A 143,661-nucleotide genomic window follows, 5' to 3' on the forward strand; every position below is an offset into this window, starting at 1 on the left:
GAGAGTCTGTGAGTGGGTGAGGGGGATGGCAGCGGAGCGTTAGTCGACGTGTCTTCCACGGAGAAATTTTGAAAACTGGCCTCAGAGGCCAGTCTGGGGGAGTTCCGATTGAGATAAGACTTTGTTTAGGAACAGGCTGGAATTTTCCACAGACGAGTCTTTTCAGTGGCTCCTCTGTCAATCTAAATGACCAAATTATGCTGCAAGACGAGCGGACATTCTATCCAAGATGATACCTGATGAGTGGACAAGGTCATGAGGTTCAAAACACTTGTCGAACTTTGCGATACACCAGATACTCACCACTCCAATAAGAAGAAATCCAGATATCATAAATCCAAATAGGTAGATGTCTTCAACGTCCTCCACGGAAAGAACCGACAGACACAAGATCTTCAAATTTCCCAGGAATACATCATGTATCCACCCGCGTGAGTTTCCGCGGGACATGTGGGCTCCCCATTGCCAGCTATTTTGGTTGAAAAAATTGAATCCATTGCATTGAGAGACCAGCTCACCAGTTCCATGGTTGATTTAGATTTAGGAAGCAATGTCGAGTAAGTCTCTGATAGATAAGAAAGGACAAAGGAAGTAGGGAGAGTTTAGGGCAGAAGGGAAAGAAAAAGCAACCACCTTCGTTGAGAGCTAAAGAGAAATATAGAGTATAAGGGACAACTGAGAGTCAATCATCAGTTCTCTAAAGCCATCATTTCATATTCTCGCTCTTCAATTTGATTACACCAAAATATATAAACAAATAAATGTACTTGACAGTTTAGAAAGTTTTCTCTGTCAATTCTAGAAAATACAACTGTCTCGTCAATTGTTTTCCATCATAGCTTTTCTCTTGCTCTCTGGCATCTCTTGCTCTTCCTCTCTTCCTCTCTTCCTCTCTTCCTCTCTTCCTCTCTTCCTCTCTTCCTCTCTTCCTCTCTTCCCAGCTGAGCCTAAACACTGTGAAATGACTGCTGCACAGTATAGAGGATGGCTTAGAACGTGCCTGATATTGCAAAATAATTGTTTAACTTTTGGGAAGGAGAACATGTTGATATGTTTACAGAATTTGAACATCCCGCTTCTATGAAATGTGTCTGTGTTGCTTCACTGATCTGAAAGACGAATGAATTACTCAGATTAGTTAAGGGTTACAACAAAGTACAACACAGAAGTACATTTTTATTAACTGCTATACATTTTTTACAGCTCCTCATATTGCACAGTGGAATGTAGCAACAGGAAGAAGAACAATGTCCAATGGATAGTGTGTTATTTATGATCATAATCATAAATTGTTTATTTTTTTCATGAGTTGAATTGATAGAGATTAGGAGTGTTCTACTTTTGCTTTTATTTAGCATATCTTTATTATATTTACAAAACATTTATTTTCGTAGTGATGTTTTGCCAAATTGTGCTGTTTTTCCAGATAAGCTACTCTCTTTAGAAAATATTGTTGTCTGTTTTTGTTGAATAATTGAGCGTTATTTCATGGTCTTGTATTCTATTTAATGATCCAGTCTGTGAATGTTGTTTGTTGCTTTGAGGAAAAGGTCTGGAAAATTTCACAGCTAACCTTATCCCACAGAGTTTGTTATGGACATTTTAAGAGGCTCACTGTGAATGGTTTTTCCTGAATAAATCTGATGATTGGTGATCATTTGACTCCATATAAAGCAAGAAAAAAAGACGGAAACTTTTAATCTTGCCTTTACAGCTTCCTATTTTACAATAGAGAAGGTCCAAAGTCTCAACTAATGTTTTGTCTCATCTCGTCCTCTTGGGTCACAGGGGCAGGGAGGCCCATCAATAAATCCATCACGGCTCTGAGTATTTCATGTTTTAAAAAATGTTTTTAAATCCCGATCATGCCTTTGTCTCTTTGACGAGCAGGCAGCAAGTTGCCTCAGAGACACATGTTAACACTGTCAGCCATCAAAACTGTCATGGACAACATCTTCCATGATCTTCTGATGAAAAAGATGAGGAGCCAGCCCTGACCTAGTCGGTGAAAAAGTTGATAAGAAAAGATCTCAACAAGAGATACACAGGAAAGGCAAAAAGAGTCATGAACACGGCTTGTTTCATGGACCGCTGCTTCAAACGCAGCTTTTTAGATGAGCCCGGGGCTAACACTGTTGAAAGGTATGTCCAGGAACAGGAAGCTGGCACCTGTACAGTTCAGGGAAGAACCACAGCAGTGTCAGAGGTTAGACGCATGGAAGGATCAGCTCTTTTGCGCCACTCCTTCACCATGCATGAGGATCTTTGTCTGCTGGCAATTTAATAGCCCGAGGGACTCATTCATCCCTCGGGCTATTAAATTGTACAATTCTGAGTTCGGGGGCAGGAGTGGAGTGAAAGTATCTGGATGTTCTGTTCCATGTTAGTCTCTGTATCTTTGTCTTTGTTGTTTTTCTTTCCTTGACCTATGTCCTTTGTCTTTGTCTTTAGACTTAGATTGTGTCATCTTGTTCTTCCTCTTTATGTTCTTCTTATTTTATTTTTTATGTATTATTTTTTATTGTTTATGAAAAATTGCTGGCTATTGGTAAAAAAACAATTTCCCAAAGGAGACCTCCTGAGGGATCAGAGTCAGGTCACCTGTTCAGGAATGATTGAGTTTAAGAGATTGAGGTTAAGCTCCACCTGTCTCTGCCACTCATACCAGCAGACAAAGATCCTCATGCATGGTGAAGGAGTGGCGCAAAAGAGCTGCCTCACCTTGCCAGAGTAGCAAGAAAGCTTTTGTGCATCCCAGACACCAGTGAGCCATTTTAGAGACTCATTCAGTGCCAGTGGGCATATTGTTTTCCTTCTCAAACCACACAGAGTTAATATACTGACATTTTAAAATGATAACCTCAAGTAAACCAACTCAGCAGTTGGAAGCAGATTATGTACAAGGGCTGTATATTTAATTTGTTTACATCATTTGCCTTAATATATATTTAAGTTGCTGTGTTTCTTTAATTTATATTATTATTTATTTGCAAAACCCTAGCAAAACATTGGTTTTCTTTTATTTAACTTAATTACAAAATTTGCGATTTTCTAAAAACCCTGCATTTTCATTCTTAATAAGACAATGTAAAATGATTTTAGCATGTTAAAAGGTCAACTAATGAAAAAACTCTCCTGACTCACTCACATGTTACAAAAGTTGAAGTCTTCCTCTCCAAGATGCAGTAAGTCCCTTATCATGACCACGTTTTGAGGTTATTACTCGATATAGAGAAAAGAGCTGAAGCTTAAGGTCGGACAAGATTTTGAACAAGTGGAGTGGAAGGTATTGAGACCCTTCTTGACTGGCAGGGGTTTGTTTCTAAAGAATCAATTACGCTAGAACCACGTCTGGTGCTTGTTGGGTCTAAAAAAAATGGGTTACCAACAGCAAGCTATGCCAGGGGGCAGAGTACCCTGAAGTAGAGGCAAAGTGACTGAACTGTTCTGTACATCACAGCTTTCAAATGAACAATTTTATTCACTTAAAATACAAATTGGGAGTTTTTAAGAGACTTAACCGACACAATAGCTCCCAGTTTCATACAATGACTAAGATAGATGAGAGTCATATTCAAATCGAGAAAATAACGATCCATACTGTTGGTTTGGATACAATGCTTTTTTGGGGGGGTTGCTATTTATTCAGGTCTATTTTGTGTCATCACAGACTGAAAGTATGCGGTAAGAAATGTGTTATAAATAATAAAGTTGCATGTCCGGGCCGGTCTTGTCACCATTTGGAGGCAGAGCGAGTCACTGCTTTAGCAAACTGTTCACAGTCAACACGGCCATCAGGTCCAACGCCAGCTTCCCTCAGCAGTTCGTCAACTGGAATGCAGAAAGACACCAGGTAGTTCAAAGTGAACTCAGAAAAATGTGAAATAATGACAAGATTAAAACTGTTTTTTTCAAAACATTTATTTTGTAGTTATGTTTTGAAAAATGTTGCTGTTGTTTGTCAAGATAAGCTACTCTCTTTAGAAAATATTGTTGTCTGTGTTTGTTGAATAATGGAACGTTATTTCATGGTCTTGTATTCTATTGAATGATCCAGTCTGTGAATGTTGTTTGTTGCTTTGAGGTTCTGAAAATTTCACAGCTAATCTTATCCCACAGAGTTTGTTATGGACATTTTAAGAGGCTCACTGTGAATGGTTTTTCCTGAACAAATCTGATGATTGGTGATCATTTGACTCCATAAAAAGCAAGAAAAAAAGACGGAAACTTTTAATCTTGCTTTGACAGCTTCCTCTTTCACAATATAGAAGGTCCCAAGTCTCAACCAATGTTTTGTCTCATCTCGTCCTCTTGGGTCACAGGGGCAGGGAGGCCCATCAATAAATCCATCACGGCTCTGAGTATTTCATGTTTTAAAAAATGTTTTTAAATCCCGATCATGCCTTTGTCTCTTTGACGAGCAGGCAGCAAGTTGCCTCAGAGACACATTTTACCACTGTCAGCCATCAAAACTGTCATGGACAACATCTTCCCTGATCTTCTGATGAAAAAGATGAGGAGCCAGCCCTGACCTAGTCGGTGAAAAAGTTGATAAGAAAATACCTCAACAAGAGATAAACAGGAAAGGCAAAGAGAGTCATGAATATGGCTTGTTTCATGGACCGCTGCTTCAAAAGCAGCTTTTTAGATGAGCCCGGGGCTAACACTGTTGAAAGGTATGTCCAGGAACAGGCCTTGAAGCTGGCACCTGTACAGTTCAGGGAAGAACCACAGCAGTGTCAGAGGTTAGACGCATGGAAGGATCTTAAGAGATATTCCCTCAGCAAAGAACCAGAATCAGGTCACCTGTTCAGGAATGATTGAGTTTAAGAGATTGAGATTAAGCTCCACCTGTCTCTGTCACTCATTCCAATTTGAGAAATTTTAAGAGACTGAACCGACACAAAAGGCCCCAGTTTCATACAATGACTAAGATAGATGAGAGTCATATTCAAATCAGGAAAATAACGATATACTGTTGGATTGGATACAATGCTTTTTGGGGGGTTGCTATTTATTCAGGTCTATTTTGTGTCAAACACAGACAGAAAGTATGCAGTAAGAAATGTGTTATAAATAATACAGTTGCATGTCAGGGTCTGTCTTGTCACAGCTTGGAGGCAGAGCGAGTCACTGCTTTAGCAAACTGTTCACAGTCAACACGGCCATCAGTTCCAACTCCAGCTTCCCTCAGCAGTTCGTCAACTGGAATGCAGAAAGACACCAGGTAGTTCAAAGTGAACTCAGAAAAATGTGAAATAATGACAAGATTTAAAATGTCAGATCTTTTTACGCATCGGTTCTATGAATTTAATGTTCACACCGTTTACATTCTTTGTTCAAAGGATTAGTATTAAATCTTTATATTTTTGCTTTTTTTAAGCAAGTAAATTGGACCAGTTGGAAATAGTTTTTTGTCTTTTGACTGGATTATAGAAAAGAAGGAACCTCTGAACATGAATGTGCTCTGTGTGAGTTAGATAAATGTATTGGGAAAAGGTGGCTGATGCTGCCAGAAGCCAAACATGAAGACGTGTCAAGCCTTGTATTGACTATATGCACCTAAATGACTGTGTTATGAAGACAGAGATGTTTCTTCTTCACTAAATCAATATCTCTTTGACAGTCATTTAGATAGATTGTTGCCTCCTGTTTGATATTGTACCTTGAGCTGTAATTTTGAAGAGAATGTGTCTCAGCAAGTATGGGATTCATAATAGCCTCAAGTATAATATTGCTACTCTGACTTGCTGCCTGAATAACCGAAGTAACTTTTCACTTAAAAGTGATATTTTACAACAAAGATGCAGACGAACAACATTAATGACTGTTGTCATTTTTGTTATAGATACAGTAAATATGTTTCATCTGTCATGCAACTTCTGCTTCCACAGAAAATTCCCACATTGATATTCTCAGAAACATTGTTTCAATCATTCAACTGCATCTGTGCAGAGCTTCCTCTTGACATAATTGGGTTCAGGGTAACATTATGATTTGTTGTCAATTGGAGATGACTTACTCATGTCATTTTTATGATAGTCTGCTGCTAATATAAATAGCGTTAAAACCTGCAATCCAGAGCCTCTCCACTTGGGAAAACTTTCACCTTTCTGCCATGTTTGTGGGCATGACACTTCCTATTAGCCGTTCCCTGCATGTTACCAGATCATTACAATGTAAGATAGTTGGATAAAGTAGTGACTGTAGCCAGAGAGGTGTGGATGATTGTAAATTACATTTAAAGCAGTTATGAGTGCTAAAGGTGTCGTAAAAAAATTCAATCATATTCATCAAAGACTCACATTATTATTATTATATGTTTTAATCACAATTATATTTGGAAAGGAAGCAAGAAACTTTAATATGGTCCGTGATGGAACACGTTCTACAGTGTTGTCAACTTAATACATTTGTGTTTGCTATGCAGTACAAGACAATTGTTTCAGTACTACCAATCTGCATGACATCACATTAAGAGTAAGAACTGGTTCCATGTTCTTGTATGATTAGGGTCACCAAATGCAAGATAACAACTTTAAGGGGAATGACTCTCTTTCGTTGATTTAGTCACAAACCAAATTTCATTGCTGAATTAAATTGAAAGTTCTACTGCAGTTGTTTTTCATTTTATGTGAATTTTCTTATGAATAACTTTTCTGTTGAGAACATAGAACTATATTAATTTATCATTTAGAGCTCAGCTTTATATTGAATCACACGCGCAATACTTTGAAACCTTTAACTGGTTTCAATATATTGATATAATTGTCAACCATAGTTGTATGTTGTGAATGTTTTAATAGTAGGGTCAAGTTTTGTATTGTGTTGTTTTTTTGTCTTATATTTATCGTTTTAATGATAATAAAACTGCTCTTACCATGCTCTATTGAAGATTCAACATTAAAGAGTCATTATTATCATTATATCGTCACTCGCTTCTGCTGAAAATTCAAGATAAAAAGGTTTTAAACGTGTAACAGATGGAGCCAGAGCTTGTGAATTTGGTAACAATTTCCTAATTTAATTTCATAAATAGACTAAATATCCACCCAAAATATTTGATATCACTGAAGCTGCACCACAATTTAGTGTCACATCATGCAGAATTCTCCAAGAAGTGAGCCAATGCAGAAGACAGGTATAAGGTAGGTAATAATTGATGGTAAAAGGAGAACTGCTCTCATTTCTTGTTTGTTGCCATTAGAGACTGTTAAAATAAATGAACTGTGGTTGACCCAGTAACACAAATGTATTATGAACCTTTTTCCCCTCACGCCATTGAGATTGACAGCTCTGCTTTAAGCCTTTGGGATAATCTTGTTCACTATTGATTTACACTTCTTTCTAATTATTATGCAAATCAAGTCTAATGTTAGGGAAAACATTAGAGACCTCCTACCACACATTCTTTAGCTGCACTGGAGCTAACGCTAATCACAATTCATACATGTAATCCTCTTATCCTTACCTATGTAAATGTCAATCACATCTCGTTGACTTACACCAAGGTGTACTATGGTGTTCCACAAGATTCTGTTCTTGGCCCGATCCTATTTATAATATACATGCTTCATAGACAATGTGACCAGAGAACACTATACATTTAATCGTTATGCTGATGACACCCAACTGTATTTATCAATGAATCCAGATGAAAGTAACTAGCTTCAAAACTGCATTAAAGAAAGGAAGTCCTGGATGCCCCCAAAATAATCACAAAGGAAAACAAATCTATCTATGGATCTATTGAGTCCGACTGGATGTGTTTTCTTTTAAGGTTCGATCCTGCCTTCGCCTCAACACAGAGAGTAAGCGAGCTCAGTACGTCGGTTTCTTTCACTTTTGGTCCGGAGCTCATCTGGACTCTCTTTCGCCTAAACCCTAGCATCCTACTCAAAAGTTCTCACCTTCAACACCACTCCGACTTTTTCGAACAACAAATTCAGTGCATCTCTCCAGTGAGGGCATTGGTCTACAGTGTGAATCGGTGTTCAGAAGCACTATTTGAAGAACACCTCACATAGCCAGGACATGCCGCAGTCATGCCTCACAGACATTTTTCTCCTGGTGAAATCTGTCATTATTAGTCTGAGGGCTCAATGCACCTGTGGTGACTTGTTTAGTGACCCTCCTCTGGTGCATCGCTGAGGTGAATTTTTTCCTAGGCCTGAACCTACACCCTCACTCTTACTCCTTGGCTTGGCAACAAGGTCCGTTGCTGGCCCCCAAGCTTAGTTAACTTGTAATCCAGGTTCTAGTAGTGGGGTGTCCTCAGACCAATCCATTACTGCACCTCGATAGGAGGAGGTCAGACAGGTACCGCTTTCCCTTAGAGGGTTTGGAGGGCTGCTCCCATCTGGATTCCGATTTCCTTGAGGATTTTTTTTCTAGGGTTTAACCAATAGCAGGGCTCGGTAAAATGGCTTCACACTAATACTGGAGCCTGAGTGGAGACAGGGGTATTATTATGTTCCGTTCCGATTCTCCTCCTCTGTCTGCTAGAGTGTCACAGATAATGACACATGGCAGTAACAACTTCTATCTGCTACTTCAGATCCAGAGATCCAGCATCCTGCAAATAGACAAAGTTATGACACTTGCTCTTGTGTTTACTTGTTTGTAACTCTCTTTGTCTTTGCTTGCTTTCTTTGTTCTCTCTGATTGAGTTTTTTAGTGTAATAAATTAATTCGACTGTGTATGAATAAAGTGTCCCTGAAATATTTATTTGAACGATTATTGACCACTTCAGGTTTTTTATTAGATTTTTATTGGATAAATTATTGTTATATTAACCTTGTACTCGTCTGTCTGTTTGCCACTTAACATATGTAGAGTTTATGACTAATATTGTGATCATTGCGAGGTTCATCAATAACCTTTAAATAATACCCTGTTGTAGACTTGAAAATGAAGTGGACTCATGTGCACTGACTATTCCGGAAAATCTGAGGAAAATATAATTTGCATAATCATTTGGAATGTTGTGTATTCTCAACAACTTTATCATATGTCTTTCCTAAGGTTAACTGCTTCAAAAGGAATTTCCAAGCAAGATGTGCCAAGGCTGGAATATAAATGATTCTTTATGTGTTTCGTTGTCTGCTGACATTTTAGTAAATTATATTAATATGGAATATATACGAGATTCGATCAAATCCTAAAAATCCAGTACATACTCTCATAACCTAAAATGAGGAAACCTCTTTAACGTAGTGTGTCTTAGAGCAAAGGTTATTCCAAATGTCATTATTAATGGTTTTCTTGCTGTTATTAAATGTTTAAAGTGATGCTCAGTTCCAGTACAGAAGATATTTCTTGTTTAAACGTGGGAGTACTCTGGCTGTTTTTCAAGGGATTTGTTTAAATCTTGTTAATCTGGTTAAGTTTTACAAAGCTGACAACAGTGTAAAAGAGATGTACAAATGTCTGTATGTTTTTCAGATTACTAAAAGTAGAGATTATAATTATGAAATGGTTCCAAATAATATTTTTCCTGACGTCTCACCTTCCCTGTGGGTCAGTTTTTCTCCCAGACCGGTGAGTTTTGCCCGCAGATCTGAAGCCAATATGTAGCCTCTCTGTTCTTTGTCCGCCATCCGCATTGCCTCTAGAATCTCCTGCTCCGGCGCCTCCTGTTGTAATTGCCGATGCATGACGGAAAGAAATGTGGAGAAGTCCATATAGCCACCCTGACCTGAAGGACAACAGTAATATTGACTTCTTCTGTTGAACAGCAGATAATACACGCATCAGATAGTGAAGATGAAATAAGATGTTCAAACAGTGAAGCTGTAAAAGATGGGCTGGGTGTCATCAGGAACACCACCGGTAGTTTATTCTCTTTGAATACACTTTCCAGCTGCATCGGCTTATCACTTCTAGTTGTGTGATGAGGAGATAAGGCAGATGGGATATTATGATTGAAATATTGAACAATGGTTGAAATTAGATGGTGGTGTCATAGACTCAACATTTGACGAGCTAATCTGTTTTACAGTCTGGTCCCTGTATAAAAAAAGAAATAACTGATTTTAGTTCATCTATTTTAGGTCAGCAATGTCGTCACTATCTGTGACACCATCAGTAACTCAATAGTAATGGAGGAGAAGCTGATAAGAGAGTCTATTATATTACGTTCAAACAAAGAAGTTTATCTTGACACGTAATTACACTGTGGTTAACGTTGACATGTCTCAGGACATTGTGCTTTTAATGATTAACAGTTATTATCCTCAGTTGGCTCTTCTTTAGTGCTGGTGCTTTTCACAGACCTCCTGAAGAGAATTGTATCCCGACATATCAAACAAACTTTAGATTCTTGCTATTGTTCTATCACAAAAGTGCCATTTGAATGATTCATTTTGCTATTAAAAGTCATCCCTAGGTTCTATCCTCAGACCATTTGTTGGCCAATAACATTATTTATCCATAATATACTTGTTTCCTATTTGCTCTCAATTAATTTTAACTTAAATAGCTGCTGTCGCTATTATAGCTGACACCACTTGGATGAAAATGAACACAATAACAGTCAAGGAAACATGCAGAAATTCACTCCAACAGAATTTTTTCTTTCAAAGGACACAATTATAAGGCTTATAAAACGAATCAATAAAAAAAATGTTTTGCTTCTGACAAACTAGATAACGAAAATTTTCCACTACAGGTATCACATTTTCATAGTGAGTGAGTGAGTGAGTGAGACTAATATGACGTTATGCATACATAAAGCGTGAGATGATTTAATCAGATTTCATAGTGTGGAATTATGGGTAAATCAAGTATCAAATTTTCTAACGGGAAATGAATAGAACATTTTGGGAAATTAATAGAGACCCAATCCTGACACGATCTTCCTGTCGATCACTTACCTATGATAGAGATAATTAACTCGCTTTAATGCTGATATCTGTATATCAAAAAATCCCAGGAAAAGGTGGATTTAATTAACTTATTCATTTATAAGTGTACAAAGATTAAACAACTTCAAGGATCCTCTTATTACCCCTTATAAATAAGTCAAACATTTTGTGTGAATCATGTGTAGTTCATTAAAAAAAAAGGCCTTTTGAAAAAAAAAGCATACATCTCTCATCAATGAATACTTTGATTTTCAACTGTCGGGGAAAATAAATTAGTAATTAAAAATCATAACAAGTTGTATACAGTAGCCATTAAAGAGTTGTATTCACCCTGACCTATTCCTTACTCGCAGGCATGTGAATGCTACAAGCACAAACATCTATCCTGGATCAAATATACAGTCAAAACCTTTTTATCTTTACACACCAATGCTGGAACCCTGAAGGTGGCGGTGAACTTCAGAAGGTGTTGGGTTCGACCCTAGGCAACGCATCACTGTGATTAAATCCTGGGCTGCAATCTTTCCATTTCTCTGGCGGTCATACAGAGAAAAACACTCTTTGTACTCTGAAACAAACAAAAATAAAGACCTTTATTCTAGGTGAAAAAACTAGAGCTGTGATTGATAATGGGAGAAAATTCTTGGTAGAGTTGCTACGTGAGAAGCAACAGAAGTTAGACAATGATTTCCTCACACGGCACAGTTCTACATGAAAAAAAGGACAAACATATAGTTGTGTTTCTTGTTGAAAAGAGTATTCCAACAGCACAGAGTAAAGCTTCCTTTGTTTGCACCGACGATAATGTGGAATAATAATGGGGGATAAAATGATGATTGATTATGAAAAATCAGTTATGGAAGAAAAATAGATAAACAGAATAGAGATATCTATTCTGTTTACTGCCGTTCTACCTGAACTTGGATGAAAAGAGGGAATATTTAACCCACATGTAAGTAAGTAAGTAAGTAATTTATATTTATAGAGCGACCAGACCAGTGTCAAAAAGTGCTTAAACAATCAAAACAATACTCAATAAAATATATACCTAAATGAAAATCAAGGAAAAGCCTTCACAAATAAAAATGTCTTAAGATTTGAATGACCTTTTCAGGACCTCCTGTACGGTGTGGTGTTAAACTGTTGCCCCTAAAAATAACTTTTTGAAGCTTTGCAGTAGGAATAAAACATATTTTTGGTAGATGAAGTGAAAGTGTTTTTATCTTTAAAATTTCCCTTGGGTTCTCTTTGGGGTCAGAACCAAAATTGGCTTTTTTCTTTTTTTCTTCCAATACTACAGTATAAACTGTACCAACGTACAAACAGTGAAAACGTTTTGTTAAATAGCCCTGAAGTAACTTTGAAAAGACTGATTTGCTAATTTGGCAGATGGAGGGCACCAAAATCAGAGACTTCTCCAGCTATAAAACTCAATAATATCGTTACCTTGATTTAGCTAGTTTATGATCTGTACCAACCACATCTGGAGCAATAAACTCTTGTGAATTGTCATTATGTTTTGTCATTTTTTAGTAATTTAATAGCATTATCTGTATAAGATATTTACATATCATCTGTGATGTCTTATGTGTGTTTTTGGTGTGGGTGTATATGTGACTTCTGGTCTTTATGCATCCAGCCTAAGGTTTTTTGTACATTTGCATTTGCACAAACTTAGATGAAATACTTTAAACTTTAGAATTGCCAAAAGGAGCCGCAATTCTGGAAATAATCCTTACATAATAGTTTTAAATATGGTTACTTTTCATTATAAAGGTTTGGGCTCCCTTTGCGCCCCTTACCATTAAGAAAAAAAAATCAATTTGATTTAAGTTTTTATATATTTGAAGGATGGTAAAAGATAAAAGTTGTGCTCAGGTTTTCATACACAACACAGTTGTATATGATTGATTATTAGACACAGTATATTAAATACTTGCTCAACATTGTGGAAATATAGAATCTTTAATAAAGAGGCAGCCTGCCATGTTCCGCTAAGATAAAAATAAAACATAAGATTTCAATTTACCCATCAACCGGCCCTTACATCAATAAAAAAAACACTGGATGGAGAGATCTGTAATGTTGCTCTTTGATCATGTCACACAGTCAAACATTTTGCTTTTCAAGATTTGCTGAAGAACATTCAACAGTTCTCTGTAGACACAAACATTAACCTTCACTTATTATTTTCACTGTGATGGGATGAAGTAAGACTTAAGGGTTATATTGTCAACATTGTACACCCATCAGAACTGAAAATTATTGGAAAAAAGTGGCTTTTGTCTGCAATAAACGAAGCATTGTGGCTCTCAGGTCATTCCTTTCCGCAGATATGGCTCTATTCAGGTCCCCCTCATTAGTGCTGAACTATCACTCTTTGTGCTCCATCACACTCCACTTCCAAAAGCTGTTTCAAACCTTTCGGTCTCTAAAACTAATCTTACCGTTAATCTGATCTTGCTTCAGAAATTTTGCCTAGAAAAAATTAAAAAAAAAAGTAAAAGACTGTAATGTTGGGCTTACTCAAATGATCTCACCATCGCGATCCTCTTCCGTCTGATCTCTGGCAGCTGATTTCGGAAACTGATCCAGCTCAGTGAAAGATGAGGACAAAGGGGGGATGGAACAGAGAGCATCCGCAGATATTTAAGTCTCTCCACCTACTTACTTCCTTAGAGTGAAACAATTACAAGTTTCTTTTGAACTTGTAAAAGTTTACTTAAGGGCTCACATTTTTCCTTTGATCCACAGACGAGGCACATAATTACACGAGGGGAAATTTGAATTGCAAAAGTCAAGAGGAGACCACAAAATTTAGAAGGTGGAAGCAGCTTTAACAACATTTCTTGTCCACCAAACACGATAATGAAAAAGAACTATTTGCAGCGTAAATCAGCAATTCCCTTGTTTACTGGCCCCATGTGACCACAGTCAAGATTTAAGTGGCATATTGAACAGCGTGGTTCTTGAAAAAGTTACAAAAAAGCGTCATAATTACTGAGCTTTCAGCTGCAGCATGATGCTTTGAGATGTTTTACTCAAGACTATTCTAGTATGATTCAAAAGAGAAGGGTTGAGGACAGCTGTCTTGCTTTCCAGAATGCTCTTCCCTCTTGACTCTTACAATTGTCAACAGGACAAGTGTTCCAGACGTCGACATGGATAGCGAGAGAGTACTAGTTATTCAGTATTCACACCACAACTGAAAGCTGAGCAACTGTCCAAACATTATCGTGAATATTCATACGTTATTCAGATTATGAATGGACTGGGCGTAAAATAGTTAACATGTGTAATTATCATAATGACAATAATAATAATAATTTTTCAATTCAATTCAATTCAATTTTATTTAAAGTGTCTTATCAAAACAAACTTATCTCCAGACACTTTACAGTTGAAGTAAGACTATAGTAGAGAAAGGAAAAACAGATCCAGCAATTCAACAATGAGTAAATCACATTGTGGCTTTGGTGAGGAAAAACTTCCTTTTAGAAGGCAGAAACCTTGAGCAAAACCAGACTCATTGTTGACGGCCTCCTGCTGTGACCAGCTGGGATAAAGGATGGGGGGACACCGATGGACGGAGAGAAGAGTGAGGGAGGATATAGTGAGAGAAAAGTGGAGAGTATAGAAGAGTCCATGGAGGTGCTGGATCTGATGACGTGGTGAAGATCCTGGTTCAGCAGCAGGTCTGGAGGTGGAGCCCTGGGGCTCCGGGAGAGAAATAAAAAGTGTGGGTTTAAACTGCACAGGTGATGAATTTAATGCAGAAAAGAAGGATATACAGAGCTCGGTTTCTAAAACTCCTCCAGCATTCTAAGCCTATAACAGCTAAGATAAACAGAAAGGCAAATTATAGGCTTTATAGAAGGTTTTATGATTGTTTTTAAACATATGTAACCGATCCTAAACACTGGCCCTGTAATGAGAGGGAGTGCTAAACAAGAGAATGTAAACGTAATCATCCTAATATCAAACTAAAAATAACCATCCGGTTACACATAGTTCAATTCTATGACTTCTACCTGCTGCTGTTCTCAAAAAAAAACACTTGCCTTTTCAAGACACAGTCTCTGCTGGGATCATTAAAATAAATCATCTTTTATGGAGCTGTAGTAACAAGATGTGGCAGCGATGCTCATTAGACACCATGTTTCAGAGTGGAGAGTGCAATTATTGGCGTTGAACATTTGGAATTTCCAATGACCCAACTCTAATTATAATCTTTAGTAGCTTCATTTCCACTCAGTGTTTGTATTTTTATGTGAAGCCAGCACAGATCTTGAGTGACTCTTCCATTTATTCATTCGTTGCTGGATAGAAATTAGGTTTTCATTCATATTTTTTGCTTTCACCAAAGTCTGAAAAAGGTTGCTTATGTTAAAAAATGTCTTTATCATCATAAAAGGTTCTTTCAGGTGTATGGTTTGAAGAGAAGCTTTAATGTCTGATGAAGCATGAATTCAGACCAGAACATTGCAGAGGGAAAACATCACTCGTGTCCTCGTCTGTCTCCACTGGCTGCCAGTCAGATAGAGAATCACTTACATCAGCAGACAATACATTCTAGTGAAAAAGTAAAGCTAACCAAAACTTTCTCTAGGCTGAGTACGGGGCCTAAAGCCATAAGGGATTTTGTATTTTATGGGTTTATTATTACTGTTATCCTCATGGTTCCTAAGCAAGCCAGCTGGACTGTGGAGAGTTGTAACATTTCACCTCTCGTCCAAGAAATTTCCTCAGTTCTGAGTAAGCTGGCGTTAGGAGCCAGTATATGTCCTGCGAGGAACAAGACCAGAGAATAATGGGAGGATTTGGAATTCATCAGTGTGGTGATACCCATCAGTGTGCTGAAGCCTGGTGAGGGACGTGAACATCCACTGTCCAGTGAGATGTGACAATCACATTATCCCAAATGTGAATTTTTTGAGACCCCCACCTCTGTTGAGAGAAGGATTTCCCAGCCTAGTGATGATATGTGTTTGAACTCCTTTTCAAACCACCTTTCCTCTCTGGAAAACACCTGTATGTTGCTGTCCTCAAAAGAGAGTCCTGTGTCCTCTAAGCGGAAATGGATGGCAGAGTCCTGGCCTGTGATACGTTTGTGAGGCGGCTGTTTCGTTTCTCCAGTGTACAGGTCCTGGCGTTCCTCACTGCAGCAGACAACCTACAGTACACCACACTGCTCTTTGTTCCTGGGCTTGAAGTGGACAGGAATCTGGTGTTTGCTTAAGATCCTCTTTAGTTTCTATGATAGCTGTGTTTGTGGTCATACTCCATTTTATTAATTATAAGTCTTTTTATTTCATGGACAACAGAAGTTAGACACAAAAAGGGCTGAGAAAATTCAGGATTTTGATTCAACCAATCAAGCACACATAGGTTGAATCAATCAAAAGTGTCTGAAGACTCTTATCAGTTCATTGTTAGTCAGGTGCTTCTTGCTTAAGCTGACACCTGATTGGTTAACTCATGAGCGCTTGACTGTTTGCAACAATAACATGCACCTTCTCTTCCCTTTTCGGGATGGGTTTGACAGCCCTGTTCTAAAGGTTCTAAATAATGTGAGGTCAGATATCACAATGGATGGATATGAAACTGTCAGAAAACAGCTGAAAAACAACTTGAACTTTGAAGCTAGAGATACGCACAGCAAAGCCAGTTTCTTCAGAGTAGAGGTTAATATGGAGGGAATGTTGGAGTGTTCTCATGAAGAGTGAAGTATTCATACATTTTATTGAATTTTAAAAAACAAATTAAACATAATCTGTTTAAGGGAAACTAATGTGACTCACTCACATATTGTCAAATGTTGAAGTCTTTCTCTTCAAGATGCACTAAGTCCCTCATCATCACCATGTTTCCAAGTTATTACTATTACTTTATGAAGTTCTCCCTCGTCTGAATTCTTGGCGAAAAGAGGTTACGAAAGAAAAGTCAATTACGACGTAAAAATGGCTCCTTTCCTCCTCCAGCCAGCTGTAATCATGCCCCACTTTGTTTAAAAAATGAGTCCCTTGGAGGTGGAGACTTTCAGGATTGATAACCCTTGCTGATAAACCTCGATGCTTGACCAATCACAGCAGAGTGGGCGTGGTTATGGAAAACACAATAACGTACATTGTAGTTAAGTACAAGATCAACTTAAGAGACAGTTAAATAAACACATTAGTTGCCCTTTAGCAATTTCCCAGTCAGTCAATTACGCACGTTCTGCGCCACTTCGGGATTGATAGCTGGGATTGGCTGTAGTGTGTCATCTCACTAGCGTGAATAAATGGCCTAATTTTTCTGACTGTTCCTTCTAGGGAGATTAATTTGCTTATTTCAAGCATGTCACAGAATAATGGGAAAACAATTTGATGAAGTAAATGGTGTAACTGTTTCCACCATTGATTCTGGGTGATTGGATACCTTGACTATGCTGGAATTGGTCAATGAGGTGCATATATTGAGAACATTTTTAATAGTTTTATGGATAAATGAACAATTTTGGATAAACATTGCAGAATGGTGAAGGAAATGATTATGATTCAACTCACTGTCACAGACCAGACCGGAAAACCTTCAAACTATTTATTTTTTTCAACATTCCTCTGCCTCTGGGATCTGTCATATACACTGCACTTCAATAACGTTCTTGATGTTGAAGATGAGGTTTGCTGTGCTCCAGTGGAGTTATCAACCCCTGGAGGCAATTAAGTGTTAGGTGGATACACCGAGCAGCACGGAGTAACCTATAGCTCATTGTTATGGCTGAGCAGCTTCATCTATTGGGAGGGTACAAGCATTTAGTGAGTGTGTGTTGCACGTTTTTATGTTTCGGACAAACAGTCTGACAATTAAATAACATTTAAAGCGTCTGATAAAGCTGTGGCGAACAGGCTATGTAGCCATAAATTCAGACTAAAACCACATTCACAATTCTTCAGATTTAAGTTTGAAACACAGACGACTAGGAATAAGAAAAACAGGAGGATCACATCCATCTTGACGTGGTAAACTTGTTGTGGCAGCGAGACAAGAGGCTGCGGGTTAACAGGAAGGGGACTTTAGAGATAGATGGAGATCGATGAGGCCAGGTGTGAGACTGAGGGATAGAAGGAGGAAAAGAGCTCCTACTTGAGTGTAGCGCTATAAAAATACAGGAAACACAAGATGGGAAACATGAGGCTGCAATAAACAATTTTTCCCCCTTTTTTTTAAAATTATTCTACCTTTTTTTCAAACTGTCAACTTAGCTTTCAGCTTTGCCTACAGATTTCATAGTGTGGAATTATGGGAAAAACAAGTATCAAAGTTTTGGGAAATGAATAGAGACCATGTTTTTTGCTAAAGTGTCATAAATGCAATCACATTCCAGGAGTATATAAACATGAGAATCAATATGTACAGAAAATAACTAAACATAATTCAAATGGAATACACAACTGGTCAAAACTAAACAACACTTTGTTACATTCAAGAAACCCATCTGAAGAAACAGCATTGTTTCAATCTGCATAATAAATATATGTTCATCACAACATTGATTGTTAATTATTACCGTTAATTAACTAATTTATTTTAATTATCACTAAAATGATGCCACTATACATTCTGGTCGTGTTGTAATGCGTCAATGACCACATTTGATGTTTTATAGTATGTAAAGAAGCTGAGTGAGGTTGACGTTCAAAATGTTATAACTAGTTCCAAATTGTCACGTTAACTTGTGTGGTTGTGAGATGATATGTCGGGATGGCGTCGGTGTAGAGTGTAGACGACACTAGGCTGTGGCAAAAATATCAGCCCTGGATGCCTCCTTCTTAGAACTTCATTGGTCCACAGAGAAATGACCCAAACTCCCACCAAGATCAGGGCTGTGGAGAAACTGGAAAACAGAAACCTTTTCAGACTGTCTATTTTCTGAGATGCATGTCGCATGAATAATAATAATATTTATCAAAGCAGGAGAAAAGATGGTTTATGTTGCTTATGTGAGATGAAGATCATCATTATCCAGTTAAAATGTAATGTCTAGTAAATATACATTTGTGACAAAACCAATTTAGGGGTACAAATACTATACTAGAAATTATAATAATGAAAGGTAAATTATCACTTGAAATATGTCATATACAGGTTTTTTCCACAATGTTCTTAAAGTTCTTTGGGACAAATGAACAATTCAATAATAGTAATTAAATGGTAGAACTCATTAGTGACTGAATGGAAAAAACAGAGCGTCAGATTTTCATTCCCACAAATCTGACAATACTCTTCAGTTAATGGGAGCAGCTCAACATAATCTACATCTAAAAATTAAGGTGCAATGAAAATTTAAGCCAACGAGGTGATAATCTTTTTTTAAAGAGTAAATTAACTCTCTCTAGGTGAAAATCACTGTAAATTGCAGCATTCTGGGTGAAACACAGGGTAGTCTGATTTCTACACCACAGCAGTAGGTTGAGCTTAAGGACTTGTTTGTATCAGCATGTGTTTCATCGTTTGTATGCACTTTCCATATTATTTAAACCAACATCTCAAATAATCAAATACCACAAAAGTGCCGACTTTCTGGATCTGCTACTGTTAACTTCTGTGCTAGAGAAAGGCACGGCTATGTTGTTTATTTACCTGGACAGCATCAAGAGGCCATTGCTATTAGGGACCATCCCACGCCTCCTCTGGTGCATCACTGTGGCTGCCATGGCAAAGAAAGTGAAGGTGAAAAGGATAAAGGTCTGTCTCTCTGTGATAAGGAACCTGTAGGTGGGGATAAAAAAAAGTGCATCCGTATCACGTGATCATGACTGACGGTGCACTACAATCTTCTACTTCATGGAGCAGAAATGTCACCATGACATTCAAGTTTTATTAGCAGCATCTTTCTCTTGTGAGGAGGATCGGTTTGAAGAAACACCTTCTGCATTTGTGTGCATGGAGAGTGAGTTGTTGCAGATACTTTTTCTCAAGGGTCTTCTTGAGGAAGAAAGAAAACAACCGGGAGCAATACAGCAATGGTGGTAGCTGAAGAGTGGGCTCTTATTTTGCCTGGTGCCTGTTGGTTGCCGGCTTACACCTACATTCACATTTGTCAACTGCCATCCGAGCCTGCCTCGGGTCGGCCTTCTGGCCCAACTTAGATAATACTTCCAAAGACAATTAATCATGTGACATAATCTGTCATGAGGAATCCTAACTCTCCTTGTTTGTCAGTGGCATAATCATTCAAATAATGTTTGTCATTAAGTCAAATCATGACTTGGAAATGATCCCATTAATAAAACAAGAGCCAACATGTGCAAGAGAAACAGTCGCTCGTAATTAACAATTAAACATGAGAGACAATTCATCAATTATTTCTCACGCACGTGCGCACATTGATGGTGTTGGATCATCTGACACGCAGTTACAGTTACAGTTTGGTAATTTGATGACTAATGTGATTGAACTGAGAGCATCAAAACACTCAAGTCCCTTTCCTGCAAGTTAGGTTTGATGAGACAGAGGGGAGAGCTTGTTTCGTTCAGACGTTTATTGAGCAGAAACCACTGTACTGTCTCTTCCTCTCTGGGCAGGAGTGGCTCGGAATATGAATTAGGGAGAAGGCAGTAAAACTGAGTTTTGTAAATATATTTTCTTCTTCTCATTAGATGAGAATTAATGCTTCAGACGCAGTTAATTACTCTCTTGGTAACCCCATCAGCAGTTACTGGATGAACAGATGACGAAGAATTGAAGCTGCAGCTTGAAGGTGCGCGTGTCTTGAGGCTTTATTTGATTTATAAAAATGTCTTGATTTTAAGTCTGATTTATCGTGTTTTGAATATAATTTACTCGCTCCTCTGTACACTGTCTTGTGGCGTCATCCCCGCCCGGCTTAGGAAGCGTTGAGGCTTTGATTAGCTCGGCCAGAGGTGTTTGCTTCCCTTGATGCCTGTCTGTGCTAATGATTGGGATGTTGCACCTTCGGAAAAGGTCCGGATACTACTGTGATGTGAGTGCTTACCAGTAGTAGACCGTGTTGGGCATAACGAGCATCCATGCTGCTACTGGAATATTCCTTTTTTTCTTCCTGTGACAGAAACATCCCCCGAAGTACAAAAATAACACAAGGAAGAGAGGAATACACCTTTGAAGAATGAAACAGAAGAATGAGGTCTCATCGTAGGTTTTTTTTTTCAGAAGCCTTGCAGAAGAGAACAACATTGAATTGGCTGGTTGACTTGATATATCATTCTAGAGTCGTGAATAAACATAGAGTTTAAATAGGAAATTTAAAAAAACGTCCATGTCATCCTTCTAAAATAACATATCCAAACATATACAGACAAAATACTCCCTAACTCACACACGTTGGTATAGTATCTTCAATATGTATGCCTTGGAATATTGCAGGAAATTGGTTTACCCATAGAAAACCCACACACGCACAAAAGAACACAAACGCTCTATTCAACTATATCACCCTTCTGAGTAAAGAATTTGTTTCAGCCCCAAAAAAACAGGAAATTATAATAAAAGTCTCTCTTACCATAGGAGTTGAGCCATGGACTGGTCAAAGAAAAACAAAAGTTCAACCTGCAAAAGAAGACAATTTAAATCTATAATAGTGTACAATGGTGACAAGACTTAATATTTCTTTAGTAACGTGTGGCCAAAGTTGTCAAGAGTCTCAATTAACTCAAGAACTCAATACATATAAATTTCCAGCAGGCTTTTATGAAATATGTTGTTAAGTTTAAAGGGCAATAATAAGTCTTCAAGCAGCAAACGTTTGTTCTGCAAATCAGAAGATGGATTTGAGTGACACCAAATGGCAAAACAGAGAATAACAACGTGATCGCTCACATGTTTGAGAGAATGAACAATTAATAAAAACAATATCTGTTTTGATCATTTGGAAGTTTTGTATGTATAAGGAGACACAAAACATACAACTATGTATTATTTAGGCAGTCTTGACTGCAAACAGCCAACTCAATACTAATGTTTTTATACTTAAATAAAGATAAGAAGCAATAAAAAATGACGTTTTCTAAATTCAACCTAATAAAGTTAAGGCAACATATGGCAATTTATTTTCTTTCTTTTTTAAAAGATTTCTCATGTGACTTTCATGACTAAGGAATAAGGAAGTTGTATTATTATATTGGCCATTACATTAATCTGTGTAACCTTTAAGACTAGGATGTACAATTATATAAAACAAAATTCAAATAATAACTAAATCAATAGGGCAAGTATAAAGCAAGGGTTATCATCAAAGGTGGCCTAGGTTAATTTACATTAATTCAGTAAAATGAAAAGATTACTTACTTAATGTAAATCTTTACTTCCATTTGTTTTAACTAGTGAAAGGCTGATGAAGCAGTTTCATGTTGTTTAAAGGTCAGTAGGTGGGGACATCAGTTTGAAAATTATATTTTTAACCAAAATACTCTAATTGAGCTTCAACAAATAATTGTAATTCCAATTTATTGAAAAAAATGTTTCCATTAGAGTGAAAGTGTTATATGGTTACCCTTCATCTTTAATTAAACATAACTTAAATATGATATACCAAAAATGAGAGGAATTACAAGGACAAATATTATTTGTATTAATTGATTCTCTTGAACGTTCTATTTACTCAAACACCTTCTTATGTCTAAAGATGTGTTACAGTTACAGTCACGGCCACCTATAACAAGATGGAACAAACGTTCTCGTAAGAACAGATCATTTGGCAAAGGAAAAAGTGCAACACATTGTTGTTTTAATGGAGACATATTTAAGGCAACCTGTCACCTTCATATATCTGGAGCAGAGTGAGTCATGAATTTTAGAGATGAAGCCTTATCAAACATTGGCTCAATAATTTGGATTACTCAGAGACGACTCTCAAACTGGCATTGATAGGATTCTTTTCAATACAAAAGTAATTATATTTTGGCAGGATTCATATTTTTAAACTCAATTAAAAAATATTACCTGAAAACCCCTCAGTGATGAAACATCAATCAGATTTTTAAAAAAACAGAAAAAAAAAGAAAAGTAAATACGTTGCATAACAGATCAATAAGTTGATTACCAGAGATGAAAGCTGCGTTGTCTTCATTAGAGGGTTTTCACTGATGGACAGATGCAGTTGGTAACCCAATGAAAGAAGTCGATGAAGTACAGAGTCAACCACCAGATGAATGCTGGCCGCCGTAACAACTGCAATGACGCCAAGGTGGACCGCCAGGCTGGGCATCGATCTCCGGCTTCTTCTCAGAAGCTAGTGAAACAATTTCAGAATTTTATTTCAAATATCCTTTCTCTTAGTGCAGGGATGTGAGAGTCAAATACATCAGAGGGCCAAAAAAAAAATTTGCTACAAGCAAGGTTGTAGATTGATACAGGTTTTGGTGAGTAAGAGTCTGTGTTCTTGAGTAGTCATTCCTTGAAAGGACTTTGGTTGATCCTGCATGGTTGTTTAGCACACATTTTTAATTTTTTGTTCACTTTTATAACTGATGTAATTTACCTGCAGCAGCACGAGTGGTGAGCTGATGATGAACAAGATGTAGACATACTCAGCAGGACCAGGACGATTCTGAGGAATCCAATCTGGAGGAAGAGTGAGCTGTAGAATAAAACATCAGACCATATTTTATCTTACCCAGAGCATGTTAAGAAGAACAGATATAATGGTGGCACAGGGCCATGAGTTTGATTAGAATGTTGTGAAATAGCAGGATTGATTTGAATTTGTGTCATTGTACATTTTAGCACTGACCAAATTCTTCTTGTTGTTGAGTCATTTTCATTTTGTTGAAAAATACATGTCCCATTATTGAACTGTACCGAGCAACATTTAAAATCCACATAGATGGAACTGTACTTTCCTTTATTATCTTTTGTATACTTTAAAATAGAGAAAATAATTGGCGGGTCAGGGTGGTTTCAAACAGGTAAGCAAGTCTTCTCTGTATTGATAAGTAGATATTTTGGTGTAAATAAAACACACCCTTCCCATTATTGAAACACAAGTCCCATCACACCAAGACCATGCACTACGGGCGAGACCTTCACATATAGAGGTGCTAATTAAGTGAAGAAAAAAGACAAGGTGATGTGTATTGCTTGTTCCTGCTCAGATTACTGGATGGGGGGGAGGGAAGTAGAAACTGCGTATCACTCAACTCTAATGATAATACTATTGACATTTCAAGAAAGAAAAAAATGTAAAGATCAGAAACAATCAAACAATTCTGTGGGGTTTTTTTTACCATGAAAACAGTGTGACCAACATCCAAGAAACAGTTTTGGAACGTGAAGCACAGCCAGAGGTCCAGGTGGAACTGAATATCTGACGGAACCGGTTCTTGCTGAGCAGAGGACGTGCTGAAGGAGACACGGTTACTGTTAATCCAGCGGTCATCATTTTAACCCATTTCTCATATCTATCAGAATAAATTGTATAAAGGCTTTTTAAAATAATAGTTGAAAATATGGATTAACAAATACTGTATCATGAAAACATTCCAAACCTGCAAATAAATCCAGCAGCACGCAAAGCAGAGTTTTGTTTCCTCCTTATATTCATCTGCATCCTCCTTTAGGTCCACTCAGTAAAAAGTAAAAGTAAAAAAAAAAAAGAAATACTGTCACTCCTTTATTAATTATTCCTGACTAATTATTCAATCAACAGTGACAAAGGTAATACTATGACTGCATGTGCCTGAAACCAACAAATACTACTCTCTGGTCATGATTTCATCACCGAGAGCCAACAGAGAATATAATCTTGTGATCTGTTAAATCCTCAGACAACATTTTCAATCGACAGAACTAATTTCATATAACAAATGCAGAGTACCTACCGCTAGAGTGGAACTGGGTCAAAGATAAATCCCCTTTCCACATTTACTTTAATGTGTTTATCAAAAGAACCGTAAAGCAGTAAACAGATGAAATTTGACCTCCAGAAAAAAAAAAAATTGATTACAAGCAAGGTATCCATTTTAAATAATTAACAGTTATTCATTCTACTATATATATGACATTTTTGTACTCCTAAAAACTTTGACCATTGTATGTCTGTGAGTGAACATCTTTTAATTATAAATGTTAATGCTTTGTTTATTTATTTATTTTGCCTTGTCATTTTCTGATACTGATTTGTAACAACGCTTTTTGTTTCATTATAGTTGATCCTTTTATTGTTTTTTTGTATCGTTGTTGTTTTTTGAGGTTTTTTTTTTCTTTTTTGTAGCAAGTTAAGAGGTTAACGTAAATATTTAAGATTATAGCACAAATGTTTTTGCGGTTGCAATGTTTACGTTTCCTATTTAAGATGAATCATTACATAACAAGTTTCCGTTTATAGTAGTTTGCCTTCGTTACTCGAATGTGTAGCCAAGAATTGAAAAAACGGAATAAGAAGTACACTTCTATGAAATAATGTATTAATAGTGTAATTACAGTGGGAGGGGATGAAAAAGAGAGCGGAACCTTTGTACCACTGGTAGATGGAGGTGGGAAGTATTTCAAGGTTGAACCACATTTCCGGTGTGGGAGTACATAGAAGGAGGGGTTTGGGTCACTCGTTGGTGTTTATTTTTTATAATAGGAACTATTTATATATGTTTTACACAAGTTCAATTTTAAATTTAGGAATACATTTTTTTCCTGCGGTGTTGAGTAAGCTGGTAAATCGTTGTTTTGTTTGACGATACGTCTACCTGACGAGTAAAGCTAACCGGCTAGCTCAGCTGTTCAGGACCCAAGACTTCTGATCGAGATCCCGGGTCTCACCCGGCGCTTCACTCCGCTGGTTCTCAGCCCCGATCACCACGGAGAAGATTCGAGATTCATGTGGGCCCCGTGGCTGGTTCGGACTCTTTAATGGGAGGTTGTTGGCTCCGGACGGTGCTTTGCGGGCGTCAGCTGCGAGAGAGGCCGGGGTCCAGGCACCGAGCCGGGCTCCGGTCGGTGCGTTGCGGGCCTCAGTTCCGAAGCAACCCAGGGAGAGGGCTCCGAGTCGAGTTCAGATGGAGTCCCTGGCCGGTTTCGTCTTCAAGGCAGCCAGCGAGGGTCGAGTCCTGACGCTGGCCGCGCTTCTGCTCAACCAACCCGACGAGGAGACGCGATTCTTGCTCGGCTACGTGACCCACCAAGCCGGGCAGAGGTCCACCCCGCTGATCATCGCTGCCAGGAACGGACACGACAAGGTGGTCCGACTCCTGCTGGACCATTACAGGGTGGACACGGAGCAGACTGGCACCGTTCGCTTCGATGGGTAAGCTTTCGTGGGAATTGCTAAAAGATGCTCTTATATGTCAATATCTGTCTTATTTTTATTTGATCTATGTTCTTTGGACTTTGTTCCTTTTTATTGAGTCAGTAAGTCCAGACATGGCTAAACAGAACTTCGTCTTCTTTTTTTCACGTACATTTTTTGGTTAAACTGACGACCCACAAGATGAGGACATCATCTAAAGATCAATCTAAATCTTGATCTTAGTTCTGATCAAATAAGTCTGTTTGATCCAGCCTTACACCCTAGCTCGGGCTCTGAGGTCTGTGGATCACAATCTACTGATGGTTCCACGCACACGGCTCAGGACCAGAGGAGAGAAATCCTTCCAGGCTGTTGCTCCTAAGCTTTGGAACGATCTTCCTTTCTCTTTGCGCTTGATGGATCTACTGACTCCTTCAAGAAACATTTTAAGACCTTTTTATTTGTTCAGGCTTTTCCTTGATTTTCTGAAACTCCTGTTGTGTTATCAGTTGTATCTTGACCTTCAAAGTATATACTTTATTGAATATTGTTTTGATTGTTGAACCGCATTGTGACCCTGGTCTGGAAAAGCACTCTACAAATAAAAAATACTTACTTACTTACTTTGGTTCAAGAATTGATCCTTACTTCTTGTTAACTTTTCCACTGCTGCAATTTCTCTTGATCGTATTTATTTTTGGATCATCAAGAAACACTGTTGACGTTAATGATCTGTATGCAAAGAAAGCCTCCTAAATGATCTCTTCTTCCTCTTCTGCAGTTATGTCATCGATGGTGCAACTGCTCTGTGGTGTGCATCCGGCGCAGGACACTTTGAAGTTGTGCGTTTGCTCTTAAGTCATGGTGCCAATGTCAACCACACCACAATCACAAACTCTACGCCGCTGCGTGCCGCCTGCTTCGATGGACGTCTTGATATCGTCCGATACCTTGTAGAGCACAACGCTGACATCAGTATAACCAACAAGTTTAACAACACCTGCCTCATGATCGCCGCCTATAAAGGACATGCAGACGTGGTGGCCTACCTGCTGGAGTGTGGTGCAGACCCTAACGCCAAGGCTCATTGTGGCGCCACAGCTCTCCACTTTGCGGCAGAAGCAGGTCAGCTGGAGATCGTGAAAGAGCTGGTGAGATGTCACGCCGTCATGGCGGTGAATGGACACGGGATGACACCGCTGAAGGTAGCAGCTGAGAGCTGCAAGGCAGTGGTGGTTGAGCTGCTTCTAGAACACGCCGACATTGATCCGCGGTGCCGCATTGAAGCTTTAGAGCTGCTTGGTGCCTCATTTGCCAATGACCGGGAGAACTACAACATTGACAAGACTTATCACTATCTGCACATGGCGATGACGGAGCGCTACAGAGATACTGGAAATGTCATAGCCAAAGAGTTGCCACCACCTATTGAGGCGTACGGTGGCCGTGTTGAATGTCGTTCGCTGCGTGAGCTCGAGGCCATTCAAGTAGACAGAGACGCCCTGCACATGGAAGGACTGATGATCCGAGAGCGCATTCTGGGCTCTGACAACGTCGACGTGTCTCACCCCATCATCTACCGGGGTGCTGTCTACGCAGACAACATGGAGTTCGACCAGTGCATTAAGCTGTGGCTACATGCGCTGCGACTGCGCCAGAAAGGGAGCCGCAACACCCACAAGGACCTGCTGCGTTTCGCCCAGCTCTTCTCTCAGATGGTCCACCTGAAGGAGCGTTTATTGGCATCAGCGGTAGAACAGGTCCTGAGCTGCAGTGTTTTGGAGATACAGCGAAGCAAAACTCGAGTGGAAACGGCCATAGAGTCCGAGCAGCCCCAGATGATAGACAACTTGGAGTCCAACATCTTTACCTTCTTGTATCTGATATGCATCTCAACAAAGACCACCTGTAGTGAGGAGGAACGGGCGCTCATCAACAAGCATATCTATGATCTAATTCAGCTAGACCCACGCTCCCGTGAGGGCTCCTCCCTTCTCCACCTAGCCATTAACTCCAGCACGCCTGTAGATGACTTCCACACCAATGACGTCTGCAGTTTCCCAAACGCGCAGGCGACCAAGCTTCTCCTGGATTGTGGCGCTCAGGTGAACGCCGTAGACAACGAAGGCAACACGCCGCTGCATGTCATCGTCCAGTACAACCGGCCTATAAGTGACTTCCTGACGCTGCATGCCATCATCATCAGTCTGGTGGAGGCGGGCGCTCACACAGATCGGACTAACAAGCAGAAGAAGACGCCACTCGACAAGAGCACCACCGGTGTGTCCGAGATCTTGCTGAAGACACAGATGAAGATGAGTCTGAAGTGTCTGGCAGCCCGAGCCGTCCGCATGCACCACATCACCTACCGGAACCAAATCCCCAAGACTCTGGAGGAGTTTGTGGAGTTTCACTAAAATTGATTTACTAATTGCTAGTTTTGGATGATTTTATATTTGAAATTGAAGCCAGCTGATTGTTGGTGCTGCTGCTGAACAGTTGATAAATAAGCTGCTCCTTCTTTTGCCTTAACGCCATGACAACAAGACAGTCTCTTTGTGAACGATTGTCTGATATTCTCGGTGTGGAACAGTTTTTTTTTTTTCCTCCAAAAAACAGCCTGGTAATAACTTTATCTAATGTATATTTTTTAAAAGTTCTCTGATGTTTTTATTGTAACCAAATGAGACTGGTTTTGTAATTCTTTTTAAATGACTTTAATTTTTCAAATCAAGCTGCGATTGAATGTTTTTGTCTAATACACGTCTGACCAGCTTCTGAAGTCTGTCCTCATTTTTCAGTCACACTCCCAAGATGTTTACGATGCATACACATTTTTCAATTATGGTTAATAACAGAAAAAACTGAAACGGCTGCTGTATAACAAAATGAGTTTGTAAAAGTGTTCATAGAAAGGGGTAATGAAACAATTTTACCTTGTTTTAAAATTAATAATACTAATGAACATGACAAGTTAATTGTATTTATATTTTAATGACATAACAAAAGGAAAACCCTAATTCAGACAACATGGTAAACAAACTACATGAGACTTGATTTAGGAGTTGAGACCAAAATTGATAAAAGAATTCAATAATAGAATTATAATTCCATAGATATTCAAGACAAAATATGAAATCAATTGTCGCATAATATACTAGAAATGTTGTTCTGCAACTATTATCCAAGTATTATCAGTTGATGCCAAGAATTAACTTTAAATATATTTCAATATATTTGAAGTCAATAAAAAAGAATGGTTTATTTCTAGATATCAAAAAGTACACTACAATTGTTTTGTTTTTTTTATTTGTAAAAAAAACAACAAATGACCTCATTGGACAAGGCATACAGTGGAAAAAATAAATAACTTGTCAATTCAAACTGGTACTACTGGTCCAAGCGAAAGCCTCAAGTATCGACTTACCTGCAGGTTTCTGTGAGTCATACAAGCAGCGCATGACACTTTGAATTAAATAAAGTAAACTGACATCATGAAATCCAAACCTTTTCTGATTTAAAAGAAACTGAGACTTGTTGTCCAAAAAATATTTTATAAAGAAATGTTGGGTCATACATACTGTTGCCTTTGTACACAATAAATATTGCTGCTACATGACAAGTATCAAAAACCTGAAATATTTACAAAAAATGATAAATGAGTCCTTTTTTTTTACAGCAAAGTGCATAACATCATGTGTACAAACACACACTTATAGTGTGATGGTCATATTTATCTTCTGTACAGTAACACTGTTACAAATCCGAGTTGGTTTGCTTGAGTCAAATAGTGTATTTAAAAATGTGAGGCATGTATTTACTTCAGTTCAGATGTTAGTAATGTTAGTGACGTTAAGTGACGGGATTCATACAGAAAAGTGAAGGACAGACATTTATCAGGAGATTGTTGAACATTGGAGGAAAGCCTTCAGTTATTACCAAAGACAAGTTAAGGTCCACTGAATATGAATAATGTTTATTGATGACTAAGTGTAAACCAGAAGTCATGTGACCAGATTGAGGCTGGTCCTCTCATCCAAGTTCCTTTCAGTGATACTGTATGTTTGACTTGGCAGGTCTGGACTGGGCCTCTAGTCTCTGGTTGGTCACACTCAACCTTCTCAATGTGTTTTTTAAATAACAGTCAGTTTCGTTTCGTTCCTTCATAAGGTCATTTCATCCCTTATGGTGACATTTTCACAGCTCAGCCCCAGGCTTCTCGTTTATTTCGTCCTCCTTCTGTCTTCTCCGTCTGCTGAAGAAGCCCACCTGCAGTCAAAGGAAAGATTACCGTCACAGCAAAGGGCATGTGTTTTTGAAATAAAGTGTACCTTCCAGAGAGCAAGTACAAGTATGGCCAGTATCAAAAGTCCTCCAAGTGAGCTTCCCAGTATGATCCAAACTGGAATACTCATATCACTGTCCTTCCTGAGCTGCAAGAATATCTGTGCAAACAAAATGAATGTAAAAATAAATTACATTTCTCGGTTTTTATTAATAAGTAGTTTACATTGTCAATTAATCTGAATGTTCTTGTTGTTCACGGAGAAAAGTCTAACGCCGAAAAGAAAATTCAAGTTTATCACCAGCAGGGGGCGCAGTTGGCATTAAGGAAAAAAACCTAGTTGACAAATGACGTAGCTAGAAATAAGTGCTTGAAAATGTGACCTCTCTTGTAGGCTGGTCCTCCTGCAGGAACATGGTGCTGGACGCTGGCAGCTGAATGGATGCCGACGTCAAAATATCAAGTGACCTGAAAGTCACCTGGAACGAAAAACAAGTCTTCAGTTGTCTCTCCACTATGAAGAGTAAATGTCTGTGTTCAACTTTATTGAAACTGTTGCAAATAGCATTGAATTTTCTTCAAAGACACTGTTTACAGTTTGATGTTCCACTCACTGCCAGCAGAACAGGAAGTCGGTAGGTTCCTCTGAGAGTGACCTTGACCTGTCTTAAGGGAGGAAGCTGCAGTTGGCACTGAACCTGAAGGCTCTGACTGTTGCTTTGATTCTGCACAAACATGCACACACATTGTTGTGGATGTTTCAAAGTCTTCTGGTGTCTATTACACGTAAGTTATTTTTGAAACACTCACCAGCTGTGAAGTGCCAGTGAGGTCTTCTGCTGTGGTAGGATTGGTTGCTGGGATTTCAGGAAGGACACAATGAGATCCAGCTGACTGCTGAATGCAGTGGGATTAAATGGTATGGATCAGTTCACAAATGATGCTCCTTAAGTCAATAATTAATCATAAAATGAATGCTAACAATGACTATTGTGTGAGGGACATCTGTATTGTACCTGTTCAACGCTGCACTGGCTGATATTCAACAGAAGGTTCCGGCCTGGACTCACTGACCAAACATCTGCTCTGAAGATGACATCCTGAATCCCAAACGGACCCAGATTCTGGATCTGTAACAACATCATGGTCATGTAGGCCTCAGTATCATCATGCAATCCCAAATATTACTCACATGATAGGTGAGATTAAATGATGGGATGTTTCTCATCCCAGCGTTGGACGAGTCTGCCCGTATTTCAAATCTAGGAGGGTAAGGGTCTCTAAAAGAAATATTGTATGTTATATTTGAATGCCAGTTAACTGCATGCTGGCAATTAAAAAAAAAACATAATTGTCACAAAACCACACTGCTGCCTCCATCCTGATGCAGGTTCTTGTTCAGCTCATAATTTTAGCTACCTGTGGTCCTGCTAACCTTTCTGTAGCAGCCAGAGAGGATAACAGTTTCAGTGTGTGTGTGTGTGTGTGTGTGTGTGTGTGTGTGTGTGTGTGTGTGTGTGTGTGTGAAAATTTAAAATATGGCAGATGTGAGGCCACACCTTACTCAAAAACTGCATGAACTCTAGAGAAGAATAGACTTTGCATGTAAACAGGAGCAGCTCAACATGGGGGTGCTTTACATAAAAAATAACCAAAATATGATTTATATAAGAAAAACAACATAATCAACTACAACGACAGAAGCAACAAGTTCATGCCAAATATCTATTTTGTAAAATAAAACATGAGAATAAGGGGCAGAATAGAAACTTTGCTCCACTCTGCTTTTTTCAAGTCAAAATACATAAAAAATGAAAAATATGTGAAATAAATTAAAAAATGGAATATCTACTCACAACATTAGATTGAAATAAACAAGTCTATTCTTTCAACATTGGGGAAATTGGCTCACAAAACATGGTCTTTAAGTTGCCAAAAATGAGTGGCTTATATTTGTAATTTAAAATTCTAAATAAATGATCTATATAAATATTCATAAATCAATAAATGTGAGAAAATAAAAAAGTAATCACCTGGTGAAGAGAATCTCGGTTTGATACTTCAGATGAAGGAAGAGGTTGTTGATGTTGTTGTCTGGATACCCTTCCTCTCCTTCACTACATGTAGAGCACACACACATTAAAAAAAACAAATCAGAGCTTAGGTTTATTGTGAATGCCAAACACAATCATCTCACCTACTGGTTACCATGACAACCTGAAGGTGATCAAGAAGTACAGAGTGGCTGAACTCAAACTCAACTCGAAAAGAAACCTGGAAAGCACACACACAATACTCCTGCTGAATATTTGCAGGTTTAAATACAGACAAGCATAAATATTCGAACTATTTTTAAAAGCGACAGTTTCCATCACCAAGTCTTTGTTTATCATCTTTGTCTTTTTTCCCGAGGCAGACGTCCTGTTAACAGGAAGCCCAAACTAATCTGAACCAGTCAGGACCCATAAAACGGACTTTCATCACAACGACCCAGAGGGACCCGGCGAAGAGGGGAACGGCTGACTCTCTCTTGTCTGTTGCTTTAACGACTCATTAATGTGACTCACAGCTGATTTACTCCCATTAAACCCAAAGAAATCAGTAAAACTCGTCGCAGTTATTGAAAGCACAACAACAACCTAAACCATAGCCATTTTGTGTCGTACATCATCAGAGGAATTTGATTCTGTACATATTAAAGCACAGACAAATGGTCGAGTGAATATGCATTTCCATTCTGTATTTGTGACTTTGAAGAGTTTTTTGTTGATCTATATTTTTGTTCTGTAAGATTTTATGAACATTGATATAACTTAAAATTATAATTGTACAAGAATTGATCAACAAAACAATGAACCATGGCAAAAAAAAAATATTGTCAGAGGAAAAATACAAAAGAAAACAGTATTATGTTTATTATTATATTATTAGATATTATTCTGTCACGCTGTGTTGAGGTCACTCTCCCCTCCCTCACCTGTCTGTCTCCCCGATCACTGATCTCTGATTCTCCTGCACCCTCATGTGTTGTCTTTGTTTCCCCTGTCATGGGCTTTCGAGCCTTTCTCCGTTGGAGTAATTTTCTGTTGGATTTTTTGAGACAACTAAAAGACTAAAGCTAAACTCTTCTCTGCGTCTGAGTTCTGTTTCGAGTCCCAGCCTGACAGTACACACTGGCCAGTATGGACTCAGCAGAGACTAACCAGTGGACAGCAGTGCTGCATGCCCAGGATGCTGGTCTCTCTTGTCAGGAAGCGTTTCAGACAGAAATAGTGAGTTAGACCGAGTTAGCGAGGTAGACCACCAGTCCAACTGCTGCACCTGAGCCCCCAGCAGTCGAGGCGGCTCCGGCTCAGATCTTTCCAAACACTGGGACGTGGATCACGCTACCGTCACCTGAGCTTTTCTCGGGAGACAATCAGGACAATGCAAGGAATTTCTCATAAACTTCTCAATACACTATGAACTCTCCCCCTATGCATTAACCACAAACCAATCCAAGAATGTATTCATAATTTCCCATTTGACTGGAAGAGCGAGAGCATGGTCCACATCGGCAACCACAAGACAGCGAATCGACGTCAGAGAGGTCTCTACGCTCTCAAGCACCGGTTTGGCTGAATATCCGTCCCACTCCTCCACCTCCTCCATTACCCTCTTCCCATGGCTGGGGAGGATTAACCCATGCAGCTTGGCCGGGCTCGACTAACGCCAGAGACGTCAGGAGGGCTGGTGTTTCTACTATGGGCAGTATAACCACCTCGTCGCCTCCTGCCCAGCCAAGAGACCGCTGGTGGTGAGTCAGCTCAAAAAAATTGATCCCACTGCGCAGAACCTTACGCCCAATAAGGTAACGCACCATGCCATCAGCTCAGACCTCAGCATACTCATAGACTCAGGGGCTGATGAGAGATGGGGAACTAGCAGCCAAGCCTTTTAGTTAAACCAAGGCCACGTCTTTGCCTTCTCACAAACCTTACGACTGCAACCTTACAAAGCTAGGTGGGAACAGTTTTTAACAGTTTTTCCTCTTCCCTTTCTTACAGGCCAGGGTCCCAGAATGTCAAACCAGTCACCCTGTCACGACTCTATAACTTGGCAGATAGAAGATGAGGGTAAGCAGGCAAATGGTGAGGGCCCGCCACCTAGTGGGTGCCCCGATAATCATTTGTTTATTCCAGTCAAGCTGTGATCCACTGGGCCCACACCAAGCTGCTTTCCTGTCATCCGGGAGTTCGGTGGACCATGTTTGCCATCTCCCTTAGGTTCTGGTGGCCGTACATGGAGCCAGAGGTGCGGGACTAGTCGAGGCTTATTCGATTTGCGCCCGGAACAAGACATCCTCAAGGGCACGCATGGGCCTGCTTCAGCCGCTCCTCATCCCCTCCAGACCGTGGGCGGATATCTCAATGGACTTTCTCACTGGGCTCCCAGTCTCTCAAGGCAGAACCACGGTCCTCAGTGTAGTTGACAGGTTCTCCAAGATGGCCAGGTTCATAGCCCTGCCCGAACTGCTGTCAACCAAATAAACGGCCAAACTTATGATTAACTATGTTTTCAGAGTTCATGGTTTTCCCAAAGACATTTTCCCAGACCGGGTCCCCAATTTGTATCTCGCTTCTGGAGGGAGTTCTGCCGACTCAGCGGAGCGAAGGCCTGACAGAACACCTCAACCAACAATTGGAAACCGGCCTCCAGTGCCTGGTCTCACAGAACCCCTCAACATGTAGCAGACACCTGGTATGGGTATGCTCATAATTCTTTGCCCAACTCACCATTCCAATGTGTGTATGGGTACGAGCCCCCTGTTTTCGCAGACCAAGAACTAGAAGTGTCTGTGCCCACGGCTCATGCCATTATACGCCGATGCTGACCCACTTGGGCAGCCGCCCGGCAGCCCGCTTCTGCCCTGGCCCCTCCATGTCCACCCCACATTCCTTGTAAGCCAGGTTAAGCCGATCCAAGGTGAGCCCCATGGTCCCGGCCTCCCCAACCCCTCCTCCTCCTGAAGTGGTTGATGGAGGACCAGTCTACAAAGTAAGGAAACTGTTGGGCTGTACGCAACCGTGGCCGTGGGCAAGCTATACGTGATGGACTGGGAAGGTTATGGGTCGAAAGAGAGGCAGTGGGTTGTTTTTGTTACGAAGATTGATTTTAGCAGTTTTTGTAACTGTTAGTTTCCTCCTCTGGAGTGTGTTTTCTTTTTGTCTAGATTACTGAGTAGTAAGTATTTTTTTCCTCCTGTCGACATTTGTTTAATTGTTTTGTAGCCCTTGAGCCTTCCTCCTCCTTCCTTTGAGTCAATTAAATGACTGCCTAAACCGTCCTTCTCTGCGCCTGAGTCCTGTTTTGGGTCCCAGCCTTACAGATACAAGTATGTATAACAATCAAGTCCATGTCAAGTTCCAATGAGAGTGTGTTGAGACTTTTCTTTCCATTGGTTGCCCAATCCAAAAATAATGAAAAAAGTCAGCCACTGTGAGTTCATTTTAACACTTAAGAATGACTGATTTACTGCAGTCAATAAATATTGTTTGATAGATCTTTGATACAAGCTTAAAACATGTAACCTTTGGCTTTAACTACCATATTTTGGAAAGAGAGGCAAGTCATTCAACATAGTATATCGATAACTTGATTTTCTGTTGGCCAAAGAAAGTCGTCATGGCAGTGATTTAGAATACAGCTTGTTGTTGTTTAAACATAGCAACATGTTTCCATCCCAACATATTTCTACTCAAACAAACCTGAGACGAGGATTTCATAAAAGGGGCGCTGATATTACATCTCCGCTGACTGGTAGAAGAGTTTTCTGGGAAGCACTCCATCTGGATGTCTGATTGGTCCTGTCGAACATCAGGTCACACTTAGTTACTTTAAGACTTGTCAATCAAAGATATGATTCAGATCAATTAAACCTTGACAATGAGGCTGGAGAAGATCAGATTATTGGAGGTGGAGATGTTGATTGTGGTTCCATAAGCGTTCTCGCCACGGTTCTCCAGATGACCGAAAACTACAACCCTCCTTCGTCCCGCCTCCACTACGTACACTGTGCTCTCTTTCGCCCTCTGGTGTCTACAGATGGACCACATGGCTCGATCTTCCGCACTGCAGAACTTCCTGTAAATCAATTGATGTAACTATTAGTGTGGTAGATGTGTTTGTATGGGTATTTTAAGGTGTGCACTTGTGTGACCTACTGAACATCCATCAAGTCAGTGTGTGTGTTCAGGATCAAGTCCGGGACACACACATCTTCTTGTTCACAGCCATTCCAGAAGTGAAGCTGAGACACAAACGTTTGTATTTTACACACAATTACTCAAAAAGTAACATATTAAAAATATTTGAGTAGGTTTTTTTTTATAGATATTTTAATAGGATACTATTATGGTGGTGTTCTATTTCTCTACGGAAGCCTAAAAGGGGAAAAAAAGAAACATGTAATTTGTAAACAAGAGCATTAAATTTGCAAAAAATAAATAAACTTTCACGTTAATGCTTGAAATGTAAAATGTATATTATTGTTCATTTAACATTGCATAGAAATGAGATTTTAATACAAATTAAAGTAATATATTAAACAGTAGAAAGTGTGATTTAGTGGGTTCCGAAAAAAAAAATGACACTGCTTCATGAAGCTTCATTAGTGCATCACTGAAATATAGTGTGAGTAATGTTATCACGTTGATTAAGTTGTCTTTTTCCAGCTTTGGTTTCATTGATTGTTTTCAGTGTTTCTAAAATGAGGCCCTTTGGTGGACGAATGCACTGTTTCAGTGCTTTTCTCGTTTCTGAAAAGACTAGACTAAAGAAAAACTACTACAACTACTGACCTTATCACATTTTTAAAGTAATAGTGAAAGTTCACACAATATTCAAACTTCAGTCATTATTTACTCACCCTCAAATCGATAAAGAGTTGGAAATTAATTTCAAAGTAATTACTACCTTTTTAGAGTTATAAAATGTATAACCATTTTAATGTAGTAACTGGAGCTCAGTTCTCTTTGTCTTCATCTTCTTCCAAAAATATAAACTCAAAAACATCCAAATACCTCCATGGTGCTCGTCTGTAACATCCATCTTGTATTGAAGCCTGGACAAGAGTAATTGTTCCGGAAATATATATTTTTTAAGTCTATATTTTGAGGTGGCCGGAAGAACTAGAGTAAATATTGAGTAAGCACTTCTAGTGCGCATTAAGTCAACCGTCTATACTGAAAGATAATTAGATTACTCATTACCATAATTAGACATGGGGGTGAGATGAAATGACAATTTTGAGTGGAAAATAAGTGAAGTTTGAATTTTGGATGAACAAACCCTTTAACTTCACTGTTTTAAATACCCTTGGATGTTGCTCAGATTGAAACTTCTGATTTAAGTGCCTCACCTCAGTCCTCACAGTAGTTGGCCAGTCAGGGTCCAACACCGGCCCCAGGTCCAAATTCTGTAGGCCCATCTCCAGGGCAACAGTAATTGGACGTCCATAATCGGACGTTTCCTGTTCATATGAGACTTCTGTGAAACACTGGTAAAAGCGTGCAAGTGTGTGTCTGCGTCTAACCTGGACTGAGAAGCCGAGACGCTGGCAGGTCTCCTCTCCTCCGGCCTGCAGGAACAGATGTCTTGGCTGCTGACGATCATTCTCATCTAAGAGAGCTCGAGGAGGAAAACGACGCTCATCCAAGAACAGACTGAACCAGGCAGCTGAGAGGAGAACCAGAGAGAACAAGACAATTATTAGCTTTACCAGCTTTAAATCCTGAAAAATATGAATACTCTTTTGGCAGTCCTAGAAACATCATCTTTCAAATCTTTGCATTTGTGCCATTTTTTGTTTTGTATCTACTGCCTGGTATGTGGAGTACTGTGGATCGCCTCGGTTATTATCCCGGAGAAGGTCTTTAATTACGTTGGCAACTCTAACAATTTTCTTCATTGTTGTCTCTCAGGTATCCAACACGCTTGATAATAATACTTTAGCACATGATGTCACCAAGCAGGCTGTGTGTCATGTCTCCTGCATACTTCTTGACAGACAAGTAGGCCTCTGGTTGGAAACTTGGTGAGGGGTTTTGAAATGTTCAGAGAGACCTAAAGATTCAAAAAAGATTGTCGACTCTGAAGCTTCTGCCCCTGTGTGTCAGCGCAGTAATTTGCTCCAGATGATAGTGTTGAGTTCTTCAGCGTCAAAGTTGCTGCAGTTCACATGTCTGTTATGTTTCCATCATCTGAAACTAATTAACCACGTGGACACACGCCGGCAGTGACACAAAGCATGGTGGGAAATCAACGAGCAGACGACAGTTCATCACTTCCAGAAAAAAAAGTAATTTCATTTTGGGATCCACATTCTATCTAATTGGTGATCTGGAAGGTTGAGCCAACTGGGTAGAAACTTAAAAATAGACCATGGAAAATATTATTATTCAAAACGATGGTGTTGAAAAGGTAATGTTACATACCCACATCTCCCACAGTCCTGGTCCTGGATTCCAGAGACAGACAGACACTAACAGACATGCAGGTCACATCCTTTCCTCCTCGCCTGCAGTCCTTGTTAAAAATGTTGACCTTCTCTGGTTCAAAGGTCAGCTTGGCCCGAATCCGCACCACACCTCGAGACCTTCCGAAAGAAGTTGTCCTCATAAACTCAACAGAATGTGATTATGGTTGCCTCTGTGAATACAGCTGAAAGTGATGGATGCGGCAGCTACTATGACTGTGGCGCTGCTGACCAGGGTCATTGTAGCATAAGTAATAGTTCTGATTGAAAAGGTTCCATTCTGACCAGATTATGGCAGCAGCTTCCAGTGCTCCCACCGCCAGGTCGACAAGTCCATCACCGTTGACGTCCAGCACACCATGCAGACTTCGCCCAAAATACTGCAGACCTGCCGAAAACCCAGCTGCTGCCAGGCGCTGCAGAGGTGATAGATAGAGTAGTATGTGAACAAAATCAAGCCATGTCGAGGAAATCTGTGTGAACAGGACTCACCTGTTTGTACTGAGGTAATATGGTTTTAATATGGCCGTGGAAGATGTAAACAGCCCCCTGGTGGTCATCTTCAAGTGGTGCTCCCACTGCCAGCTCCTGGAACCCGTCTCCATTCATGTCAGGGATTTGGGTCATGGCAGTACCGAATCGAGAGTTCTGAGAGATGTCAGGCATCAGGTATCCATCCAGAACAAACAACACCTGAAAGCACAACCTGTAGTCAACCATTACAGCAAATCCAGTTAGTGTGACTCCATACACCGCTGAGAGCCAAAAATGAATACATAACATGTAAGATTAGATTATATTTTTCTAAGGTTCTCGTGCACATTGATAATCCCAGGGTCTATCACGGTATTTGTGAGCATGATATTTCCATACATTTGCATGAAACCATATATTTAATTAGAACCATCTTGATCTACAAAAGTTTTCAATTGAGATGGAAGACGTTTGTTTGGACTTCTGTCTGATGATTGGAAATAATCATACATTTAAATGGCAACGAATGTGAAAATCCAACTCTCCTGACTAACTTACTCAAATGTTGAAGTCTTCCTCTCCAAGATGCAGTAAGTCTCTCATCATGACCATGTTTTGAAGTTATTACTTTATAAAGTTCTTTCCAGCTAAAGTCTCAGCGAACAAGAGGTTACAAGAGTGGAGCCTATTATGACGGATTAATGGGCTCCACTACTCCAACCAGCTGGAATAATACCTGGTTTAGTTAGAGAGGACAAGTCACTTAGAGAGGACGACTTCCGGAACTGAAGACGCTGCTTGGCAAAGCTTGATAGATAGATAGATTGATGTTTGACCAATCACAGCAAAGTGGTTGTGGTCGGGGGTAACCACATCGACCAATCTTCAGAAAGTCGGTGAAATGTCAATCCAATACAACCGTCTTCCTGCACATTCCTGCCCTCTATAATCTTTAAAAGAGCCATAAGCAAAAGTTGGCAAAATGTTTCCACAGTTTAGGAAGTGTTGCTCACATCTCTGGGAAAATAACCTACCTCACTATTGCTGGTTAATTCTAAAGAATTTTTACACAGTTTGTACCTTGGCAGTGACAGTATAAATGTACACCATTCCTCTCTCCCAGCCCTGACTGTAGTACATTGGTGCTGCCACTAGAAGAACATCCGTCTGGCCGTCTTGATCAACGTCCATCGACAACAGCTCGCTTCCAAAATAAGACCCGATCTTAGAAAGGAAGAACACTGACTTAGCAGCTACACAGCATCATAGCTGGAGTTATGGTCGACCAACTCACCTGTTGACCCAAGAGTGAATGCAGGATCGTTAAACTACCGTTGTTTTTTAGGGTAAAGATGATGACCTTGCCGGTGTGGTTGAACCTTGGAGCGCCAGACACGTAAAGCTGCACGTTACGAGAAGTAACCAGGGAGCCAACTGAGTAGCCTGTAGCCATATAATACCGTTTAGATCGTATTTTAACGATTGTGGCAACACACAAAAAGTTACCCAGATAGGCTCCATGATTTTTCAGCTCTTCTGGAAACTCTGCCTGATAAGACGACTTTGGAGGAACAACCTTTCCATGTTTGATCTCCTTTAGCACGGCACCATTCCAGTCGTAGGCGCCCACTGCTCCCAGCAGAATACCATCCTGGAGAAGAAACATATAGGAAAGACAGTATTTCAACATTTACATTTGGGCTGCAGCTGTCCAGAGAACTGCTTATATCAGGTTCTGCTGAAGTAAGTTTAGAGCTACTTAATCCAACCTTTTATCTTGATAGGACCTTTTGACAATTGTATTAAACTGTCAAATTAATATGTATTTCTTTGGTTCAAAAGTGCAGATTTTTAAGTGAATGAATGACTAGGTTCAGTGTCCAACGGTCAGAGCGTTGCACCTTTCCACAGACACTCCATCCCAAGATTCACATAATGAAATGTTCAAAAGTTCAGATGTGACAGTAATTAAAGCTGAGTCATCAATTCAGATTAAAGGGAGAGCAGATGTCTGGCAGGAGATAGCAGGGTATGATGTGCACATGGTGCAGACAACGCACTGGTTATATCAGTGTCTACATGTCCTTCACTGGAGCATCTGGATTGACATAAGAAAGTGTGTGTAGTTTCATCAGCGTGTTCTAGATCTTCAACTTTATGTGGTTTGTTGATATTTCCATCTTCCCAACAGCAAGTTGCCAATACAGATCAGAGGTCCAAAGTGTTAGATAAACACAAACTCAGCATCCAGTTTTTTTATTTCATTCTATTCAATCGTGTCATTTTCCAGAATGTTTGTTAACGACTGCCTCAGACCAAACAGCTGGATTACATATCTGAAGAAACGCAGGGTTTAGGTTTTGAAGTAACAATGGCAATAGGATAATTCATGCAGAAAATCAATTGTAAAAGTAAAGTTAATCCTGTCAACAGGCTGAAACATAAACACTACTATATAACTGATGTAAGTGCACCAACATACATCTCTATGAAGAGAGCCTCTCTTCAGTGTCTTGACACTATAGACGATTTTTAAGGATTTATATATATTTTTTCTTTTAGATATTAAGCTAAGATTGAATTTATTTGTAAAGCAGTGATAGGTGATTCACTTAACTTCATCTCTATTTGCCTGATAAGCAGAAGAGTTTCATTTAATGTCAATTTTGAAATTCAAAAAAAAGAAAAAAGTTTTTTCCAGATAATGGTGTTGAACATTCAAGTCTAATTATTATATTATTTTTTGTGTGTTTAAGCAGAAGACGATGACTGAATTTTTTAATCGTGTCAAACTCCAGGCCTGTCCATCGATACATCTTATGTGGCTCACGAGAACTGTAAAATCGTATAGTTGGTTCAAAATGAAATGCAACACTGATTTAAAGACTAGGTCACTTACGATGCATGTGACTCACAATAAGAATATGTGACAAACATCAAACTACTTTTCTAATACTAATACTAATTTCTGAAGCTAAAAACCTCTTCTCCACTAGCACAAAATGTCAATAGAAAAATGATAGAATAGAATCCCTCCTCTTAATTCCAAGACTGCCCCCATCTGGAAGATACTCACATTCCTACGGTGTAAAAACTACAGCATTTCATTGTGTATCCCGAATTATTCCACAGCCTCTGAATTGCTCTCGAAAAAGACTCGAAAACATGTGGTTTGTCAAGAACCATGTGATCACAATTTAAAAAGTTCCCCTCTAATCAAATTTCTGGCCTTGACACAGTTTTGGCACCTTCTATAGGAAAGTATTTTTTTGTTTATTATCTTAAAAGTCAGACAAAAAAGATTCCTCTTTTACCTTCGATATCTGAAACCAGAGAACAGGAAACTCTGTTAATGCATTTTAATATCTGTGTGCGTAAGAGTGTGTGTGAACCCATCTGCTCTGTGTTACACACACAACTTTCCACTCCAACATTTCCATGCTGGAATTCGCTCTAGTTTTGTCTGGATTAGAATCTTTTTTCCATCCACCTCAGGTGTTTGGGGAGATCAGATCAATAAAATAACATAGAAAAACTCTGACTTTGAGCTGCATTATATAACTGTGACCCACATTTTTATCACCAATAATGAGCAAATCTTAAATCAACTTTAATCTTGCCTTAACTAGTAATGAAATGAAGCTTTTGTATGGGAGAGTTGTTCAGATTCAGTCACACTAAAGTCACTTCTGTGTAGTTTAAAATCTAAGATTTCCCCTTGTGGGACTAATAAAAGGAAAGACATCTAATTATTGAGCACATTGTGTCGACTGACCCTGACAAAGTGAGAGGAGAACCCAGCTTGAGCCATCTGAAGTCCAAAGCCTCGTCCTTGACTACTGGTTCCTGTAAAAAAAAAAAAAAAAACAAGATATTTTTAATATTTGTTGATAATTTCTTTTTTTTACATTTTTTTTCCACATTCTCATCAATAAATCCTGGACCACTGATCCCAGACAAAAACTCAGTCAAAAACATTCTTTTAAAGGGTTGCTCTTTTATTTGTGGTGCTGTCTGGCAGCAGAAGTCATGACATGGAAACAAAAATAAATATAATTGTTTTGTACTAACCAAGAATTCAAGAAGCTGAATGTCTACTGACCTTCCAGAGAGAAGATCCTTTCTCCTAAAGCGTCCACGATGTCTTTCAAAGACGACTCGTCCGTCACGTTGAAGAAGTGCTCCTGGTCAGGGTCGCTGGCGATGAACTTGATTTCTTTCAGAAAGGCTTCAGGGTTTATTCCTCTCCTGTTATAATAACCCAAAACCTGAAGGAAAATCATGATATTTCAATTCAACAAATTTTCACTTTAAACAAGGAGCTTTTATGTTCCTATTGTTCTCGTGTGGGTTTCCTCTTGGCGCCCTGGTTTCCTCCCGAAGTCCAAAAATACAAAAAGCTTAATTGTTAATCTCCCCTTCGTATTGGTCAAAACACATGAAAGAAACAAAGGAAAAATTGATAATTGAGTCTATAACTCGCTTATATAGCAATTCAATATTTACAACACTATATTTAATTCATACATGCTCTGCCATTACACTCCTTAACCAAAGTTGAATATAAGATGTTTTTTATTATCATTATTATTTATTATTGATTATTTATTTCATTTTGTTGGTTATTTATTTTTATTTATTTTCTTGAATGTCTTAATTAATGTATTCATGTTTTGCATCGTGGGTCTGAATGTTCATGGGTTCATTTATGCTGAATGTCTTGATACATGTATATTTGACAATAAAAGAACTTGACTTGACTTGACTTTAATCATTTTCTTTCGATATATAAGTAATATTGTAGTTATATTGTGTAAAGATTTAGAACATTAGAATTTTACAAAAAAAATGAATACATTATTCATGTTTTAGATGATGAAAAACAACATTATTTATACTATATTTCTTTATGTAAAACATTGTACTAATATTACAAATGCAACAAAAAAGAAAATAGTGAAATCACATATTTATGCTCATGATTACCTTTTAAATATTTGTTAATTTTTTTTTTTTTTTTAAGTTTGTTAAAGGGCACTCACAGCAATTGCGTACAGGGTGATGTTTTCTTTCTCACTGTCATTGACCGCCTGCAGCAGCTGAGGACTATCGTGAGATTCACCGTCCGTGATCACGATCATCACTTTCTTGGCTCCTGCTCTCCCACCACGCTTAAACGCCTGAGACCTGGACAGTAGTTCGTATGTTGAGATCTTAGGGGGCAGTAATACCGGTCGTACCTTGCCACGTTGATGCCCAGAGCCGTCCTAGTCTCCTCGCCACCTCTCTGCTCGATGCTTCTGGCAGCCTCCACTACATCTTCCACCGACTGATAGTCACCAAGGTAGAACTCATGGACCACCCTGGTGCCGTACTGGACTACACCCACCTTGTAAGTCCAAAGGTAAATGAAGTTATCAAGTGAACGACTGCATTCTTTCCCCTCTAATAGTAGATTATAATTGTGCACTTGTGCATACCTATGATATAAATATATACATCATAGTTTCAAATATATTGATAATACAACAAATGAAGCTTTTACATCACTAAGACCCTGCATCCTGATAGGAGGATATCATATATCATCATTATACACATTTGTGTCACACAGTGACAACAGGGATGTCAGCAAAATAATTGTACGGTAGTCCAGTGATAGTAAGTAACATATTTGTTAACAATAATTTGCTAAATAGTCGATATACACAGACATTTTCCGCAAATGTATTTTAAAGGGCAACTAATGTGTTGATTTAAGTGTCTATTAAATAGATTTTGGACCTCTATTGTACTCATCAGTATGTTTCTGTTTGTACAGAACTTTCTTTTCATTAAAATTTTGAATGTGCTTAAGCCCCGCCCACTGAGAACGCTCCTTTTATCTAGAGATGAAATCTTGTTTACCATAACCACGTCCACTCTTGTGTGATTGGTTCGTCATCAATCCCGGAACTATCTAAGGGAATTGTTGTATAAACAAAGCGGGACGTGTTTACAGATGGCTGGAGGAGCAGCAAAGACCATTGAGTAAACTTTATTGAAGCCAAATATATAAAATAAACCTGTATTCTGTAATAAAACTGATGACTTTTTGGTTTTAATGCTGTTAATCATCAATCCATATATCTTTTGAATTTCCTATTCTAATTTCCTGTCTATATTTGTTCCAATAGACCCACCTGTGTCTGACCAGGACCGATATAAAACTTCTGCAGGACATTGATGAGGAAGTCCTGGACTTCATACCAGGGATATATAGAGTTGGAACCATCCAGAACAATCACAATGTCCATAAAGGTCTCACATCCTGTAACCCAAAAAAAAACACCAGATGAAAAGATTGGAAAGGATGCTGGACAGATGAGTCCGAAGCTTCCTGGACATTTACTCTGAAGTGCAGGGGTTAGGGTGTGCGACATCTTGAAGTTGCGTCCCACTCTGGAGCAGATCCCAGTGCTGTACAAGGAGCTCCCACACTCGTGAGACCACAGTGGACCACAGGTCTGAGAACGTGTTAAAAGTCAACCACAAAAAATGTTAATAACATAAAAATAGGAACATTTGATTTTCCAGGGCTTCCAAAAGTTAAACTAATAGTCTGCCACAAAACACATGGCTATCAGGCACTTATCATGGATTTTCCAGTCTTATCATTCATCTCACACTGAAGTCATGTGACTCACCACAAAGCTGCTGTCTTTAGGATTGGACGTCAGGGTCATTCCCAGTCTCATCTTGTCTTTTCTTTCCGACACATTATCTAAAGAAACCTTCCCTGGAGAGAGAGAGAGAATTAGCCAGGTTGTACTCAATGAGGAGAGATTTTGAGTTATATGTTATATAACTGAACTCTTATTTTCCTTTTATTTAATTCAAGTTATTTATATTCAAAATTGAATCAATTATCAAGGTTTTTTGGCCACCAGGCCATTGTTTTTTGGCTCAGATTTTGATCGACCACATCAAAAGAACACAGCTAATGACAACAAAAAGTACAACAAACGGTGTCATGCTCCGTCACTCATGAAAAACATCCCTGTGGCAAAAATGTGCTCCATAAACTCAAGGAAAATAACTGGCATGCCACTGAATCGCCGAAAGACAGGAGGAAAAACATAATACCTATTTACAGTAACATCAGGATTGATTCAGAGAGAGGCAGTCAAAGACAAGGAAGATTTGTCTGTTATATGTTTGAATACATGTTTCCCAATATCTTTACTTCAGAGAAAACCCTGAATCATAATAGTAAAAGAAAGACCTTTTTTTTGCTCTTCCTGGTAAATGTTGCTTTTTATGTGATTAATTGGATTTTAAATTTTTTAAAACAATTTTTTTAAACTTTAATTACATTTGATTTAGGGCGATATCATAATCTGTGGTATTTTAAGGGGCAGGCCAAAAGAAAAAAGGATAAAGAAAAACACAATTTTTATAACAGTGCAAAAGGCTCTAAAAACATTGATTTAGAGTCAAGCTAGTCTAAAAAAATGATCTATTTTAATAAAGATAAAGATTTTCTTCTTGGTCAATGAGTAGTAATACTGTCATGATATGAGATCAATAAAGTGAAAGGGCTGTGTGTGGCCCTTGAAGCTGACTTTGCTAAGGGTAATTTCTTAATTCTAATACGAGGGACTACTACCTTAAATATGTGAGATGAGCTCATATTCAGGGATTGTTGGGAGAATAAAATTTTCCAGTTGCTTAACTGGAGAATATTTGAGTGGAGTAATCCAAGACATGCTGTTGCCAGATTCACTTCTCTGAGTTAATGTTACCCATCAGTGAAGAGTGTCGGGGTCCCATCCTCTGTGACGTTTGTTGGAATTGCTCAAAATAAGATCAATAACGGATTACAGTCGCCTGGAACCAGCACAAGGACCAGATGTCTCTGGATGTACTGTCCTTAGATCATCACTGGCTGCTGCCTGGGCTTGTGTGCGAGACAAGGTGCATGCCTTTAATAATCTTTTTTTTAAATTATTCCTCACCGAGTTGTAATCGACTGCACGAGGCGTCTCTGGTGTCGAGAGGACACCTGAACACATCACCAGTCTGTTGCTCCCCTGTGGCTTCAAATGGTGCTCCAACCAACAACCTGGACACAAGCAACGGAAACTCAACAGGAGCTAAACAATGAAAGAACAAGTGAGTCACGGATTAATGACTCGTCTTTAATGTGGTTTGTGTGACCTAATTTGTCAAAGTCAGGAACTCTTGAGGAAGTAACAATTTGTCAAGTGTATTTAAAAGAATGAAAACTGTTAGTTAAAGTGTTGTGTATTACATGATTTTACAATGGTATTGTTTGTATAAATCATGACCCTTTTATTCACACCTGGAAAGTCCGAAGACATCGAAGTACCACCTAACATTAATTTGAAATAATCCTTTCTTAACCAAATGCATATAAATTCATACAGTTATAATGAAATGAATATTAATGTTTGAGGTTTGTTAAACAATATTTATTTTATTTAAATGATGATTAAGGCCCCGCCATGTAACACTAACTAACTGTATGTTGGCATTGGAAAGACACTGTTTACCCTACATGACAGGGGTGACATCCTTTATCTCCTGAAAGGACCCAAGGTCTCAAGCTAACAACATCACATATAATTGAACATGATTTATATGATTTTTTTTCATAGATAGATAGGGTTCAATAAACTAAACTTTACCACCCCACGACACATAATCGGGTTTAAGTTTCATCATTTTTCCTACGTAATGCTAAAGAAATGTTGATGATATACCAGCCCATAAATAATGACCTGGTGCACAATAAAACAGATTATATAAAAAAAGGGACTTTGCCCAAGGTGGGAAAATATGTTTGCGTTTAATGTGAATTTCTTGTACGTAGCAAAATGAAAATGGCCCGTAAAACAGGTTGGAGATATTTCACTCACAAGGATTTTTGGCTAAAGTCAAATAGGTCAACGACTGTAATATATTTCCAAAGATCGGTGTGGCTGCTTAATATTTTATCAGTAAATATTGTTATGAATCTTTAACTTCAGGGCAAAGGTCAAAGGCCATTTGTACACCAGCTGCTGTAGCTTTCCGCAGTAAAACTCGGTTGTGGTGTCAGACAGCGAGTGAGTTATTGGAGTAAACACCACCACATGTGGCTGCGTTCTGGGAAGACTGGATTCTGAGTCACATACCGGAGCGGCAGAGCTTCCCTCGGCAACACGTCCACATCACAGAGGCGGAGCTGAGGCTGACACAAACCGCATCCTGCAGCCGCAGACAAACAACCCCTGACATCATCACCTCAGCAGGTGCCCCCGTTTAATCCACTGATTAAAGCTGCTCGGATGCTGCCGGAATAATTGGGCAAATTCCCAGAATTCCTTTCAACAATGCCAGGAGGAGAAGCCTCCTCTTCATCTGGTGTTGAAGACTCACAGACAGATAATTATTGACCAGCAGCAGAGCCATGAAAGATGTCTGATTGCTATTATTAGCTTCAGTCTGAACATGTAATTCACCTACGTCTGCGACAAATCTATCTATCTATCTATCTATCTATCTATCTATCTATCTATCTATCTATCTATCTATCTATCTATCTATCTATCTATCTATCTATCTATCTATCTATCTATCTATCTATCTATCTATCTATCTATCTATCTATCTATCTATCTATCTATCTATCTATCTATCCATCCATCCATCCATCCATCCATCCATCCATCCATCCATCCATCCATCCATCCATCCATCCATCCATCCATCCATCCATCCATCCATCCATCCATCCATCCATCCATCCATCCATCCATCCATCCATCCATCTTGACCCATCCATCCATCTTGACCCATTCTCCAAGCCTAATTTTCTTTCACTCTCCTGCTCTCTCATTTTACTTCCACTCTCTCCTCATCCTGCTTCTCATCATCACTGGACAAATAACCTGCAGGCTTCCTCAACTGTTAGTGGAAAACTTCCTTCCGTGAATCACAAATCACTGAACAACTTTCCTGGAAATAGATTTGTCTTTCCAGAATGTAAAAACTTCCACGTCACTTAGAATAAATACATTTCCGATGTTTTTATTTTGATCAGACACACAGACGGTGATGTCACCTGAAGAAAACTGGAAAATACAGAGACTGTTCCTCATCATGACAACTAACTGCCACATGGAATCATTTGATAACGATAAAGCTGTTGACGTTTTTATTTGTACAACTCACCACTGTCGTCCCCCCGCCTGGTGCTGTTGGACTGTGTAACCAAACTGGTTCTTTCTGGGACTTCTAATAATTTTGGCATTTCTTGAGTCAAAGTTGAAGCAAAGTAGGAGACCTGAAAGACAAAAAGAATATATTGAAATAATAAAAGTTGTATTTCATGACATGACCACATGACATTTTATTGGTTTTATTATTATCTACTATTATCTAAATGTAAATTTTATTGAATAAATGTTTGTGAAAATGGCTTCTCAAGTCACTTAAACGCATAAAGATCAAGTAAAGTAATAAATGAAACCTTTTCAATATGATGCCATACATATAATAATATAATTTATTTTACATATCTATACATTTCTTAAGTTAAATCCCTTATTATTTCACTGAAAGTGTTTTAATTTCTTTGTTCGACTGAAAATGTGGCTTAGTTATGTTTAAAGGAATAATATAGCTTATTTTTAATAAAAGCTATACTTTGAAAGGTATACGTCTGAGAGATATTGTCACAGTTCCCAGGGGGAGTCCACAGAAATAAACAATCTCTTCATCCTTCCTCGTCACAGTCCATCAAAATACCTGGAGGTGAAAGGTCAACTAGGGTCAACGTTACTGTTTTATGAGGTCATAACAATAAACAGGGAACGGTATCATGTGTGCCGACAGATTCTTCCATGAATGAAGCTGAAGAAGACTTTACATTCATACCATGATGTCGTCACCTGGCCCAGTTACCAACATAATGAATGAACACACTCAAGTTTTGGTAGCCGACGGACTAAGATCATCAAGACCAGTCTGATTCCTTTCACCAGGTTGATAATAACAATTTATTTGATACAATCGGTCAATCAGCTTTGTGTGCAATAGGAAAATTGTTCACCAATCATCTGATCTACTCAACAACCATATTTTTGTCATGGTGCTCATACTTCCCGACAACCTCACGCTTCGTAAACTGCTTTTAGACAATAAAATCATATCATCCAGCTGCAAATATCATTTCAGCTGTTAGTTTGTCTAAAATGGGTTATTTTGTTGTTAAAGTTATCATGGAAATAGATCATAAACTTGAGTCAGCTTTGACAGTGATAACTTTTCTTTAAATATTTGTTAAAAAGGGAGAAAAAAGTGGTTCTAAACAGCATTCTCGGTCTTGGATCTGATTATTATGACTGAACCACAACCATGTTTATAATAATAGTCAAATGTGTGTCCACTGTGTTAAACATTCCTTCTTATTCATGCCTGCTTCCTAAACACTTCTGCCCTTTGGTCCTGATGCTGACATGTTCCGAAAACACACAAGTCATTTTCACAGCTGGAGGAAACAATTAGATACTCAGGGGTCACAAGGTGACGCAGGGTCAGAGGTTAGAGGGATAGTTACCTGACTGATGTTTCATTGTCCTTTGTCTCAATCAGTTAAGACAGTTAAGAAACTAAAGTGTACTTTTTTATTTTGTATTCAATTTAAACCACCAAAAGTGTCGACATCTTTAGATCTGCATAGCGACAATTGTTCGCACTAATCTAAATCTGTGAATTCTCCTTATCATTTTATATTTGTTATTTATTAATACTTTGAATAATATACTGGACCTAATGGCAAAGATGTTTTTCGGATCAATTTTAAACCTTGGACATGACAGGGATAGAAAAAAACCACATCACTATTGTGTTAATCAAAAGATCCTCCTCCGATGTTTAAGAAGTACTGATCCAAAGTGGATCCAAGTTTCTTACTTTCAAGATATATTAGCTTATTTTGATTTGTTATTTAAGCGTATCCAAAATAAGTGGTTAAGTTATTGTAAACATATAGAGTCTGAGGCAGTAACATCTTCAACAATGAACTGTTAATTAATGCTTGAGTTCAAATATAAGATGACAAAATAAAGTCGTAGGAAAATAGATGTGTCACATAAACCTTGTTTTGGCTCGTACTTAAAATGACTTCATGTACAATGACTGAATGAAAATTCATCACGGGGTGTTTTATTAGTGTTAACTTGTCTGCTACTCCATGAAAGAAAGAAATTAAACTTCTTTTGTGGCTTGCTGTGGTTTGTTATGTACACCACAGCGCACCGCAGGGGTGGAGTAAACCACAGCTATGGTCAACCTCTCACACTTGCAGGCACACACTCACACACGGAAAACTGGAGCTTACACACTCGCCCTCAAATAAAAGGATGTTTAAAATTGACCACACAGTTACAACCAAATATGTGGAGCAAGGATTTCAACTTTTAACTCTGATCCACTCAGGCCAATAGTCAACAGTGAAATAACCACATCATTTAAATAGAAAAAAAATCAAAATAAAGATTAAAATACAATGTGAATAAGCAAGACTGATGTGGGATAAAAGGTATACAACAATTTAATTTGAATGAAAACACATGGACATAGATATAGAAGTTATTTGTTAAAGGGAAAGCCAACAATAAATAGAATACGTGAAAAAAAAAAATGAATGCTCCTAAACATATACATTTTTAAAACAATGAATAACATTGAAAAAATAAAAGTCATATCTATGTTAAAAGCTGAAATGTGTCTTTTGTATTATTTATATTATTAATTATCATTTTTACTTATGATGAATATCATGTATGTATCATTATTATTTATGATTGTTAACTATTAATTATTTATTGTCAGTAAGATGAAAAAAAATAGTTCGTTTTAATATTGGTTTGGGAAATTAGGAAAACGTTTTTTTTTTTTTTTTAAGAAAAATTAAATTGTGAGCAGACACTTATATGTTCAATGAAAGTACATTTTAAAAGTCTTGAATATCAGATTACAACAATTCAAAAATCTTAATAACAGAAAAAGTTTACAGAGGATAAGGTACTTAAATTATGCACAATCTAAAAATAAATAAACAAGTATTGGTCATTGCACGACTTTACCTGTTGAATCACATCAACATCATCACTGCAGCAAGAAACAGGAGCAGTCGTGTGATGTCATCACTCACCTGGCAAGAAGCTGCAGATCCACAGCAACAGGAGCTGAGAGTAATGCATCTGTGTTAGAGGAGAGGAAGACTGTGGGAGGAAGACACCGAAGCACTCTTTACCCCTCGGAAGTTTAGGGAGCTGGAAAGGGAGGGACCCTGAACACACCTCCTACCGTCAGACAAACCTTCTGATCATTCTTTACCTTTCTCAGACTTCTGCGTCACTGCTGCAACAAAAACAGGAAATACCTTCTGTGATGTCACTGAACCCCAGATGTCAACATCTGCCTGTCCCATTTAATAAAAGTTTCCAAAAATAAATCATTACGAAAGAAGATTTATTTGACACTCATCTCTGCTTTTGCGAAAGAGTTTACTGTTTTTCCCCAAACTGTCGGGTGAAATGACAACCTCACCTCATCTGTTTCACAATGATTAAACCCCAGCCTGCTGTTGCCAAATCTTCCTCCAATGTAAACCATTTCACGTTAGTTGTACTGAAAATTTGACTCTATGAAAATCATGAAATTTAGATCAATTTTCTTTATCCTCCTGAGTTTCAGTTTATCGTGTCGTCCTCATTTTTTCCCCAAACTTGAATTCTTTCAAGAGGAAAAATGAAATCACTCCTTATTTCAAAATGCTAGACAGGACCTCTTTTGGCACCTTGTATGCCTTGGATCACTATCTGTCCACCAATATGAATTCACATTTAAAATCTGCTGGGTGGCAATATGGATTTTATTCAAACCTCTGGTAGCCAAAATACATTATAATAATAATTTTAGATCTATATTTTACAGAACTCAACAACACCATACAGACAGTTTAATCGGCCACAGTGAAGAATAACAAACATGAATTACAGTTTTTGAGCTAGTTTTGAAAAGGTCAGTTTTGAGGTGAGTTTGAAAAACAGTCGTAGGTGAAATGGTTAGGTTGTAAGTAGGTAAGTAAGTAAGTAAGTAAGTAAGTAATAGTTATTTGTAAAGCGCCTTTATCAGTCCAGGGTCACAAAGCGTTTTAAAGATGATCTGAGTGTCTGACGGAGAGTGTTTATCTGGAGATAGGTCAGGTGCGGTGGGGGATTTGAGGGGGACACCAGAGAGATGTGCGTTGCAATAATTCAAGAAGGTAGTGAGTAAATGGAAGACTGGGTGACATTATATATGGTTGTTTGTCTATTATATTTCCCATCCTATTTAAGCCTTTACCTTCTTTTTACTCTTCTTTATTAACTTAAGGGCCCCTCAAAACAGTCACAGTATCTAATGTGGCACCTAGAAGTCTACAATGTCCATCAACTAGCACCTGGATAGAGTCCAGTCCCTTGCCACCCTTGTTAAAAAGTACACTAAATTAAATGAATAATTCATGCTGGATTCATGTAATTTTAAAAGATTTAAACTATTATTTTGCATTTGTGTCTAGTAAGGGTTTCAATAATAACATCGATTTTTTTAAAGCAAGATGAAAAAAAATTAAAATGCTTACATTCTCGGCCTGTCAATAAAAGTACCGTCTGTCACTTCTTTGGAAATAACTAGTGGAAAAGGGCTCAACGTAGAGAAGTTAAAGCAAAACAGGCGTAAAGAGTCTTTAAATCTGCAGGGTCAGTGAAAGCAATGTTTCTTTGTGAACCGCGAAGAGACATGTAGACCCAGTATTTTTCCATTAACATCTCGTACATGTCCAGCATAACTCAAAGAACTCTCTCTAATTATCTATCAACACATTGCAAGAAACTGGTCTGTCTCTTTCTCAACATGAAACCCACTTGTCTTGCATCCTCAGAGCCGCCTTCCAGATTGTATTTAACATCTAAACACTCACACTCTCTCCTGAACTCTTCGTCCCCTCGATGGTCAATTGTTTTTCATCTTAATCCTCTAATCGGAATCCTTTGGAAGGTTGTCGAGTTGATTTACAACCACAACATTTCAGTTAAATTCAGTTTTATTTAAAGTGGTTAATCACTTCAGAGGTACACCAATACACTTTACAATTTTAACTTCACTGTATAAGAGCAAATAAAAACAAGTCCCAGCAAGAAAGTCTAATAAGCCTGTAAGAGGCTTGAATTTTCCAGTTGGATTTTACACTTTGTAGGCTGTGAAAGGGAAAACTGAGGACAAAAAAACAGATTGTTTTTCTTTATAATAGAGGTTAATGTAACAATTGTCACTGCTCATAAAATGTCATTATGTAACTTTTATCATATATAAATGACTAAATACCATTTAATAAATGTAAAAAAGTACATCCGGGTCATAAAATTATCTGATTTTCAGCCAATTCATCTCCTCAACCGTTTTATCTAAGGTGTATAATTCTCTAATCTTAAATTCTGAATAGAAATCAACTTTTATCAAACAAGAAATAATTTGTAGGTGATACAGGTCAGTTAAACGAGGTGGCCTTGGTGCTATATTTCTTATTTCAGGTCGCGGTGAAAAGAAGAGTTCACTTTATTTTGTTTAGTGTTGCATTACGTTGAAGCGGTAGTCCTGTCCGGTGACGAGTTGCACTGCCCCCTACTGTTTTTTCTGGGGAGTTAGGCATTGCCAGGTGATCTAATGATTCATGATTTTTTTCCTTTATTTCATTATGTCATTTTAATTTACTTAGTAAGAGTTGAGCCAATTGCGTAACTGGGGACCACTGACAACAGAAATACGCAGACACTTAGTTCATGATTGAATCCAGTTCATGTTCCAAGGATCAATCAAAGTTAAAAATGAAAAGAAAAAAAGCAACATTCAATGTGTGCCCAATAAAAATTATGTGAGAAAAATTGATTGATTTTTTGATTGAAAAGACAGTGAGATTGAAACTAAAAATTTACATTAAGCAGAGAATAATATGTAGAAAATAGTCAACATGAATCACACTTAAAAATCAAAACGAGATCATAGACAGACTTATCTGGTTTTTTTTTTAATGACTTGCATTAAATAAAATACATGATAACCCTTATTTTGGTATATATAAGCACAAAAACACACAACTAGTTATATCAAAAAATAAGAAATATGGGAAAAGGCTTAATCCGTTTTTCTTTCTTCAGCTGTAGTCAGACATCTTGGTGTCACTGCTGATCTCTGAGTCAAGTGTCCTCTCTGGGGCAAACTTTACCTTCCTGTGTACTTTCTGCACACACACACGAAAACACATACATACATATACACAAAATGATTCAATTAGCCAGCTTGAGAGGGAAAGAGTGAAGGTTGAAATTGATGAAAACTCGCCTGTTTGTCTGCAAGTCCTTGAGGGTAGCGTGTGATATATGCCCGTCTTTCCTCTGCCTTCTGCCAATCATCCATCCACACTTGGCGACGGTGTTCAGATTGGCGGGAAGTTAAACGCTGGTAAATTGCTTGATTTTGGTGGGAAACCATCCGTATTTCTTTCCTCCGCTTCTCTGCATTCAGACTGAAATCATTCAATAATTTCAATCAACTTGTGTTACACAAACAATGTTTCTTTCGACTAAGACTATGTCTGTTAGTGATTGTCTGATGATGCTTCATGAAGCAGTGTTATTATTTTAAGAGTCCACTAGATGGCGGTCTGTGCACTATTTTCCTTTGTTTTGAACACCTGGTCTAATGAAATATCACATCATGTTTAAACTGATGACGCCACCTACTGACCTCTAAACAATATTCCACACCTTCAAGAAGCTTTATCACTAATGTCTATATTTACTTTAGATTTTTTATTATCAGATATTAAATAGTGAAACAAAGTTACAGATGATTTGATAGCTTTGTAAACATACATCTATTTATAAAGCTCTTCAGAGCGAAACAAAAAACTGATATTGTAGAAATAAAGCTAAAAAAAACTCATTTTTATTTCCTTCTGGGATTTTTGCATTATAAGTCACTAATTAAATACTAAATTTAGGTTTTTACTTTGTTTTAAGACCTAATTTCTACATTTTCGATTTTTGCTTTTGTGTGTTTGAAATAAGAGTAACATTTCAACTTAGTATAACTAAGTATGCGTAGTACTTAACCCAGTTTATGCTTTTGTCCCCAAGAGAAATGATTGTCAAACAAACTAGTAAATTGACTACAGTATTTCACATGAACTGATTTTATTTCAATCTTTTTCAAGCCGTTCAGCTATTTGATCCCACCTCTTGATTTGACTTCACAAGGATATAAGGGATGCTGTGATGTCATCTTTTATTTTCAAAATAATATTTTTTTAAATTTTTAATCGAATTGCCACTGAATAGGTGAAGAAAGCTACAAACAGGATGTTCTTCCACTATTGTCACATCATAATAATATCTATCAATTGCTAAAGTCACCTGTTCAGGTGGTATTGGTTCTGGTGATCCACAAGACCTTTGGAGGAGACAATCTCTGTCAGTTTTGATGCCAGGAGACGGTTATCTCTGTCGATGATTGACAGTCGTTCATTGTGTAGCTGAAACAGAAATCACAATGGAGACTGTGTTGTGTATTGCTTTTATGTGTGTGTGTGTGTTAATACCTGCTGTTTCTTCAGATTCAACTTGATGTGAGTAGGTGTCTTTGAGCCTTTGGTGTCCACAACTGGAAGAGCTGTGTATACCTGCACAGGTACGCATAGACTGTAACTGACTGTTTTGTTCCATTTCCTAAATACACTTGCTTTAGTTTCCCTTTTAAGCTTTCACAAGTTCAGTTGTTCCTATACATTTCATCCGACAGATGCATTCATTTCTCACTTGTTAATAAAGTTATCTTTTCTTTCTAGCCTACTATACCTTATAACGGTGGTGCTGGTAGTCTTCATGGTCCCACCGATGTTTCAGGTATCGGTTGGTGACAGGCTTTAAGGGCTGATGAGATCGGTGCATGTTGCCTCTTCCAAATTGTCTTAGATCTTTGCAGTCCAACTGGAGGTGTGTTTGCTGGTCTATGGAGTTGTTGCCATAGAGATGTACCCCCTCTTTATCAACTATCCCGAAGATAAGGTTTCTCATTAATAATTACTGCCGCTCAAACAAAGAGAAACACGTATACTGCTCAATAAATAAAACCAATAAGCGGTATGAAATGTTAATTATAAAGGTCCACATTATGTTGATCCACATCACAAAATTGTTCCAAAAATAAAAAATATTAAACGAAAAAATAAAGTTTTTTGGTACCTATAAATGTGAAGCTTTTAAAAATCATTTAACATGTACTTACCCTAACAATTGTACATGTAATGTTATTTAAATAAACAATAATATATTTATCTGTCTTGCATTTCTTTCATATTTCCAACAGGGGGCGACATTCATTAAATATTCGTGCATAGAAGTTGGGTAGAGCTCAGGGAACGAAAACTCAGTCCAGGTCCAGTGATCCAGTCAATCCGCATCCAGTGATCCAGTCCCGAATTTGGGTGTCAGCCATTAGCTCTCGGTCTGTGTCTGTTTGTCGCTGTCTGTGCGTCTATTAACCATCCATCGTTGATTTGGAAACTGTAGGATTATCGCATCTCTAATGGAATACCCGGAATTGTTTCTACCGTCCTATAGACTCCAGCAGGTCTTCTGAGGGGTCATCGTTTCAGAACTGCACTTTTCTCCGGGATGTGTGATGGCTGCGCTTCAGTGAGCCCGGAGCACGTTGACTGCTCTGCCGCTTCCAGCCTCCTCTCCGCGGGCTCCTTCTGAGCCAAAACACGTCGTTTACCGGGGCGCATGGAGTGTACATGAGTGCCGGTCACATTGGAAATAAACACGGGGTGAGTGGACGCGGGGTGTACCCCCTCGTCGATGCGAATTGGACCCACTATTTTGGAAACGCGGGATAGCCTATTAGCCGTCCTGACTTAGCACAGCAGGCTAGTTGCTGCCTTTGTCTGGAGACACCGGGGAGCTAACCGCTATGCTTCTGTGATCGGACACGTCCTCGTCTGACCCGCACTTTGGTTCCGGACAGTATTCGCTCACCGGCACAAGTAAACCATCACAGCGAAGCAAGTTTCGGATGATATTTATCATTGTCACTAGTGTAAGCCGAGTAAGTCTATGCTAACTTATTCCCCGATCCAGTTAGCATAGAGCCGATTAGCTTGTTTTCCAGTAGCCACATACTCCGCATTGCTCTGTTTCCATTGATAATGGTGCTTGAATTTAAGAACCATGTAGTGTAACTGTTACTGTCAAACATGCAAAAACGTGAAACATCCGACTAGGAGCACAGTGTTAGTAGTGTCACTGTCCGGTGGTGAGTTTGACAGCAGAGCTGCAGAGGTAATTGTCCGTCACGACATACAGGTCAACCGTTATACAAACCACAAATAGAAACTTTGTGCAGCTCCAACTAAACTTTGTGATAAAACAGCTTAACTTCGCGCCACCGACGACCATGCCACAAAACACTCTCTCAAATGTTGCTATGAAACGCCAACATTTCGCCAGAAGTTGCTATAAGAGCTGTGTCCGGTCATAGATCCAGTTAGCATGTAGCGGGGCCCACTGGGCCTCCGACTCGCTATAGGATTAAACACAAACCCGCTTTTAAACCAACTTTTGTTTCTTATAAGTAACATTAATTTATGTTCTATATTTGGTTGATTATACTAATCTGTGCATCTTAGCTTTGCAGACAGCAAAGCCGCAACATTACGAAAGTTAGCACAGAAAGCTAACTGTATGTTGTTAATTATTTCAAGCTGATTCCTACGTTTACACGTACGGTGACTTCACTTGTGATCTATTATGATCACAATCTCCCAACAATATTCAACTCTTTGTTATGAGTATGTGAATGACATGGTAGACTTATTGCCAAAGAACACACCAATGAAATCCCTTCTTGTACAACAGCTTTGATTGAAATGTTTGGAACTTATTTCCTTTAGATTTTCTTCCTCAACTCGTAGTTTATCCGGTATTTAGTACCAGAGTGATCATTGTCTCTTGGTAAATAAAACAAAACAATTAATGAACATAGTTATATGCTTTTTGTGAAGATATAACAAACTGTACGTCTATATCTTTTGCTATAAGTTGAAATGCAATATACAAAAGTGTAGTTTGTTTGTAAAAGTGTGTTTAACTGCCATTTTTTTGTTTGTTGTTTCAACACTTTTATTTTATAGCACCTAGTGTTATGCTTCATAAATAAAATGGATTGGATGACATGACAAAGAGGAATTCATTTAGAAATGTGATCATTTTGCTTGCTTTCAGAGAGCTGGAGCCCATCCCAATTGACATTGAGTCCAACCTGGACAAGGCGTCGGTCCTACACAGGTCATCCTCCGAGGGAGAAGAAACCCACAGAAACAAGAGACAATATACAGGTGCATCCAATTTGTCTAAAATAAATGAACACAACAGGTGAGAGCCTGAAGGGTTATAGTTTATGTATATTGATTAGAGTTGTGTAACTGATGATGAAGGTTACATGGCATGAGCTGAGCAGTTCCAGAGTAACAAATCCTTGATCATTAAGCTCAAATATAAGACTGGGGTTTCCATAATTAATCATGAACAATTCCATTAACTGTTCTCCACCACCTATATCTTGAAGACAGATAATATAACATGTTATTTTGTACCATTGGAGAAATCTTGCAATCTAAATGGCCTCAGTTAATGCAAGAGTTTAGAGTGAATTGCTAGAAAAATGTTTAATGTTGGAATCAAACACAATACTCGAGGAATAGAGAATCAGGCTTTTAAGATTTTCAAAGAGTTTGGGACATTAAACATGCTGTAACCGCTGTGTTTAATTAAAAGAGGTAATTTATCTTAACCTAAAAGTTAAAAGTTAAAGACAGCAGTGTCAAGCTTGTTGTTTGACGCATGTGATAATGAAAAATGGATGTAAATCTGGCCATGTTGATCAAATCGGTCCAATATTTAAAAGGAAAAACTTGTTATTGAGGTTGTCTTGTCGATTTATCAGCCTAAATTTAATGTTTACCAAAAATATGAAAACATCTTCCAATCAAAAATCATCATTTAGTTTTGTTGGTGGATTTGATTTGTTTGCTTTTTATTTTTATGACAAAAAAAAAAACTGTGTTCTCAAGTGTAACTGTAACGGTTGGCATATCCAAAAGTAAATAGTTGTCCCTTGTGAATATACCGCCTTAAAAAAACATTAATACTATTTTTTTTTCTGTCCCACTAGTGTCATTTTAAAATGTATTTCTGTTCTGTAAAGTATACTTGGTGCGACAAATGGCAACTAAAGAGAAACTTGACAAATGGGAGCAGCTAAGCTTAAATATTAATTCCTTATACCAATTAGTCGAGTAGAAGAACTTTTAATGCCAGTTTCTTTACTACATGTCCATGTTTGATTAACTTGACCCTTAGTCACGGTTTGCTTCATCCATTAACTGAGTATAAGCAACACTGCTTGAAATGTTAACATGAAGTGATGAATGTGGTTTTAAATGTTTCTTTAGTTGGCACCTATTTTAGAATAGAGAAATATTTCTATCAAGTCTGTAACTACCACCTGCAAAACTTGCACAGAGCTTACAGAAAATAAGTCGGTAAAATCAATATGAAGGGAATTTTGAGAATTGATAAAAAATCCAAATGGAGAATTATTGCTTTCTCAGTAACAAACTTGTTCAGCCATTATAGCACTAAAAGAAATTCACATTCAGGGAATAAGAGACCAATGTTACACAAATTTAAACTCTTTCATTAAACCCAGGATAATAAACGGTCAGGATTTTCTTTTTAATCTTATGAAAACATTTGTAATGATCCAGACTTGTAGATTGTGGTGCTTTATTTCAGTTGTCAATGCAATGATTATTCAGAACATACGTTCCAGCCATCTAACCTGTGTCTTATTTTTATCTTTAGGACAAAATGTGGCGAGCAAGGTGGAGGTCCGGGGTCCATCCCTGAGGAGGCGTCCTGCAGCTGGGAGGCGCGCAGCCCCCCTGCGGCCCCCCCTGCGGCGCTCTGGGACGCCCCTACTAAGATGTCCCTCAGCAGTGGCCCTGCAGGTGGCAAAGGTGTGGACTCGAACGCGGTGGACACATACGATAGTGGAGATGAGTGGGATATTGGTGTTGGCAATTTAATCATTGACCTGGATGCCGACTTGGAAAAGGATAAACTAGAGATGTCAAGCAGTAAAGAAGGAGGGGGCATGGGCGCCCCTCCCAGCGCAGTGGCTACTCTACCGGAGAATATAAAATTTGTAAGTCCATTAACTGCTTCACAGGGCAAAGAGAGTAAATCCAAATCTAAACGAAATAAGAACTCTAAAGAGAGCGTTAAGGCCCCAGTAACTGAAGGCTCAAAAAAAGAGATTCAGGGGCGCAGCCCGGGGGACCCACTCCCCCCGAATTCTAACACACCTGCAAAGGGAACAGACAAGTCAAGTAAACTCCAGAGGAACCCCCACACTGTGAAAAAGGAAAAGGACAGCTTATCTGCCAAAACTAAGAAGGAGAAATTGGAGGTGGTGGTCAACACTGAGGAGTCGGGGGGCCCTGTTTTGCCACTAGCAGGCCTTCGCAACAGTGAGGGCCAGCAGAACCCTGAGTTGGTTGCAGCCGAGCAACTTGGGAATATTGAACTGGACGCCGCAGGAATGAGCCAACTTGTCACCATGGCATCAGATCAGGATGAAGTGGACAATGGTGAATGCAGAAATTTGAAGAAGGTGCTCATCGGTGAGGCGGTAAGTAAGTGTGCTTGACCATGTGTATAAGAGGATAATTATTTAGAAGGGTTTGAAAGTCGATTATATTCCTTTTTTTTAAGGTTGAGTATTCTGTCAATGAAATGTCATGTCATCTTGCAAAGATACAAGCATCTGTTGGAGTCTCCAAAAAGGGACATGTGTGGCAGATTACCTTAAAATCCAGACTAGGGTTGTCACAATAGCACATTTTATGTACTGAAGTTGATACCAATACCAGGAATGTTTTTAAATAATTATATCTTTTGGTACCCTGATTTAAAAAGAAAGTCCCCTGTACTTTTAAGGAAACAACTTAATCAAAAAACAAAACCGAAAATCATTAATTCTACATTCAAATAGAGGTGATAGTAACAATTATTTTTCTTATGAATGTGCAAAAAAAACAAAAAAAACAACAACTGTTATACATTTAAACGGTGGTTGTGAGCAGCCTTTAAATATAACCGAAATCCACAACTGACTCATAGATGTGCAAATAAATAACAAAACCTACTACTGGTATACTTTGGTACAGGGGTAATCAATAGCCTAAAGTATAATTAAGTGAAGGAAAAGAAAAAAAAACAACCTTTTAAATAGGATTCACGAACTGACTTTTATTTACTTGATTCTGATATCCGGGCTTTAAGTATCGGCCGATACCGGTGTTAGTTACAAAATTATCTTTATTCCCTATTGTGAAATAAAAACTACTCATGCTTTTAATAAAAAGCAAAACATTTGTTTCTATTATTCAAATGAAGTGTTTAATGTTTACCAGCATTTTGTTAACAAAATGAAAATAAGGAAAAGTGAAATTGTAACTCTAACAAGGATGTTTGTTATTGTTGACTTTCACGCAGTCCACTGGAAGTTTCTCTTGTCTCTACAGAACAGCAAAGTTAACTTTGTCGTGATGCGTCTTTAGATGCTTAATAAAGTTAGTGGTGTTGAATCATTTAGCGCGATTTCTCCAAACATGCGTTCAAATCTGTCCTGCATCCGATACCCAATCCGAATATCGAATCTGTTCATCCCTACTTTCAAAGTTTTCTGTGACTATTGGCTGCAGTCTGTGCCTTTCTTTCGTTGGTCAGTGTCATCCAACTGATGCCGTTAAGATAAAGGGAGGAATAAAGTTCCACTGACATGAGCAACCCTCAGAAAGCATCAGATAATGTAACAATACATAATGGCAGCGTCACATTGAGTTAATAATAAATAAATATAGAGTAATGTTCACGACCGAGTAGGTAATCCTGCACATCTGCAATCTGTACCAGTAGTGAGGTGCTTATCTTGTTTAAATAACACAATGCGTGTTCATGTGTTGCCTTCTTCAGTTTCCAAAGTTCAGCGTCACTGTTTGCCAGTCAGTTTTTGAGGGTTAATAATTACTCCCTGTTCATAAACTATTACATATTTTCTCTAAACAACAACAGTTATGATCATGACTCAAAAACAGGGTTATGAATGAGACACAAGAAACCAAAATAGTATAAGAAACCCTATATATATTCTACACGCATAAATAAAATGTTTACATTTTTTGGTATATAAAATGACTGAAAGTCACAACCAAAATGGGGAAAATAAATAGTCAAGCAGCAAGTGATAAGACAAAGCACAAGTACTAATGTGCATCATGATTTTAAACAAGGTTTAAACATCGAAGTTATCATTCAATTATACCTCCACTGGGCTTTCATCCCCCTCTCTCTTGTGTTACTACAACTAGAAGTATATCAACCCATTTATAAATACTAGTCATCACACCCACACGTCATACTTTTACGCAACCATTTTCGAGCCTGATTTTTTTTATTTTTCATTCTGCAAAATTGCAAGTTGTTTATTTTTTCTTCTGCAATCTTGAAAATCAAAGCAAATTGCAGACCAGAGAGGGGTATTTAGAACACTGAATTATTATCGTACATTTATGCACCCTGCCGCTCTTTATATGTATTAATTTGATCACTGCAGCAGCTCTGACCAATATTCAGCTCTGTATAATCATTAAAACAATCTAAAACCCCTTATGGGGGTTAGAAAGTTTAAACCCATAAGAACCTTGCCTGCTTGCTTCCCACCCTGCAAATAATTGCAGCAGATGACAAAGTAAGGCCATATCTACACTGAAATGGAGAACACTATTCAAATATGCTTTTAAGAGTTTCACTTATAAGTTTAGAAAAACACTGAACAGTAAGTCAAAAGCACAAGTTTGATTTTTGGAGCAAACAAATCTTCAAACCAATTATCCAAAAAGTCCCTTCAATGCATACTGGTAAATCCCAGTATCTTGATTGGGTCGTTGTAGCAAAACTGTTGGCACAAATTTTAGGAAATTGTTCAAATTAACAAGGTTGTTGCAATTGGATATAGAAATCCGTCGGCGGCCATCAAAGTTGGCAAAAAATCTTGCTTGAGACAGAAATGGGGTACATGTTGGTGGAAGCGTTTGTCTGCACCGTTTTTATAAAAGTTGCACAACAACGTGCACTCAGACACGCTCTTGCACCCTTTGAGGGATGGCCCACACATAAATTAGGTTTAACCTATATGTTGTCACAGTACACTCTGTTGTGCACGCATCAAACTGCTATATTTATTTTTAAAGAGTGAATATAGTCACAAGCCTTTGCAAGAACGCAGAAGAATGATTGAATGTTGAGTTTCATCAGATTCTTGACAATGAGGACATTGATTTTAGTCATTTGTGCATCATCTTGTTGATTAAACACCATAGCGTTTCATCAAAACAATTATCTTTATCAAATTATCTTACTATCTTAATTGTTATTACTCAATCTTGATATGTAGGTTGTGATAATCCAGAAATGGCAAATATACCAATACAAGAGTATCTAGAATGTTTTACTATTGATCCAGGATTCCTCGATTGATTCTAGCTGTTTTCTCAGAACCAGATCCCGGTGCCTCTTTCCAGGGAGTGATAATTTACTGTGATGTGTGAATACCACTCTCCATAAGTTCATTGTAGATGTTATTTTAGTTTAGTGTTGGTGTCTCACAGTGAAAAACTTGCTAACCTGTGTATGTTTAAACAGGTTTTGGGGTCAAAGTGGGCAGTTTGTGCTTACAGAAATGATGACAAGGATGTATTGCTGCAAATGTTAATGCTGAACTTTACTTAAATTTGGTTTTAAGCCTAGCAAGAAATGTGTTGTTTATCTGTGTATAGATGGGGATCTATGTAATCATGTTTGATACTAGTTTACCTTACTCTCAGGCTCTTTTAGGCTTTTACTATAAAAACGTAAACTCATTGCAATGTGTTTGTTAGTCTTGGTCGATCTTAGAATCATTTCAATATCATGACTGGAAATAATATCTGCTCTGTGTGGTGTAGTTCTAGACAGTCTGGATACAAAACTATCCAGACTCTGTCTATAACTACACCTCAACCATACATTTCTCTTATGCCTTCTCTACATTCTCACACGCATGCACTGGTGCACAGATTCTCGAGTTGTATGTCGGTACAATGTGTAAATCCTTGTGGTTATGCAAATTCAAATACAGTTAGATATGACCGAACATGGTGTTAAGTGATCCCTAGATAAGCAAGAACCAGAGTGTGCATTGTATAGACCGCAAACAAGAGAAACGGAAGGTGGATGGGTCAAGGTCAGTTAATCAAATGCTTAAAGTTATGGAAACAAGTTTTTACATTAAAGAGAGGAAGATCTGAGAATATAACGTATAGGAGAAACATTCGAGATTTTATTAAATCAGTAAAGATATAATGAACAGGTGTGTTTCAAACATTAAATGCATCATTATTGACATTCTCAGTTTGGATTTTTCTAGGATTTTCTCAGATTCTTGGCTTGTTTAACAGTAAATGATAACCTTTGCATTGAGCCACATTACCTGTACTTTTTTGCTGGTGGTTTCAGTCCATACATCTAGATACACAAGCATTGTACTTGAAGTGAGATGTTTACCTGTCTACAGGAGTCAGTCCAGCTTCACCAGGACCTCACTATATGAACTGCTGGTTCACTAAATTAACTGTCCACAAACTGCTTGTGTCCTCTAATGTATTTTTGTTTTCATGATCTTTTTGGTCCATAGAGATTTTCATAGGAATTCTTAATGGACTGGTTTGTCCTCCCCACATGCCCAGCTGTAGTAAATCTGTGGAGACTTGCTACATGAAAAAACAAACCTTTAGTCACATCAATTTATGGTTTGCCAATGCTCATATTGTGCTCTCTTTTCTTCCTTCAGATTGAGTCTCCAGTCTCAACACCTGCCCCTCCTCCCCTGCACCTCCTCGCTCCTGTCATCAACAACGATATCTCATCTTCTTGTGAACAAATCATGGTCCGCACACGTTCAGTAGCAGTGAATACAGCCGATGCAGCTCTAGCAACCGAGCCCGAATGTCTTGGACCCTGTGAGCCCGGAACCAGTGTAAACCTGGAGGGCATCGTTTGGCAGGAGACGGAAGATGGTGAGTCATTACAAAATCTCAGCTCACTGCTGATAAAACAGTTTAATTGTCATCACCTAAATGATGAAAAATGTTTTCTTTTTTCTCTTTTTATTCTTAGAAAAATGTGGTTATTCAATATATATATATGTTGACTTGTCAAATTGGAGCCCTCAATAATAATTGGGAAAACCGTTTTGTCACTTTAGTATAGTTTATTCTGACAGATATTTAGTACAAATTTGTAAGGATAAATGTACTGTAGTCGATTATTTCTCAAGAAAATCTTGATGCATTCAAAAAGCATTGATGGTTCATAAGAATAATTACAATATATAGGACTTGTCTGTTTTATTGATGTAACTGAATTTGCGAGACCTTGAACCACAAGTCAAATGTTACTTTTCGCATGCAGGTATGCTTGTCGTGAATGTCACATGGAGAAACAAGACCTATGTTGGAACGCTTCTGGACTGTACCCGACATGACTGGGCCCCACCCAGGTTTGTTTTACAATGTTTTTATTTATATACATTTTTTAAGCCTTTTTTAAATTCACTTACACTTACAGATCGGTTCAAAGCATTATTCTCATTTCAAGAATCTGGCTTCAACAAAATCGAATGAAGAAATCAAATTCAACGAAATCAAAACATTCCAAGGTCTTGGTTTTTTACCAAAGGCTACATGTACCAAGGGGTCGTACGCACAAAAAGCACACGAACATATGTATCAATAATAAAAAGAGCGTTAAAAAGTTCCTTATTTAGTGCTGAAATGCATGTCAGCCTCACTAGACATTTTGAGATGTTCTCATCAGAGTTACATTAAAGATCAATGTTGATAAAAAAAATAAACAAGCACTCAAAAGTGTTTGTAGTTACACAAGTTCATATTAATTTGAAAAACGCTTTTGTTTTTTAAATGTAATAAGAATTTGTGTGTTGCCAGCTGTGCCACACATTCATATTAAGCTCAGACGATCAGACCATCTTCACATCAACATTTCAACCGAAGCTCGTCTGCACTCATTTAAATTTAAGTATGTGATCCAAGTCAAAAATGTATTAAATGAACGATTATAAACTGTTAATTCAGTTTAAATTCATGTTTTTGTTAGTTTTTTCTGATTGTGGAGAGAAAAAAAATCTGGTTCATTTAAATATGATATAAATTAGGTAGTGGAATGGGACAAACAAGTCCAATTAATTCCACGTTGATTGGAATGTACAAAGGAAAAGTGCTTGTCTTTGTGTGCACGTACAAAAATATTCAGATGTATGACTGTTTTAAGTCGAAAAAACCCACAAACTTCTTTGTACAGGAGGCCCCAGGAGTTTTCTGGTTTGAAAGTAATTTTTAAACAATGTAATCATGGTTCATATGCTATTAAATAGTTTTCTAATGTTGCCAAAAACTGTAGGTAAAATAAAATAAATTCACCACCATCTCCACTATGTCTATATAGAATTATCCTGAAGGTTTGTAGAATAATGGAGGATGTTTAACCCCTTAAGGGGTTGAGCAACTCAAGAAGCCTTTTGAAAGATGGGTGAAATCGCCTCCCAAACTTGGTAATGGATGCCAAAGTTATTAAACATTTAATCTATTGGTTTTATTAATTAGGTATAAACATTTATTCTATGGCCTACACACTCTCTTCATCTGGGTGATTCATAATGGATTTTGTTGTGCTTGTGTTGCATTAGAAACATAATAACTGAATCTCCTACTTCTCACACCTGTAAGTCCTTAACTTTCTTGTGACTAATGCTTGTTGTTGTCGTTCAGGTTCTGTGATTCGCCCACCAGCGATGTGGAGATGCGTGGTCGTGGTCGGGGGAAGAGAATGCGTCCTGGTACCAGTGCGCCCATGAACGACAACAGCAACTCGTCCGACAACAAGGGCAGCAACAGCAAGACCCGTGGGGCTGCTGCCAACAGCAAAGGCCGGCGTGGGAGTCAGACTACAAGTAGCGTGGACGATGCTAAGGCCAGCCCATCTTCTGCAAAGAGGAAGACCAAGCCTGCCTCCGATATGGAGCCTACTTCCAGCTCTGAGGACACAAAGGCTTCAAAGCGAATGAGGACTAACTCTACTGGGGTAGCTGCCTCGCTGGCCGGTGTGAAACTTGAGCCCCTACCCCCACAACCTCTTGACCGGACTTGCCCCTCCCCAATCCTAATTGACTGCCCTCACCCAAACTGCAACAAAAAGTATAAGCACATCAATGGGCTGAAATACCACCAAGCACGAGCCCACAATGACCAGGATGTGAGGCTGGATCAGGATGGAGACAGCGAGTACGGGGATGACCCGGCCCTCCATCCTGATTCCATCTCCTGCAACGGTTCCACTGCATCCCCTGCCCGTTCCACTACACCTAAAGGTCGGGGATTTGATGCTCCATCGCCATCTCCTTCAGGGAAGATGACATCCAAGCAGGCCAGGAAGAAAGCAGGGGAGGCAGAGGCGGAGGTGACGGATGGTGGGGAGGAAGGGGTTTGTTTGACGGATGACGCCAGCAATGATGGCATGGATGAGAGGAAAGCTAAAAAAGCGTCAGCAGGTGGCAAGTCGGATAAACTCTCACAAAAGAGTGGGAAGCCTGCTCGCCCTCACCCTTCTTCTGGGTCTCCTTCTCCCTATGCTCTGCAGGCATCTTCCCCTGCTCTTGGTTCAGTGGTGCAATCCATCCCTAAGAGCCCCCAGCTCAAAAGCATGCAGCCTAAACCCCCTCCCCTAAATGATCCCTCCTCCAGCCCTGCCCACAACAAGGACAAGAAGAAAAAGGACAAAAAGAAGAGGGAGGGTGGTAAGGAGGGAGATAGTCCTAAAGCAATGAGCAAAGGTAGCAGACAGGAGGAAAGTCCCTATTCTGAGGCAGAAGCTTTGCTCAACGGCTCGTCTGAGACGCACCAGAGCCGACTGGCCAGCATCAAAGCTGAGGCAGACAAAGTGTACAGTTTCTCGGACAATGCTCCCAGCCCTTCTATAGGGGTGTGCAGCCGAATGGAGGCAGGAATGACTCCTTCCCACCAGCTCAACCAGAATGGGGCAGACAATGCCTCGGTAAAGACTGGCAGTCCTGCTTACTCGGACATCTCTGATGCAGGCGAGGATGGAGAGGGAAAGGTGGAGGGGATCAAAGTCAAAACGGAGCCAGATCAGGGAGCTCGCGAAATTGCCAAGAAGGCACTGTTCCCTCCCCAGCCCTCCAGTAAAGAATCACCTTTTTACCCTGCATATGACTCGTACTACTCTCCAAACTACCCCAGCCCTAGTGGTGCACATTCAGCGCCCCATATGGAGTGCTCTCAGGTAAAGGTGAACAAGGAGGAGGAGCCAGAGGTTGGGGAGGAGGTCAAGGTAAAAGCAGAGCCTCAGGAAGAGAGGAAGCTGGAGCCGCCGCAGCCGTCCGTCATCCAGCAGCGCTCCAGCATGTACTCTCAGCCCCTTTACTACAACCAGTACTACACCCCCCCATACTCCTACTCCCCTGACCCAGCTTACCACGCCCACCTGCTGGCCTCCAACCCCGCCTACCGCCAACAGTATGAGGAACGTCAAAGGCAGGTGGACAAAAAAGCTGAAGGGAAGGATAGAGAGTCCTCTGTGAAGGAGGAGTGGAAGCAGAAAGCTTCCGTGCCCCCCACCCTGTCCCGAGCCCCCAGCCTCACCGATCTAGCCTCCAAGGGGGGACTATCAAAACCCAAAGAACTTTCAGCATCCTCGGAGCAGGCCAAGTCGGTTATAATGGTGAAGGGAGAGGACCCCAAAGGTGGACCCCCACCCGAGGGTCTTAAAATGAAGCTTAGTGAGTCGGGGCATCATGTGAAGGAGGAGCTCAAGTCAGGGTTGGAGTCAGGCCGGCCAGCAGGTGTTGAACCTGCCATGTGGTACAGACAGGTGAATACTCTTCTCATCAGTCCCATAATGCTATTCAGTGACCAACTCTTCAATGGCTTTTCATGTTTAATACTTGGATACTGTTTTTTCCCCTTGGTTTCTATACTAACAATTATTATTTCCATAAAAACTTTAGTTTTTGTGTTTTCAAGTACAAAGGGAAGGTTTATGCGGAGTTTCATTCAAAACCTTTCGATATTGAATGCTCTAATGTAAATAAGTAAGTAATTTATATTTATAGAGCTCTTTTTTTAGACCAGGGTCACAAACCGCTTAAACAATAAAAAAAAATACTCAAAAAATATATATAGTAAACAAGTAATCAAGATAACGCCAAGAAAAACACAGGTGTCCCAGAAAGTCAGGGAAAAGCCTGCACAAATAAGAAAGTCTTAAGAAATGAATGTGTCTGTGTTGTTAAGCAATAGTTAACTATAGGTCTCACCATGTTCATGGTTGTCACTTGAAAGTCTTAGTTTTTGATGTTAACAAGACTTACCCAGCTTTATTAATCTGTGCTGCCTCAACTTCATCTCTTTGATTTCCTGTCATGCAGGAGCCGGACGCACGCCTATGGCCTTACGTGTATCCCAACAAGTATTCCGAAGCATTGAAACCCCAGGAGGAGGAGCGGTGGAAGGATGAACGGGAACGGGAAAGAGACAGAAAAGTAAAGGAGGAAAGGCCGAGGCAGAAGGAGAGTATTCACAAAGAGGAGGCCAAGGAGGCGGCAGAGGGTCGAGCACAGATGCCTCCTGACGAGCACAGAGCTGGAGGGAAGGAGGTCCGACCTCCACACATGCAGTTTTCCTCTCCGCTGGTGCAGCATCAGGCCTACATGCCTTATATGCATGGACCTTATGCTTACAGTCAAGGCTATGAGCCTGGACATCCGGGCTATCGAGGCGTGCCCTCAGTCATGATGCAGAACTACCCCGGTAAGAGGTCGACACACGGCCCTGTTGAAGAATATTTAAACTCATGTGTCTGATATTTGTTTTTAAGGTTCATACTTGCCAGCTGGTTACGCATTCTCTGGGTATGGAGGTAAGATGGCGGCAGGGGACGAAGGGGAAAAGGCGTCACGGTCCAGTCCCACCATGAAGCCTCAGAGTGAGGCCAAAGCTTTGGAGCTGCTACAGCAGCACGCCAGTCAGTACAAGAGCAAGTCGCCTTCGGTCCAGGACAATAAGACGCCACACGAGAGGGAAAGAGACCGGGAACGAGAGAGAGACCGGGATCGGGAAAGGGACAGGGAAAGAGACGGGGACCGGCCTCGATCCTCACCGTCGCAACGCGTCATGCCATCACATCATCATCTGGGATACCCGCTACTGTCAGGACAGTACGACCTTTCCTATGCCTCAGGTGAGAAGCCCACCACCAGAGGGCAGCACTGAGCTGCTGTCCAGCTGTGGCCCACTGTACTTGAGAGCGCGTCGTCTTTCTTAATGTAGATCCTTCTGAAGTAGTTTATTTTACATAGAACATGCTTATCCTCTAACTTGCAGGTCTGTCGTCCTCAGCCATCGTTGCCAGTCAGCAGGCGTCGGCCCCGTCCATGTACCCTCCAGCACGGAGGTGAGAGCGGTAAGACTTCAGTCAGTTTCACATTCTTTTAATATGAATGGTTCTTTTCCTGGTTTTCATAGCATAGCTTTCATATTTTCATTAAAGGGTGATAAATGTGACGCAGTTATTTAATATTACCATATTTTCCGCACCTTAAGGCACACTTAAAAGCCTTTAAATTTCTCAAAAAACTATAATAACCCGGAGTGCCTTATATATGAACATTACCTGGTGAGTGACTTGTTTACAAACACTTTCATGACACTGAGCCGATACGCCGTGGACGTAATTACTTCATTGCGTCATCACGGGGTGGGATTAATGACGCACGTCACATCATGGCGGACGTCTGTGGAGTAAGATTACTGCCACCGTTTTGAGCAAGTGTGTCTTGGTTGTCGTACACTCAAAAATCACTCTGCTGTGCGCTCAACCCGTCATACACGTGCGTTCAACATGTCATACACGGGCGCTCTAGCTGTCATACACGTGCTCAACTTCTCTGCTGCTCACTCAACATTGTCGGCTCACACCAGTCTCAAGCGCTGCTGCTTGAAGACTTTTTTAAACTTAATTTGAACATCGTTACAATGGGAGTGAACGGAGTTGTCAGAACACTTAATAAAGATTGACTTTATCTGACTGTTTTGTTGACATTCCCTTGAGCACAGCTTCATCTAGTGGACGCATAACGCAACCCCAGTCAAACATTTGACTGTATCTTTTATTCTATGCCACTCATAATCCGGTGCGCCCTATTTATGAAAACGGTTCTAAAATAGGCCATTTATTGAAGGTGCGCTTTATAATCCAATGCGGAAAATACGGTAATGTGCACAATTATTAAATTAATCAACTTCACAGCTCTGACTTTTGTTTCTTCACAGACACACTTGATTGACTGCTGCTGTCTGAAATCATGTGACTGGATCACATGACGGCAAGACTGTCGACATCTTCGTGGTGTATGTGTGACCCTGGCATGACGTCCCACCACTCCTGGGCCTTCCTGGCTGGTCCTCCTGGGCCAGTGGACCCGCCTGATCGTGATAGGTCAACACAGTGCCTGCAGCGCTTGTGCGGGCAGCAGACTGTACTGGATCTGTGTGGTCGTGATCATTTTCTGAAGCAGCACGTCAGACGGTTCGCTCACGTTGATGTCAGGAAGTCCAGATTATGAATCCTCACATTTCGACTTTTGAGCCTAGACCGGCTCTACAGTGACCTCAGCACCTCTGGACATGGTCACACCTAATCTGGAATTCTAAACACTGTGGATGTCCGAGGATCCTGAGTGTGTAGCTGTGTACTATGTATGTCTGTGTTTGAGCATTTGTGTGTATGTATGTGCGCGCATGAGTGTGCGTGTAAATACTGTACAGAGGAATTATTTTAAAGAGCCTGTTGATGATTTCTACTCTTCTTTCGTCTGGTCGCCTCTGTTTTTCTACTGTTGTTGATCTGATATTAAACCTGTAGCTGGTGGAACGGCATCTTACTTGTGTTGTGATCGTTGCTGCCCGGCACCGCACACCTGCTGTGAGTCTTATTTGAAGCTGAAGCCTAAAAAGGATACTGATTGCTCCATGGATTGATGTTTAGAGGATTTGTTTTTATTTGTCAAGTGTGTGGGTCAAAACCAAATTGACATTCTTTGCATGAAATACCAATTAACCTTTTAGTACATTAACCAATCATTTCTCTTTCAAAAATCAATGAAGGACCTGCTGTGGATTGTCGGTCCTTAAAGCCTACCGTAGTCATTCAGAGCGTGTAGATGTTATTTTGTGAACTGGTTCAAAGGCATTTGGAAGTTCTTCATGCGCAGAATAGTTTCAGCCAGAGGGGGGCGCTGTTGCTCCTCGTAAGTGAGTTTAATTTCTACAGCACCGTTCGCGGACCAGGGTCACGTGGCGCGTTAACAACTAAACATTACACAGTTGAAATGTATCCACATTTAGAATCTTTAAAAGGCGAACATGGCAGCCCTAAGATAATTCAGAAAAAGCCTGCACAAATAAGAATGTCTTGATGTTTCTTGAAGGAGTCAGTAGATCCATCAAACGGAGATGAAGATCGTTCCAAAGCTTAGGAGCAACAGGTCCTGAAGACCACCTCGACGTGTAACTTATCATTTTTATAAATCGGAGGAACCCACGATGCTCATGATGCAAAGCACAGGGAAATCTATTTCATTATCAACCCCAAATCGTATTTGCATCATTATTTGCCTGGTGAAATCGAATACTTGACATTATTTACTAGAGTCCTCGCAGGTACGCTTCGTTCTCTAACCAAGTGTATCTCACAGCTGTCGAGTATTGTTGTTACAAACACAAATTATGTTTTCAGGTCAAATATGAAAGTTTGCGTTTTTTTAAAGGAAGGCGCTCCTTATGCTCTATTTCCAAGTATTATTTTGAAGGTACGTTTATGTCACTTCCTGTCTCCGATCAATTGCGCGAGTTTGACGAATCAGCGCTGGCGGTTTGGCCAAGGTTCTGCTGTTACATCTTCGTGGTCTTCCTTTCACGCGGACCTTACCGAGGACTGCAAACAGGTGAGGAAGAGGATGATGTTATGAACGTTACTGCGTCGGTGCTGGCGAACAACATGGTAGAATCGTTACTGCCGCAGTGATGAAGAATATTGAAACGGTGTCAGTGGTGATGCTGCTCGTGATACATGATGATGGTTTGTCAACGATATTGATACTGAGGACAGATTTCACATAATGTGTAACCAGTGTGAGTACAAATTGAAGGGTATCTTTGATAGTATTAAGTTGTGAAATGAGGTTGATTGTGGTGAAGATGATGATGATGATGCCCATTGGGTGTAGATGGTGATGATGATAGTGGTGGCAGTGGTGATGATGAAGATGATGATGATGATGATGCTCATTGGGTGAAGATGGTAATGATGGTGAAGAGGATGATGATGATGCTCACTGTGGTTAAGATGGTGATGATGATAATGCTCATTGGGTGAAGATGGTAATGATGGTGAAGATGGTTATGATGATGGTGATGATGATGGTGGCAGTGTTAATGATTGTGATGATGATGCTCACTGTGGTTAAGATGGTGATGATGATGATGCTCACTGTGGTGAAGATGGTGATGATGATGATGCTCACTGTGGTGAAGATGGTAATGATGGTGATGATTATGATGATGATGATGCTCATTGGGTGAAGATGGTGATGATGGCAGTGTTAATTATGGTGATGATTATTATGGTGATGATGATGCTCACTGTGGTTAAGATGGTGATGATGATGCCCACCGGTGAAGATGGTGATGATGGTGGGGGTAGTGGTAATGATGAAGATGATTATGATGATGATGTATGATGACGATGATGCTCACTGTTGTGAAGATGGTGATGATCATGATGATGGTGATGGTGATGATGATGCTCATTGGGTGAAGATGGTGATGATGGTGATGATTATGATGATGATGATGCTCATTGGGTGAAGATGGTGATGATGATGATGATGAAGATGCTCATTGGGTGAAGATGATAATGATGGTGGCAGTTGTAATGATGGTGATGATTAGAATGATGGTGATGGTCATGGTGAAGTAAGTATGTAATTTGTATTTATATAGCGCTTGAAGATGGAGATGATGATGATGATGATGGTAATGATGGTGATGATTAGTATGATTATGATGCTCACTTTGGTGAAGATGGTGATGATGATGATGATGATTATGATAATGCTCACTTTGGTGAAGATGGTGATAATGGTGAAGACGATCATGATGATGGTGAAGATAATGATGATGGTGATGCTCACTGTGGTGAAGATGATGATGATAGTGATGCTCACTGTGGTGAAGATGATGATGATGGTGATGCTCACTGTGGTGAAGATGATGATGATAGTGATGCTCACTGTGGTGAAGATGATGATGATGGTGATGCTCACTGTGGTGAAGATGATGATGGTGAAGATAATGATGATAGTGATGCTCACTGTGGTGAAGATGATGATGATGGTGATGCTCACTGTGGTGAAGATGATGATGATGGTGATGCTCACTGTGGTAATGATGGTGAAGATGATGATGATGATGATGCTCACTGTGGTAATGATGGTGAAGACGATGGTGATGATGGTGATGATAACAGAGATGATGATGATTCTTATGATGGTTGAGGACTGTGGTGATAGTTTGTGATGATTGGAACGATGATGGTGATAAAATTATAATAATAATGGTTGATGATGATGATGCTGGAGATATTGGTGATGGTGATAATAAAGATGATGATGGTGATAATGGTGATGGTGATAATAAGGGTGATGATGGTGATGATGGTGACGATGATGGTCATGAAGAAGAAGATGATTGTTATCATTGTGGTGAATGATAATAATGATTTTAATGGTTATGATTATGATACAAATAGTTGATGAGGATGATGGTGTTGATGTTGAAGAAGATGATTGGGATAAATGATGATGGTGATCGTTAATGTTCGTGATGAGGATAGCAGTGATGATAATGGTGATGCTGAGGATGATGAAGAAGATGCAGATAATTGGGATAAAGGTGAGGTCTGTTGTAGTGCTACAGTGTGTGAATATGCTGCAAACATTGCTGTCTTGATCTGCCTTCAATTCAATATCATCATGAAGCCTGGATGTTGAGAACGAGAAGCATTTCTGTGTAGAGTTTGTATGTTCTCCCTTCTTTTGCACAACAATCTCATGAGTCTTCCATCAAAACTTCCATCAAGAGTCTTCACATGGTCACATGGAGCTTCAAGATGAGCAGCAGACTCTGAGGAATCACCTGATTTAATCAGCGCCCCCTCCAGGAGCCAGTGCCATGGGAACCACCCGGAGGAGAAGGACGGAGGAGAGTCCCACACCTGCTGCCTGAAGTCATGTCACTGTGGCAACGGTGTATCTTCTTCACGGACAAATATCTGCCCACATGCTTCTCACGCGTGCAACACATGCATCGATGGTGTGTTCGCGACCATGACAACCATTAAGCGAGTTCTACACCTTTCTGTTGGGCTTCTTTTCGATCACCTCTGCCGCTCACAGCTCTGCAGTGGAGCAGACGAGTGCCGGAGGTTACATAACATCCGCGTCACAGAGTCGCTGCACCTGTTTGTATCAACATCCTAAGACAACACTGACAGTTCAGTCCGTCTCCCTGGTCGTCCATTTATCAAACACGCTTTTGTAGGAGGATAAGATTTAAAAAGAGTCAACATAAATCTTGTTTTCAGGTGACAAAAGATCCATTAACGTGAAATATATCGCAAATAAATGTGGCAGAAGGTAGTCATGGTCCATTTAAGAAGCCTGAGTGTGCGTCTGGATTCCTTAGATACTGTCATGAAGCAACACAATTTGACTCTAGTCCTTAAAGCAGGGGTTTTCAACCACTGGTTCAGGGACCGGGGCTGGTCCTTGAGACATTTGTTACCAGGCCGCAAAAATATATAAACATAATATAATCTGTTCAATTGATTTTTAGATTTATTTTGAAAGAAACGCCAGATTTTCTCTTAAATAACATTAGCATGAGACTCCTAACTAGTGAAAATTAGTACTTTAAATCATCATTCTATATAAATAACGACAAAACACAAACTCACATGTTGGCACAAAAGTCCCTAAAAGCTAGGAGACACACACATACAAAACACCATTGTCAGCATACAATCAAATACATACAGATGCAAATACACAAATATCTTGTTGTAACCTCTATTTTTGATTTTCTATATGAACGTCGGCCTGAGAATATATTCCTGACGAAGTGTCATCTTCATGCTCAGAGTTGCTACATAATCATTACCTACTTATTTACTTACTTACTTACATAAAACCAACATGCAAGATTTTTCAAAATCGATTAGAATCAGAAAACACAATATTGTTATTTGTTGTTGTGGCATTACAGAATATATAAATGAAATAAAATGAATGAAATAAAAAGGGATTCATAGAATTAAACTCAATACATTAAAATGAAATAAGAGACATTACAATAAATGGCAAATCAATAATTAATATAAAATCAAATACATCAATCAATCATTAAGGAACATTTGTAGATGTTGCAGTCCTCTAGTGTTCCTAAATCATCTGTCCCAAACATCTTTCTTACTGTTACCGAAAAAACTTCCTTACGCTCCACTTTAACAGGCCTATTTGGAATCTGTTGCTATGGCAACAGAGGGGAGCAGGCAGCCATGTGTCTCGACGCGTGACTTTCGACGTAAGATGTTTGAAGTTCTCTGGTGACTCTGGTTCTCTCGTCCGACAGGCCAGTGATGATGACATCAGAGAGCCTGGAGCAGAGTGATGATGTCAGCATCCTGCCCCCGCAAGATGTTGACCCCCACAGAGAGGACGACGCACACTGCCCGCTGCCCTTCAGGTAAACAAACAAACAAACAAACGCAGATTCATGCGTGCATCGTCCTGATAATGTGTATTTTCTGAGATAACAACCAAAACGTGTAGTTTCAACGAACACAACTAATGCAAACTCTATTCCAACAACTGGTTTGAAAATACTTTCTTAATCAAATGACACACACACACACACACACAAGTTCTTCTCTGACATAAAGTCTCCAGGGGAAGTTGTTTAAGTCACTTCACTGAACGCTGTGAGTGTGTGTGTCTACAAGTGTGTGTGTGTGAAAAAGGGGGGGGTGCTGCTTGCAGCATGTGCAGTCAGCTCACGTTTCTAAGCAGCAGAGCTCAGAGGAGCTGATGGGAAAAGGGAGGTGTGGAAGTTGGTCAGTGCTCTGTGTGTGTGAATCCACTCATGCTGAAGGAGAAAATACTGTTTGGAGGAAGGATCGCCAGATGATCCAACAACACCACTTCATCGTGGCACAATATGACACCAAATTTCTGCAGGAGAAGTCCAAGAATTTGAGGTTCTGACCAAAAGAACGATATGGAGAAAGATGAAGAGACTCAGTGGACTCGTCATATACACTGGACTCCTCCTTACTGAGGCTCTCTTGGATGTGATAAAAACTGGGTCTATTTTTCTGTTTCTCCATCTCTTACCTGAAGAAAGACGGCTTCAAGAAGATCTTCATCTCTCATGTCTAGCCTATGGGATGTTCAAGCCCCCGTTGAGTATTTGCTGTTGAATGTTAGGCAAACAAATTAAAAATAGATACACTCTGTTTTAAATAATTTAACTTAAACATATTGAAATAGCAACAGTTAAGTGTCTCCTCACGTTGAATGTCGCTTCAAAAGTCGCATGTTTGGTGTGTTTGAATTGTAAATGTTGCAGGTCACTCATTTTATAAATTAGGTGACAACGATTCAGTAAAGAGTGACAAATAAGCGTATCTGGATTTGGAAAGTGGATATAGAGTTGAAGACATGTTTTTGCAGATTTTAATAAATTACACAGTTGCTTAATAACACAACTAGAAAGTAAGTACAGCCTTTACAGGTTGAGTTGTGTCATTACAAAGCAAGAAACTCCCTTTTTAAATTTGCTACTTGTGAAAAAATATTTTTTTGTTTAAACGGAAACTAATGACTAATGAAAACCAAAATTTCCTGACTTACTCACGTGTTTCAAATGTTGAAGTCTTCCTCTTCAAGATGCAGTTAGTCCCTCCTCATGACCATGTTTTGAAGTTATTACTTTATAAAGTTCTCCCCCATCCGAAAGCTCAGCAAACGAGAGGTTACGAGAGCGAGCCCATTATGACGTAATAATGGCTTCAATCCTCCTCCAACCAGCTGCAATCATGCCCCACTTTGTTTATACAACGAGTCCCTTGGAAGTGCAGACTTACGGAATTGATGACGCGCAGGGACAAACCTCAAAGTTTTACCAATCACAGGATTAGGGGTGGTTATGGTAAATGTGATTTCATCCACAGAAAGTGTCAGTGGGCGGGGCTTAAGCACATTTTCTAATGTAAATATTTCAATGAAAAGAGAGTTTTGTACAAACAGACACTTACTGATGATACACTAGAGGTCCAAGATCAACTTAAGACACACTTAAATCAACACATTAGTTGATCTTAAGTGATTCATCCTCGATAAAATTCTATGATCAAGAAAGACATGAAGAGAAACATGGAACCTTATTAGGAAATACACAACTGTTGTGTGTGGTTCGTTCTATCAAGTGTTGTTATGGTTTGAATGATTATTTGGTGCTACGTGTTAGTCCACCGTGTGGTGATGCAAGACATCCATGAATGCCGTTTTTCATTCCTCAACTAGGTTAAGCCGCCGGTGGAGCTAAGTTGCCAGGTTTCTAACCAGCAGCTCATTTCTGCGCGGATCTGGCGTGTTTGGGAACAAACCTGAACAAAAGCATTTTATTTTGACACACACAGGAAGACAAAGTCCATCTCTCACCAGCAAACCGACTCGTTAGTCCTTAATGACGGAACTCTCTCTGCTCCAGTTCTCCCTTTCACTCTTTAAATAATGAAGCCTGTGTGTGCGTGTGTGTGTGTGTGTGTGTGTGTGTGTGTGTGTGTGTGTGTGTGTGCCAGAGCTTTTTTAGCAACAAACACTCCTTTCACACTCTCAGCTTCAGTGGAGCGATCTTACTTCAAAATTGTGGACTAAGCTCTAACCTGTGAAGTGATTAGGAATCAATAGGTTATCAATGTGATCTTGTGCGTTTGATCATGTGTTCTTTTCATGAGAGTTGTGTTGTTGTAGCCTCTGTTTAAAGTACATGACCATCGAGTTTGTCACGGTGGTCTCATCATTCCAGTCCAGTCACATTGTTGGGACTGTACTACTGCAGCCAAAACAACAGAGAGAGTGAATGTGTGTGTGTGTGTGTGTGTGTGTGTGTGTGTGTGTGTGTGTGTGTGTGTGTGTGTGTGTGTGTGTGTGTGTGTGTGTGTGTGTGTGTGTGTGTGTGTGCGTGCATGTGTGAATTTGTGTCTCCTAGAAACTAAATGTTTGATGGTGTAATCAATTCCTGAAATGTTTTTTGTGATCTAAATGAGGAATTTTTCTGTTCAATGTATGACAAGAAGATGTGTTTGTGTTCTCTGCAGACTTCAACTGATTGATGATTTAACTTATGAAGATGTGAAGAAATGTTACAGGGGATCAGTGAGTCTCACACACACACACACACACACACACACAAACATGATTACATGTTTTTTTTACATAGAGCTTTAGAAGTCCGGTTCCATGTTTCATCAATATATTTTCTAGGATTTTTTTTTTTAATTTATTTGATTTTATATTGATTTAGAAAAAAACATTTCTGTTAAATTATTTTTATAATTAATTTCTAGTACTTTCTGTTTTCAATTAATTTAATGAAAAATAAAGTAAATGATATTCTGTTTTCTTACAGTAACATCTTCTTAAACATAAACCATGTAGTGAATGCCTTAGAAAATCATATTAAAAGTGAAATGTCTTAAAGTTTTCGTACACTTTAATGATATTTTTGTACAAACATAGAATGATAAAAATGCCTTAATTATGAAAGTAATGTGGAAATAAACAGCGCAACATACAGAATTGCATGCTTAAATGTCAATAAAAAATGTTTAACATTAAAATAAATATTTCAAATTATTTTTATTTAATTTACTTTTTTTAAATTATTATTTCATAAACCAAGTTTTAACCATGCATTAAAACAAATAAAGAAAACTTCATACTCTTTTTATTTATGTCACTTTTTCTGTAGCTGCTTATCTAAGGCAGACCCTTGTCTGTGAAATGCACTTTAAAAATATAAATAACTTCCTTCATTTATTTTAATGACTTCTAGAGGTTTTCTCTACCATTTGTTTAGTTCACACCAGCACAGGAAATGTCAGTGGGATGTAACGATGATCCAAACATAACCTAAAAAAAAATGGAACTGAGGTCTTCAAAAGAATGGACCTGAACGCGGCACTCTAGTCATGTGGCAGAGAAGCACCGGCGGTGGCAGAACTGAGCTCTGAAAATAGAAAGACACAGAAGGTAGTAGGACAGACTTCAACACAAAGGCAGTCCTACACACACAAGCAGGAGGAGTTGGCAGTACACACTGAGCTCCACTGTACTTTTGGCTCTTAGATGCTGGATCCAAATGTTCAGCACTACCTCCTTTTTTCAAATTGAGTCAGTTTAGTGTCCAAATATTTCTCTTTTTTCCTCCTCGATTGGTTCTTGTTTGTGTCACAATTGTGCGGAAAATCGACCATGTAGATATTTGAACACAAGATATCATCTAACCTCCGTTTTCTTATGGACTTTAAACCTTGATGCTCTTCTTTCACTTGTTCAAGCCCATATTCAATTTGGTACATCTTCGTTGAAGGAGTAAAAAATATCAATGATGTGTGATATGTGATGTCATTTCCCAACAATGAGTCTCTAACAGGTGACAAACCTCCAACTCTAAGTAAAAGAAAAACTTTTGCCAGTCGATAGTTTGTGATGTGGTTTTTATGATTCATTTTAGCTCAGTCATTCTGGTCAGTCAATGGGTTTTAGAAGAAACTTATAGTATATATTTAGTACCTGATCCTCACAGATCCACCTAAACAATGTCTTAAATGTATCAGACTCTCCTACACTCTCCTCCTTTTTTTTTCTCACTATAATTTCCCTCACTCCTCTCCTTATCCATCTGTCTACCCCCCCATCCTTCCTCCCAGCCGGTCAAAGCGGCAGGCCGTCAACAATGAGTCTGGTTCCGCTCGAGGTTTCTGCCTTCTAAAAGGAAGTTTTTCCTCGCCATAGCTCACTGTACAGTGTTTTGTTTCTTGCTCTTTGTTGAATTGCTGGGATCAATTTTTCCTTAATCAACTATAGTCTTATTTCAACTGTATAGTGTCTTGAGATAACTTTGTTATGATAAGACACTTTAAATAAAATTGAATTGAATTGAATTGAATTGAATTGAATTGAATCATGTTTTATTTGGTTAAAGTTTACAAATATGACAAGAGAAAAAGGATTGCTAAAGTCAAAAATGATTCATCTTCCTAATAGTCCCACAATCCCTTGCAAATAATGTTTTAAATAATAAAAAACCTATAGTCATAAAACATGGAAAAACATGTCGGTTCTCGTGACAAACAATAGCAACAGACCATCATCTCTTCAGAAGCAGTGTAAAGGTTTTATAAAAGACTCTCTAGCTCACTCTCTTATAATGAGGAAAAGCATAAAGGATTCCAAGAATCCACATTTCATGATCTGCCATATTTGGAATACAATCTTTTCACTTGATGACCAAGGCCTCTATGTCATTCAATTTACTGATGAAATCTTTAGATCGTAAATCTATTGACAAATGTTAAAAAAAACGGAATCAGGATCAGTGGACGGATAAATTCACACAATATATGCTAATAAGACCACGAATGAAAGGATTATTCAAAGGACATTCATTCATTTACTGTTGTGAGTGACTGGCGAAAATAGGCCACGGGTCACTTTCAGGGTTCATGACAACCTTCTTAAAACAAAAGGATCATCAATTCAAACGTATTCAGTAAAACTGAATCATAATCATTTGTTAATTTTGTTCAAATCTCTTTTGTTTGTTTGGTTTACAGTATATCTGTACATGCAATAATAAACACGTACAATTTTATCATTTCTAACTATGATTAATCAATCTTCAACTGATGGAAAGAGATCTTTATAGAAACAGAAAAAGATTAGATAGAAGAAAACATTATTATCGCACCCTCGTTCTTTTTTATTTCACTGAACAGAATATTTATTTCAAACTTGCATTTTGTTGTTATTATTTGAAATGTGAATTTATCTTTGTCTGTGTCATGTGAACATTATCGGATCAGTTAAATGAACCTGACTGGTCCGTGACACATTTGTTACGGGCCGCACAGAAAGAGAAAGTTATGTTTAATTCATTACAGCCTTCTAAAAGAGATGTTTCATTTTGAAAAGTCATTTCTATGAAATAACATTAGCATGTGACTCTTGGCTAGTGAGACACAAACTCTAGAAACAAAACTTCTGTGTCAGAGTCCTCATTCCATGTAAATAATTCTTAAACGCAAACATGCTCGCACATTAGTTAAAACTCTCTGAAAGCTAGTAGACACATACATACAGAACACCTTCATCGGCATACAATCAAATATACAAAGATACAAATACACAAACGTTTTGTTTTAACCCGTTTCTAACCTGTTTTTTTCATGCATTTATTGTGTACCTCTTGTTTACTCAGACTGTCAGCAAGTACAACTCTCAGTACCACAAACTGTTCCAGACAGTTCCCAAAGAAGAGATCCTGATGAAAGGTCAGATCCCAAAGTTGTGTCAGGAAGTAGAGGGTCCAACTCCAGACGTGTGTTGCACTAGCATGTGTGTTTGTGTGTCTGCCCACAGTGTATTCGTGTGCCCTGCTGAGGGACATCCTGCTCCAGGGACGCCTCTACATCTCCAGGAACTGGTTGTGTTTCTATGCAAACCTGTTTGGTAAAGACATCAAAGTGAGTTAAGAGCACTATTCACTCAAAATGTCTTTAGGTGAAGAAAAAAACAAGTGTACTGTGCAGGTCTGTATTCCAGTGGTGTCAGTTCGACTGGTGAAGAAGCACAAGACAGCAGGTCTGGTACCGAACGGTCTCGCCATCACCATGGATACAGGCCAGAAGGTAAAAATAGAGACGTGCTGGGGGAGGGAAGACAGACATGAAGCATGCTATTATTGAAAATTTTAATATTTATCATTGTATCTCTCTACAGTACGTGTTTGTGTCGTTGTTGTCCAGAGACAGTGTCTACGATGTCCTGAGGAGGATCTGCACACACCTGCAGGTCTCTTCTGTCCATCACGTGTCGTGAAAATAGCAATGATGGATCATTCTGCTCGAGTTAAAGTGCGAAACTGAATGTCATCTCAGTTCATGTTACTGGAATAAAAATATGCTTAAGGACTTATTTAAAAAAAAAAAAAATCAAATAAAGCTATGGTTGTCAAAATGAAGACAGACTAGGTTTAAAGTTTTAATGAATATACAGTTTTAACCCTTGTGTTGTCTCTGGGTCAAGGTGAACGACCTCTGCAACTGCATATGTGTTTATGGAAGCCAGGGAGGTCGTTTAGAGAGTTTAGAGTAGACTGTACTTTCTGAGGAGGCTTCGATCATTTAACATCTGCAAGAAGCTCCTCTGCATGTTCTACCAGTCTGTGGTGGCCAGTGTCCTGTTTTATGCTGTGATGTGTTGGGCGGGGAATGTGTCCAAGAGGAGTGTCAACAGGTTGGACAGGTTGATCAGGAGAGCTGGTTCTGTGGTTGGCATGAAGCTGGACTCACTGGTGACAGTTGCAAAGAGGAGATCACTGGACAAACTACTGTCCATCATGGATGATGACAGTCATCCTCTGAACACTGTCATCAGTGAGCAGAGAAGCAGATGCAGCACGAATGCTCCTTCCCAGATGCAACACTAATAGACTCAGGGACTCATTAATTCCTCGTGCTATTAGATTGTATCATTCTCAGTTTGGGGGCAGGAGTGGAGTAAAAGTATCTTGATGTTCTATTCTATGTTAATCTTTGTATCCTTTGTCTTTGTTATTTTTCTTTGATCTATGTTCTTTATCTATATATTTAGACTTAGATTGTATCATCTTGTTCTTTCTCTTTATTTCTCTTTGTTCTTGTTCTTATTTTATTTGTATTTTTATGAATAAATTCTGTATTGCTGTGGCGAATTGGAAAAAAAAAAAAAATCCCGAAGGAGACCTCCTGAGGGATCTTTTGATAAAGTTCTACCTAGCTACCTACCTACCTACAAGGGATACCACAAACACAATTGTTTTCGGGCCTTTGGGTCACCTTGGCCCTGAGATAACACAAGGGTTAAGGTTGGACTTTTGAATTGTTATTAATGTTTTTATAACTCTGAAGTTTGTTGGTAATTTATTGTAAATACATCAACAAGTTACTTTATCTAAGCAGCTGTTGAAAAGGAGATACAAGGCCACGTTAATGTGGATAAATGTTTGTATTGTTAACATGAACTGTTCAATGTGTTTCATATACCAAAAAAATCTTTAAAAAAAATAATTAATTATAACGGCAAGCTGGATTTTATTTAATTGGAATTGTTATTGAAGTGATTGATTGTTTTGTTTGCAGGTAAACGGGAAGAGTCTGAGTCTAAAACAGTTCCTGGAAGAGCCCGCCTCCCTCTCCATGGTATGATGGCTTTATATTTATAAGATTTAACACCTTATTCTGTTCTTTTAACACTGAGGGTCAGTATAATTTATTGGAGGTTATTGATAGTCAAACATATCTACTTGTAAGAACTGCCTTTGCTTTTATTTTCTTATGCACACACAATATATTATTATAACATATACATGTTGGATTAATGCCTGTTGTTTTCAAAGAAACACAGTTTTCTTGTCCAAGGAATGGCTTGAAAGTTGCTAAATTAATATTCACTTATCTGTAAATTCAGTATTTTCTAAAATTAATAACTAATAATGTCCAAAGATTAATAAATGTAATAAAGAAAAAGCAGAACAACAGAAAGACATTTGCAACTTCCACATTTCGAAAGATCTTTACCAAAGCACAGGACTTTCTTCTGCACTTCAGCTGTTTGTTGCAATTCTGGATTCTTATTTGTACGTTTAAGTTGAGAGTGTTTTTTTTCTCTAAATGATTCCTGCAGTCCTGTACATTCCTGATAACAGTCCAGAGCTTAAACCGGTCTCTTTCACAGTCACTCAAGTCACATGTTTTCACGACCATCTTTCCATGAGTTATTTATAGATTCCACAACATGCCTTCACAGAGAAGTGTGTTTCAATCCTTAAATGAAACGTTGCTCGTTCTGGCCTGTCTACCAGGATGAGTTTCCAGAAGTGTTGAAGTGGAGGAGAAAACCGTCGCTTCCTGCCGTCTCCTCCTCTCTTCCAGACCTTCTCGGTGACTCGACCCCTGACCTCACCCCCGACCCCACCTTCAGCACACACACACTGACAGGTGAGTGTGTGAGATGCCGACGTTAATGATGGGATATGTCGGGAAGTGTTTTTGATTTATTATTTTTTTCGTGTTATTTCAGATATAAGCCTGGAACCAGAGAAAATCCTGCTGACTGAACCAGTACCAGAACTTGGTCATATGGAATATCAGCTTCTGAAACTTTTCATTCTGCTGTGAGTCCAGATATATTGGGTGTTAAAATTCACATAAAGGCCAAAAACATATCATATTATTTTTATTATTTATCAGTTTCTTTTTAAATAGATTGAAACTACAGTATGAAGTAGTAGTCATAGTGAAGTTACAGATAAGTGTTTAAATAATCAAAGCTTTAGTCGAATCGTACTTTCTGTAGTTTTATAAGCGTCTTCTATTTAGAAAACTGAGTCATAGCTTTGTATTGTCAGGATTCATTTACAGCTAAACTTCTCTTCTTCAACTCATCATTCACTTTGTTTAACCACACATTCATTGAAAATGTTTCTTCTCAAATGTAAGATCTTCTTACTTCTTTAATTTATTACAGGACTCACATGAAAAAGAGTTTTGACAAGATCTTCATGTGTCCTGTCTGTCCTAGAGTTGTCCTCCTGGTCCTGTCTTCCTGCTACTTGGCCTTTAGAGTTTGTCGCCTGGAACAGCAGCTGAGTTTTCTGAACAGTCAACCCACGTTCCGAGACAAGTATGTACGCACAACATGGACACTCTGTGCCCGTCCACCATTTAAGCCTGGGGTCCGAGAAATTATACATCATGTTAGACATGTATGTACCATTATGTCATGCACAGAAAGTTAAGCCATTGAAATGTTGTTTAAGTGCATTTAAAATTTTTCAAACAAGGTTAATGTTGGTTGACATAAGCAAAAACTACTAACTTACTTACATAAATAATATTTTTAAATTCTTAAGCAAGTCAGTCATGATTAAAATCTGATAATTCAATCTTTTTTTTTTAATTCTCCATTGTTAAATTAATATGAATAATTCATGATTCCGAATACACATTTTTAGTGATGGTCTGATGAAGCTTCATGAAGCAGTGTCATTTTTTTTCAGAGCCACTAGATGGCGTCTCTGCACTATTTTGCTTTGTTTTGAACTGTTCTAATAAAACATCAGATTATTTTAAAACTGATGGCGCCACCTACTGACTTCTAAACAACATGACACTGCTTCATGAAGCTTTATCAGACCATTACTATACATTTTTCTTATAGATTTTTTGCATCCATGAATATTAGTTTGTGCAATTACAATGCTTACTTTTAGTGATGTAAGTATAGAGTAATAGTCATAAATGAAATGCTTGTTAAGATGAAAAGTTATTTCAGTTTTACAGTTTCGGTTTTCTTTTTCAGCCAAGTATGTTCATTGCGGTGCATCCCTAGTGTAAAGTTTGTGTGTCTCTGTACCTTTTGACTGAGATAACGTGTCAGGCATGCATCTGTTCGTCTAAACTCAAGTGCTGTGTCTCAAATCGCATACTTCTCTTAGTATACTAGAAGTTAGTATGCATCAGTTTAGTGTACATACTAACTAGTACGCAAATTCTCCACAGATAGTATGTCTCAAATCAAACAATGCTGCTACACACTAACAGGAAATCACATGACAGCTTCTTCTTCTTTTTTTGCAACTTCGGAAAAAGAAATAAAGAAAAAATATGAGAATCTAAATGTTTGCGAGATATTTAAGCTGGTATCAGCACCGAAGACGTGTCATCCTTCTACTGCTGCTGAAAATACACCTGTAAGTATATGAATATATATGCATTTATATATGACGTAACTTCCGTTTAAAACGTCACTAAGATGGCGGCTGTTTAGTGTGGTTAGTGTCCGCCAATGTAGTGTGCAGGGCGCACTGAATTTCGCATACTAAGAATTGAGACGCACTAACGCACTAAAAATACTAACTTTTAGTACGCTAGTATGCGATTTTAGACACAGCACAAATCTCACTTATCGTACGATAAAGTTAGGACAAAGAAAACGTTGTCACAACAGCCTACCTTCTTGGTTTTTCTTGACAGGACAGAAACCTTATCCATATGACTCTTGTGTTTCGCTTAAAAACAACAGATATTTCTTATAATTTAAACATGTCATTTATGGGTTGTTTCATATCTGGCATTGTTCTGTCCCAGGTGTGGAGACATGCCCTGCTGGCTGGCCAATCAGAAGACCTGACGTCTTACCACGAGTGTGAACATGTCAGCAGGGGGGCGACGGCGAGACCGCACTGAGGGAGGCATCAACTGTTACCTTAGAGACGTTACAGTAGTCTACACTCTGTTTAACCTCTGACCTCGACTTGTGTACTTGCATGTGTCTAAAAGAAAGAAAAGACCCCATCTAGTGGTGGAACTCTGCACTGCGTTGTCGAGCTCCGTGGGGTCTTTGAATTGGTTTCTTGTGGTCGTCGGGTGTTCCTTAAGGCTCCTCTCACGTTTCAATAACGGCAGCAATTGAAGACAGTCTAGTCGTGACAAAGCCATAACACTTAATGCAGCTTCAACCTGGATGAACTAAACTCTATCTCCTCAGGATGACTCTCATGAAGCGTGGCCTTCAACGTGTTGCCTCAGCCTCGGCCTCGGTTCATCTTACTTACTGACACTAGCGTGCTGTTCCAGCGACACGCACCGGAATGTAAATCCTGCTGCACCCGAATGTTTCTACACTCATTTAGTGCCAAATCAGGGAACACATCAACAGTTGAAGATGAACAGGAGCTCTGAGGGGAGTGTCTTGAATTTATCAAAATGTATTAATGCAGGAAATTCACTTTAGGAGGTTCTGTTAAGAAGTGTTTGTCCCGTTGAACCAGTCGGAGGGGATTAGGTGAGTTGGTTACATGGAAGGGCAGTTAGTCAGAGAGGAACGTTCGGTTAGCCAGTGACTTGAGGATTACAGAAACAAACTAGCTTCATCCACGAGGTGACTGGATTGTACCTTAGAGAGAGTGACAGCTCAGTCATCTCACATACAGAGAAGCAGTTGCGGTGTTTTTTATTTTTATTTAGAGCGCCTTGTGGAAGCCTTCCTAAGGCCTGGTCACTCTTAACCGCTCCAACAAGGAGGAGGCCCCGGGGCAGACCCAAGACATTGAAAGGAGGACTCCCTCAGTTGACCTGGGAACACCTGTACTTTCCCAGAGGGTGAGCCTTCACACAAGGGTTGGCAGAGATTTGCACTTTCTCTAACTGGCAGCCAAAGACTGAGTAGCACCGTGGGCTTGATTTGAAACTTCCTGTCAGGACTCTAGCTGGAGAGAAGAAGAAGTATAAAAGCTGACATGTGTTGCAGGCTGATGGGAGTCTGCCAGTTACTGTCAGTTCTTTTCTGGGTCATCAATTTGAGGAGTTGTTATTGCAGTGTCGGCCAGAGAGAGGGTTGAGGAGTCTGTCTGTTGTGTTGCTAAATTAGAGCGACAGATAGTTGGACTTATGGCTCATCTCACATCAAGAAGCAAATAAAGTTTTTGCAGGCATGTCAGCAATCCTTCGTTTAAGTCTTTTTGATCGTTTGTACCCAGTTGTAGAGTCCAGATTGAGGTCCAGTTCCAGGGGAAATAAGGTTGAGAGTGTTGCACTCGTGTTGGTCAGTAGAGGATCGATCAGTTTGACTTTGTGAAAAGGAGAATCAGAGTCGTTCAGGTGGTGAGGGCCGGCCGGAGTGACGGCCTGTGGTGATCAACTGTCAACCGGTCAGAGTGTCAGAACCTCTGGAAGGGGTTCAGTCCGACACGTCGCCACTCAGGGCAGAGTAGAGATTGTCAGTCACGTTCAGAGTCACTCTGCGAAGTGTGTGATGATCAGAAAGATACTCTCAAGTCACTTCCGTTCAGCAGTTCTGACGTGTTGAATTTGGACATTTTTATTTTCTCTCCTCACTTTGAACTGTAGGATTCTAATAAATATTTTGAAACAAAAGTTACTGTTGTGTCTGTGATATTGCTTTGGTTTATTTTCAGTTTTCAGTTGAGTTAAAGGGATAGTTCACTTACATTTTCTTTTTTTTCCACTAATGTTCTACTTTAGTCAAGGTTGAGTAGAAAATTAGTGAAATTTGGATTTTGGGTGAACTGTCACTTTAACTGACACCACCCCACTCAAATAAACTTTCCACTCTTTTAAAACTCAGGTTCACTTCCTCTTTTTTTTCTTCCACTGACTATTTCGCCAAACTTCCTCCTTTACTCTGCTTTCCTTTCGCATCAAACACACATTTGAAACAGCACCTCCAGAAATTGGTACCGTAGATTTACTCGTTGAATGTAGTTTCCTTCCGACCCGGGATGAAGTGAGTCCGATCTGGAAATGGCGTCTTCAGGTGAGTCAATATTGAATCATTACCGGTACTGACACCATCGACACACAACGTTACAACCACTCACACCACGAGAATTTTACACTTCAATCAAGTTTGAAAACCGGTGGATAGGGTTATGAACAAGAACAATGTTCTTATTTAAAATCTTTGCCTCTTTGTTTTGGAAAAGTGTAGCTGTGAGTTTGTCTGACCAGTGATGACCTAGAGTTCAAGCTTTGTAATCTGGATCACTTCCACTTTCAAACAAACAATGGGAGAAAGAAAATAGCTGACTTTTGATTCTTTTTTCTTCTCCATTTCTCATTTTCTCATGTCATAATTATGAGGGCTTATTTTCCCTGGATTTGAACTAATAGAATTGAATTGTTTAAACAAAATAATGAAATCACATTTTAGTTTTATTGTTTGTGTCATACAAGATTACTAAGAACAGCCATAACATGAGCTAAACAAGACTAATGCTAAAATAATCAAATACAATTTAATTAAAATATTAGACAAGAGTTCAAACAAAAACATTGTACTCAAAAAGTCCACAAGATAATGGTAAACAAATAGAGAGCGTTTTCTCTTTGTGAAAATCGAAATGTTCTATAGGTCCAAACAAGAGGCAATAATCCAGCTTGAATTTACAAAACACTAAAGGAGGGAAAAAATGAAAAGAGTCAATAATCATAATTAAATTCAGATGAAAAAGAGCCATAATAATACACTAACAAGACAACAACTACGCCATACGAGGCAAAACCGTAAATGAACTGACGCCCGTCTATGGTAAATCCAGCGTGGATGAAAGGAGCGTCGTCAGGAGGTCCCGTCAAACATCGTCTCAGACCACCCCCCTCTGCATGTACTAAATCACATTTGATGTGTCCTTTATGTTCGTTGTGCAGATGACGTCCTGAGTTCTTCTGGGTTAACCACTAAGGAGCTTCAACAGAACTTGAAGTTGGACAAAAAGAGGGGTCGACCGATTCGGCTGCTGTTCGACATCCCCTCTGCTCACATCGTTGAGCGTGCGCTCAGCAAATATGTGGTGAGACTCACACCTGTCAATGTCACAGGACATGAGATGTGAATTATTGTTCAAATAAAATCTTCACTTCTTCATTTTGCTTTATTTATCTTAATATTCAGGTCAGGAACTTTCTATCTCAGGAAGGCATTTGATATATCCAGCATGTTCCCAATATTCTTTTGAATTGATGGCGTTTTCTGGAATTGAAGAAATATTTCATGAATAGTTTGAATTATACTTTTAGCAATTCTCATGGTTTTTTGTTTAAAGGTTAAATTGTGAGGATTGGGGTCGAGTTAATCCCTGTGTCTTTTTCCAGCTGTACAAGGTGGTGGTGATGCGCTCCGGCAGCTTCGACCACATCTGTCGGCCGGTGGAGCGCCGCTACAGTGACTTCTGTCGCTTTCATCACGGCCTCCTGAAGGTGTTCAGCGAGGAGCTGGAGGAGGTGATGCTGCCTCGCAAGCTGCTGACTGGCAACTTTGATCCTGAAAACATCGCTGAACGTCGCCTTGCTCTCCGGGACTATCTGGCAAAGCTGTTCGCGACTCGCTGTGTCAGATATTCTCCTCTTTTCCCGCAATTCTTTACCGAGAAGGAGCAGAAACAAGCTCATGTTTTTCTGAGGGCGGGTCAGTTTAGATCAGCGCTGGAGGAGCTGCAGCTCGTCCTGGGCATACAAGAGAAGCTGGAACCGTGGCAGAAGTCCACCCTGCTGGTGCCGACGCTCTGTGCCATGGCTGTTTGTCACCGGGACATGGAAGAGCCCGAACAAGCCTTCGCGGCGGCGCACAGAGTTCTGCCGATATTGAGACGCTATAAGCTGGAGAAGTACAGATCCGCGGTCCTGGAGCTGCTGGTAGATCTGGGCTACCAGCTGGGCAAACCAGTGGCTCAGTTACAAGACGAACTCACCAAATTGAGAGATAGTGAGAGGGGAGGGGTGTCCTACTGCACACTGAAAGAGTTGCTGGTGCGAGAAGACATCAGCTGAACATGTGACATGAAAACATCATTTTATCTTCTTGCCTCTGTTGCATGTGTGGCGGCACTTAAGGTGTGTTCTCCCACCAAAGGGATTAAAGGGAAGAAGTGCATTTCGGCACCTCAAAATCAATACTGAACTGTACCTGTCTCTGCATTCCTCATCTTACTACATTGGCAACTGCTTCTTTAGAGATGGAGGCAGAAGAAAGTGTATCTGACTCATCAGGGGAAGATGTGTTTCTGCTTCTCCTGACACACACAAACTATCAGAGACAGAGCAATCCTGTTTCTCGGTTTTAGAATGTTTAGGATCTTCTCCACATATGGCAGATGACCCCTGGTATTATTTTGTGGTCGCGACTTTGGGACTCATCATGGACGCCATAGTCGACTTCTCCTCCGGCCTTTCAACCACACCGAGTGGACAAGCTTCTCTTGCTTCCCGGGTTGGCCAACGGTTCAGCTGCCAAAGACGGCAGTTTCCTCTTCCACACATCTTCCTTCGCCAGCTACCTCAGCAAGTGCTCACAGCTCTGGCTGAAGAGTTGTATGAAGAGTTGGCGGCTCCAGTCTCCACCTAAAGACAGTGTGGCCATCTGTTCTATTTTCTGCATCCCTTAGAGTTAGTTTGATGCTCTGGGAAACGTCAGAGCCAGCGTTCAGTAGTACCTGTTAGGTTGAACGTTTTTGATCGACTCTGGTCGACTGAAGAGTCTCCCTAATCCTGAAAATATGAAGTCACAGCCCACATCATCAACGTTATTGTGATATACCATTTTATTATTAAATATCATCTTGTATATTAAATTCTATTTAATATATTTTTTTATACATAACATTTTTTTTTTATAGAAAATAATACTTAATATGCATATTTCCGCATCGTGTAAACATGACCTTTAAAGGTATTGAGTGCAGCAGGTGGAACTTTTAGCACTGTAGTCGCTTTTCCGGTCGCAATTAAAAGGACACATGTTCATGTTTTCCTCACAAGTTGATTGAATGAGCAACAAGTGCGTCTCTTCTTCATTATTTCTGTCAATTCATCGTGTTAACGTGGTCACCACACCTGGGACCCGTGACATTATTGTTATAGTAAAGCTGATGAATGAGGTAATAATATATGTCTATTCACATCACCAATCGTACGATGTTAGATTGACTTGTTATTGGAGACTACTGATATTACAATTAAACATATTTTGTTTTAACCAGGCCTTCAGGAGGTTTTAACTTGCATTTCCTCTCATGAAAAATATTTTAACTGTATAGTATAGTGTAACTTCAGTAATATTTTTTCATTAATAACTATAACTAATATAGTTATAAAATAATATTACTGAAGTTACAGTATACTTTACAGTTAAATATATATTTCATGAGAGTGTGTGTGTGTGTGTGTGTTTGGTCATTTTTGGTCAACATGACTCAAACACAAAAAAACGCATAGACAAAAAATATTCTTCTTCACATTTTAAGTTTTCAGTTTTGAAATGTTTTCTGCTTTAAAATCACTTTACTGTTGGCTACTTGAGTCTTCAGGTAAGTGTTTACTAAATGATTATGGTGCAAAACAATGTGGTATATTCTTTTTTTTTACAAGGTACGGTAAGTTATTAATGGTTTGATAAAGCTTCATGAAGCAGTGTCAATATATATCTAGTCCACTAGATGGCGGTCTCTGCACTATTTTCCTTTGTTTTGAACAACTGTTCTAATGAAACATCACATCATTTTTTAATTTACCTCTAAACAACATGACACTGATTCTGTGAAACAGGGAACCAGAACTACTTGACATACCCCTGAAGTGTGAAGAAGTTATTTGAGTAGAAATTAGCATGTGGTGAATATTATGTTGTGAATTGTGATTATGCTTCAAAATAAAGATTTTATTCCCTTTTATTTGGTCGTAAATGAAAATAAGAAAGATGCGGCTAATTAAATCAAGGTTTTTATCTTTCAAGCATATATGTATACGGCACAAACACACACATTTATTGAAATGTAGTATACATTACGAAACATCTTAATCTTAAATATATTTTCGATTGTTAGACTAATAGATGTATCCGAAATAAAACATCTCATTGCTGTACTAAATATGATTATACAACACAATATAGAACATTTTGCTAAGCCATAAGGACAAGACACTTTTGTTGTTCTATATTTCAATAATATAATGAAGCTTTGGAAAATCGTTTTAATATTTAATAATCCTATATTTTTATTTTTTAAATCTATCAGCCAAGCAGAGTTATTCCTTACAAACTCCACAATCAAAATGCAAGAGATTTCGCCAAATCCGGAGCGGCCTCTGGCAGAAATATTTTGCATCAAACTTTTTCTCCTCAGACATCGATGAAGCCGCGGGTAGATTAGCTTGCCTGGTTGACGTCACTGGGCTCTCGATTGCTTCTGTCTGAACTTTACTTCCCCACGCGTGTCCAGTGGAGCTTCCACTCATCACGACTGTTGTTTTTTTTTCTGATATTGTATGTTTGTAGTTTAATAAGCAATGGCGGGGGATTCAGCAAAACTCTCAAAGAATCTTCTTCGCATGAAGGTACGTGGATCGTTCTAGCTAGCGTTATCTGCTGAAGCTAATCTTGAAAACAGTTTCATTGCTTCATTTAAAAAAAAAACTTTATAGCAAGTAGACAGTTTGAATGTAACAGGTGTGCATATCTGTTGTGACCTGTCACTCATTTTGTTAATATGGCTTTTGTTATTGAGATAAAACTGAATTTTGTTATGTTTTAAAAAGAGATTTTACAGGACAAATCTCTTATCCAAGACCAACATCCTTGTTTTTAGATGTATCATGTCCTCCAACAGCAGTCCTGTGCTGAATCCAATGTGTTCTCTGACTTCATAGTTGTGTTTTGTGTGGTACAGTTCATGCAGAGATGCCTGGATGCAGAGACGAAGAAGCTGCTGGAGGAGGATGAGAAGAGAATCATCAGTGACGAACACTGGTATCTGGACCTTCCAGAGCTCAAGTCGAAAGCGTAAGAGTTCACTGTCTACCAGTCCACCCGCCTGTCTGGTCTAGAAAGGCAACTTTATATTGCCTGTATCATGTTCTGATCTGTATCTTGATTCCATTTTTACTGTTCCTGCCTCCTTTTTTTTTTTTTCAAGGAACATAATTATAGAGGAAAAGAGTTTCGTTCCATTTGAAGATTTGATGTACGGCCGGATGTCATTTAAAGGTTTTAATCCAGAAGTGGAGGTTTGTTCTGAATTCTTCTTCCAACTGATATGGCCAAACTTTTAAACATTAATATAATATCTACTGTGAAACAAAACTGTAGTGAGGAAACCTTGTTTTCTGTAAGCATTTAATTTAGTTCCATTATTATATTTTATATATGTTTTGTTTGGTGTTTGTGGCCTTTTGCTGTAATGCATCCAAAATTTACCCACAAAACTAAATTGACTTAATATTAGCTTTATATAGTAAGTAGGTAAGTAATTTTTATTTGTATAGCGCTTTTCTAGACCAGGGTCACAAAGCGCTTAAACAATCAAAACAATATTCAATAAAGTATATACTATAAAGATCAAGATAAAACTGATAACACAACAGGAGTTCCAGAAAATCAAGGAAAAGCCTGAACAAATAGAAATGTCTTAAGATGTTTTTTAAAGGAGTCAGTAGACTCCATCAAGCGCAAAGAGAGAGGAAGAACCATCAGTAGATTCTGATCCACAGACCTCAGAGCCCGAGCTGGGGTGTAAGGCTGGATCAGATCACTGATGTAAGGAGGAGCCTGACCATGAATAGCTCTGAAAGTAAGAACCAGAATTTTAAAGTTATATATATATATATATATATATATATATATATATACTGTATGTTACCGCATCAGCAATCCGAGATGGGAATTATCAATATCAAGTGCAGAAACGTGTTATACTCGTAATTCATGTTTTTTTTCTTCTCATGTGGCAGAAGCTAATGTTGGCGATGAATCCTCCTCGTGAAGAGGAGCAACAGGAAGATGAAGACATTGGTCGAATGCAAACTGACATCACAGATGAAGAAATGGCTCTCAGGTACTAGTCCAGACGCTTTAAGTTAGTTAAATATAATCAACAATATTTAACTGAGTCAAAGACATAATATAGTGTCATTAAGTGTTCTGTCTAATCACATGTCTGACTGTAGATTCATGATCAAACTTAACTTCCTCTTTGGTTCCAGGTATGAGAGTCTAGTGAGCAGCATGAAGAAGAAGTTTGCAAAGAAGCGGGAACGAGCAACACAAGAGGACGTCAATCAAAACGTGCAAACCAAACGAGTCTTTCTAAAGCCTCAAGACTAAATCAAAGACTTTATATAAATATTTTATTTTTGGCGTATTGGGGAGATCATGTGGTTAGATTTTATATCCTGCTTCTGTGCTTTTTTTTTTTTTTTTTTTAAATAATGACTGTTGGAATTTGTGTGGACGCTGATTAAAGAGTCCAACTTTGAAAAACAAAACAAAAGTTTGTGACAAAGCGTAGTTTTATTTGGAAGGTCAATGCAGACGACTGGACCTACAGATACTTTGCACACATAATTCCCTTTTAAGTATTACACTCGAAGGAAGAAGACAAAGTGCTCAAGACAAAGACAGGCCAGGAATGATCTTTAAAAGTGAGGGCACAACAGCAGTGGGTTCGGGGGGGTCGTCAGTGTTTTAGGCAAAGTTCTTCTTCAGGAAGTTGATGAGGCCGTTGGTGGAAGAGTCATGGGAGGAGATCTCTGTATCGTCCTGCAGCTCAGGCTCAATCTGTTTGGCCAGTTGTTTCCCGAGTTCAACACTGATTGACACAAAAGATAATCAACCAGAGACTAATTATAGACATTAACACTCTCTCTTCACGTTTCTTACCCCCACTGATCGTAGCTGTTGACGTCCCACATGACGCCCTGAACGAAGATCTTGTGTTCGTACATCGCTGCAGGAGAGAACATGTTCAAGTTAACCAGATATTAGAGTCGTAATCGGTTAGCTGATTGTTTATATGAAATTAAGATGATACAATTTCATACAGACTTTATCTTTTAGGAATAATGTGGAATGAGAACGGTACTAGAATAGCAAAAGGATGTCATCTCGCCAAAAAAGATGCTGCATGCTCGACACCATTTACTGAAAGTGGTAATTTGACTGAATACACATACTTAGTTTTGTCAAAAATAAACAATAGTAAAGCGTGCAGTGCAAAATTAAACTTCATGAATCATCAACAATTATCTTGGAATATTTAAATGTTGTTTCTCAAAAGTTCTGAACATTAAACTGATGGCCACTCACCGATCAACGCTCCCAGTATAAATGGCGTCAACTTCTTAAACACGATGGAGTTGCTTGGCCTGTTTCCTTCAAACACCTTTTGCAAAGTTGGACAAAAATCTGAATTAGACATGAAAATAACAATAACATCACCATTGACGAATGCAAGTCGTTCACCTCCACTAACCTTGCTTGATCTCTCTAACTTTTCTCCAAACTTATCCACATGAGATGTTGCTCTGATATACCTAGTTCTAACCTTGTCCTTCCTGGTCACTTTCAATGGAAAACTCTATACACTCTGTTTCTTACTGGTGAGTTTTATTTTCAGACATTGTCCTACAGTTGTCTCTGCAGTACTTCCAGAACCTTCACACAGTCTTACCTTGTGAGGCAGCAGCTTGTCCAGGGCTTCTCCCTTCAGTCCACCGGCCTCAAGCTCCTTCCGAGCTTCCTCGGATGTTTTCCCTTTCATCAGAGCTTCAGTCTGGGCCAGGAAGTTAGCCATCAGAATCTACGAGACAGAAACAAACTTCAGGTCAAAAACATGCAGCAGATTCATCACAAGGTTTCACTGTAGATAAATCCTCAGCCTGGAAGTTTCACCAAAGTTTACTATTGCAAAACAAATGAATAGTTCCTCAGGACCATTTTCTTTTACTGTATGTAAACACTCCGTTATCCTCAACGTGCACAATGAAGTTAAGAAATGTCAGTGATAAAAGTTGCACAAATAGAGGAGAAATCGCAGGGCGTTACCTTGTGATGGAGGTTGTTTCTGATTGGATGCTGAGACTGAGCAGGAATGAGGAAGTCGGCAGGAATCATGCGAGTACCTGCAGGCCATAGCAGGTTTTAACAAGAACAAATTATATATGTTTAACTGCACAGTTGTTACTTATGTTTATGAAATATGAACAGAGCAAAATGCATTTTAAACTCAAATGCTGGAACTTTTAACTTCTAGTTACATTTATCAAAGAGTCCACTAGATGATCGGTCTCTGCACTATTTTCCTTTGTTGATGAAACATCACATCATTTTTAAACTGATGGCGCCACCTACTGACCTCTAATCAACATGACACCGATTCATGAAGCTTCATAAGACCATCACTAATCCCAGCTAATACTGACTGGTATAATCAGAATCACACCAATTTATCAATTCTTCATAATATTATTAATAATTAGTAATGGAAAGGTTTTCCATGATTAAAACACTATTTACACATGATTGAACAGCAATCATTCAAATGAATTGTTTTCAAAATTAAAATTGAGAGATAGAAGATTAATATATTAATGTTTGTTAAAAAATGTAATAAAACTAAACCGTCCAATTCGCTCTTAGTTACTGCAACACAGGAGTATTTTTCTATGCGTCACTGATGCTATTACATACTCCTTGAATGTAGAGCTGTACGTGGGACTAGTCACCTTGGTGGATGAGCTGGTAGAAGGCGTGCTGGCCATTGGTCCCTGGTTCTCCCCACACGATCGGTCCAGTGGGATAATTGACACGTGTGCCATCTTTGGTGATGTACTTGCCATTGGACTCCATGTCGCCCTGGCAACAGATGGATTTTCAAAAGCTCATTCAGGAATAATTTTTTTGTGCATTAATCCATGTGGTCATTCATTTTATCTAAAACCATTGTATCAGTTCAACCAAACCTTTGTTTGATAGTTTTTTTTTATTGATGTCTGCATGTATCTGATGCAGTATATTTATACAGTATTTAGCAAAATTTATCTACATTTTTAGTGTTTTTGGATTCTTTTAGACCCATGTTCTCTATTTCTACGGAATCTTTTTGAGGTTGAACCACTTTTCCCAGGATTTTAGAGCTGAAAATAAAACATATATTCATATATGAAACAAAAATAAAGGTTTTTTTATGGCATTACTTTTACATTTCTTCACATATAGATGCTTTAATCTGTAACAATGTGTCTTCATGTCTCACCAAGGATCTTGCCCAACACTGGGATTTCAACCGACTACTTCCTGCTCGAGTCACTACATAAACAAGCTACAACTGTCTTGTATTGGAAGTTATTTGAACACACACACCTGCTGGAAATAGGCTGCAAAGCGATGCATGTATTGGTCGTACGGCAACATGGCATGAGTCTCTGCCTTGAAGAAGTTTATGTACCAGACGCCCAGAAGAGCCAGCAGGACTGGAAGATTCTGTTCCAGAGGCATGCTGCGGAAGTGATTGTCCTGTAACAAGTAAATGGAAACGCATGTTTTAACCAATCAGCTGCTGATTGTTATATCGATATAATTGATTATCGTTCTGGACGAGCTCCTACCATCCAGTGAGCTCCAGACAGAAGCTGCTCAAAGTTTTCGAACCCTGAAAAACGGAGATGTTAAATGTTGAGAAATTAATTTTTCAATGCAAAAATGTATTTATGGTTAATGATTTTGAATGTTTTATAACCCAAACAAACATTACTATATAAAAATAAACAAATCTTTGCTGGATTTAGCAAAGAAACAAGATGTCCACAATAAATATTTAGGAGGGCTTGATATTTGCTCTGTTACACATTTTATTAGCGTTCTCAAATGACAAACTAGAATATAGTTACATACCGACATGCAGAGCAATGGACAGACCAATCGCAGACCAGAGTGAGTAGCGACCACCGACCCACTGAGGATGACATCACAGTTAATGCACCAATAGAGAGCAGAGAACAACGGCGTGCACGTCACTCGTGCACATAAGCCACTCATAGAGAGGGCCACTCACATGCTTGCACACACAAACACCCACTAAACTTACATCCCAGAACTCAAACATGTTGGCCGTGTCGATTCCAAAGTCTTTAACCTTGACCTGAAGATATGGTGACAGATTTGACAATTTAGTATAAAAATGGTAAAAAAGGCTGTTTTTAAATTGAACTTACAGCATTAGTAGAAAGAGCCACAAAGTGTTTGGCTACAGCAGATTTCTGCAAGAACAATAAATCACAGACGAATCAATGGTTAGTTGATTAAGCAACGGTCGCCATGACGACATCCAGTCAACTTTTAAAGGTCAAACACACTGACGTCCTTCGCTGTCTGGAGAAACCAATCTCTGGCAGACTCTGCGTTGGTGATGGTCTCCTGCGTGGTGAAGGTCTGCAATATGTTCAAAGAATGTTGAGGTTAAAGGTCTTTGACATGTTCGTGGTGAAGGTCATGTGACTGACCTTGGAGGCGATAATGAAGAGTGTGGTCTCTGCATTCAGCTTGCCGAGGGTCTTGGCCATGTGAGTTCCGTCAATGTTGGACACGAACCAAACGTTGGGACCCTCAGCGGAGTACGGCTTGAGAGCCTCGGTCACCATCAGAGGTCCCTGAAGGTCACAGGACACAACAGTGACCACCTTTTGTTTTTAATCATTCAATTTCAACCGTTATTTGGGATACCATCTAATACAACAATTAAGTAGTCGTCAGATTTATTAAACTGCCCTGAACTCCTTCTAAACATTGACCTTGAAACTGAAAATTAAACTGAATTTGGACCACTTAAATGTCAGATTCAAGTGACCTAAACTCACCAAGTCAGAGCCTCCGATGCCGATGTTGACCACGTCGGTGATGCTCTTCCCACTGAAGCCCTTCCACGCACCACTGCGCACTTTCTGTAAACAAGGGAACCCACAATGTTTCAACCCTCGATTCTCGCCAAGACCCAATGAAGCCAGCGGGACGCGAATACAGAACTCACGTGACAGAAGGTCTTCATCTTTTCCAGCACACGGTTGACCTCCGGCATCACATCCTTGCCGTCGACCACGATCGGAGAGTTGGAGCGATTGCGAAGAGCAGTGTGGAGAACAGCACGACCCTGCGAGAGAAACTCTACGTTACATCATCCACACTTGACTAGTTGAATATAAGCTACGTTTAGTTTGATTTGTTGGAATAATAGTTCTATGATAAATAAAGTATCAACATTTTTTCTGTTTCTGTTTGAATATGAAGATGTGCAGTAAGTCGCTAACATTATGAGGTTATTAAGTCATTAGTATTCATTCACTTAAACAGGAATACAACTCAAACCTGAGGACATACTTGTTTGTATTAATGTGTAATGTTGATGAAGATATAGAAATAGCTACAATGCTTCAATTAGACTCTTAAATTACAGCTTACTAGACACAGTAAAATCTAGAATTAAGTTTTCTTTATCTGACATTTACACTGTTCTTTAGCCATTAGGTGACAAAAGAACTAGACTGCTTCGTAAAACGTAAGACACAATGCTATCTTTATCTATAAAATGTGAAAAAAAAGAAGCTTTGCTTAATACAAGTCAAACCACCAGTTGTACCTCAGTGAAGTTGATTTTTTCTCCAGTGAACATTCTCTCTCTGGCAGTCTCCACTCCACGAGACTTTGCCTGTAAAAATACAAATGAACATTCAATTAAATCAATATTTTGTTTTGGAAGTATGGTTTATCCTGCCTGCTCTGCAATTTGGTATACTTTATATTCTGTTTGTTTTATAAAGCATTACCAGGCGTTTTAGAGAGCCATCTTGCTTAAAGAATAAATGCTACCTAGTGCACTTTATATAGTTAGTAAGTAAGTAAGTAATAGTTATTTGTAAAGCGCCTTTCTAGACCAGGGTCACAAAGCGCTTTAACAATCAAAAACAATACAAAGTTACAATATATACTTAAAAGACAAACACAGGAAAAATCAGGGAAAAGCCTGCACAAATAAGAATGTCTTGTATGGATATGACAACTTTACTGTAATCGATCATCTAGATTTAACACACTTTTTCAAATAATCACTTGATTAACTGATATTCTTTCATATTTAATTCAAAGCCCCTCACACACTGAGAAAGGCAATACAATATGCAACCTGATGAATTCCCAGCAAGTCTGTGGGAACCAGTGTGAGAACTCACACTGAAAGACACAACAGGCCAGCAAGTCGCTGGGAACAGATTCTCTCTAGACGAAGGTAACTTTCCACGACTAACGCTACGGCCATCTTAGAAGACAAGTGTTTAGAATCACTGACCTATCCTACATGTTCAATTGACTAGAGGCGTTAACCTGAATATTCATACTATAAACATCCACCTTTTCGTGAGATCTTTGCATTTGAAGACGTCTGAGATGGATCTCTCTGCTTGCTAGCGCCCGTGATCACGTAAGTGTTTCTCTGCCTTTTGCATATTTCACTAAACAAGCATTTTTCTTAAACTCATCCATGTGTCCTTCTTTACCACCATCACGTACGAGACTGAGGAGGGGTCGGTTCACCGGAACAAACCCCCCCACAGTCACTAGATTCCATCAAGCGCAGAGAGAGAGAAATATATAGTTTTGTCTACTTTTTAATTTTATATGGTTTAAACTTGGATTTTTACCTTAAACAATACATTTAATATAATTAAAAATAATAATAATATATATAAGTTGCCACACTATACCACAAATGATAAAAATCTTTAATTATCCGACGTTTTCAGTTTTAGTCAATTCATGTATTGAATGAATATTCAGGTAAAACTGAATTTGAGCAACATTCTTTCTCGACAAGGAAGTTTAGATAAACTGAACTGTGCTTCTTCCTCTCTCTATTGTTTCCAAATCACTTTCCAAATCCTTTGTGCAAGAAACTTGCCTAACAAAGAGACTTCTTATCCTGAGGTGAACAATGGAATAGTTTAGTTAACGCAACCAAATATGTGAGATATCTTTTAAAAAAGGGGTGAAACATGATTAGCAGGTACAATGATATTCAAGAAAATGTGAGGCAGTGTGACAAAAACCTGGGGTGAGGACGAAATCCATGCTGAAAATCCAGTCATATGTTTGCGTAAGCACAACGGTGCCTTTAGGAGATCAGGCTAGTGACTAAGAATAGGAGCTCAAGGTTTACAAGATGTGACATGCGTGCATGCGTGTGCATGCGTGTGCATTACCATGGCCAGCAGCATGTCCATGACTTCCTGGTTGATGAGATTTTTGGAGTAGTCCAGCAGGATGTCGCCATCATCCGTCGCCACTGACAAGCTGGAATAAAAGAGCGTGATTTCCTTTAGACAAACTTTCTTATTGTAATGAATTAAATACATCTTGTTATCTTGGCAAGAACTGAACAGGAGCTGAATTTTTATTTTTAAAATAAGCATCTAAAGGTTTTTAATTATAAAATGACAGGAGAGAGGTGATAAATACATGTTTTATATCATGCGTGTTACCATAAGAATTCAGAATCAGAGACACCAGTGGTGTGATACACACACAAGTGTGTGTTTGTATCAAGTAAAGGAGAGTCTGGGTATGTTGCTGCAGCACAGATGCGGATGTGCAAACCGGCACGTCGTCTCCACGAGGATGACGACATCTACGAGACTGACTCTCCAACATACATCCCACCCTCAGACGAGAGCCCATCATGGAGTGTTCCTGTTCACAAGGTGTCCAGACGAACGGATCCATGATGTGACCTCATGTTTATGTCGCTGGTGCTATTCGTAGCTATCAGCGTTCAAGAGGACGAAGTTCAACAGGTCTCTGCAGATTTAGCTTTTTTTTAGTTTAACTCAACTACCAACTCTCAGAATTAACTTTATTATTAACATTCATTTATTTACATTATTTATCGAATCAGAGTTCACTTTAGACAAACCTCTAACATCACAACAATAAACACTGATAACCTTCTGCTCTTATGTAATATCACCTTTATTTCAACCACCTCAGATTCAGGTTCTTTTTTTAAACGAAAACACGACTTATATCATCGATTATCATTAATGAAACATACGAGTGGATTAAATCTAGATGTTATCCTCATTAGATGTTTCCTCGAAAGTATGAAGTGCCCAGCAATGTCATTAGCTTCCTAGCTAGCGTTAGCATAGAGGGATGATGGCGCTGCGGGGATCCACACAGATTCTGTCATGTCGGCGGAAACATGTTTGCACGAAGCGCAGCGATGGTTCTGGACGTGAACGGTAAGGTCCCGAGTCACCTCTGCGTCTCAGGGAGTTACATGACCTTGTCACGGGGGACGCGTCTCAGAAACAGGAACAGAGAGTTCCCTTCAAAACATGTTCGCCCGGAGGCACCCCTGAACCCGCATCCCTTCTTCACCTGCTCCCGCCACACCTGAGCCACTTCCTACCTGAACTTCCCGAACCGATCCGAGTCTGCAGAGAACATGTCCCGCATATTCAGGCTCCGGCCGTGGGCTTGGAACCATTGCTCAAGCTTCTTGAAGTTGGGGTCGTTGGAGAGTGCCATGGCGGAGGTTCGTGGAGGTTCAGCGGAGTTTGATGCTGGACTCGATCCGATCGTGGAGGACTGAGGGCGGGGAGGAGTCGCTGTATGGACCCGGAGGTGGTGACACTCGCGCGGACCAATGAGAGCTGGAGAGGGTGATCACTGGAGGACAGAGAACGGAGGCTGGTCGAGGCTGGAGTTTGTGTTCAGGAGTCACAGTGACAAAGCAATCTGTCCCTGTTTCATCAGGCGAGAGGACTGAATGAATGGACACTTTGTTTTTTTCTGTCGATTATGTCTTCAGTTTCAGTTTATTGATCTTGAACTATAGAAGAAATGTCTATAGTGTTCAGGACATAACCCTCTTCAGAAAATGAAACAAACTTTCTCATTTACAGAAATAATCAAGATATTGTTCAGTCTTTTGATTCAAGATAGAACCTTTAAGTTTGTTGGTTATTTATTTCATTTGGTTGGTTATTTATTTTTATTTATTAAGTACCTTCAACCATATTCATGTTTTGTGGGTCAGAGAGGACCACCATTTTATTTATGCTGTGTCTCAATACATGCATATTTGACAATAAAATAACTTGACTTGACTTGACTTGATAGATATTAATTAATTGTAAAACTATCTCTATGGCTTGTAATGGCTTTATTCACTTTATATGAGCGACTCATCTGGAATCTGCTTCATGACCACATGGCATTGACGTGTGACTTGATTGACAGCAAAGATATTACATATTTTTATTTTTATTGCAGTAGAGATCAGATTCAGATTCTTTTATTGTCATTCAAACATAACATCTGAGATGCACTTTAGAACAAAATAACGTTGCATGTATGCCACAAAGTGATTTTGCTTTACAAATAACCATTCCTCAATAACTTACTTACAACAAAAAAACAATTGGATAAACAGCAAAAGGATTTTCTTCTTTTTTTTTTTTTAATGGAGAGAGCATTACATTTTCCACTTTTCAGATAATCCACAACAAATGATTTGACGTTTATATTTATCTGTTATCCGATACAATAACACCTGACACATAGCTTCAATAATTAATGCATTTTTAGTCCTGGCTTGTTTACAAGCTTCTACATTTGATAAACTATCACCAGCGTGTGATCACAAGTGAATGCATATAGAGAACAGACAATAGTACATAGTTTACAAATTTGTGTAGTGCTAGTTTAAAGCATTCTTCTGCATCTGTGCACTGAAGAAAGTTATTTAAGAATGGTTAGCACTAGTGATGGGTTGATGAGGCCTCATGATACATTATTGTTTAGATGATATGGTGCCTTCATTCAAAAGGCCACATTGAAAATGATGCTGATTTCATTGAATTAGAAGAGCCAATGTTTATAAGTCGAGGTGCCATTCACCGTTAGAATGTATACATTATATCCTTAAACAACTGATGCCGTATCATGAAGAATCACTAAAGGAATATTCAATAGATACTTATGAGCCGATTGAGGAATACAAGAAAGTATTTGGTACAACTGTTCATAAATTGCAATCCATGGTTAAAAACAGAAAGTCTTAAATATCAGTAGTCCTTTTAAAGAGAGAAAAAGATGTCTAAACCTCAGGTTTTATTTTTCATATCGTACAACACAATCAATTGATTTAGTTTTGCGACTATTATTTCTACACTCACTGCACGGCACCAATTATTTCTTCGAAGTTCAGTAGTAATGACAATTTCCAACTTGTTGAACTCAACTCTGTCTGTTTTGAACTGACAATGGTACTGGTTAGTTATTTATAAAGTCCTCTTGAAACGCTCCTCTGAGGTATCTTAATATGGTGAAGACAATGGTTAGTCCTGTCCTTGATGCTTAGAAAAACTGCCAAGAAAGCAGATTCTTAATGCTCCCTCTGATACATGCAACTTTATTTCGCTTGACGATGACATGTCTTTGGTTGTATACCAGACAGAAGAATCTTGTTCAGAAACAGTGTCATGTGAGTTCACTGTGACCATTTGAGGTTTTCATCTAACCAACCCACTTCAGGCTTACTGTGCAATTGGCCTGCACCTGTGACGTCCTTATTGTCTGTAGCACAAACTGTTGTTCTTCCTTGGGTCTCTTACAGTGTTGAACAGGAGGGAGAGCTCTGGTCTCAGGGGCGTAATAAGAATGAGTTCCTCATTAAAAAAATGATGGTCCCATTTTGCCTCACTTAGGTCTTATTTCAAGCTCTTAGTCATCTAAGCCTTGATCACAACTTACTCCTACGATTCCGCACTGATCACTTTATCCTGTTCTTCTGGACCAGCTCTGTGGATCACAGCCTCACTTGATGCCCCTACGAGCAGGAGTCTTGCCTGAAATATGAAGCCCATTCTTAGTTCCTGATGAACTTCACCAGGATGCTGTTTGCATAGTCCACACTTGGACCCCTGAATAAGTACATATCTCAAGGTGTAGGGGTTGGAGGCTTTTGCACTACAGTTTCTATAGGCTTGCTGTCGTTACACATGCCCAGGATGAAGAAGAACCTGCAAGCACCGCTGCACTTCTTTGGTGGATTTGTGAGGAATTTAGTGAAGGTGGACGCAATTGCCTTATCTATTTCAGGTTTGTTCAATCTCATGGAGGCAAGAACCATTTCTGGACTTCCCCAGGTGTGACAGAGTTCCTTGAAGATGATCTTATCCAGGTTTTTAATCCCTTCAGGGCTGGTGTCAAAGTGAACTTCCTTCACAGCATCCCATACTGTGTCAAAAAGGTGCTTGATGATAGCATATGGGTTTGACTTCCCCCACATGACTTTGGCCTTTTTCAATATTCGTAAGACAACCTTCTCCACAACAATGTTCACCATAATCTTCTTCCTCACTGGTTGTTCTTTGGCCACATCTGCAACTGACTCAAAGTTTGAGAAGGCATCAGCCACTGGGATTGTTGCGAGTGCCAGAGAAACCATTTTGGAGTGGTTGTCCGCCTGGGTTTCCCACCACCACTTCACCATAGCCAAAATGAACTGGACCTTCGTCTGAAGAGCGGTTAACAAAGACGACAACGCGTTTATGTCCGATGTGCTCTGGCAAGATGAGCGCAGTGTTTCGGAAGTGATGTCCGGAATGCTTCCACCACTGATGTATTTGTAAATTAGCTCACTGACCTCATTGGTGAATTCCTTAACGTTACCTGGCGATAACCGTCCCAACTTGAATGAAGCCGTTTCCTGATGAATGGCCGAATTCTTTTCCTCTTCCTCATTTGTCAGCAGCTTATCTGTATTAAAGATGAGGGACTGCATTGTTTCTGGTGATTTCGATTTCATTGGTAATGTGTAGCGTTTCTTCAGCAGTCCCGCCAACCGAATAATCCAGACTCTCGTGAAGTGCCGGGTGAAGAATGCTTTCATTTTTTGTCGCCCAGTTTTGAGGGACACTTTAAGTTTCCCTCTACAAGTCGATGTTTTCACATGTTTTTCCAGACCAACGGCTTCTTGGGTCATCAAATAGGAGATTTCATCTGCCATGCCGTCGACATCCTTGACAACATGTGCTTGCAGCTGCTCATATTCAGTGTCTATCACTTTCCTCAAAACTGGCTCCGTCATGTCGATGGCCTCCTTCCGGATAATCTTTTGAACAGCTTTATTGGTCGCTAAAACAAAACTGTCCTCGTGTGAAAAGCTCTGCTGCGCTGAAGCAGTTGATAGACTCCCTGTTTCGGAGGTCCATTTCGATCCACTTGCATAGCTCATGTCCTTGCTACAGGCCAACAGAGTCTTTAGCATGGAGAAAGCATGACGGATCATGTTGTTGAGTGTGCGAGGGGGAGTGATGTGAGGGTTGCTGTGGTCACCTTCAAAACTCACACACTTGATACTTGCGATGACTTCCTGAGCCACCAGAGATGTCAGTCTTTTTGAGCTGGCCGTCTGGACTTCTTCCTCTAATCCCAATACCTGAGCAAAGCTACTAGCAAGTCTATTATCAAGGTTGGCTTCTATTTCTTCTTTGGACAGTTTGCGGCAATCCACACTGGTGTCCTTAATGGACGTGGACACAGTGCGTATTATATCAAAAAGGGCATCCGCAAGCAGCGCTTTAGTGGCAACATCAGGATTACCTTGGTTCAATTGCTGCCACTGCTGAGATGTTAAACTGTCAAAGAAAGACTGGACACTGGAACTTAAGTTGAACCCCATGAAATTTATCAAGCCATCGCCCTGCTCATGATGAGTATTATCTGAATTGAGCCACTCTGGTATTCTGCTCGCTGGTTTCTCATAGCTTAGTGAACTTGGGTATTGTGTGCGATTACATTCCCTCTCATAAAAAAATGCTTCCATATCTGCTGGCAGTCGCTGAATCTGAACTAATTTAATTTCTACTCACTTCAAACTTTTTTATGTTCATCTGAAACTCACCTGCTCTTTAGAGAGGCTTGTCCTTTAATACATCAGGAAAAACTCCACATTGTAGACGGTCACATCAAAGGTGTACTGCACCAATATAAATGGCCGTGTCTTCATATTTGTGGATTTTACAAGTGTATATATTTTTCTCCTTGAAGCTCCTCGTGTTCTCTGAGGCTTTTGCAAACCTGTGAGTGTAATCCTTTTCACTCCGATGAAGTCCAGTTAAATTAGACTATACTAGCTTTCTGATTTATTTTAATGCCTGTTAACAGATGGAGAAATTAATCGTTTTGGTTCAACATGTTTTTCATCCATGTAATTTCAGTCTAGATGAATTCAACTTAGACACGGATGTCTACGTTCTCTTGTAATGTTTTCCTTGTTCAGCACAAACTTTAATTTCCTTGTGCATATTCAGGAAGCCTTATGAGGCCTTGGAGCATCAGAAAACAAGAGTAATGCTGCAAACTTATTTATTCATTATGTTTAAAGGTTCGCAAACTTTGGCAAAAATTTCCCAGTTGAATAAAGGGACATAGTATAATTTATTATACCAGACCAAAAGTTAAGTCATTTATACATAGTTTTATTGTTTTTAGTTAAGAAAGAAATACTTTATTGAAAATAAACAACATAAAATAATCACATGGTACAATGGTTATAATAAAATTCACAGCACTGATCTACCCCACATTTAGTTTTTCATTTCAACACTACCCTTTCATGCTTTATATGAATTATTGTGACATTCCGGAGACTCATATTGAGCTCTGACTTCAAGTCAAAGGAATGTTATATGTGATCAGTAGTTTGTGCACTGAATAATAATTTGTTTGTTTTTTTAAAACCCATCATCTTAAATAGTCTACTGTGAATGGCCCTCCTTTGCCACCCCTTTCTTCAATCAATCGAGAAAAAGTTTTCCTATTTTTCTCCTGCTGAAACTATGTAATAAAATTGAATTTCTCTCATTTCTGGATGAGTAAACACTACCATCTAGTGGATTTCAATGCATACAGCAATGCGTACTTGTGGATGTTGGACTATATGAAATAGAAAATGTCAAATCAGACGCATTTTAACAATCATAATATTTGTAATCATCGGTTTACTATACAATATATATTCTTGTGCTTTTCAAGTATTTATTTTGATAACAGGATGTAGTTACCATATCACTTCCTTTGCTGTACCTACCGTAATTCGCAAGGAAAGTCGCTTGCGAAGCCGCAGTGGGTTGTGGGAAAGAAAAGTATCAACAACTCTTCATTTTTGGCGAATCAGCTGTTCTGTCTGCCAGCTCTGAACGGACCACTATGACTCCTACGCTTTTTTAATGTCAAAAACATGCGATGTTATGCTCGCGCATTGCTTTTTTGCGTTTTGTTCAGCCTATGTTCACTTCTGTATGTCTTCAGTCAACTGTCCTCCTCGGAGCACGGGAAGACCTGGACCCCGAGCAGACTGAAGACCACCGACAGAAGCGGTCCTGACTCTGAGGGGGACCATGAAAGGTAGCCCTGCTGGCTAGCACTTAGCTCTCGCTGCATAGCAAACACTAGCTTAAAAAAGAATATTCGCTTGACCAACCACAGCATGTATTATTGTATTTAAAATAAACTATCAAGTCAACAACTCAAACCGGTCTATTCAAGTCATAATGGCGTAATTCCCGTGTGTCATGTAATGCTAAAGCTAACACGTCCTAAAACGAGAATGTCAAGCAGGAGCGTTCAGTGTGAGGATACCAAAGAGGGTGTTTTGTAATTGTACAGGTGTAAAACACCACCTGTCTCCTACTGGAGTCCTTACCGGAGACTGCCCGCTGATGTTTGTGGAGTGAACTGCTTTATGGAGTCATCTGTTATTAGGTAGGACTTATTTTGAGCATTTAAAGGAGATGTTCCCTAAGCTGTTTCCTACCTTTCGACTTTTGAAGTGTTTTTAAAATGTCATTTGTTAAATCAGTTTAACATACAATTGAATTGGAAGTTTCCTTTTTGTCAGTAGATCATTTGACAAATACCCATAAACCTATTCCAACAAACCTCGTTTGACCTTTAGTGGGGAATTATCAGCTGTCTCTAGTTTCATCAAATACTTTGTGATAATCCTTAAAAACACTAGTAATAAAAAATGTCTGCTTTGCCACAATACTACATGCACTGTGTGTGTCTCAAGAAAACAGCATGTCAAGCTTCAGATGAAATGCTAAAGACACTTGTGCATGAGGTATTATCCACTATTATCAAGGTTTAATGATAATGATCAAATCGATTGATTCATTTTCATGCATGTCTATGACAAAATGAAGTTGATCATTATAAGCTGTTTTTTGATTTCATATGATTGCACAATGTCAGTTATTTTCTAGAATCAGGAACTTTTATTACCAGTGTAAATTACATTTAACTGAACAATATTCATAACTCGAAAGAGTTCTTGAACTGTTATGTTCTGGTCCCTATCGATCGATTGCATCTTTATACTAGAGATGCAATCGAGTGGTATAAAGTGGTACTTCAAATATGAACACTATACTGCCTTGTTTTTAAAAAATGTTGCTAAAATAACTAAAGATTGTGTTATTAATACATTTAAAATATGTTTATACGGATAATAAGTGATTTCAATTATTTTTAGTGTGTAGAAGTGAGAATGACGAGTCACTCGCTGGCTTGAGACAATACAATAGAAAGATGTACATTTGATTCTAGTAAGTTGAGTTTTCCCAATGCACTCTCCGATCAGATTTAGGGACTGATCTGCCTATACGTTTGTCTTTCTTGTCAGGGGCAGGAGAGGCAAAGAGCCAAAGGAGCGCCATGAGGAGACGAGTCACATTGCTGTGGTGGCTTGTGGCCCGCGGCTGGAAGAGACCCTGACTATGCTGAAGTCAGCTGTTTTGTTCAGCAAAAACCCACTTCACTTTCACATCTTTGCGGAGAATGAGCTACATGACAGCTTCAAACACACTGTAAGTTTTTCTGGTTTGTTTTGTGTGATAGTAACTGTCACTGAAGTTTTAGTGTGTGAGGGCTACATTAAACCAGAGAATACAAATGTGATAAAAAAAATGATATGTACTGTTCAATTACTAGAAATCATATGTTGCACCTAACAGAAAACAATGATCATGTTAGGATTGAAGCACAGTTTCCTCTTTGAATAATGTATATCTTAAATTGAAATGAATGTCTGAACATGTCTTTTTCTCTGCTCATCAACTGCTAGCCAGGTAGTGAGTTAAGTGTGCCTGCAAACGATTGCAGTTTTTGACATGTGTTGGTATAACGGCTCAACAAGTCTCAGTGTGTTCCAGTGTGTTATTTGTTTAATGTTGCTAATTTACATCCATCTGTTCCACCAGTTGCTCTCGTGGCCCACAGACGTCCGGACCAAATTTGACTTCACCATCTACCCTATCACTTTCCCGATAGAGAACGAGAAAGAGTGGAAGAAACTGTTCAAACCTTGTGCTTCTCAGCGACTCTTCCTTCCCGTAAGTCGCAAGACATTCCATTTTCCCTCTGACTCTAATGTGAAACTAATGAACCTTTTCATCCCCAGCTAATACTGACCGAGGTGGATTCTCTACTCTATGTGGACACGGATATTCTCTTTCTCCAGCCAGTGGAGAACATTTGGGCCCTCCTGGGTGAGTTTAATGGAACTCAGCTGGCTGCCATGGCTCCGGAGCATGAGGAGCCACGTATTGGCTGGTACAACCGCTTCGCACGCCATCCTTACTACGGCAAGACTGGCGTCAACTCAGGAGTGATGCTTATGAACATGACCCGACTCAGAGGGACCTTTTTTAAGGTGGGTTCTTTTGACCTTTTCAAACTATCAATAATTGTGTTGATTGGTCTAAATCAGGTGCTGGCAACCTTTAGCACTAAAAGAGCCGTTCAGACCCGTTTCACTTTAATAAGGTGATGAAAATAGTTGAGAATTCTTCTATCCTGCCTCTGAAAACAAATGTAGTTTCTGCATCATACCTTTTTAACCCAAACATATATAATCTGTTTAATCTCAGGCACTAAAAATGGTCAACTACTCGATTTGATTCTCAACTTTCTGGCTCAGGTTTAAGGGAAAGGTGGATTTTAGATGGTAATTGTTTTTTTTCCTGGTAAAAAATATACTGTTTTAATCCAACATAACTACAATTAGACTGTGACATGCTTTGCTGTGATATTTACACATTTTCTAATACAGTTGCCATTTATTTCCTGATTTAAGACAGACTAGTTATCATAATCTTTAACATTTCTGATCAACCTTTACCTCATTTATAAGAATATAAAAGTCAAATTAAAATGATATTTTTGAACAAACTAAAGTAGAACACTGTAACAGTCTGTGTTGCATGTTACTGTTCCTTTAAGACTGAGTCAGGTGAGGGTGGTGGGAGCGCATGTGAGAGTGAGCCTCGGCGACAGTTCTGCCTGAAGTTACAAGTTACACTTTTTGTCAAATAGTCAATAAGAGGGCTGCTCTTTTTTTAATTAAAACTTTAATTTTTATTAAATATGACAATTATTGATACAAGAGGCAACATAGTAAAAAAAATGTTCCTTTATCAAAAAGAGAGAAAGTTGAGTTGAATTGTCTGTTCCAGTGTGAAATGGTCTTTGTCACTGTTTCAACAGGAAATACAAGGCGATTCATTATTTCACATTTCTTTCAGGTGAAAACGCTTAGACAAAATCAAACGGATACAAACAACTTGTGAATCTGTTTGATTTTGTCTAAGGTGGTTGCTGAAGTAGGGATGGTCTTTAGATCCTGGATGGACTTTGTAGCATCTGTCTGCGGAATCTATAGAAACTGAGATTGTTTCTCATGATCACTATGGGAAGTGCTGAAGCTGTGGTTTTACTGGCTTGATTAACTTTACAGAAGTTTGACCCAAGGTTTGGTGGGAAAGAGGTCATATCAGGAGGAAATATTGAAGGACAGCAAGATGTTGTGTCCTTGAAAGTTTTCAACTTTTTAGTTTTTCCCTTGCATCACCAACTGGAATCAAGCATTTGCTGTCACAGACAAAGCGTTGTATTAACATATTGAAATAAAACAAAACGGTTTTAATCAATGTTTAATTGGTGGTAATTAGTTGATTAATTTTGGAGCCATTTCAATGTGACAAAAAAATAAATGAACTTTTTTTTCTCAATACCATAATAATGTAATTTTGTTACACTTTTTTTTTTTTTAAAAGGGGCAACATGACAAAATAACATCACACAAAAAATGTGACCTTTCGAGAAAAAAATGGGTGTTGCTTGATCTACGGTACAGTAACTTAAACAATTGTGTATAATGCAGGTACAGTTCTTTGATTTATTGGAAAAGTTTTTTTGTTTTTTTTTAAAGGGTTTGTGATAAATATGCTATGATCCGGCAATTTAAATAAAATTCAATTGAATTTCGTTGAACCAAAATGTTGCGACACGTTTTGATATTTAGGTGCAACATAAAGATGATTTTTCTTCTGACAGCAATATAATTGTCAGCCAGCTGAGGTCGCTGTTGTGCTATCATTTCAATCGTCTACGTACCTTTATACAGGTTTCAGCATAAAGGTTTTGTTGGCGTGTAATTAATTTTCAGGGGTAAAAAAAAAACGGTCTGTCCTTCCAGAACGACATGACGTCAGTTACTCTCCGATGGAAGGAGATCTTGGTGCCGCTTCTTCAAAAGTACAAGCTCAACATTACCTGGGGGGACCAAGACCTTCTCAATATCATATTTCACCATAACCCAGGTTTGTACCCTTTTTTTTATGGGAATGCTTCTCAAAATGAATCAATCATATGTTGTTATCTTTGCTTTCTTTTCTTACTTCAGAGAGCCTGTACGTGTTCCCCTGCCAGTGGAACTACAGGCCGGACCACTGCATCTATGGCAGCAACTGTCAAGAGGCGGACAAAGATGGCGTCTTCATTCTCCATGGTAACAGAGGAGTGTATCATGATGACAAGCAGCCTGCATTCCGAGCTGTCTATGATGCCATTAAAAAGGTAATTGCTACCATTAAAAGAAATAGTATTGTCTGGAAAGTTGCGTCACTCGTGTAATCCCTTTAATGTGGTTCACCGAATGACATGGAATATTTCGGCTTAAATTTGTAGAACAAATAAAACGATGACCTTGATAAGTGAATTGCAGCTTTGGCACACCTCAGAAAAGTCACCAGCATGGGATCAAAATATCCTTTTTGGTTGGAAAAAGTTGAACTTGAATTGAACAAACTAGAAAAAGTTGATTGTCACCAACCATACAAACTTGAAAACTGACTGTACGCCTCAGTTATGCCTCTCATGTCAAACGGGGAAGAGAATGCTGGAGAATGGTTCCAAATCGGTTTCAAATAAATACTATGCATGTTGCTTAAATTGGTCTTCCCCAACCACCAGTCTGCCAAAAAAAGACTTTTATTTTGTGTCATTTATTTATGTAATTTCTGTTCATTTGCTGTTGAATCTGTTCCTGCTGACTCCAGCGTACCCGTCGCCACACTGGCCATGGAAGTGGGGGGAGCTTCATTAGATGGTCTTCATCCATTACCGCCACAGGGCTAGACTGGCCACTGTCAGTGCGAGCAATGTTCTCAGCCATTAAGCAAACGAGCTGGCTGCGTTATGGGGCACTCGTCTCGCCTGCGGTCCCTCCAAGACTCAAATACGCACACATGGCAGAATATATATTTGATTTTTGGGATACGTGAAAACCTGAATTTTGTAGAAAATGTATCAAATGGATGGAAGGCATTTTGTGGAAAGATGTGGCAATTTGTTTGTGTTCTGTTGGCTGTAATCATTTGAAACATCAAAATCGACTGTAAAAACACATTCTCATAACAATACTGTATAAAAAGCTTATATTTAGCCAAGATAACAAAGAGAAATTTTCAGATTATATGATTTTTAGATACATTAGTTAGGAACATAAGTCAACAAACCCAAAGGATCAATAAAATATATTGTGTTTCTTTTTAATATGAGAAAAAACGACACAACTGAAAAACAATTTCATATGAAATAATTTTTCCAAGATAAGATGCAGCAGTCTCTCTGATTATCTATTGTTAATCGTTTGTGGAAGTTTCTGTCAAAATGTGTCATTTGTTTTTGGAGGTGTTGATGGTAATGTCTGTGCTCAACATTGAATGAAGCCATCTTAAAATTCCAATCTCAAATAGGTACTTGCATTACATTCTAATGTGGAGCTATTGTGAGATATTACCAACTTATCTGACATGTAGAACGGTCATTTAAATGCCATGAAAACAACACACAAGCATCCATAGATCCCATGGGAAAATCCCTTGCATATACATGGAAATATGTGGGATGCCACTGTGGTCTCGTCAGCAAATACAAACACTGGCCACTCTAAGTCTACCATTCTTCATCCATATTTCCCTAATATTTTCTTTCTATTTTCCTTTGCTTATTTCCCTACGATCTCTCCCCCATGTGTAGAACTACTTTTCCATCCCAGCACCTGCTCTTTAGTTTGCCTCCCAAGACCCAGGGATGACTCCTCCAGTCCAGCAGAAGAGCGCTGCAATAAAGGGCACTAACATTATCCAGCCAAGCCCACAGAAGAGTTGTAAAATTTTTAGTGCTGATGGTTGTTTGAGACGGTGGATGGCTGTTTGGACGATGCACCAGCAGCCTTCACATAAAAATCAATGCGTGGCTGTTAATGGTGCTTTATTGCCTAATACAGTGAATGAAAGATAATAAAGAAAGTGCGGAGCTGGTGGCGCACCAGCCGCCGATTTCTATTCAGCAAAGCGATGGAATATTGACAAATCCGAGCATAAAAACCAGAAGCCCGTCTTTTTTGCTTACATGATCTCGGCATGCTAATGTTGAATTGTTGTAGCGGCGGAGGGGCTTCGCTGTTTACTCGCGGCTTCTTTACAATAATGAAGCTTTAAGAAGCCGGCGATTAAGATGAACGAGCCGCACTGTCACGCCTTACTGAGCCCGTGCTGCTGTTGTCGTGGTAATTGATATTCATAATCCAGCACTTGGAGTTGACAGATGTGAGTCAAAAGATGTTAAACTGACGTGTGTGTACCGCTGCGACTGGAGGAAAACACTACTATAAAAATGTGATCTGCTGTTTTTTATCCTGCAGCCGGCTGGGATATATAGGAATCGGGATTGTTTAGATCAGCATTTGTGGCATATTTACATAATGTTATTGTAAAGAAAGAACTGAAGGGTTTTTACTATAGTTCATAAAGATATGTAGAGTTAATGCAGCAGCTCATAAAGGTACTTCCGTGTGCTTGTTCAGAACACATGTCTGTCTGCTGCTGGTCAAATACCAAATACAACATAAATACCACAAATGTTAGATGAACTTGTGGTAGAGGTTATTGTACCAAAACCATGCTCTTTGTGTCTGTGCTGAAAATGGCAATGATGCACATTTCAATTCCCTTGTAAATATTGTTTTAGATACCAATACCACACAAATCAGCATATTGCTGCTAATTAAAATAAATCCAATTCATTACTTCTTTTATTAAGTACAAATCCATAGCATTTAAAATCATTCTACTGCAATGTCCTATTTTTTCTCATTTTCGTAAAGGTACATTTTCTGCCTTTTATTTATGAAACAATAATAGTATTTTGCTTATGTTTCTAGTTTTTATCTTTTTTTATTTTTTGATCTTTTTTTTTAGAATCCCTTAAGTTGAAAAAGTCTCTCAGTACCTCATATAAAACATTGTCTCTGACTCACAGGTGTAAAGCAGCTTGGTGAGCAGCATCAAAATACATCCTACTCATCAAAACACCACATATTGGGACTTTAAATTGATGCCCTAACAATAATATACAATCTCCTTTAAATGAATGTGTAGTTTATTGTTGAAAAATCATCATTTATTTCCCTTTTAACCTTACAAATTAAATTCACATTACAAGTATTAATGATTCTTATCATGCTTATTAAGTATATTATTCTCACATGTTTGCCTCCCACACAGTTCTGTTAGCAAAATGCTGCAAAGTGTAAATTGATTTAAATTAAATCTTTTTCAGTCTGTTCTTTGCTCACCATGTGTATTGATGACCTAACCTTTGACCCTCATCATTTCTGTCCTTGTCCTTCTGCTGATCTCTTTTAATCATGATTGACCCTCACACAAGAGCTGTGTTTTTGTTTCAGATCAAATTGACTTGGTTGTGACTTACAAATGGTTGTTACTAATTTGTTCTCTTTTGACCCCCAGTATTCATTTGGTGATAATCTGACGACGTCCCTGCTCCAGCCTCTGGAAGAATCCCTGCAGAAGACCACCCACACTTACTGTGGCAGTGTCAGCCAGCTCTTCACCAAGCAGCTCAGACGCAGCATCGAGTCTGTGGAGCAGATACGGTGAAAAATCCAATGGAACTTGTTGAGTCAGTTCCGTCATGCTAGATGTCCAAAGTCAGGACTCTTGTGAATGTTTACAAGAAATGTGTCGGCGTGTGCTGGTACTTTCCTCTTCGAGTGGAGCAGCTGCTTGTCAAGAGACACTTCAGGTGGCAGATGCTTCTTGTTGCTTCACTGTTTCTCTTCAGAGATTTTCTCTTCATTTGGACAATCATAATAGTTTATTTTTTATAGCAAATGAAATTTGCACTTTTGAAAGTATTCAGGTCAAACTACCAGCAGGGTACGTTCCACTCCTCACATGGTTTTACTAACGGTTCTTTGTCACATGTCTAAGAAGGGTTTTAGTTGAACCAAACTGCCCTTAGAGGTTATGTATGTTATGTTTCAGTATTTATTAAGGATGGGGCACTTTTACTGAGATTAAAATACTCGACTGTTTATCACTGAATGTTGTTTCATGTTCCTAGTTTTTATTCAAATATCAAGGTTTTTTACGCAGTTTTCAAACTCCCAACTGTTTTTGCATCACATTTTTATTAGTGATTCATAATGATGACATCTTTGATGGACTGATAGGTTTTTAAAACATGCAGAATTTAATTGCTTAATAATATTTTTTAAAACTGCCGTATGCAAGGCTACGCTAGGTTATTGTGGACAAAAGCCTACATGACGGAAAGTCATTATTGTCCACAGGAATAGATACTGTAGAACTTCCTTTGGATCTCCTCTAGGTTTAGGATTAAGGTCCAGCCATTTCAGAGTTCCAAGCTCCCTGCACGGATACCCTTCATGCAAAGGAAAATCCTCTTTTCTTTCCTCGTCACCTGAGCTAATCTCTGCTTGAGTCTTCCTGAGGACCTCAGTCATTCTGGGCTATTCTGGACCAACCTGTGCAACAAAGACACCAACATTTATTGTTGGCTGAAGTGCAATCTGAAGAGACCTACTTCAGGCTTAGATTGTCTTTATAATAGTGCCCCTAAAATGAACTTAAATCATAAATAGGTAAACATGTATTTATAAGTATACAATGGGATGAAGACGGATGAATAAAACAATTTATTCTGGGGTTGTTTTTAAGGAGGGCTTTCATTTACATTACAATATGATGCATATCTTTCTGCTATGAAGATGTATATTACTCTTTATTTAAACATTTACTTTGTGTATTTGACTGTTGTCTCTGTTATATTAGCTGAAATGTTTTTTGGTTCTGTTAACTGATTATAAAAGAAAACTTGTTATTTTTATTTCTTTGTCTTTTCTACATGCTTCCTTCTATTACAGTTTTCAATGCATTTGAAGCTGACATTGTTTCTGGTGGGACAAAAGTTACATTTCAGGTTGAATAAACATTCTTTTTTCATAGCTGATTGAAGAGTTTCTGCTGCTCCTGAGCAGCGAGCTGCTGGCTGGAGCAGCAATCACAGTCACTTAGCTGGGAGTGCTGGCGCTGCCTGATTACTTCACACACACAGATGGAGCCGGACTTGATGACAGAAGCAGGGCTGAGAATGTGAGATCAATGTGTGAGCGTGAAGACTTCAGAAAATGTTGTTGATGTCCTAAAAGGAGCTGATGTGTTTGGGTCAGTAGCCTCTGGCTCTTCATTTCACAGCGAGATTGACACACGTGCCTTGAGTGCGCATGAGAGGCCGTGTGATGAATTTCAAAAAGCTCCCGACTGGGAAACGCCGTCTGATGTGTTTTTCTTTTTGCATATTGCCAAACTATTACTGAGTTTTTTTTAGGTTGTTTAACAGAAGTGTAGAGTAACAGTTACAGTTCTAGCCTGTTGATCATAAATAGCCAGTTGTCAAATGTGACAATTGCTGTCCAGAGAAAAATATATATTTAAAAATAACCGGGTAGTTTGTTGCAACTGGGTCGTGTGTTGGATTTATGGTCTTAGTTTCTTTATGCATTTACTTTAAGTAAGTGAATGCAATAATTCAGTGTTTAATAATATTATTTATACTATAATATTTTTTTATATTCCTCCAAGATGAGGTGCATTTTTTATATTTTTTATAACATTCATTCATTTATTGTCTACTGCTGTATCCCTTACAGGGGTCGCGGGTAGACTGTAGCCTATCCCAGTATCATAGGGCGACAGGCAGGGGACACCCTGGACAGGTGCTAGTCCGTCGCGGGCAATTAAATATAATTTCAATTTTTTCAATTTATTTATTTTGTTTTTGATCCTTGGTATTTGATATACCGCATTTTCCGGACTATAAGTCGCTCCAGAGTACAAGTCGCACCAGCCATAAAATGCATAATAAAGAAGGAAAAAAACATATATAAGTCGCACTCGAGTATAAGTCGCATTTTTGGGGGAAATTTATTTGATAAAATCCAACACCAAGAACAGACATGTCATCTTGAAAGGCAATTTAAAATAAAAATAGAGGCAACAACAGGCTGAATAATTGTACGGTATGCTTACGTTACATGACACAACTGAGAACGTGCCTGGTATGTTAACATAACATTAAGAGTTATTCAGATAACTATAGCATAAATAACATGCTAAGAAGTTTACTAAACAATCCGTGTAACTCCAAATAACTAAAATCCAATAAAATCTTCATCTTCTGTGTCACTTTTAAACAACTCTGCTAACTCCGGAGGTAGAAGATGCGGCGCTTCCTATTCTACGTCGAAACGATCAACACAGGCATAGAGCGCCCTCTTGCGGTTTAGTTTGAAAATAATAATGTGAAATGATATGCCGGTAATAATGTTTTAATAATTTCACATATAAGTCGCTCCAGAGTATAAGTCGCACCCCCGGCCAAACTATGAAAAAAACTGCGACTTATAGTCCGGAAAATACGGTACTTATTTGAATATTATTTAAAATTTGTAGTCTTTGAAATTCAATATAGAAATGCTAGTTTAATAGTTTGACCAGATCCTGGTGGCTGAAAGGCCGATCAACAAGCTCTAATTTAGCATTGTCTGGTAACAGAAGCAAAATGAAAGAAGCAAATGTTAAAATCGACCTTTGAATATTCAGATGGAGCAAATGTACTTCCACGTGTATAAGTATATTTGTCGGTAAAGTCCCACCAATGCATCTTTGTGTTAGCTCTGAACTTACATTTCATTAACTTTTGCAATTTAATTTGAATTAATTGAATTGAACAGTTTCACTTGTATCATTAAACATTAAGAGAGAAGAAGAAGAAGAAGAAAGTTAGTTTAGCTTTCATTTCACCTGCTTCATGTAACTCCACAATCCATGCTTGACTTTGATGGAGGGATTGTTTGTGTGAACAATGATGGTTTAATGAAGCTTCATGAAGCTGTGTCTTGTTGTTTGGAGATCAGGGGATCAGTTTATAAATAAAGGGTGTTTCATTAGAACAGTCATCACTACTGATGACTTCTGAGAATCGACCTGTGCTGTAGTAGAGTGTCTCAAGATCATAGCACCTCTAGTGCAGTGTACAACTACAGTACATGTATTCAATTGATGTTCAGGGAAGTGTTTTTCTTTGTTTAATTACTAATGTACCTGATAGTCATATGTTTAATCGTACTGAACTGGAGATGCATGTTAATGAAGTATATGGAAGTTTAGATTGTTATGGTTTTTGCTGGACAGTAGTAGTAGTAATTTTCTGTCATAATTTGCCTATTTTCTCCTGCATCTTCTCTTTCTTCTCTGAGCAGCTCCTCCTTCAGTCCCACACAAATGTGGTGCATCTATTTTTTCTTTGAGCACAGAAATCTTTCTTTCTGCGCTGGATCTATTGAGTTTGACAGTTGTACGTTTCTTTTTGGAATATACATTTTCAATATTTATATATAATATTTTGGAGATCCTATCAACAGTATTAATGTCAACTGTAACTATTAATTTCCATGTGATGTTCGTTACCCCTTTGTCCTTAGTTGTCTATGTCATCTATCAGATATATATTGACTTATTTTATTTGTGTCATCAACATTTAATTCAATATATATCTGCAACCCTGGCTCATTCCCCTTTTAAACATCGAAGTCTCCAAGATTATCAAGTTGTTGTTTTTAGTCTTTAGAGGATGCAAATCTTGACATTCTGGATGGACTAAAGGTATTGATTGATTCCTAGAGGGAGTTTGTGCCTTGATGATCCATCTAAAGGCCATGGAAGAGCATTTAAGCCTTGAATCACAATAAGTTGTTAAGAGTATGATAATCAGAGTAAATAGAAGTATTGTTTTTTTTTAAATTTCTTAAGAAAGCAGGTTTAGGTTTTAAGCTTTGTAAAGTAAACATAAAGGAAACTTGATTCATCTCATATCCCGAAGGTGACCTTAATAAACTTTATCTATCCTTCTATATCCCTTGTGTTGTCTCCGGGTCAAAGTTAACGACATGCCCGGCTTCCATAAATACATATTGTTGTTTACCTTGATCCAGAGACAACACAAGGGATACCTCAAACACATTTGTTTCCTTGCATCCAGGTCACCTAGACACCGAGACATAACAAGGTTTAAGGTAAAGGGTAGGATGTTTTTAGATGTTTGGACCCGGTAATAGATTAAAAAAAACATAATAACCATAATTACATTTTCATGTTTATGCTTTGAAAAGAAAAATATCCCCTCTTTTTCCTATTTAAACGTTTCTATCTTTGAAGCCTAAAATTATTAAATTAAAATTAAAATTATTACCTAAAGTAATAGCTCATCCAAAACTACATTTTTTACTAATTTTCTACTCATGTTGACTAAATTCCAGCTATACCAGGACCTACCGCTACAAAGAAGCTCTAAATATTGACTTATTTAAAGTTATAGTTCACTCACAATTCACTAATTATCTGGAGTAATATGTTCTACTTTCCACACTGGGAACTCTCACGATACTTACCTATCCATTTGGTGAGGTTCAATATTTCCTGTATGTGTAGCATGGTGGCTTTATACTTCTTTTCTGGATTTTTTTCCGAACAAATTCCTCTTTTCAAGGCTTCATTACAAGAGGGACATTACAGACGAGCAATACGGAGGTATTTGAATGTGTCTTTTAGGACGTAGATAAAGACGAAGATTACATTAAATTTACCACGCATTACCACATTAAAATAAACATAAATGTTTGCCTTAACTCTAAAAAGTAATAGATTACTCTGAAAATAATCCCAACGCTTAGTCGACATGAAGGTGAGTAGAAATTGAGTGTGGAGAATTGACAATTTTTACTATATCGTTCATCTAGATTTAATGGACATTTCAAATAATCACTTGATTAACTGATAATCTTTCATATTTAATTCATATTAAATAATAATTGCCTTGCATTAAAATCCACATGCTCAGCTATTCTTCAGGCCAGGTCAAGCCTTCACTCACACTGAGAAAGACAAAACAATCTCTCGATGGTGCCAGCTAGTCAAGGACAAGGATAGACATCTGCGTAAGTCCATTGACAAACAGACAATTGTCATGACGAGGCTTCAATACAAATGAGCAGCATGGAGGTATTTGGATGTTTTCAAGTGTCTTTTTAGACGAGGAAGACGAAGAAAAGTAAGCGGTTGCGACCACTTTATGTCCATACATTTACCTATAACTCCAAATAGTAAGTAAGTAAGTAATTTTTATTTATATAGCGCTTTTCCAGACGAGGGTCACAAAGCGCTTAAACAATCAAAACAATATTCAATAAAGTATATACTTTAAAGGTCAAGATAAAACTGATAACACAACAGGAGTTCCAGAAAATCAAGGATGTTTCTTAAAGGAGTCAGTAGACTCCATAAAAGGCAAAGAGAGAGGAAGATTGTTCCAAAGCTTAGGAGCAACAGCCTGAAAAGATTTCTCTCCTCTGGTTCTGAGCCGTGTGCGAGGAACCATCAGTAGATTCTGATCCACAGACCTCAGAGCCCGAGCTGGGGTGTAAGGCTGGATCAGATCAGTGATGTAAGCCTGACCATGAATAGCTCTGAAAGTAAGAACCAGAATTTTAAAGTTGATCCTGAAAGAAACTGGAAGCCAGTGAAGAGTTTTAAGGATCGGAGAAATGTGAGTTCTTCTACTTGAGCGGGTTAGAATTCTCGCTGCAGAGTTCTGAATCAACTGCAGGCGAGATAGCTCCTTCTTGTTAAGACATGAAAACAAACTGTTACAATAGTCCAGACGAGAAGAAACAAACGCATGGATTACAAGCTCCAGATCATGTTGTGACAACATTTTCCTAAATTTAGAGTTTTTTTTGTCAGTTGAAGGAAACAGTTTCTGGTCAGTTTTCTGCAGTGTTTAACTAGAGACATGTCTTTATCAAATACAACACCCAGGTTTCTCAGGCTCAGTTTGACAGACTGACCTAAGTCACCCAAGTACTAACTCAACCCTGGAACCTTATCATCAGGAGCAATCACCAGATTTTCAGTTTTGTCCACATTTAGCTGTAGAGTAACTAGACACAATTTACTCTGAAGATTCTCCCAACCAATTGTGAAAGTCTTACATCCAGAGAGGAAAACTCTGTGAACAAAGAGATTATGTGTTTGCTATTTTCAGGAATTGTTGAACGGCGTTTGCAAAATGGACGTCCTGCTCCTCCAATACGCTCGTGCTGCAGCTGCTGGTTCAACGTTGACTTTAATGCTGATGGAGCTCATGTGCTCTCAGTCTAACAGGAACTGCAGATGGATTATTCATGTTTCTCTGCGTACCACTTGGCCTCGGTAATGTCCGATAGCAATTTAAAGCCGAGGCGTAAATTTAAACAGTCAGATGGTAAATGCTCAGATGCGGAGTATAATAGCCCAGATGAGGGAGGTTTTTCCGGGAAAGTGTGGCGCACACACCCGTGGTTATGACGCTTCCTCACATTCTTCGAGAACATTTGTTGTGGGCGCCTGTTGCTTGATTGAATGCAGCCAATTACCCAGCTGGGCTCCATGTGTTTGACCCATTAGTGGGACGTTATTACCGAATCTCAGACTGAAGAGCATCATAATATAATCAGTGTCGTCCTCACAGTTTATGTCACCGCTCTGAGTGTTCACTCCACCTCATTGTCGCACACGTGGTCGTCAAAGAGCCTAATTCTAAAATGCACAAAATCATCCATCACAATGGTTATTATTACTAGAAACGTCTGAGGCAAATCCCCGCTTTCCAGTCTTTAAATATTCGTTTCTAAGATACACACATGACAATTACCAGTCTTGGTGAGACACACAGGTGCAGGATTTTAAACCAATTTCGTTTTAAAGTTGAAATTTGTAAACCTCATGGGGAGGTAGCGGATAAAGCTGCCACGTTCCGGGTTTTCAATTGGGCACTGCCCGTCAACGGATTGCTGAAGTGACCCGCAGTGATTTGCAGTTGGTCATTGATATCATCATGTTACGACAGTGTTTTCCAAAGAGAACGTGGCAGGACTGTATGGATTAATGTTAAAAACTGTCTGGACATTTCTCTCCTCAAAATGCTATCAAAAACAGATAACGATACGATAAGAGATTAAAATAACATACTTCAACTTTAGCTTGCACCAAAGTTTCACCCCAAATACTTGACGTCCAAAACCTCTCTGACCCTCCTCTGGCTGCTTGCTTCACTGCTGTCCTCCATGTTTGTTGGTATTTATTTCCAGGCTCCTGCCTGTGCACATTTTTTCTTCTTTCAATACATTTTATTTGTCACACATCTACTAAACATTGGCTTTGTGTGTAACGCGTCATATCTCTGTGGCTCTCAGAAGCAAAGACCATCAACAGAGTTTAAAAAAAAAAAACACCAAGTAAAATGGAAACTACTACTTATTATTTATAAATATAGTTTTTTTTTCATTTATTTCATTTCAAAAGGAACAAGATTTAGGTCAGCGGTTATTACACGGTTTTAATGGAAGCTGCCGCGATCGTGTTTTAGACTAAAAGCGTCAATAAACGAAACAAAAGAACGACAGTCAATGCAGTAAAGAGATGTTGGTGTGTTAAAAGAACAAGATGCAACTGAGATGATTGAGCTGACACACACACACACACACACACACCCACACACACACACACACACACACACACACACACAGAACGCAACCAATTTTCCATAGATACGCAATAAAATGTATAACATATAACTTAAACCAAATCTGAAGAGTCCAAGAGATGAAGTGTCAATGAAATGTTCAGTGGAGTCTGGCGAGACACTGCGTACTTGCTGATTGTGATAGAATGACCATAGGCAGAAGCGGAAAAAACCTGTGGAGCAGGGGTTTAATACTCTTGCTCCACAGGGACACTATATCCTAAGCACTGCCTGTTGATTCTGGAAATAGAGTCTGGGTAAGGCTGGTTAACGGAAGTAAGGATGAAATGGAAATTGTATGGAAATGTTGATAATATTAATATTGAAATTGACTTGATGTTTCATGAGGACAATTGTTCAAAACAAATTAAAATAGTGCAGAGGATGCCATCTAGTGGACTCTGGAAATAATGACACTGCTTCATGAAGCTTCATCAGACCATCATTACTGATAACACAAAATAAAGTTAATTTTCATGTAAATCCATTTGGGTATTAACAGCTTTACAACTCTTGTAAGCGGACAGTTAATTCTCTATTTCGCTAAAAACATAGTGACCATCTTGACAGAATGACAATACTGTCCACCATTGTCATTCTGTCAAGATGGTCACTATGTTTTTAGCGAAATAGAGAATTAACTGTCAGCTTTTTTTGAGTTCTTTCATGAAAGAAACGATTTGTCACTTCAACACTTTCACCTCCATGTTCTACTCTGCTTTGGTCCAGTCAACACGGTTGATATTGTTGAAGTCATGCTAGACTTCATTGTTATCTAAAGCAGCTTCAAACGAGAGTCGTGGCCCCATAAACACTCGCTCTCCTGGTGCAGGAGCCGATAACCCGGGGAGAAAGATTAGCATCATTGCCTCATTTTGAATTCCTCCCTAAAGAAACCGACTTAAGACCTTTATTAAAGGAGCCATTGCTTTTACAGCCTCACCGTGTGGATCAATGTAACAACTAATAATCCATAGCTGGGCTGGCTGGGTGCTCCGGCTCTTCTCATCGGCCATAAACAACAGCTCAAAGAGATTCCACCCTGACCCTCGGGGCCGCCGCCTCGGCTGCCACCGCACAGAGGACACAGGGCAGCTCTTTATTGATGCATAACATTCAAACAAAAATAAGAACGTTATTACTCACACTCACTCCTATATCGGCTTTTTACGGCTGAGCAGGAGCAAATGCCACCGAGATTGAGCTTTCAAAAATGCACACGTAATGCCGTCTATATTACAACTCATAAAAGCGGTTATCAATCACAAGGGCTGACCTTTTTTCCCCTCCCTAGATAAAGTGTCTCATCAATGAGCCACATCCCGGAGCCTGAGGGCTAAAGGACTATTGGTTGGAATCAATGCCAGCTCGAGTATTGTTAGTGAACAATATACTCCCTGACTCAATAGAGCGCACTCTCTTGATTGCCTGGAAGACACCGCTGACAAGCAGCACTAATGGACTGCGCCTTTGATTCATGCCAGTTGATTGACGGCACGTACTATGAAGGGCGTCCACGTCCACGTGCACGAGAGCCACCTTGTGATCGGGAGGAAACGACGCAGCCGAAATCGTGCTGTTGTTGTGTGGAATCCATGTTTGTCCTTTGAATGTATTCGTTTCAGCTTTGTTGGGTCGGGTCATGTGTTCTGGTTAGGGGGAGACATTTGCAAGTTATTTCTATGACCTTTCACAAGGCCAGGAAATCAACAGGAACTGAGCAGTAAGAGGCTGATGTTCCGGCTGAACCTTTTGTTTTTTTGCTCTGCACGTCAGCTCTCATGCCCAGTATGTTGGACATCCTTGTTTCCTTGTCTGCTTTCTGACTGAGGGCGTCACCTCCCAGGACACTGCTTCTCGAACAACATTTTAGTTCTGTCCTTCTTTACACTTTTATTTTGTCATACCTTTTAATGTAGTGATGGTCTGATGAAGCTTCACAAAGCAGTGTCATTATCTTCAAAGTCCACTAGATGGCGGTCTCTGCACTATTTTCCTTTGTTTTGAACAACTGTTCTAATGAAACATCACATCATTTTTAAACTGATGGTGCCACCTACTGACCTCTAAACATCATGACACTGCTCCATGAAGCTTCATCAGACCATCATCATTTTAACGTGCTGGTGTTGAATCACCGACTCATTTTATACGAATTGTGGACTTCACACTCGTACATTTTAATTTAAACATACATCATGAAATCATTTTAAAATCTTTCGTTTCTCAACAATGTTCAATTATTATTATTATTATTCATTTTACATTTGCAAAAGAAATAAAAAATGTTTTACTATATATTTACTACCAGCAGCTCATCAGAACTCTTCCTGGCAAATATCTGTGCTCTGAACCAATGTCACCTGGTGAATAATATTCTAGGTGGAGCTCTTTTTGTCAGTAAATTTTTTTGGCTGAACCAATAAAAGATATTCTAAAACTAGGACAATATTAATATTTTAAGTATCAGGGTTGCTTTTTCCAGCGCCCCGAGATCATTATCAGAGAAGACTCTGATTGGCTTCTTTGTTACGTTTGCGACTGTGTATGATTGGTTAAGTTACAGAAACGTGATGCACTGATGTTCTCTTTAAACAAGCGCCCCCAGATGGACAGAATATGACAAATGACGACACAAACTAAGATTATGAAGGTGTAATCATCAAAGCAAATGTAGTTTATGAGTTTTATAAACATACAAAATCATCATCATATTTTCAAACTGACTGACTGTTTCCTACTTCAGTCTGTTGTATTGCTGTCATTACTTTGGGCCAGAAAGTAATTTTCATTCAAATTGAATGAAATGCCAATAAAAAAGTCCTTATCATAATTTTTTATCAAATATTATTCATTGAGAAATATTGTTAAAATTTAATCCATTTTTTGTTATCACAATGTCAAGGAAAAAAACAAATTTTTGCAACTTTGTTAACGGCATTAGATATATTTTCTATTACTTGTGCGTCTAGGTTTAACAGCCCCTGGAAACATTTCCTGTCAATAATGTGGCTGCTTTGGAAAATCAACTTGCATTTATTCAACTGCACAAATTTTAAGTACAGAAATAACGTACAACATTCTATATATTAATTTGGAGTTGATTATCTGTGTCGTACCAAAAAGTGGCCTTTCGTTAAGGTCGACTCAGCAGAACTGGTAATTGAATTGTTAAATTGTTTCTGTGATTTATTAAATGTTAATGGCATTCTCTATTGTTTTCCAGCTATTAGCACAATTGCATTTTTTTTTTGTTAGTTTGCAATTACTTTTTGGATAACTTCTAATTATTTTTTTATAACTGTGTTCATCTACAATTGCTGCAATAAACCTCTTAAAGCTGCGCCTCTTTGGTTCTTGTTTCCCTTTTATTGCTAGACTCTCTCTTCCTCAATTCCACCTTGTAGGTCACTTAATTGTTTCCTACTCCCTCTCCCTCTCCTGAATCTCCCGATGAATCCATCGTCGCCGGTCCCTCATGCCGCGCCATTGACTATTGGAGCAGCTCGACCTGTGCTCGGAACGTTAAATTGTTTTTTTTCGTGCCGTCTGACAGCAGTCGACACATGATGGATTTGCCAGAACGCTTCTCTCTGACAAGAACAAGGACAATCCGTGCAAACCTTGGGAAACAGTCACGGTCAAATGAAAACTTTTGTCATGAGATTGTCAAAAGAGGATTTTAGTTCAAAGGCACAATGAAGTCCACAGTGGCTTAACAGGATTCCGAATTTAGCTCGAACTTCCCATTTGTACGAACTCAGAGGCGTTTAAGGAGCTGTGCTACTAAGATAGCACAGTTTCCTCATACGTAACGTATTATCTGAAGCCAGCTTGAACTCATTTGGCGTTCTACTCTTGCAACTGGAATACCAACCAGACACATTACAGGAACAATGCAGTTTAAGGTTACCAAGAGCATAATGAGCTGTACAGTGTCAGCCAGAAATCGCTGCACAAATTGCTCCTAGAAAGCCATTTTTCAGACTTCTTCATTATTTTCAAGGGCACTTCGACCACCAAAACAGAGACGTGGTTCCTCATCAGAGCCCCTTAAAGTCATTAGAATTATTTATGCACGCTCAGAGTCGTGGAGTGTTTTTCGGCGCTATGACTGATCATAGATGAGATGGAAAACATCAGGAGTGTTTTTCCAGCGATGTCATTGTAAGGTTGTTACTTGTAAGTCACCTTAGCTGGTAAAATACATCTTTGAAAAAATGAGTTGTGTGGTGATCAGAGTTTATCATTTCAGCCTTTCTTCACTCAGTAGTTCCATTTTCCTCACTGACAGTGTATTTTCATCAACCAGACAAATCTATGTTATGGTACATATTCCATCTACTAATACTACTAATAATTTCAGTCCACTATTAGATACAATAAACACAGAGTATTTCTTATTCAGCAACAACTATTGAGCTTTTTTGATATTTTTTTGGATATTGTAACGCTATGTTTTATAAAATGCTTTAGTTTTAATAATTTTATAATAAACATTTATTTACTCAATCCGGAATCAAACTAAAACTTAAATCAAATTGAAATATATGCACAGTACTCACTTGTCGCCATAAATGCAGTGTTTTTAAAAAGATTGTTACTGTGACTTGACACCTCAAAACTACCTAAATTTCCAATGTCTCAGATTTAGTTTTCATCTTGTTCTTCTTATTTCTTTTTCAGGAGGACATTACAGCGCCACATAAATCCCTGGCATATGTACTACGTACTCACTGTTCTCTCCAAACAGATAAGAACTTCTCTGATAAAGTTCTCAAAGAAAATTTCTTAGTTCTCAAATACCTCTCATTTATAGATCATTCCATTAGCTCTGATTCCTTTTATGGAGCATCAATGAAGGACCTTTTTTATTCCTTGTCCAACTTCGATAGTGGTCAGTTGGATTCTATATTCGTTCCTATTCAACTTGTTTTTCCTCCAGTTCCTTTGTAGCAATCACAGGCCACATAATTAAATATATGTTGTTGTGCTTTTTTGCCACACATATTTTCTTTTATATTTTTTTAATTTATACAATTATAAAACAAATACAAATCTATAAGATATCACACTCCTTTCCCACCCAACCACAATACAGTAACGACTCACTCTTGGTCTCAATAGTTAAATGACATGTGAAAAAATCAAACAAAAAAACACATGTCTACTCAATAACTGCACAAAATGGGTCTGGAGGGCATAAAAGTATTTTGAGATTATGTGTCATCTCAGTCACACATTGACCAGTTGTTTGGCCTTTGACTTTTGCCATTTTTCCAGTTCAATGCAATAACATGTTTGGCATGCAATAAACAGGAAATGATCAATTATTTTCTTCTTTGCATCAATTTAAAGATTCATAAGGAAATGTGAAGACAAGCAAATAATATCTATTTCAAAGATATTTGTAACTTTTCAAACTCACACAGCCATTTGTACTGCAACAGTTTGAGTGTTAACAGTTTGGGTTGAGATAAAAAACATGTTTTCTGTCAATTCCTAAATAAACGTCTTAGTTTAATGATCCCCTCTCTGTGAGTTAAGACGTTATTTGAAAGTTTTCTTTTGATCCAGAAAGTAAATAATACAGAACTTGGGCAACCACCTAATTTATATACATTTTGATTGAGTTGTGCTTTTTTAAAAGTCCAACAATAATGTGGGCTTGGGGCTGACGTATTCACATATATTTTATTAGTTCAGAGTCACAGTGCTTTCTGCTTCATATGTAAAAATCTCAATTCATTCTCCAAATAGTCTTCCAAAAATAAAATACATTTGTTCAAGACATCACATGTCATGATGTTAATCCATTTTTAAATCTATTTTAAACTATTAACAATGATTTTTTATATTTTTGCAAATGCACCTCAAAAACAAAACAACCACAGATATTTTACACTTTAATGATAACATAAACGTCAAGTATCTTCCGGAGTCGAAGGTTTTTGCTTTGGGCCAAAACAATCTGTTGATTTAGAAGCTTCAAAATCTGGAAAACCCAGTGCCAACATGCCTTTGGGCCATTTGGGCTTTTGTGATATTGTTTGTTTTCTTATGAAACCTTCAGGTACAGTGCGGTGCACAATTCATTGTTGCACCTTTAAAGCGCCACAACTGTCACTTTTTTCTTCTCTGAATGAGATGTTCGGACCATGTGGTCCTAGACCTGTTCATGTTTCTCAAATCCTGTCCGTAGATAACTGGATTTCAATTACAGAAGAAAATCTTTATTGTCCTGGGACCCGGAGCAAGAGACTGGTGTCTGCCTCCAGGGTTAGACTTCACTCTGTTTAATTTTCTCTCTGCTGCCGGGATGGATTTTCTTTTAGTTTCACCTCCAGGTCATTCAATTTCTCATTTACTCAATAGTTCTACCTGTATGGATGTCAAGAAAAAAAATCTATTTTAAATCGTGCTGCTGAGGGAAACATACGCATGCTGTGCCGTTATGGGTTTTCCATAACTCATGTTTAAATTCTTACATACACAAATAGATATTTACAGTCAGCTCAGCCTATCAGCATAACAGCTGTGGGTTTGATTTAAGCTCAAGGCAATGTGTGCACGTATGGGTTTCCTCTGGGCACTCTGGTTTTCTCCCACACTGAAAATACAACCCGGAGTTCATAGGTGACATCAACACGGTCTAGTGTGCAGGTCTATTCGTCACTCCTGCAGTAGAATTCTTCCCTGATGGTGGTTCATGCTGCCTCTTTCCCCAAGAAACCCTCCGTTTGCAGTCGCTCATACATATGAATGCATCACATTGGCAACCTTTTTTCTAGTATTTAACTGCGATGGATTGTTGAGAACTGCCTTAGATGTGGTGGTTGGGTGGTGTGTTCAATGAGAAGGTCAACCAATGAACTAATAACAGCTATTATTCCTGCAGTTATTCAAAAGTGAATTCCTTTGATGCTCTCTTGTTTTTTAGGGCCAACACATGAACTGCGACCTGAGCCCGGATAACCGGAAGAAGAAGAGACGAGACGAGTCATGATAGAACACATAGAAACTTCTCAATCTTCATGAACTATTTTCATAACTTTTGTGATGATACATCGACTAACAACTTGTTGAATGGAGCTATTCATGGTCAGGCTCCATCACTGATCTGATCCAGCCTTACACCCCAGCTCGGGCTCTGAGGTCTGTGGATCAGAATCTACTAATGGTTCCTCGCACACGGTTCAGGACCAGAGGAGAGAAATCCTTCCAGGCTCTTGCTCATAAGCTTTGGAACAATCTTCCTCTCTCTCTTAAAATATTTTTATTTGTTCAGGCTTTTCCTTGATTTTCTGGAACTCCTGTTGTGTTATTTTGTCAGTGTCAGTTTTATCTTGATCTTTAAAGTATATACTTTATTGAATATTGTTTTGATTGTTTAAGCGCTTTGTGACCCTGGTCTGGAAAAGCGCTTACTTACTTACTTACTTACTTACATTATCATGGCCTGAGGTGGTCTGTGTCATTTTCACTTAAACATGTAAAGATGTTGGTAGGAATCCTAGGACACCTATTTGCCAGTAATAACATCGCAGAAGCTATAAAAATGAAAGTACATTTTTACTGAAAAGACAAAAAAATATAAAGGGAGACTACCCGGATAAAAGTAAGTAAGTAAGTAAGTAATTAGTATTTAAAGAGCGCTTTTCAAGACCAGGGTCACAAAGCGCTTAAAGAATCAAAAAATACCCAATAAAAGAAATACTTAAAAGGTCAAGACAACACAGAGATAAACATAAGAGTCTCAGAAAATCAAGGAAAAGCCTGCACGAATAAAAATGTCTTGAGATGTTTCTTAAAGGAGTCAGTAGACTCCATCAAGCGCAAAGAGAGAGGAAGATCGTTCCAAAGCTTAGGAGCAACAGTCCGGAAAAATTTCTCTCCTCTGGTCCTGAACCGTGTGCGAGGAACCATAAGTAGATTCTGATCCACAGACCTCAGAGCCTGAGCTGGGGTGTAAGGCTGGATCAGATCAGTGATGTAAGGAGGTGCCTGACCATGAATAGCTCTGAAAGTAAGAACCAGAATTTTGAAGTTGATCCTGAAAGAAACTAGCAGCCAGTGAAGAGTTTTAAGGATCGGAGAAATGTGAGTTCTTCTACTAGAGCGGGTCAGAATTCTCGCTGCAGAGTTCCGAATCAACTGCAGGCGAGACAGCTCCTTCTTGTTAAGACATGAAAACAAACTGTTACAATAGTCCAGACGAGAAGAAACAAATGCATGGATTACAAGCTCCAGATCATGTTGTGACAACATTTTCCTAAGTTTAGAGATTTTTCTCAGTTGAAGGAAACAGTTTCTGGTCTTTTTCCTGCAGTGTGGAACTAGAGACATGTTTTTGTCAGATACAACACCCAGGTTTCTCAGGCTCAGTTTGACAGACTGACCTAAGAGGAATTACCTACAGCTTGCTTTGTTTTGATGATGAAGGAAGGAAATGTGGATGAAGTAGAGCCGCTGCTCCTCTGTTGAGACGAGACAGTTGAGTTGGCTTGAGCATCTGATTCGGATGTCTCCTGGACGTCTGGCCGGTGAGGTGTTCAGGGCATGTCCCACTGGTAGCAGACCACAAGAAACCAGGCTGGCCTGGGAATGCCTCAGTGTCCTCCCAGGAAGAGATGGTGTAGCCTGGTAGAGAAAAGTCTGGGTCACCCTGCTGAAGCTACTCCACCGTATTAAATGTGGTCAAGCGGCAGGGGAACAAGAGACAAAACAAACACAGAAGTTGACATTTTATGCCATTGTGTGATTTTTGTTTAGAGCCTTTATTTCTAGTATGTATCCTTTTGAGTTTCACATACATTACTTTTGATCCATTTGGATTTATTGCAGCTATCAAGAGAAGAAGTTACTTTTACTTCTTTAACTTATAGCTCAGAGTTTACAAGTTTAGAAGAGTTGGACCATCATGGATACTTTGTGTTTCCCACAGCTTACATTCTTTTGGTTTTGGGCAATTTTTAGTATATGAACAGGTCGTATTTTCTAATTTGACTCGGGGGAGAACTGATAGAGATGTTAAAATGCTGGAAGAAGGGAATGGGGCAGAGAAAGTTAATGTATTACGTGCCATATGTCATTAATGAGAGTAGTATTTTTGGCTGATGGTGTGAGTCCATCATCATCTGTCTGGCAACACCTGCATTTTGACTTACAGCAATGACATACTGCGGTGCACTAGTCTCCAAAGGTTTTATGCTGTTAGGAAACAGGCACAAAACTCACATGGATAACTTTGATATTGTGTATCCACTATTTAAATTATTACCTTATTGCTATTCATCCTTCACACATCCAATGGTAACAGAAATGTAGTCCAACTGCAGGCGACTTGGAGATGAGGATTTTACAATACTGTGTGCTAGTCCTCTTGGGCAATGTGGTCTTCCTCAAGCAAAAAAAAACAACTACTGCTTTAGTCCAATGGAATCGCCATTACATTTTGTTTAAATTTATTAATTCACTCTTAGAATTAATTATAACAATACCTTTGTAACAACTTGCAACTTTAATTTCTACTTTTCTACATAAAAGCCACATTTTGTATGGTGTGTGTCATGCCTGGTCTCTTCAATAGTTGCTATATCTTGGGTCTATATTATAGTTTATAAGCATTTGAATAGCTGCACACATGTCTTTTAGTTTATTTTGCTAATTAATGAAGAGAAAGGAAAAATCATTGATCCGGTATCAAAAACTAAACAGAGTGCAGGTGCAAAGGACTGTCGGAGGGAAGTTAAAGGCAGCTAAGAATCTGAGCAATGTCCATCCATACGTTGTGAGGAGATATATGATGTACCTGACACTTAAGACATGAATGTTTATGTAAGTGTGAATCTATTTAATGTCAAAACCAATAGTTCTATTGACAATTTCCATCCTGTCTTTTTGCTTAAATGTGCGCTGGTCTGTCCCCGAAAGACACTTAAATCGATAGTCCACCCAAAATTCAAATTTCACTATTTTTCTACACCATCCAAATACCTCTACGCTGCTCGTCTGTAATGTCTTGTAATGACACCTCGACAAGAAAAATGGCGAGAGATGACAGTGTTTTCTGACTGTTAGCTTCTACCACAAACAACCTTGGAATATCAACTTTTCTGAAACAAGTCCGCTTGCCGACGTGTCATTACAAGAGAGACATAGCAGACGACCAATATCGAGGTATTTAGATTTTTCTTTTTCTTTTTGGACTAAGAAAAGGAAGCTTGGTTCATGACCGTCAGATGGATGTACATTTTTATCTATAACTCCAAATAGAGACAGATTACTCCGCAAACAATGCCAACCCTTAGTCAACATGATGGTCAGTACAGGGTGATGTATGCATTTTGGGTGAACTATCACTTTAAGTCAGTGGAGAAACATATTTGTGACCCACAGAGAACCATGCAATTATTTCACTGCAGCATATTGAGACTAGCTGTCGTTTTCTATTTCCTTTCATCAGTGAAACTCCAACATTTTGGCAGCAACATCAGTCCCTTTGACATAATTACAATGGTCCCTTTCATCCATTTCCATTCTGTTGCTGGGCATGATGTGGCATGACCCTAATTTTACCGACTTTTGGAGCCGACAAAAAACCTGTTTAATGTCGACGCTTGATACTGATATTTGCCTTCATCTCTCCTCCGGTACTCTCTCTCCATTTGCATATAGATGATTAAGAATGGGCGTGTCACTGCCAGTTGAAAACCAGCAAACAGAAAATCATCAATAAAAGGGTTGTGCCCGATAAATCAATAAATTGCAGAGGAAAGCTGACAGAGTCCATCTAATCAAACTAATTCTCAGAGAGAATGGTCCAGGTGTTAGCACAGCTCTGTTTGTCAGCCTGTAATAAATGGTGGCACTCTCGCTGATTATATTAAAACAACAGCTTTGTTCTCGCTCTTGCGATTCATCATACATACGAAGATCATTTTTCTCTTAAATTTAGGTTTGACCGACCATCCCTCAAATTCGGTCAGAAAGTGTGCGAATGTGTCATGACGATTACAGAACTGAGCTCACCCTGTTTGCGTGACATTGCCATGATTTTGATAAATTGTAAATTAGCATGAAGCCTGCTTAGCAACGGACACATTTCTAAAACATCCCACGTTACTCTTTAGGTATTCATGTTGTTATCCAAATGCAACATTGAATTAACATGATGAGGGGATGACCTCTCCTATTCATCATTATAGAACATGCACTTTAAGAGGAAGGAAGTGTTTCTATATAACAGCATGATGCTGAGCTAGTTACATACTGTGTATTCAAGTAAAGGAAGGAACAATGACCTTATGTGATTTTATACTGGACATTCCTGGAAATGAACATATGCAAAACAGGATGTAAAACCCCACTATCAGGAGATAATACAAGAACAAATTTAATTATCAAACTGTTCTTTGTTTCCTCTGTGATTATTAATTTAAATAGGCAAGTGGATTTAATACGTGAAGGAATGAGAAGATACTAGTGTGTATACACATAGTATAGTTTAAGGTGGAGAAGCCAGACTTTTTTAGGTGATCCCTGACTGGAAGTGTAAAAATAAACCTGGAAACCAGCCTTTTAAATATAATGGGTTAACAAAATAGCGATAGCAATGTTTATATACTGGTCAGAGGAGATAAGGAATCAGAAATTAAACTGTAAATATAGAGGCATGCTTGCATACATGCCAGTAAATAATTAATAATATTTATTATTATTATTTAAATAACAACAATTTTTTATTTTGTAGAAGTCAATTAAAATGTAACCTCTCATTTTCTTAATACCCATTTTGGAAGCATCAACAACCTCATTCATGTCTGTCTCTTAAAAGTGTATCCAGTTGAAGTGGAAATATGGATATCAGAAATCTCACATGGCAAAGATGACTATGCAGCGACAACCACAATTACGACTGACCAATGGTATTCCGTTTAAAACCGCTGGTATACATTGTTTGAATGTTGTTAAAGACATGAACATAAATAACAACGGCTCGTTTACAGCTAAAGACAGAATGAATCCCAAAATGTCAAATCATAGAGTAGCAGCATTAAAAATGTTAAAATACAACACAATATTATACAATAAAAACAAAAAATGTATGACAAGTTCATGGAATAGAAGACAATTCAGTGTGTAGCTATGTAACTTATGTGTCTAAGGCAAGATCATAGACCAGTTTTCCCTTTTAGATTCTCATAATCTGTTCCTCCCAACACTCAATGCTCCCCTTCAGCAGCAAAAAGTGACTTAAGTGAATCCTTATAACTAAACATGTAAAGGTTTAACTGCTATAGCAGCCTCTATATTAATAATCATTGTTGAATCCACAGACTAGAGTAAATGTACGCCAAAGCAAATATCAGTGCAATAGAAACGTATAGAATAGTTGCAAAAATATAAGCATATAAAAGCCTATGCCACTGTAGAAGTTCCGCTTAATAGAGACGATGTAGATTCATGAGTACACTTCAATGACCAGACATGAAGTATAAAAGGATCACTCAATCATAGAACCTACTGGTGAATCCGCTCTGGTGTGTTGCAGAGTTGCAGGAGCAGCCAAATACCATTCAGGGATAGATGTGGTGATGATGGATGAACTTGAATGATAAATTCCTCAAGAGTCTTGCAGTCTTGCATCGCAGCACACAGTGCAGCGTAACTAACTTTGATTATGTTTTGTCCTTTAAAGGCTTCACACTTTAACCAGTCTCTTTCCTATTTATAAAAGACCTCTTTCTATTCTTGTTACCTTCTAAGAATTCTCCACATACACAAGACTATAATCCCTCCATTGTCTTTTTGCCACTCTGACAGGTTTGATTTACAGAAACCTTCTTGTCTCCTCCTTTTCTTCTTCGTTCAGCTACGCCATTATTATTCAGGTGTTGACGTCTCCGGAGAACTTGTCCCACAGGAGGTTGCATCTCCAATTTTTCCCCCAAATCCTTCTTCATTATACAGCAAATACAAATAACAATCGCTTGCTGTGTCTGTTGTGATATCGACGCCTGCCGTTGCCTCCGCCAATAAAAGCCATTGTTGTTGAAATTCTCTCAATTAGTGTGGTGCACTGCTATTTTGGGTTGAACTGGAAATGCATCTCTCTAGTTTCCGAGAATTGCCTTGTGTTTTATCTTTATTTTTTCATCAGAATACACGGAGGTGATCATACATTAAAATATGGCAAACATAGCAGCAACCAGTGTATTGTTTTTCAAGTATTTTGAAGGACTTTTTGAGAGATAGTTATGAATATTAATCACTTTTAGATTTTTAGGTTTGGTGTTGGTCTCACTAAAGGTGTCACAGTTCAAAAAGTCTTGAGACCCAGGTGCGGGAGTAAAACAAAGTTCCAAGTAGGTAATCCAACAGGGTTTAATAAAACAGGTAGAAATCCAAAACGTAGCCCAGAACGGGTGTCAATAAACAAAAGTGTGACCACAAAAAGGGGGATCAGGATCACAGGAAAAACTCAGGACGCAGGCAGGGGCGCGGCTGGCCGATAACTAAAAAAAAGAGGATCAAAAACTCACGTTACAACGGAGAGGTACGGACAACGTCGGAAACAGGGAAAAGTCCAAAACACGGTAAAATGTCCAGAGACAAGCGGGGAAGCCAAACCTCGATCAGGAGACGAAATACTCTGGCGGCTTCTTCCGGGACCAGATGGTCCTTAAGACTGGGAAGAAACCGCCCACAAATCAGCCGCAGATCATGCGAACCTGCCTGCGCCTGTCACAGAACAAAAACAAAACAAAAGCATCACGTGGTCAAAACATGACAAAAGGCTTGTATCAACTCACCGTTTTACTTTCACACTAGTTACACATTCACCAACTTCACCTCGTTTGCATTTTTTTATTAGTCACAGAACATTGACCAACACACTCTTCCAGGCGACCCGACCAAAGCACTCTCCCCTTCTCTTCCATAGACAAATGGATGTTTACTACAGCCTTGGCTTTGGGGTTCATGGGCCTTTTCTTGATGGCGACTGTTATGCCTAGTGTGCCGTAGTCCTTTCTTAAGAATCCCAGACTGCCGACCTGGGCTGGCCAGAATCTCATCCTCCAACGGTTATGTTGGGAGTGCACCACTACCTCCCGGCTCTTTTCCTTCTTTCCGTCCGGTGCCTCCTCTATCCTATCCTCCCAGAGTACTTTCAGCTCCACCAGGACCAGCTGCGTTTTATCCTTAGAGACCAGTATGGTGTCGGGTCTCAACTTGGATTGGGAGATGTGTGTTGGAAATTTCAGTTGCCTCTCCAGTGTCTGCAATTTAACACACAGTGCAGGTCTTTGGATTCCTTCCTGCCTTGGCCCACACAGGATGTCTTCTACTTCCCCTGTCTTGGAACACAGGGGTATGCAGGTGTTTCTATTTTTCTCCAGGTGCACAGGCTAGATGAGCTCTGAAGGACATAGCAGACCCTTTTCGATCTTTCATTGCCAGAGTGGCATGTCCTTTCAGATGATGTGCCGCTCAATCACCTGCTCCCACTTCATCCATGCTGCTTCTTGGCCACCGCACCGCTGGTTTGTTATTCCTCAACTGGCGCCTGCACCTCTGGCTCTCCCTTCCACTGGCAGTTGTACTGGGTTGATGTATGGCTCACAAGTCCAGCTCTAGATTGCGCGACTGCGCCAAAGATGGAGTTGTGTTTCAGCCAAGTTTCAGCTTGCTCTCCACCACTCCTTCCTATCCTCAACAAATTCCACCGGTGTTCCACTGCCATGATGAACTCATCCTTGACAGAGCTGAATGAGCTTGTTGGTGTTCCAATACATAGTGATGGTCTGTTGAAGCTTCGTAAAGCAGTGTCATTGTTTTCAGAGTCCACTAGATGGCGGTCTCTGCACTATTTCTGTTCCTTTCGAACCACAGTTCCAATGAAACATCAAAAAAATTGATGGCGCCACCTACTGACCTCTAAACAACATGATGCTGGGTAAAGACTCAATACTAAGATGTCTTAGTTGTATCTTTTTAAACCCATGAGCCTTCTCCAAAAAATGGAATACTCAAACACAATTGTTTTCTTTAAAAATAGTTATCAATTTAATATCTAATCTCTTGGCTGGCATATATTTATTTCTGTTATTTTGATTTCCAATCCAAATGGTTCTCATTAGCATCATGTAATTTAAATAAGCCATATAAAATCCATTATAAAATGATATGTATATAAATATATTTTATATATATAGTAAGTTGACGTATTTCTTTACAGAATGCTGTTTTGCTGTTCATCCAGTGGGGACTGAAAAGGGACGGGCTGACAATGCAATGGTCTGTATGAAAGTGGTGAAAGCAGTCGTGAAGAAAATTGCTCCAAAAGTACTACAGTGGTTGTGTTGTTGATAATGGAAGAACTTGTCAAGTACAAATGGCAGTTTTTGACATGCTGTTATTAGTTTTGGGCCGGTATTAAAGTCTCTCTGCAGGGAACAAGCAAGGTTTTCAAGTACATGATCAATCGATTATTTCATTTCTGCTTCCTCTGCAGCTTTGTTGACGTACCTCAATGTACAGATTGATTCTTTGTGACAGTTATTTCCAAAAACCATAAGAGAAGCAATGTCACACAAAATAAATCCCTTAACACACTCAGGATTACTAAACTAAGTACTTTTTTGAGGAATTCCAGGAGCACATTTTTTAAAAATTGCATTTATGCATAAAACATATTTTAAATGAAATTTTTGGAAGAGTTGCCTG

General features: G+C 39.0%; 10 protein-coding genes and 1 pseudogene across 16 annotated transcripts; 6 read left to right on the top strand and 5 right to left on the bottom strand.

Annotated features, from left to right (window-relative positions):
* Positions 1–5,107: 5,107 nt before the first annotated feature.
* On the bottom strand, positions 5,108–13,471 carry LOC148072692 (calmodulin-like protein 4). The gene is made up of 5 exons (XM_087797686.1): positions 13,407–13,471; positions 13,314–13,344; positions 11,294–11,434; positions 9,510–9,698; positions 5,108–5,205 (listed from the first exon to the last, which is right to left on the bottom strand). Exons 1-5 carry the CDS (start codon positions 13,407–13,409, stop codon positions 5,108–5,110), a joined length of 462 nt encoding a protein of 153 aa, XP_087653812.1. The 5' UTR covers positions 13,410–13,471.
* LOC148072693 (zinc finger protein 609-like) lies at positions 9,665–73,669 on the top strand. 6 transcript variants are annotated; one of them, XM_087796661.1, is made up of 10 exons: positions 57,910–58,306; positions 59,760–59,872; positions 61,401–62,229; positions 66,490–66,715; positions 67,110–67,197; positions 68,486–70,604; positions 71,161–71,542; positions 71,610–71,972; positions 72,131–72,194; positions 73,064–73,669. In XM_087796661.1, exons 3-9 carry the CDS (start codon positions 61,522–61,524, stop codon positions 72,187–72,189), a joined length of 3,945 nt encoding a protein of 1,314 aa, XP_087652787.1. In that variant the 5' UTR covers positions 57,910–58,306; positions 59,760–59,872; positions 61,401–61,521; the 3' UTR covers positions 72,190–72,194; positions 73,064–73,669. The 6 variants fall into 6 exon arrangements, with proteins under 6 accessions (XP_087652783.1, XP_087652787.1, XP_087652785.1 ...); XM_087796659.1 differs by having other exon boundaries at positions 72,131–72,185; XM_087796658.1 differs by having other exon boundaries at positions 57,911–58,306; positions 72,116–72,194.
* Positions 18,547–24,607, bottom strand: LOC148072694 (ceroid-lipofuscinosis neuronal protein 6 homolog). Its single transcript, XM_087797603.1, has 7 exons — positions 24,375–24,607; positions 24,114–24,228; positions 22,931–23,119; positions 21,392–21,438; positions 20,867–20,989; positions 19,492–19,620; positions 18,547–18,745 (listed from the first exon to the last, which is right to left on the bottom strand). The coding sequence occupies exons 1-7, from the start codon at positions 24,434–24,436 to the stop codon at positions 18,580–18,582; spliced, it is 831 nt and encodes a 276-aa protein (XP_087653729.1). The 5' UTR covers positions 24,437–24,607; the 3' UTR covers positions 18,547–18,579.
* fem1b (fem-1 homolog b) lies at positions 25,386–28,885 on the top strand. Its single transcript, XM_087797931.1, has 2 exons — positions 25,386–26,125; positions 26,889–28,885. The coding sequence occupies exons 1-2, from the start codon at positions 25,878–25,880 to the stop codon at positions 28,522–28,524; spliced, it is 1,884 nt and encodes a 627-aa protein (XP_087654057.1). The 5' UTR covers positions 25,386–25,877; the 3' UTR covers positions 28,525–28,885.
* On the bottom strand, positions 30,036–52,640 carry LOC148072696 (integrin alpha-11-like; annotated as a pseudogene). The gene is made up of 30 exons (XR_015712086.1): positions 52,586–52,640; positions 49,600–49,711; positions 47,379–47,485; positions 46,068–46,159; positions 45,773–45,887; positions 45,564–45,691; positions 44,622–44,770; positions 44,424–44,568; positions 43,484–43,649; positions 43,157–43,227; positions 40,888–41,032; positions 40,676–40,824; positions 40,462–40,605; positions 39,400–39,600; positions 39,193–39,323; positions 38,867–39,027; positions 37,966–38,108; positions 37,792–37,902; positions 36,596–36,681; positions 36,311–36,515; positions 36,140–36,238; positions 32,590–32,666; positions 32,426–32,509; positions 31,585–31,672; positions 31,425–31,522; positions 31,203–31,335; positions 31,007–31,117; positions 30,776–30,871; positions 30,439–30,552; positions 30,036–30,376 (listed from the first exon to the last, which is right to left on the bottom strand). The product of XR_015712086.1 is annotated as an integrin alpha-11-like (transcript).
* On the bottom strand, positions 55,764–57,433 carry LOC148072697 (uncharacterized protein CFAP97D2). The gene is made up of 5 exons (XM_087797687.1): positions 57,333–57,433; positions 57,077–57,157; positions 56,892–57,010; positions 55,819–56,002; positions 55,764–55,775 (listed from the first exon to the last, which is right to left on the bottom strand). Exons 1-5 carry the CDS (start codon positions 57,423–57,425, stop codon positions 55,764–55,766), a joined length of 489 nt encoding a protein of 162 aa, XP_087653813.1. The 5' UTR covers positions 57,426–57,433.
* Positions 73,670–74,665: 996 nt separating the features above from the next.
* On the top strand, positions 74,666–91,073 carry gramd2ab (GRAM domain containing 2Ab). Its single transcript, XM_087798060.1, has 12 exons — positions 74,666–74,736; positions 78,482–78,595; positions 81,231–81,288; positions 84,395–84,467; positions 84,556–84,659; positions 84,726–84,824; positions 84,916–84,987; positions 86,316–86,375; positions 87,038–87,173; positions 87,256–87,349; positions 87,757–87,858; positions 89,325–91,073. Exons 2-12 carry the CDS (start codon positions 78,489–78,491, stop codon positions 89,365–89,367), a joined length of 948 nt encoding a protein of 315 aa, XP_087654186.1. The 5' UTR covers positions 74,666–74,736; positions 78,482–78,488; the 3' UTR covers positions 89,368–91,073.
* Positions 91,074–91,373: 300 nt separating this feature from the next.
* snx20 (sorting nexin 20) lies at positions 91,374–95,422 on the top strand. Its single transcript, XM_087798072.1, has 3 exons — positions 91,374–91,512; positions 92,406–92,548; positions 92,850–95,422. The coding sequence occupies exons 1-3, from the start codon at positions 91,500–91,502 to the stop codon at positions 93,522–93,524; spliced, it is 831 nt and encodes a 276-aa protein (XP_087654198.1). The 5' UTR covers positions 91,374–91,499; the 3' UTR covers positions 93,525–95,422.
* A 531-nt stretch (positions 95,423–95,953) lies between these two features.
* On the top strand, positions 95,954–97,990 carry mphosph6 (M-phase phosphoprotein 6). Its single transcript, XM_087796793.1, has 5 exons — positions 95,954–96,086; positions 96,419–96,531; positions 96,665–96,755; positions 97,479–97,582; positions 97,731–97,990. The coding sequence occupies exons 1-5, from the start codon at positions 96,039–96,041 to the stop codon at positions 97,849–97,851; spliced, it is 477 nt and encodes a 158-aa protein (XP_087652919.1). The 5' UTR covers positions 95,954–96,038; the 3' UTR covers positions 97,852–97,990.
* Positions 97,991–98,018: 28 nt separating this feature from the next.
* On the bottom strand, positions 98,019–106,172 carry gpia (glucose-6-phosphate isomerase a). The gene is made up of 18 exons (XM_087796792.1): positions 105,980–106,172; positions 104,772–104,862; positions 103,157–103,225; positions 102,551–102,670; positions 102,381–102,464; positions 102,027–102,173; positions 101,884–101,955; positions 101,739–101,783; positions 101,612–101,665; positions 101,419–101,479; positions 101,133–101,176; positions 100,888–101,040; positions 100,251–100,380; positions 99,571–99,647; positions 99,197–99,325; positions 98,833–98,908; positions 98,407–98,473; positions 98,019–98,335 (listed from the first exon to the last, which is right to left on the bottom strand). Exons 1-18 carry the CDS (start codon positions 106,096–106,098, stop codon positions 98,212–98,214), a joined length of 1,662 nt encoding a protein of 553 aa, XP_087652918.1. The 5' UTR covers positions 106,099–106,172; the 3' UTR covers positions 98,019–98,211.
* A 5,548-nt stretch (positions 106,173–111,720) lies between these two features.
* Positions 111,721–121,258, top strand: LOC148072702 (glucoside xylosyltransferase 1-like). Its single transcript, XM_087797942.1, is given in 8 exon segments — positions 111,721–111,987; positions 112,249–112,344; positions 113,267–113,450; positions 113,844–114,033; positions 114,036–114,295; positions 116,120–116,243; positions 116,327–116,499; positions 119,739–121,258. Coding segments are annotated over 8 exon segments (1,344 nt in total). The 5' UTR covers positions 111,721–111,820; the 3' UTR covers positions 119,889–121,258.
* Positions 121,259–143,661: the final 22,403 nt, after the last annotated feature.

This window comes from Callionymus lyra, chromosome 8, assembly GCF_982586985.1.
Source record: "Callionymus lyra chromosome 8, fCalLyr1.hap1.1, whole genome shotgun sequence".
Taxonomy (NCBI): domain Eukaryota; kingdom Metazoa; phylum Chordata; class Actinopteri; order Syngnathiformes; family Callionymidae; genus Callionymus; species Callionymus lyra.

Bases quoted from the DNA above. Each gene is read 5' to 3' on its own strand.
- LOC148072692 (XM_087797686.1), bottom strand. The intron at 11,435-13,313 runs GTAAGATTAGTT...TGTTTGTTTCAG, and splicing joins GAAGCAAGATCAGATTAACG to AGTACAAAGAGTGTTTTTCT. The intron at 9,699-11,293 runs GTGTGTAAAGAT...GTTGTCCTTCAG, and splicing joins CCTTCAGGGTTCCAGCATTG to GTCAGGGTGGCTATATGGAC.
- LOC148072694 (XM_087797603.1), bottom strand. From the start codon at position 24,436: ATGCAGATGAATATAAGGAGGAAACAAAACTCTGCTTTGCGTGCTGCT. The intron at 24,229-24,374 runs GTTTGGAATGTT...TGTCTCCTTCAG, and splicing joins GCTGCTGGATTTATTTGCAG to CACGTCCTCTGCTCAGCAAG. The intron at 18,746-19,491 runs GTAAATAAACAA...TCTGTTTTCCAG, and splicing joins GGCCTCTTGATGCTGTCCAG to TTTCTCCACAGCCCTGATCT.
- fem1b (XM_087797931.1), top strand. From the start codon at position 25,878: ATGGAGTCCCTGGCCGGTTTCGTCTTCAAGGCAGCCAGCGAGGGTCGA. The intron at 26,126-26,888 runs GTAAGCTTTCGT...CCTCTTCTGCAG, and splicing joins GGCACCGTTCGCTTCGATGG to TTATGTCATCGATGGTGCAA.
- LOC148072697 (XM_087797687.1), bottom strand. From the start codon at position 57,425: ATGCACCGATCTCATCAGCCCTTAAAGCCTGTCACCAACCGATACCTG. The intron at 57,158-57,332 runs GTATAGTAGGCT...GTACCTGTGCAG, and splicing joins ACCAGCACCACCGTTATAAG to GTATACACAGCTCTTCCAGT. The intron at 56,003-56,891 runs GTGACTTTAGCA...GAATGATTTCAG, and splicing joins AACCAATACCACCTGAACAG to TCTGAATGCAGAGAAGCGGA.
- LOC148072693 (XM_087796657.1), top strand. From the start codon at position 61,522: ATGTCCCTCAGCAGTGGCCCTGCAGGTGGCAAAGGTGTGGACTCGAAC. The intron at 62,230-66,489 runs GTAAGTAAGTGT...TTCTTCCTTCAG, and splicing joins AGGTGCTCATCGGTGAGGCG to ATTGAGTCTCCAGTCTCAAC. The intron at 70,605-71,160 runs GTGAATACTCTT...CCTGTCATGCAG, and splicing joins CTGCCATGTGGTACAGACAG to GAGCCGGACGCACGCCTATG.
- gramd2ab (XM_087798060.1), top strand. From the start codon at position 78,489: ATGATGACATCAGAGAGCCTGGAGCAGAGTGATGATGTCAGCATCCTG. The intron at 81,289-84,394 runs GTGAGTCTCACA...TTGTTTACTCAG, and splicing joins AGAAATGTTACAGGGGATCA to ACTGTCAGCAAGTACAACTC. The intron at 84,988-86,315 runs GTCTCTTCTGTC...TTTTGTTTGCAG, and splicing joins GGATCTGCACACACCTGCAG to GTAAACGGGAAGAGTCTGAG.
- snx20 (XM_087798072.1), top strand. The intron at 92,549-92,849 runs GTGAGACTCACA...GTCTTTTTCCAG, and splicing joins GTGCGCTCAGCAAATATGTG to CTGTACAAGGTGGTGGTGAT.
- mphosph6 (XM_087796793.1), top strand. From the start codon at position 96,039: ATGGCGGGGGATTCAGCAAAACTCTCAAAGAATCTTCTTCGCATGAAG. The intron at 96,532-96,664 runs GTAAGAGTTCAC...TTTTTTTTCAAG, and splicing joins CCAGAGCTCAAGTCGAAAGC to GAACATAATTATAGAGGAAA. The intron at 97,583-97,730 runs GTACTAGTCCAG...CTTTGGTTCCAG, and splicing joins GATGAAGAAATGGCTCTCAG to GTATGAGAGTCTAGTGAGCA.
- gpia (XM_087796792.1), bottom strand. From the start codon at position 106,098: ATGGCACTCTCCAACGACCCCAACTTCAAGAAGCTTGAGCAATGGTTC. The intron at 101,666-101,738 runs GTAAGTTCAATT...CCATATCTTCAG, and splicing joins TGGCTCTTTCTACTAATGCT to GTCAAGGTTAAAGACTTTGG. The intron at 101,480-101,611 runs GTAAGTTTAGTG...TGTCATCCTCAG, and splicing joins ACATGTTTGAGTTCTGGGAT to TGGGTCGGTGGTCGCTACTC.